General features: G+C 40.6%; 3 protein-coding genes across 4 annotated transcripts; all 3 read right to left on the bottom strand.

Moving 5' to 3' along the window:
• Positions 1-8,947: 8,947 nt before the first annotated feature.
• Positions 8,948-38,293, bottom strand: LOC126092159 (nuclear transcription factor Y subunit gamma-like). Its single transcript, XM_049907629.1, has 8 exons — positions 38,113-38,293; positions 37,777-37,906; positions 37,469-37,654; positions 22,208-22,345; positions 20,238-20,387; positions 17,866-18,057; positions 9,578-9,706; positions 8,948-9,492 (listed from the first exon to the last, which is right to left on the bottom strand). The coding sequence occupies exons 1-8, from the start codon at positions 38,133-38,135 to the stop codon at positions 9,415-9,417; spliced, it is 1,026 nt and encodes a 341-aa protein (XP_049763586.1). The 5' UTR covers positions 38,136-38,293; the 3' UTR covers positions 8,948-9,414.
• Positions 38,294-38,391: 98 nt separating this feature from the next.
• LOC126092160 (uncharacterized) lies at positions 38,392-68,821 on the bottom strand. 2 transcript variants are annotated; one of them, XM_049907630.1, is made up of 6 exons: positions 68,685-68,816; positions 68,298-68,448; positions 67,023-67,176; positions 44,636-44,771; positions 44,349-44,511; positions 38,392-42,927 (listed from the first exon to the last, which is right to left on the bottom strand). In XM_049907630.1, exons 3-6 carry the CDS (start codon positions 67,157-67,159, stop codon positions 42,812-42,814), a joined length of 552 nt encoding a protein of 183 aa, XP_049763587.1. In that variant the 5' UTR covers positions 67,160-67,176; positions 68,298-68,448; positions 68,685-68,816; the 3' UTR covers positions 38,392-42,811. The 2 variants fall into 2 exon arrangements, with proteins under 2 accessions (XP_049763587.1, XP_049763588.1); XM_049907631.1 differs by lacking the exon at positions 68,298-68,448 and having other exon boundaries at positions 68,685-68,821.
• A 13,376-nt stretch (positions 68,822-82,197) lies between these two features.
• Positions 82,198-107,247, bottom strand: LOC126092428 (trafficking protein particle complex subunit 2-like protein). Its single transcript, XM_049908023.1, has 5 exons — positions 107,072-107,247; positions 106,818-106,990; positions 96,898-96,985; positions 96,735-96,814; positions 82,198-82,588 (listed from the first exon to the last, which is right to left on the bottom strand). Exons 1-5 carry the CDS (start codon positions 107,102-107,104, stop codon positions 82,543-82,545), a joined length of 420 nt encoding a protein of 139 aa, XP_049763980.1. The 5' UTR covers positions 107,105-107,247; the 3' UTR covers positions 82,198-82,542.
• Between the last annotated feature and the right edge of the window lie 22,109 nt (positions 107,248-129,356).

The following is a 129,356-nucleotide window of genomic DNA, read 5'->3' as shown; positions in this document are numbered from 1 at the left end:
ATCTTGTAGTGAAGTCGAAGTAGATACTCCGTGCGAATTGGTATGGGTGGAAGTTATACTTAACAGCCGAACTAAGTTAATAATTGGCTCCTTCTACCGACCCCCAGACTCCAATGATATAGTTGCTGAACAGTTCAGAGAAAATTTGAGTCTCTTAACAAATAAATACCCCACTCATACGGTTATAGTTGGTGGGGACTTCAACCTTCCCTCGATATGTTGGCAAAAATACTTGTTCAAAACCGGTGGTGGGCAGAAAACATCTTCCGAGATTGTCCTAAATGGTTTCTCCAAAAATTATTTCGGGCAGTTAGTCCACGAACCCACGCGAATTGTAAATGGTTGCGAAAACACACTTGACCTCTTAGCCACAAACAATCCAGAGCTGATAGAGAGCATCATGACTGATACAGGGATTAGTGATCACAAGGTCGTTGTGGCTAGGCTCAATACCGTTTCTTCCAAATCCACCAGAAACAAACGCAAAATAATTTTATTTGAAAAAGCAGATAAAGTGTCACTAAAAGCCTTCCTAAGAGACAATCTCCATTCCTTCTGAACTGACTATGCAAATGTAGACGAGATGTGGCTCAAATTCAAAGATATAGTAGCAACAGCAATTGAGAGATTCATACCTCATAAATTGGTAAGAGATGGAATTGATCCCCCATGGTACACAAAACAGGTCCGAACGCTGTTGCAGAGGCAACAGAAAAATCATGCGAAGTTCAGAAGAATGTGAAATCCCGAAGATTGGCTAAAATTTACAGACGTGCGAAATTTGGCACGGACTTCAATGCGAGATGCCTTTAACAGGTCCCACAACGAAACATTGTCTCGAAATTTGGTAGAAAATCCGAAGAAATTCTGGTCGTATGTAAAGTACACAAGCAGCAAGACGCAGTCAATACCTTCGCTGCGCAGTGCCGGTGGTACTGTTACCAACGACTGTGCCGCTAAAGCAGAGTTACTGAACGCAGTTTTCCGAAATTCCTTCACCAGGGAAGACGAATGGAATATTCCAGAATTTGAAACACGAACAGCTGCTAGCATGAGTTTCTTAGAAGTAGATACCTTAGGGGTTGCGAAGCAACTCAAATCGCTTGATACGGGCAAGTCTTCAGCTCCAGATTGTAACCTATTAGGTTCCTTTCAGATTACGCTCATACAATAGCTCCCTACTTAGCAATCATATACAACCGCTCGCTCACCGATAGATCTGTACCTACAGATTGGAAAATTGCGCAGGTCGCACCAGTGTTTAAGAAGGGTAGTAGGAGTAATCCATCGAACTACAGACTTATATCATTGATGTCGGTTTTCAGTAGGGTTTTGGAGCATATATTTTATTCAAACATTATGAATCACATCGAAGGGAACGATCTATTGATATGTAATCAGCATGGTTTCAGAAAATATCGTTCTTGTACAACGCAGCTAGCTCTTTATTCGCACGAAATAATGGCCGCTATCGACAGGGGATCTCAAGTTGATTCCATATTTCTAGATTTCCAGAAAGCTTTTGACACCGTTCCCCACAAGCGACTTCTAATCAAGCTGCGGGCCTATGGGGTATCGTCTCAGCTGTGCGACTGGATTCGTGATTTCCTGTCAGGAAGGTCGCAGTTTGTAGTAATAGACGGCAAATCATTGAGTAAAACTGAAGTGATATCAGGTGTTCCCCAGGGAAGCATCCTGGGACCTCTGCTGTTCCTGATCTATATAAATGACCTGGGTGACAATCTGAGCAGTTCTCTTATGTTGTTCGCAGATGATGCTGTACTTTACCGTCTAGTAAGGTCATCCAAAGACCAGTATCAGTTGCAAAGCGATTTAGAAAAGATTGCTGTATGGTGTGGCAGTTGACGCTAAATAATGAATAGTGTGAGATGATCCACATGAGTTCCAAAAGAAATCCATTGGAATTCGATTACTCGATAAATAGTACAATTCTCAAGGCTGTCAATTCAACTAAGTACCTGGGTGTTAAAATTACGAATAACTTCAGTTGGAAAGACCACATAGATAATATTGTAGGGAAAGCGAGCCAAAGGTTGCGTTTCATTGGCAGGACACTTAGAAGATGCAACAAGTCCACTAAAGAGACAGCTTACATTACACTCGTTCGTCCTCTGTTAGAATATTGCTGCGCGGTGTGGGATCCTTACGAGGTGGGATTGACGGAGGACATTGAAAGGGTGCAATAAAGGGCAGCTCATTTTGTATTATCACGTAATAGGGGAGAGAGTGTGGCAGATATGATACGCGAACTGGGACGGAAGTCATTAAAGCAAAGACGTTTTTCGACGCGGCGAGATCTATTTACGAAATTTCAGTCACCAACTTTCTCTTCCGAATGCGAAAATATTTTGTTGAGCCCAACCTACATAGGTAGGAATGATCATCAAAATAAAATAAGAGAAATCGGAGCTTGAACAGAAAGGTTCAGGTGTTCGTTTTTCCGGCGCGCTGTTCGGGAGTGGAATGGTAGGGAGATAGTATGATTGTGGTTCGATGAACCCTCTGCCAAGTACTTAAATGTGAATTACAGAGTAATCATGTAGATGTAGAATCATGAAAGCCATGGAGCAAAGAAATTAGGTGGATGCAGAATTTCATTAATTCTGAAAAGCTTTTGAGTGAGTATCACAGCTACATTTAATTATGTAAATATGACCATACGGGGTATTTAATGAAATTGGATTGAGGATTTCTTGGTTGGATGGTTGATTGATTGATCAGGGGTAGAAGCCCAAACAATGAGCTCATCGGTCTCATGATCTAAGATGGCAGAAACCAAGAGTGGAACAACACAAATAGCACTTCCATGCAAGGGAAAGGGAAAATGGGCAAACAAATATGTAAAAGGAATGTTGGGGCAGCAGGAAGAAGAACGAACAGGTAAGGGGTAGGAAAAAACTGCGAGAGTAGGGGTACCCAGAAATGCTATGTGCGTTGTGCACCAGCTCTGTCACTGACCCTTCCTGATCCCCACACCCAACAATTATCACAACAAAATGGGAACAACATCCAGGGAAAGAAGACACAAGGAAATGGTAAATGAAATTGTGCAAAAAAACCATGCAAAATATAGCCAAAGAAATGGAGGAAGAATCCAGCAACTGCGGAGGCAAGGCCAATGCTAACTGAGGGATTCCAATTCCTGGGGGAAATTCAAGGAATTAAAGCTCAGAGGACAAATTACTTTTTCAAAGAAAACCGAGGACGACCTAACCATGCAAGGGTTGTCAGCAAATACCCGGGACAACGAAGGTGGGAGGGTATATTTAGAGTGAATGGCCAAAAGGCAGGGGCAGTCTAGCAAAATATGGGTCACTCTGAGGGGACATCCGCAGCTACTAAGGGGGCATGGCTCAATGTGGAGTAAAAAACTTTGGGTCAACTTCGTATGACCGGTACAAAGATGGCAGAGGATAATAAGACTCCTGCTGGGAGAGGGAAGAATGCCTTGTGATGGAAGTCTCCCTGATTGCACGAAGGTTATTAGAAAGGGGAGTGATCTCCCAAAAGTCAGCCCATGACTGAGCAAAATGGGATTTGATATGAAGCTGCAAATCTGCCCCCAGATGTATAACCGAGAATGAGGGGCAGGTGGTTGAAGACTTGCTGTTACAAGGCACAGAGGCAGGAGGATCCTGCTCCACGAGTTCCACAGAAGCATCAGCATTCTCCTTCTGTTGGCCTGCGGAGTCCAGGGCAAAAATACAGTTGGTGGTGCGCACCGGCAAAACGGGGTCGGCTGGCGGCCGGGTGAGGGTATCACATGGTGACACCGTCGAAGAGGATCTTTGAGTCGGCGAAGGAGACAGTTTGCCTTTAACTATGATCCTAAATTTGAGGTCGCATGTCTACATGGCCATGTCATTTGTGGAGCGAGGAGTAGCAAGAACAGTACTGTAGGCACCATATGGTAGAATGCACACTTTCCAAAAGCCACCAACTTGGGAGTGACCAGGTGCGGCACTTTTTCCTTCGCCCTGATCTCCTAGACAGCCCGTTCATTCAGGTACACGGGACAATTCGGGAGCAGGCAGCATGTTGCCATTGCAGTTGATGCAGCAGGGAGAAGGAGGCGGACAATCGCCCTTGTGAGCATCCCTACCACAGGTTACACATTTAGCTGGGTATAAACAGGACTCTCGAGTGGGGTTGCAATGATGACACTGGTAGCAGCACATAGGGTTCGGAATATACGGTGCGACTGTGATAACATAACCTGCTTTGATCTTGGACGGAAGAACCACTCTATCAAAAGTGAGGAAGAGAGAGTGTGTGGGCGCTAAGGAGACAAACTTTTTTCATCAACCGATAGACTGGAGCGACATCCTGATCAGAGAGGTACATTTGGAGTTTTGCCTTGGTCACAACATCGAGCAGCCTAGTGCAGACAACACCATGGGAAGCATTCAGCTGGGAGGGTCTTTGAATCATTAGCCTTATTCTGTTTATGTTTTGTAGCACGCTGACTGTGAAGATGATTGGTTCATTGCGAGACTGGACTGAAATCTGAGGAAATTATTTACTTTAAACTAGATGGCTATTTCCTAGGAAATAGCTACTGTAGACAGCATCACAAAGGTGGAGGTGTAGCAGTATTTGTTAAGAGAGCAGCTCAAAGTAAATAAATTAAACCATCTAGATCTGCATAATAATGAAGACTTGACTGAAGCGACAGGCGTTGAACTCCATATCAAAGGTTTTGGAAAGAGCACAGTGAAACAGAAAATTATTGGGATTTATCGTCCACCAAAATTGGAGGTAGGGCGTTTCACAGATATTTTTAGTAGAATAGTGGGACACTGTGACCCAAACGAGGTAACAATACTTGGTGACTTGAATATAGAGGCAACATCTTGCAATAACCATAACAGCAGGCTAATAGATACCCGTAAATCCTATAATCTTATGAATGCAGTAAATTCAGATACAAGAGTAACTCAGACTACTTCTAGTAGAATAGACTATATAATACTAAGTAAAAAGGTAAAAGATAGTATTAGATGTTGGAATGTGGACTTCCACAACTCAGACCACAAATGTCAATTTGTAGACTGTGAACACACAAGCACCCAAGAAAGGACTCAGATCTTAGAACATAAAAGAATACTTAAAGAGAGAAACATTAATTCTCTTAAAAGTAAACTAGCATCTGAGGAATGTCAACTAGTTCTTCAGCAAAAAGGGTCTGAAAACAAATGGGCCAAATTTTATGATATTATTTTACAATATTTTGATTTTTGCTGCCCAGTGAAAGAAATTAAGAAAGTAGTAACTCACAACCAAAATGTAAAAAACACCAGACTGACTCTTCCAGCTTACATGATTAAACTCAGGCAAAATATTGAGGACCTAAGTGTGCTATATAAGTCAACTAAATTGCAGATATTTAAGGATGAGTACAATCAAGCTAAAAAATAATTTCAGGAACAGCTCTCAAATTTAAGAAAACAGTTCAGTCAACAAATATAGGGAAGACTTCATGGAATATAATAAATAGATATAGCAAAACCACCCCTAAGTTAGATGCTCAAATAGACAGAATCCAACATGAAGGAAACCTTATTAATGATCCAGATAAAATCTGCAATATATTTAATGAATATTTTATATCTTCAGCTGTGAATCCAGTTAATAACACGGGTCTGACTCTGATAGTAAAGCCTTACCCTAGGCTGGAAACTGCTTTTGAATTTAAGGAAGTGAGTGTGGAAGAAATAGGAAAAATAAAAAATAACTTAAAGAATAAGACCTCATCTGGCTGGGATGGACTGAGTAGTATTCTAATAAAAAATGCAATACGGAATTAGCTGGAATAATTATCCATATGATGATCAACAGTAGTATCAGGGAGCACACATTTCCAAACATATTTAAGAAAAGTACAGTTAAACCTGTGCATAAAAAAGGATCGAAAGAAGAGCTATCAAACTTCAGGCACATATCACTAATGCCAATTTTCGGTAAAATATTTGAAATTGTTTTGTTGACACAACTTACTTTACTAGCAGAAACACAGCTTGGCTTCAGAAAGCATCACAGTACCATTACGGCAATTACCGAATTTCTCCACAAAGTCTATGATGTTCTGGATGAGGGAATGCAGACAGCAGGAATATTTCTAGACCTTACTAAATACTTTGACTCAGTGAACCATGAGCTACTACTAAGCAAACTGGAAACTTAGAATATAAATGCCACATCCATACAACTACTGATCACTTATCTAACCAATCGTAAGCAGTGTACAAAGCTGAGTTACAAAATTAATGATCAGATCATACATTTCCAATCCAGCTATGAAACAGTAAAACAAGGTGTACCTCAGGGCTCCGTATTGGGCCCTTTCCTTTTCCTGGTCAACATTAATGATTTAGAGGCACCTCTGTACTCGTAATTAATAAGTTATGCAGATGATACTTAACTTTTTCAAACAAACTAATGACTTGACATTGGCTGCAACTGATGGCTAAAGTCAAATAACTACTTACTTCCATGATCAAGGTCTAAAAGTCAATATTAGCAAATCCCAGCTATTACCATTTAAACTTCGTAATTCATACCAAACCTGTATTGATAATATAAGTGGCATCAAAAAAGTAGACACTGACAAATGTAAATTTTTGGGGATATACCTAGACGAAAATCTTAGATGGGTAGACCATATCAATTTTGTATGCAATAAAATCAGCAGTTCACTGGCTTAATTAGCAAACTATCAAAATTAGGCACATGAACAGAATCATAACGCTGGAGAAAAGAGCAATCAGGACCATGCATCGACTAGGATACAGAGATTCATGTAGGGAAACCGTTGTACAATATAAATATCTAACAGTATATTCCTTGTATCTGTACAAATTAATAACATTCTTTGTGGACCATAAAAATAATGAAACTAAGTCCTCTGATGTGCATACCCATAACACAAGACAAAAAGATTGCTTCTTCAGAAACAGAACTTGAATTAATGGCCAGATATGGTTTAACAAACTGTTAAGTGCTTTAAGATGCCACAGAGATAAAGTATTCAAAAGGGAATTAAAATCATTCTTAACTCTCAAATGTTTGTACTCACTGAATGAATACTGATATTAAAATGTAGCTATTCCTAAATGTAGGCCCAACTCTTCTTATCAATACGATGTACTATTCTGAGGTGACTGTAATTTATAACAACATGCTGTAAATTCAAATACCTATACTATGTAACAACTGTATGTTGCATTATGAAGTACTGTATCATATATTGACAAGTGCATCACCTGTAAATGGCTTCTTGAACATGTGAATTGCAAATTCCTACTGTTTGTACAAAAATTGTATAAAAACGCTATGGCGTTTGCAAAAGTCACCAGTTGGTGACTATATGCAAAAAAAGATAATAAATAAAATAAAAATAAATAAATTCACAAAGTTACATAGAGATTGTCATCTACACATTGAATGCAAGTTATTTTCAAGGAAAACACTTTACTAGCACAACATTCTCATGGAGATGATTATGCAGTTCCAGTGACATGTTGGAAGAGAGGCCCTGTGCATCACATGATGCTTACTCTTAAAATTCTGAAAATGCACTTCATCACACGAGTAGATCAACATATTATTTCCTTCTAAATCTACATACATACCACACTCTACAAGCCATCGTAAGGTGTATGGTGGACGGTATCTTGTACCACTGTTAGCCATTTCTTTTCCTGTTCCACTCTCAGAGTGAGGGGAAAAGATCTGTCTATATGCTTCTGCATGAGCCCTACCTTCTCTTTGTGATCATATCAAGATTAATCTGACAGTAAAATAAGATAAATGAAACTTAAGACAGTATTATGAAAAGGATATATTACTACTCACCATATAAAAGGATATGCTGAGCCCCCCCCCCCCCCCTACCCTCAACCAATCTCCCTAGTGCTCCTAGCTGCTCTGCCCTGTCCCCATCACATCCTTGCTTGCACCCACAAGCAGCACTTTACTGTCCCTGCCTCATATCCCTACCCTATCCTTCCACCTCCCTGCCCTAGCCTCCTCCTTACCCCCACCATCCAGATTGCTTCACCTGTCAGATGCAACAGCTCCCAGTCCGGCCTCAGTGGTCATGTGTGTTTGAGTTGTGCTTGCATAAATTTGTGTGTGTTGTCTAGTTTAAAAGGAGGCTTTTTAGCCAAAGCTCACATGTTTAGCACATCTTTTTGTAGTGCCTGTGACTCTACATTGCCTCTATATGGTGAGCAGCTATCTATCTTTTCACAATATTATCTTAACTCCATCCTGGATTTTCCATTGTTTGATAAATTAAACTATGGTTCTTCTAACACACTATCAGAAAAGAATTTTTTATATCTTTTTTCCCCACACTGGCTGCTGTAATAGTATTACATTATGCACTCTCTGCCATACACCATAATAACTCCTAACTCCGTCCAAATAAGCCTCGGAAGGCTCAATGGTATCAACCAACTGCCAGTAGGCATAACTGAATGGGGATACAAAAGGGCTTGTATGCAGTGTACTGCTCTCCCAGCTGTTGTCAGTTTTCGTGACTGGAGCCGCTACTTCTCAGTAAAGTATCTCCTCCATTGGCCCTGAGGGCTGAGTGCACCTCATTTATTAACACTGCTTGGCAAACCCAGATGGTCGCCCATGCAAGTCCTAGCCAAGCCCGACAGTGCTCACCTTCAGTGATCTGACAGGAACTACTGTTTCCACTGTGGCAAGGCTGTTGCCCATAGACAATAGTAAGGGTGTTTACAAAATATAAATTCAGATGTAGAAACTTTCAGTGTGTGTGTGTGTGTGTGTGTGTGTGTGTGTGTGTGTGTACACACACATCAGTCAGGGTGGTAACTGCATTTCTCAATCATCTCTTTTAACCCAGAAGCTTACACCTAGCATCTTTATCTCACATCATAGCTTAAACTCTAAATGGTTGTTATATGAAAACTTTTATTACAACTATACACAAAATAAATTACTGCACAATTATTGCATTTGGATGTTACATATGTAGATTGATCTGGACCTACAAATTTCCAGTTATTGCACATTCACACTCACACATGCATATACAATTAAGTAGAACATACTGTAAATGAAACACACTTCATTTTTTCTGTACAAAAGTCAAAAGTTGAAAACAGTCGTCATTTAAATATAAATAACACTAAACTCTTTGAATGAGCCAGTGGAACATGGGTGTGAGAATATTGTTTCCCCAAGTTCGCAGTATGCTAGCATACAGGAATGACTATCGAGGGTAGCTGGTGGTCCCCAACATTCACACGCATTTGTGGTCACAAATTTTAAAGTTCACAGCAACTTGATAGGTTTATTTGAAGTCTGTCCATTTCACTGTGGACAATTCACATTATAAAATATTCTGCGTGCCCTTAATTACTCATTTTCCCCATTCGTAGCATCAGCTGCTTGAGTCAGATAAACAGGCGTCCCCCCTCCAGATTGCGGGGCAACCTGTAACAGTTAATGAAGACACTTTAGTAAACATGTAGAAGATCAAATTATATCACTGTAAATTTGGTCAATTACACTAACAAACCTGTATGATCTGTGGCTGCCCTGCCTGCTGTATCGTCTGTAGTGGGGCCGTCTGAATTATAATTGGCTGATTTGTACCACCTTGCATCTGCATTCTTATCATTTGTAGTTGTTGCGGAGTTAACTGAATCTGTAAAATGGAACACACACAAATGAAGATAAGGAAACAAATAAATACTAAAATAATATACAGTACTACATGCACCAGTATGAAATGAGCATTAAGATACAAATGTGTCGATAGGGAACATTTGTTGTGAATGACCCTTATTTTTTTTTGTTTTGTTGGTATGACATCTGTCAAAGGTATTTATTATACATCAAGTCATGGAACAAACAACATCATATGTTTTCATCGTGTTAACAATGTTGAATTTTGTACCAGAAAGTGATGTGTGGAAAGCATTAATTTTTTGTTTTCATTTGAAAAAAAGTGCTGCAGAGTCACATCGAATGCTTGTTGAGGCATATGGTGATCATGCTCTATCAGAAGCAACATGCAAAAGATGGTTTCCAACGGTTCAGAAATAATGATTTTGATGTAAGAAATGAAGAACGTGGAAGACCACCAAAAAAGTTCGAAGACGCCGAATTGCAAGCAATATACTTTGAGTCAGAAGCAAATGGCAGCAATGCTAAATGTTGCACAACAAACAATTTCTGACCGTTTGAAAGCTATGGGAAAGATCAAAAAGTGTGGAAAATAGGTGCCACATGAATTGAATGAAAGACAGATGGAAAACCGAAAAACCATTTGTCAAATTTTGCTTCAAAGACATGAAAGAAAATCAATTTTGCATCGAATTGTTACTGGCAATGAAAACCTGATTTATTTTAAGAAGCCTATATGGGAAAAATCATGGGTTAATCCGGGACAACCATCAACATCGACTGCAAAACCAAATCGATTCGGCAAGAAGACAATGCTCTGTGTTTGGTGGGATCAGAAAGGTGTGGTGTATCACGAGCTTCCAAAACGTGGTGGAACTGTGAATACTAATCGCTAAAGACAACAAATGATCAATTTGAACTATGCGTTGATCGTAAAAAGACCAGAATGGGCCAGAAGACATGACAAAGTAATTTTTTTACATGACAATGCACCTACACACAAAGTAAAACTGGTTCAGTATACAATAAAAAACACTTGGCTGGTAGCTGCTACCCTACCCACCATATTCACCAGACTTGGCCCCTTCTGACTACCATTTGTTTTCATCAATGGGACATGCATTGGCTGAGGAACACTTCGATTCCTATGAAGAAGTCGAAAATTGGGTGTCTGATTGGTTTGCTTCAAAAGACGAACATTTCTACTGGCGTGGTGTCCACAAATTGCCAGAAAGGTGGTCAAAATGTATAGAAAGCAAAGGTGAGTACTTTGAATAAAATGTTTTTACTTTTCAATTCAAAATTAGTGTTTCATTTTCACAAAAAAACGCTCATTTCATATCGGTACACCTGGTATAAATATGCTTCTTTGCACCGGTTGCAGACCTGCTGTAGTCGGGGGTATAATTCTTCGTAATGTTCAAAACTTTTAGAAATACAATAAACAAGCACATATGACATTTAATTTATGTTACCAATTTTGTAACAAGCTAACACACTAATATATTATTGTCACAAAAGTAACAAATTGAAGCATTACTGGGGTGAATATGTTGAAGACAGTAAACAATAATTTGTCTGTCTCAATCTATATTTCTAAATTGCTGAAACTGTCAACTGGTCCCAGTTCCAGGTTGCCCGTCTAATGGCTTGGATTGGGGCAAAAAATCTGGTTTTTCACTATTTTATGTAATTATTGATCAAATTTAAAATGCTGTCATAGTCTACTCATTAAGAGATGTGTAATCTTATGTTAAATACTAAACACAATAAGTCTAGCAGTTCATCAGAAACTGCCTATACGTCTTGAGGCAGTGTACTCACTGTGCGCAAATTACTCACAGCCCTCAATATAATTTCTGCATGATAAAACCATTTTAAATGATCACTGTTGACTGTCGGATTCTTTATACAAGATGACCTTTGTTTCACCATGTATTACATTACTGGACAGCTTGACCCATGCCCATTTTCAAATGCAATTGTTTCGTGATGTGTGTATGTGCGCTACATAGCATTAGATCGCCTTTACATACACATATCACTGACACAACTGCATTTGAAAATGGCTAAAGGTTGAAACTGTCTTGTAATGTAATACATGACAAAAAATAAAGGTCATCTTGTATAAACTATCTGCAGTCTACAATGGTTATTTAAAATGGTTTTATCATTCAGATACTCAGACTATCTTCATCCAATTTTGACTTTCTATTAGTGTATGGGGGAATGATCCCAACCAAATAAAACCAACATAACTATGGTTTTTCTTCTTCAACTATATAAATATTTTAACATGCTTAATAGAAAATATTTATTAGATGTTTGAAGCTGTTTTATATATGGGAGTTTGATTCTTTAAACGACTGGGGGTGGAGTTACTGGTACATACTAATGTAACATATCCAACAAATTCACATTTGGGATAGTCAATAAAAGGCAACAGATGTAAAGAAAATAAAGGTAGCCTACTTGTCATAATTACATGAGTAAAATGCTTATTATCCTGGAAAAGGTGGCTGAAGTCCAACATTCAAACAGAATCTTTTGTACGATATTGATTCAGTGACAATCAAGCCTGCTTTTATTCGATGTACTATGTAAGCAATTACACAAAAAGTGATTGCATTTTAATAAGGAGCGTACTCCGGAAAAAAGACAAGGGGCATTCAAGAAGTAATTCAACACTTTTTTCCTGAAATCAGGTTGGTTTTATTCAGGATTACAATATGCCATATTATAATTCCCCATTCTTTTGGCTAAAAAACCTTATTTTTTCAACACAATCCCCATTCAATGCGACACCCTTATGCCATCTTACTGGGAGGGCCTGTACGCCCACACAACGCCAGAGCCAATGCTGTGCTACATCAATAACCTCCCCGTCAGCCATGTACTATTCTAACCACAACAACATACAAACAATGACAGATACAACACTTTATTGTGCCTGGAAATAACTTGTTACAGGAAGACACTTTCCATGGAGTGGCTACACCACTAATCCGATAATCCTAGTCAGAATGTCAACACCTAACTGAGGGAAAGGCTGGCAGGGCTTGACACTCTAAGCTGTTGGCCAGCCAGTCAAGTGCATGGAGAGGAGGCTGCAAGTGCATCCATACGTGGTGACATCTGATGGTTCTAGCACCTGTGGAATCTATCCATGTCACTAAGCCAAAGCTCCTTCCTTGGGTGGAGGGTGGGGGTGGGGGTGAGGGGGCGGGGAGTGGGGGGCGGAGCATCGCTGATTCCTAGGCAAGGTCAGATGGCCACAATTTGGAGACGTGTCAATGTCCTTGGAGGTGAGAGCAACTCCTAGTAGCTGAAGAAAGATTATGGGTGAAAGTGACTCAGATGAGGAGCACCCCGACTCCCTCCACCTCTGGTCACACCATGAGATGACAGGACCAGTGACAGGCAGTCCAAGCCGGGATCCCTGGCAACATCCGGTGGTGGTGTGGAAGGTGAAGGTGACTCCAGCGCAGGATATATTGAACTGGCAAGGGCAAGTCCGCCATCTGGAAGGCCACTGGAGCTGCTGCCAGTGACTTTGAGGTCGCAGGCTCATCAGGCAGAGGTGCTGACACAGGGAGAAGAGGAGGCTGGAATACTGCTAGATAGGCCAGACTACTGTCCCTGGTGGAAAGCTTACTACAGCAGAACATGATGGTGGGCGAGATCCTGGACAGAGGAGAGGAGCAGCGTCCTTGGCTGGCACCCGTGGAGAAGCTTGGCTGGGCCACAGGAACCAATAGTAGTTATCCGGTAGGCTGTCAGAAAAAAACTGCTAATTCCTTCCTTGGCAGGAAAGTCTAGCAGATATTTTTTCTCATCTGGGTCGAACCATGCTCTCATCTTCCAAGTTAGATTGGGGGTGAGCAAACATGGGGAATGCCTGACTGCATACAGAAATCACAAAATGCCTGAGACAGGAACTGAGGTCCACTGTCAGAAATTAGAGTAATTGGGAGACATTCCACATAAAGTTTTGTAAGAGCCTGAATAGTGACTTCAATAGTGGCCAAGGAGAGGAGTACTGCACCAAGTATGGTAAATGTGAGAAAGCGTCAATGACAATCAGCTAAAACACATTCAGAAATGGACCCGCAAAATCCACATGGATGTGTTCCCAGGGTTGGTTCCTGCAGGCTATGGGAGAATGAAGCCTTTGGATCCACTTGCTGACTAACACACTGGGAACACACAGCAACCAAATGCTGCAGCACCTGGCCAATGCCAGGCCAGTATTTATGTCTATGAGCCAAGGCTTTGGGGCGGAACACCCCAGTAACCCTCATGCAACAGTTCTAAGACCTCCCATGGCAAACTCCTGGGAATGACCACCCTGGGAGTTGCATTGTCTGTGGAGAGCAAGAGGACCTAGTCAAAGACAGGAAATGTTGGTACTAGACAAAGTAGTTATGAAGGGGATCAGAAGTCCGCACTTCTGTCCAGAGGACAACAAGACCAACTCTGCTGGATAAGGCAGACTACTTGGTTGAGAACAGTGTTGAACACTGTTGCCTCAGTGACTCAGGCATTATTGATCAGAGAACCATCTACTGCTTGGTGGGAGATGACATACAAATGAAAATACACTAGCTCTTCTCAATCAAACTTGAGTGTTGGGCCAACAGGCAGCCAGGATAAGGCTCCATATGGGCACAGTACTCAATGGGGTGAAAATGAATGTCATAGTTGTATTTGGAGAGAAACTGGGGACCCAGAAGGAAGGAAAGCAGCTTGACACAGTGCCGACCTGAGGTGTTCGTTTAGTGTGGTGAAGGCCTAGTAACACACTGGAGACCAGAGAAAGGAAGCACACTTACAGAGAAGCAAGTAGAGATGATGTGCAGTGGTGAATGGCCCAGGAATGAATTGGCAGTAATAGCCAATTTTTCCCAGGAAGTCTGCAGTTCTTGCAACGATGAGGGACGCAGCACATACATAATGTGCCAGGGTGAGACTCTCCACGGATCGGATGCCCTGCTGCAAGATGGCATGGATCACACACAAAATGGTTGGAAGAATCTGGACTTCTACAGATTGCAATGCTGACCCATGACCTGGAGCTTTTGACAAAAGGCCCTGACATTGTGCAAGTGGTAACTTGTAGTAGTCCAGTAATGACAATGTCATCCACAAAGTTGAAACAGTGCAGAATAGTGGACGTGACTTGTTCCAGAAAGCATTCAAAAACTGCAGAGGCTTGTATCAACCCAAACATCAACAACTGGTATTGATACAGGCCAAAAGACATATTACGAACCATGATATACTTGAGGACTCCTCATTCAGGGGTATCTGGTGAATTGGTGATGTGTGTCAGAAATGTCAAGTTTGGAGAAGAATGGACCTCTGCTAAGTGTGTGAAAAGCTCATCCAGATGTGGGAAAGGGTGTGTGTCACCTACAGACTGTGAATTCACAGTGACCGCAGAGTCGCAATTTACGTGAGGGTTTTTTCACGGTGACAAGGGGTGTGGCCCATTCGCTAGAGGAAACGGGAACCACAATCCCGAAGCCAACTGCTTCAAGGTTAAGCGGACTTGAATGTTGTGACACACCCTAGACTTTCCGCAAAGATATCCTGAAATTCTGAGCACAGAGATTCCAATGACTGATGGGTGACTTTGGCAGATCCCAAACGTTTGGAGTTGGTGACAGGAAAGCCAAAGGGCAGAAAGATATCAAACCCAAAAATGTTTGCTAAACTAGCACAGTGGACAACAATAAAGGTAGTAGGCCAAGTCACTGTTTTATAGGTCACTTCAGCCACGAATTGGCCAAGTAAGGAGATTTGCTGTTTATCAAATCCACAAGGCAACCATTTAACAGTGACAGAGGCGGAGAGCTGAGATCTTTGTTTGGGCATTATGCAGGGAAATTGCTTTGCTGGTGTCTACACATGATGACAACAGGGAGCGCTGTCTAGAATGCCGTTCGTGTGCTGTGTGGAAGCCATTGGATTGACAGCTTGCACCACAACAGTATTGTCCTTCCTGGACACAGCTGGGCCATCTTGTATCACTACAACACTGCATCAGGCATGCAGCTGCTGACCAGCAGTGTGAGAGACCTCATACAACTGAGCAAATGACGAAACCTCTTCAAGGGATGAATTCCACAATTGGAGGATTCATATCACCGGACTTACTTATCTGGGGCAGTGCGGATGAAAACATCGCAAACCATGATGCCTGCATACAATTCTTTTGACTTGGCCATGACCAAATGGCACTTGTTACTACGGCCGTGATGGTTCACAGCACAGGCACAATACGACTGATGCTGCTGCTTCTTGCATTGGTAGAATTCAACTCTAGCTGCCACGATGTGTGTGCAGCAGCGATAATAGGAAGATGACAACGAACATAAATTGTCAAAGGACAACATGGAAGGTTAATGCTATGGGATCAGCTGTTGCAACACCTGATACATGGCATGAGAAATCCATGACACAAAAAGTGCATGACGTACATTCGCTTCTGTAACATGGAAAGTGTGGAACTGGTGCCACAGGCAGTGTTCGTATGCTTCCCAATCCTCCACTGCCTCATCCAATGGGAGGGCCAGGGCCAAGGGAGAGGGAGGGGGAGGGACAGATGAGGAAATACAGCTGAAGATGAAGGTGCGGAGAGCAAAGCCTGTTAGATGATCGTGATGAAGTCATCTTGTTGTTCACCAACCTTTGAAGATGCCATGTCATGACAACATGCAAAAGCAACCACAAAATGAAAAACTCATGAAAATATGACCCTACTCATCGCCAATGTATTGTTACCACAAGAACACACAGAAAATGATACTTTATTATGTCTCGAAATAACTTGTTACAAGTAGGCAGTTGCTATGGAGTGGTTACACTAATAGTCCGATAAGCCCAGCCAGAACGTCAACATCTAACTGAAGGCGAGAATGGCTGGGCCCAACTCTGCAAGATGTCAGCTGGCTGGTAACGTGCACAGAGGAGAGGCTGTGTGTGCACAACCATGAGTGGTGGTCTCCAATGGTTCTAATGTCTGCAGACTTCTGTGGTGTGCCTTACAACTGTGCATCCAGATCTTGGTTGTGCAATCTATGCAGGTCAGTACACATACTGCTTCCTGTGGAGTGCATCCTTTGTTAGCCCAAACAGATGGAAATCGAAAGGTGCCAGATGAGGAAGAAGAATCTAATGAAATTTTGTGAGCTCATCTCAGATGTGCAGACTTTATGTGCGAGGCTCTGCATTGGCACAGAGAAGGAGAAGTTAATTTGTATTTTTGTGGCAATGAACTTGCAGAAATCATTTCTTCCATTTCCTGAGGGTAGCAGAACACACTTCAGATGTGATTGTTGCACCCTGAGGGAGGACATGAAACACAATAAACCCTTTACAGTCCTTTAAGACCATCGCCATGACATTACCAGCTGAGGGTGCAGCTTTGAACTTTTCCTTTGGAGGAGAGGTGTCGCTTTTTTTTCCAGTTTGACGTGATGAAGCCATGTTTCAGCAATGTGCAGGCAATTCAACACAGATGGTTCTTGGTTGCTCAATCCCTCAATCACCTTGAATGAAAGTTTCCACATTCCAACACTGCATGAGTCACAGACGTGTGCACTCGGCTGGCACACGGTATATCAGACAGGTTTTCGCGACCTCGTTGCAATGATGACAGACCCCCCCCCCCCCCCCCCCCCAACAACTTACTGTTATTTTGTTCACTGCCAGGTCTCCGTACACATTCTGCAAGCACCTATGAATATCTGTGATGCTATGTTTTTCTCCCAAAAGAAACAAGACTCTGATACAGATGCCATTTTGAAGGCTACATATAGTGCCACCATCTACTGGAACTTCATGAAACTATAGGGGAACATTCCTCAATGTCCCATTACAAATTTAGCATTTTTTACACTGACATATGATGCGAAAAAAAAAGACACACATGTTGCAATACTTATTGAATGCCCCTCGTAAATTTACATAAAAAGTCTGCCTCAATCATGTACATATTACTCTTTTCAAAATATGCTACTACTACGAACATGTCCATGTCAAATACATCATAAACATAATTCACAAAGCACTATTAAAAATTTCCTCAATAGTAACAAGTGAAACCCACACACCATGGCCTAGTACTATGACTAAGACCAAGGCCAAACAAAAACAAATCATACAAATAATTACCGGTACTTGCTGTATGTCCCCAGAGGGGGCAACAATTTGCTGGACTATCTGTATCCCGCCTGCGGGCTGTGCAGCAGCGACCTGCCCTGCCTGCTGCAGCTGGATGACCTGTGCTGGCTGCTGTGCAGCTGCCTGATGCTGCTGTGCAGCCACCGTTGTTGTAGTTGCGGAGTTTGTCCCAACTTGTGTCACCTGTACAATTGAATACTTCCTCATCTGGACTTCACCAACTCATATATTTAATATTTACTTTATTGTTGTATGAATTTCATGAACAGAATTTTTATATCGAATTTTTCATAAATTATTCTGTAATATCTTGGCAGGTTAATGTGGTAGCACTTGAAAAATTTATCTCCTGTCCAGAATGAGGTTTTTAGGATGGAACACCTCAGAAGGGTGGGAAAATTAACAGGTCAGTTTCCTGACAGAGTAATCATTTCAGTATTCACCAGAAGTTATTTTGATTTGAGTTAAATGTCCTACTTTGTTAAAGAGTTGGAGTACAAGCTCTGATTGGATGAGGATAGGGCAAAAGTTAGGCAGAGCACTGGTTAAAGCAATGAACTTTTATTTGGAGGAGTGGAATTACTATCTAAACCTAGATTTGAGTTTTCTGTGGCTTCCCTAAGTTGCTGGGGGCTTTGAACGTGAACCCCCTGCTTAACCATGGCACTGCCACAACTGGTGTCATACAGATATTTGACTCCAGGTCTCTTATTTCGTTAAAAGTCTGATTTTATGAAACTTTGATTCTTTGTTAAAGTTGAAGTCCCTTTATAACCAGTTGGGTAATTCAATTCAAACGTCGGGGAAAAGAAATGGCTTACCATCTCTAACAGGACCACATCTCATAAGGCACTGTGGTGTTTTAACTAATATCTGGACTGACGTCAGCTTTACCTTTAGCAGTCACATCTGTTTGTGAAAGCAATAGCTTAGCTATCAGTTTATGGAAAGCTCAATGTTTATTTCAAGGAGATCTTACAGATCTTGATGCTATTACGGCCACGGCACTGGCTCAGTTGGCAAAGGAACCATCATGGCATACTGTAGTTAGTTTTGAAGACAACAGATATTTGAGCTACCACTGCTGAAGAGTTGTCTGAAAGCCATGAGTCCATTACCCTCTCTTGGCTGCGAAAGTGAATTGCATAAATTTTGTGAGTAAAAACTACTGTCACGAATAGTTGCTTAAGAAATCTCAAACGAGTTAACTACCAGTAAAAAGCCTGTTGGCAACAGCTTGAATCAATTATATTGAGATCTGCTGGGAACAGCAGGAATATTTATAAATAACAAAGGTCAATTACTTATCTGCACATGTTGGCAACTGTTGTGACTGACAATTAGCAATTTTTCACAAACACAACTTTTATTGGTGTAAGCTCACAAGGTTGTGACTGAACAACAAACAAAAGGTAACAATAATGATGCCAGTGATAGTCTCCTAATTAAGGCAAACAAAAGTTCACTTTTAATTTTCCACAAAGCTTCGTTGTAATAAATACGCGCACACGCACACGCGCACACGCACGCGCACACGCACACGCACACACACACGCACACACAAACTAGTAACAGTCCAATTCAGAGACGAAAATGTAATCTTCAACGGTCGCAGTACACGAGGTTGGCATCCAGTGTGAACTGAACTTCGGGGCTGATTCTAGCCCCTAAATAGCTGTCTCCAGCCAATCAGGTTTTGGCATAGTGATACTTCCTGCAGGCTGTGGCTCAAGCTCCCCCTGCAGGAAGTAGTGCTCGGAATGTCTGTTTCCATCATCTTGTATGTAAGTAGCTGGTGTTTACCATGGTGCTTTTGGTACTCCTTGCGCATAGACAACCTCGTCCCCTGTGGTGTAATATGGGTTGCCGGCCCTAAGGGGCTACCTTGGCTCCAGTATAACACCAGCCTTAGAAATAAACACATAACTGGATCAACCTCCTCAACAACCGAATGCAATTGTTGCTGGGGATTGGGTGAGGGCCAACAATATTTGGAGATACATAACATGACAACTGAATGTGGTTAAAGAATAGAGAGATTAATTCTTTTGATGACTCTGAGAGATTAGAACTGCTGGTGCCATCAACTGTTTTGTCTGCTCTAGGTTCAGTATTTAATAATATATACAAGGAAACTTTGCCACAGTTATTTAGAATTTTATTAAGTCTCCATCCTGACTGCATTTAGCTGGAAAACAGATGACATCAGAATTGGACAAGTGAGTCACGAAAGTTATAGCAATTAATACGAACTTCCTAAAACACATTGTTTCAGTTGGAGGAATATCTGATTAACTACTTAAGAGAATTAAACAAAGAATTTTATTTTCCGTTGCTAGCAACAGCAAAAATGTTAGTAATACCTGCTCAACTGCAGCATTAGGAATAGCAACAGTCTGAACCTGTCCAGGCTGTACTATCTGTATAGTTGCTTGATTTGCTGATCCAGTTTGTTGATTTGTCTGCTGGAGAGCTGCTTGATGTTGCTGAGCTAGTTGAAAGTAGTAGTGTACCTGGAAAACAAAATCCTGTGTGGATTATGTTGTCAAAGTAATCACTAAATGGGCAAGTGTAAAATAAGGACATTAATAAATATAGTTTGCTCCTACATTATTAAAAAAAACAGTTTGCGGAAACTTGGTCAACAATAGAAGGCAACTGCTGGTAATGGGGACGAATAATTAGCTAGGATATATCACAGTCTGAGGCTGTGGGAGCTTTGGTAAGACTACCATACAGAGGTTTTTCAGTGTATCAGCGAGTCAATAAGATAATGCTCTACTGGAATTTGGAACGTAAATTATAAAACTGTGGAAAGTCCAAGGTCGAAAAAATGGTAATGAGTATACGGCATCGTTGGCCGGGAGGCCCTATTCGGGGAAGTTCAGCCGCCGAGTGGAAGTCTCATTGCATTCGAAGCCACATTGGGTGATTGCGTGCCGGTCATGGGGATGAAATGATGATGAGGACAACACGACATCCAGTCCCCGAGTGGAGAAAATTTCCAACCCGGTCAGGAATTGAACCCGGGCCAGCATGCATGGGAGGCGAGCACGTTACCACGCAGCTAAGCAGGCGGACTTCCAGGATGGAATAACGACAATATGGAAAGGACAGATTGCTACTCATGACAGAGGAGGCACTGAATCACAGACTGGGACAGTGAATAAAGATTGCTAAAAATATCAAACTTTCCGACAAAGTCCTTCTTCCAAAATAGAAAACATGCTCACATTCATGCAAGCATAACTCACATACACTGGCCAGTGTCTCTGGGCACCTGGGCCTCACTATGTGACTGTATCTGATGTGAGCAGCAGTCTGCTGGGGTGGCGGTGGTGGTGGGGGGTTAAGGAGGCAGTACTGGATGGGGAGGTAGCATGGGGTGGGAAGGAGGGGTAGCAGAGTAGGAGTAGGGAATGATGTTGCATTGCCTGTGGGAACATACAGGGACGTGGTGGGGACAGGACAGTACAGCTAGGTGTGGTGTCAAGAGGCTGTGCTGGGTGGGAGGTGACAGAACAGGAGAGAAGGTAGAGAATGGCAAAGGACTGGTAGGTGAGGACAAGGGCTAGTGAAGGTTGAGAGGTCTTGGGGGAGGGGGGGGGGGGGGTGGGGGGTGTATAGGAATAAAAGATATGTCGTAGAAAGTAGTAGAAATCTGCATGAAAATGATAATATTAAATTGGTGCACAGATGTATAACTCTAAATAATGTAATGAAACACTTTTCATGTTATCCAGGACAACCAAATGATATGAATAGTTGGCAAATTAATGTCTGCAGAAGATGTCAGATGAAAGACTTTACAAATGGAGTAACAGCAGCTGAAGAAATCAGAACTATGACAGTGAATACATGGTGACAAGAAAGGTGAAGAATCATAGTTAGTTGGATGAAGCAGTGTCAAAGAAAACAAAAAGGAAATATTGGGGACATAACAGTGAAATAAGGGTTGCATTTGAAGAGCTCATTTTCATGGAAGCTCTGTTATATATTCAGAGACCAATTAAAAACAATGTGTGTATGAAAGCAAACTAAATGAGATTGTGAAATATAGAAGAGAGTTTTCACTCTAGAGAACCAAAGATGTGATATACAAACAAGACAGCAAAGAAGTGACCATAAAAGTAAGAGTCATCCATCAGATGGAAAAAAACTATTCTGCAACAAAAATTTCACATTGTTTACAGATTACAAGTGTAAGAACACAAGCCAGCTAAAGATTTTTCTTCACTGTCCACATCAAACGATTATTGCTATTTCTAAATCGGACAACAACCACATGATTAGTAGTAACTAGTAATAACAAAAACAAAAATATTTCCATTACCTGATCAGGATTCATTGAAGTCGTTCGAACTCCACCATCATCCCTAGATTTATTTGGTTTTAGCTCATCTCTAGGAACAATGTCAATCAAAAAATCAAACTGATCATACTTTGTGATAGCCATAGCAATATCATTCCTCTGCAAAAAAAAGAAAAGAAAAATGATGCATAATTTATTATGAATCAAAAATGTTTTGCGTAATAATTACAGACTGAACTGAAAACCAGTGACGAAAGGGTGAATACACAACATCTACAATTATCTACAGCCATACTCTTCAAACCACTGTAAAGTGCATGTCAGAGCAGCACCTACACTTGTACCACATATCTGGGCTGCTTCTTGTTCCAACTGTCGGGAGCAGTAAGTAGGAATCTGTAGTTTATTACTTGCTTAAAACTGGTTCTTGAAACTTTTTATGGCACACTTTTGTGGGACAGATGTCAACAAACCTGAAGAGTCTGCTAGTTCAGGTTTTTCAGCATCTCTTTAATACTCTTGCATGGGTCATGCAAACATGTCCACAGTCATGCTGCCCTTCTTTATATACAAATAATATTCATTGTTAGTCCTTTTTAGTGTTGGTACCACACACTTGATCAATATTCTTGGTAGACTCACTGTGTTTTCCCAATAACCTAGCAATAAACTGATGTGTGCCACCATTTTTACATAGAACTGAGGCTTTTAGAAAACTGTGAATCATTGCACCACTTTGAAATCTTATCAACATCTGTCTGAGTATTTGTGCAGCTTTTGGTTTTTTTAGCTGACTGGGGTAAGAGAGGTCATCAGTCCACCCGTCAAGCGTTCGGTTGTTTGCAGGTAGTGACGTCCACCAGGAATGTGCTCAGATGAGGAAAGTACGCAGGAGTGGTAAAAGTGAGGCATTTAAAGTAATACTGATGACGGAGCTGAAAAACGATATACTAGGAATTAAAGGTCTATGGATTGGATTGGTACACTGCTTGGAAGAGACAGGAGGTCTATCAGGGCTTAGTTCATATGGGTGTGCCCTGGTGCTCTGTATGCGAAGGGGGCAGCTCCCACAGCATACACAACAGTGTCCTACTCCTAAAAAAGGGAACAGGATGTGGCAAAAAATATGTAAAACACCTAAAAGCAATTAAAATGAAGGAAAGGAGGGATGACAGATGCAGATGGCAAAGGTGAAAGGGCTGAGGGTTCCCTGACCCAGCATGAGGCAGGAGAGACTCCCAAACGTAACTACCCTGCCCCTGCCCTGAAGGTAGTTTAAAATGTTGTAAAACCTGAGTATAAAAACCACTGCCAGTAAAAATGGAGAACCAGTAAAAATGGAGAACCAGTTCAGTTACTTGTGAGTTGCCTGCCAACACAAGAAGAAAAAAAATTGGAAGACTATCCTTAGCATGGAGAGCCAGGAGGAGGAGCATTCCACTGGGATGAGCAAATGTCAGTAAGGGCCCACAACCACAATGTGGGGGTAATCTATTACGTAAAATAAAACTGTGTGTCAGTATGGTATGGCTGACGCTAAGGTGGCGTACAACAGTTGATGTCTTCAGGGAGGAACAGAAGGAAAGGTGCCATGCAGCAGTAATCCCCTTGACAGTGCAGACTTTATTAGAGGGGGAGTAGCCCACCAGATGCTGCTCTATCTCTAACTGAGCAGAGGCTTACGTGCACCTGCAAATCTGCACCTGGGGTTGTCTATGCAAATGGGGAGGAGGGTGGCAAACAATTGTTCTCTAGCCAAATGGTTGGCCAATTCACTCCCTGGGATACCAACATGATTTGCAGCTAGTCCTAAAAACTGGGACTGTGCAACAATGTGGGAGTGCTGGGTACACAAATAGAGTGCTCGACCTGCATTTTTGTTGGAGCAAACTGGAAACCATGGGACAGGGTCCAAGCAGAGGACCATCAGATGGCGCCTTGGAGCTGGCATTCAGCCACGGCTACAGTGTATCAAATGCAGAAGTCACTGACATACAGCACAGGGGTGACCACTAGTCTAACAGAGGTCACTAATCTACTGATGTTGATGAGGAAGAGTGTGACACTCAGCATGGAGCCCTACAGGATGCCATCCTCTTGGACCTGTGGAGTGCTGTGTGAAGTACCAACTCGTGCCCAGAACAACTGTTGGGACAAAAATCGCTGTATAAAAATTGTTAGGGAGCTTTGAAAACCCGTCATGGAGGGAAAGTAAAATGTGATGGTGCTAAGCAGTGTCATATGCCTTATATGGGTCAAAAGAGACAACAATGATGTGTTGTGCATTTATAAGAAGCCTCTTGGATAGTCATTTCCACCTAACAAGATGTTCGCTTGTGATCGTCCCTCCCAAAAACCACAATTATAGAGGGTCAAGAAGCCCTGAGATTCAAGAACCCAGCATAATCTGTGGGTAACCATTCTTTCGAGCAGTTTGTAGAGCACATTTGTGAGGTTAATCAGCCAGTAGCTCTCAATGCTTGTTGAGTTTTTGTCCGGCTTAAGGACTGGGATCACGATACTATTTCACCATTGCAAAGGAGAGACAAACACTGTCGAGCCAAATACACTGAATAATAGTCAGATGTTGCAGCATGTGATTGTGAACTGAATCAGGGCTCAAGGTAGTATTGTGAGATGAGGTCAGAGCCTGAAGAAATTCCCAGTCAGTGACGTAAAGGTTCAGTATAGAATTTGGCATGTCAAGGAGTGATGGAGAGGTATTTCTTCAATTCATTCTTTTTGTGCCCAGGAGGCAGCTGCATAAGAATAGTATACCAGTGTCAAATGGGTCACAAGGTATTCAGCAACAGCCAATGTGTCAGTACAGAGGCAATCTAGAAGGAAGAGACCTGGTGCAGCTGTTACTCTTCGGTGGCCCAGAGGACTACAGTGCTTGGTCCACACCAGTGATGAAGAGGTATATGTTCCCAGGAAGGAGGCAAGAGTACTCCCAGCATTCCTTTTTGTTTTTCATGATGTGTTGGCAGATGTGCCCACACCTTGTAGTTAGAGGAGGCCGAAATGCACACTATAATCTAACGCAGACTGGCGTGAGGTCTGGAACAGGATACGTAATGAATGCTATAAAGAAAAGTATGTAGCTGCTGGAATACTTAACTTTAATCCATCATTTGTATACAGCATTCTTGATGATACAAGTGAGACTCTCTCTAGAAATGGTTAATGGCGCCTTGCTATGTCGTAGCCATGGACTTAGCTGAAGGCTATTCTAACTATCTCTCGGCAAATGAGAGAAAGGCTTCGTCAGTGTAGTCGCTAGCAAGTCGTCCGTACAACTGGGGCGAGTGCTAGTACGTCTCTCTAGACCTGCCGTGTGGTGGCGCTCGGTCTGCAATTACTGACAGTGGTGACACGCGGGTCCGACATGTACTAATGGACCGCGGCCGATTTAAAGCTACCACCTAGCAAGTGTGGTGTCTGGCGGTGACACCACATTTCAGTCATCAGTCTTCTAACTGGTTTGATGCAGCCTGCCCCGAAATCCTCTCCTGCAGCAGCCTCATCATCTCAGAGTAGCATTCGCGCCCTATGTCCTCATTACTTTCTGGATATCTTCCAATCTCTGTTTTCCCCTACAGTTTTTGCCCTCTACTTGTACAGTTCCCACTAGTACCATGGAAGTTATTTCCCAATGTCTTAACACTCCTCCTATCATCCTGTTCCTTATTTCAGTCAATGTTTTCCGTATGTCACTTTGTTCGCTGATTCTGTGGAGAACTCTTCAGACCTTATCACTCCACCTAATTTTCAACATTCTTATGTAGCATTACATCTCAAACACTTCAATTCTCTTCTGTTCCGGCTTTCCCACTGTCCATGATCCACTACATACAATGCTGTGCTCCAAATATACATTCTCAGAAATTTCTTCCTCAAATTAAGGCCTATGTTTGATACTAGCAGGCTTCCCTTGGCCATGAACCTTCTCTGCCTCGACTAGTCTACTTTTTACATCATACTTGCTTCATCCATCTTAAGTTATTTTGCTTCCAAGCCAGCAGAATTCCTTAATTACTTCTACTTTGTGATCAACAATTTTAATGTTAAGTTTCTCACTACTCCCATTTCTGCTGTTTCTTAACACAGATCTTTTTCTGGTTTACTCTCATCCCAGATTCTGTACTCATTAGACTGTTCATTTGATTCTATGGATCCTGTAATCTTCTTCACTTTTACAGAAAAGAGCAGTGTCATCTGCCAATCTTACCACTGATATCCTGTCACCCTGAATTTTCATCCCATCCCTGAACCTTTCTTTTATTTCCATCATTGCTCGTTTGACCCATAGATTGAAAAGCACAGGCGAAAGGCTGCATTGCTGTCTTACACCATTTTTAATCCGACACTTCATTTTTGGTCATCCAATCTTACTGTTCCTGGCTCATGTACAAACTGTGTATCAGCCACTTTTCGCTACAGCTTAACCCTATTTTTTCTCAGAATTTTGAACATACTGCCCCATTTTACACTGTCAGGTACTTTTTCTAGGTTGACAAATTCTATGAGCACGTTTTTATTTTTCTTCAGTCCTCATTCCATTTTAAAACACAGTATCATAATTGCCTCTCTGGTGCCTTTACATTTCCTAAAGCCAAACTGATTGCCGTCTAACATATCCTCTATTTTCTTTTCCATCCTTCTGTATATTATTCTTGTCAGCAGCTTGGATGCATGAGCTGTTAAGCTGACTGTGCGGTAGTTCTCACAACTATGAGCACTTGCTATTTTCAGAATTTTGTGGATTTTTTTGTGAAAGTTTGACAGTATATCGTCAATGTCATATATTCTACACCTCAACATGTACAGTCTTTTGGTTGCCATTTCCCCAATGCATTTAGCAATTACAATGGAATGTTATCTACCCCTTCTGCCTTATATGTTCGCAAATCTTCCAGAGCTCTTTTAAATTATGATTAATACTAGATCCCCTATGTCTTTCACATCGATTATAATTTCTTCTTCGATAAAGTCATTAGACAAGTCCTCTCCCTCATAAAGACCTTCATGTACTGCATTTGACAGTGTAACTGCCATTGCACTCAATTTTGACACCCAGCTACTAATTTCTCCGAGGGTTATTCTGATTTTTCTATATGCTGAGTCAGTCCTCCTGAAACATTTCTTTTTTGATTTCTTCACATTTTTCCTGTAGCCATTTAGCCTTGGCTTCCTGCACTTCTGATTTATTTCATTCCTAAGTGATTTATATTGCTGTTTTCCTTGAACAATTCTGTATCTCTTTCTTTCATCGATGCACTAGAAAACATTGCTTCAGGAAACTAAAAGAATACACTGGGAACAATTTCTAAGAATGCAACTGCAATTTGACATAGTGGGAAGACTGTATAAAGTACCGACTGAAATGGTTAATGGAACTACTGTCACTGCACAGTTCATAAAGTGGATGGCTCAGCGACAGCTGGAAGGAGGGAATCAGCAGAATATTTGCTAACCACCTTACTTCCTGATAACATGGACACAGATACTAAAATACATGCATAATTTAAAAGTGAACAAGATAACAAATACGACAATCAGTTGTTGGTGATATTGTTCATTCAAGAAGTTGCTGTCACTATTTCTAAGTCAAAACTGGAAAGACGCCAGAGCAGTTGTGATTAAAAAGGGAAAGGATAAAGACCTGGCATCACTGAAAAGCTATAGACCTATTTGCTTATTAAAGGTCTTGGGCAAAGTTCAGGAATGTCTGATCTGTGATTGGTTGTAGGCACACAGGGAGCTCTTGGGTCTAAACCAGTGCCAATATAGATTCAAAAAAGGGAAGTCTATAGATGGTGCAATTAGTAGAGCTCTTCAAATTGTAGAAAGTTCAACAATTATGTATGTAGTCATGCTCATGACTGAAATCACGAGCGCATTCGACAATCTTTGGTGGCCCGCATGTTCGCATGCCTTCGGGATCTCTGGGTCCCCAAATGTACGACAGGCTTTGTAGATTATTATAGTGGGCATAGCATCCAGTGGCTTGCGGGTCAGACCAAGGTAATCAAAAAGGTTATGAAGGGGGTGTCCTCAAGGCTCCATAAGTGATCTGCTGTTCTGGGAACTTAGTGTTGAACCCCTGTTGGATCTGTTAAGATTCTACTGAAGGAGTTGTTACATACACAGATGATATCTTTCTAGTCGTATCTGCAGATTCCAGGGCAAGACTTGAGGAAAAAGCGAGTGATGTGTTTGCTCAGATGCAGCGTTGCTGCAAGAGAAACAAACTGTCTGTAGCTGTTCATAAACCCACATACATATTTCTGAATAGAAGAATTCCTCTCGCCAGAAATCCTTCCCTGAGGTTTGGCGGAATACCTGTAAAATGTAGCAGCGTTTGTAGATATTTAGGCGTTCTTCTGGATGAGAAAAGAAATTTTGTAGAACTTATAAAGGCACCAAATTATGCATAAGATTGCCCGTGCTGCATTGCTAACTATAAATTACCACTGTGTGTGATGCAGTCATATCATGAAGCTATATTCAGCATTGTTGTGGGCTTCACTGCCAGCATCTGGGTGCATCACCTTAAACTAGGCAGCTACAAAACAATGCTGTGACAAATTCAGCAGAGCGTACTCCTGAGGCTCACCAGTGCCTTTTGCACTACACCTGTAGAGGACGTATTGGTGATCCTTGGGATATACCCAATGGATATTGCGATATGTTACAGGACAGCATTGTATTGGTTGAGGCACGAGCAATACGATCGTATGTAAGAGATTACATGAACGCATGTTACTGATAAAAGACATTTACAAGCCTGGAAGTTAGATGAATGGTAGTCTGAGTGGAACACTATGAGCACTGCAAGGTATGTGTACAGAATATTCCCAAGCATCAGGAACAGGCTAAAACTGCATGACCTTGCCCCTACCCGAAGTATGGTGCACCTATTAACAAGTCTCAATCCATATCCTAAACATCTGCATCGAATGGGATATAGTAACACACAAGTCTGTGATTGTGGAGGAGGAGGTTCCGCTGATCATGTCGTTCTCATATGCCTTGTTTTTCACACAGAGAGAGAGAGAGAGAGAGCGCAAAGACAATTAGATAGCCATCTGCAAACAACTTTAAGTGATCAAAACTTGTGAACTAAAGTCAATATGATGACCCTACCCGAGCAGGCCACGAAGGCCTAACAGTACCAACCATGTCATCCTCAGCCCACAGGCTTCACTGGATACAGATATTGAGGGGCATGTGGTCAGCACATTTAGGGAGTGAAATATCTAGGGATGGAAGAATAACTAACGAAATTAATAGGAGGTTACAGAAGGGAGGCAATTTCTACCAAACAATAAAACATCTGATTTGGAATAATGAAGTTTCAGAAAGAGCAAAACTCCTGATGTATAAGAATTATTACTTCCCTATTGTCACCTATGGTGGAGAAACATGGACAATGAAAGAAAGGGACTGGAGCAGACTGCAAGCAGGGGAAATGAAATTTCTCAGAGCAGTTAAGGGAAAAACAAGAATGGACAGAGTAAGGAATGTAGAGATTAGAAAGGACCTCAAACAAGAAAGTATGAGAGAAGAAATTGAAAGAAAGAGATTAAGATGGTATGGGCATGTTAAGAGGATGCATGGGCAGAGACTCCCCAAAATTATGGAAGAACTGAAGATGGATGGGAAACGACCTAGAGGGCGACCAAGAACACGGTGGAAAATGGGAGTGAGAATATCTGTTGAAAGGAGAAGTGTGACCTGGCAGCAAGTGGAGGAAGAAAAGTGGTGGGAGGACCGAGCCAAATGGAGAGGACTCGTCAGCACCCAGACCCGGCAGTAGCTGGAGCGGGATTCGGATATAGATAGTGGTCAGCACATCACTCCCCCAGCCATATGTCACTTTGCTAAACCAGTGCCACTTCTTCTCATTCAAAGTAGCTCCTCAGTTTGCCTCACAAGGGCCGAATGCAGCCCACTTGCCAACAGCACTCAGCAGACCAGATGTCACACATCCAAGTGCTAGCCCAGCCCGATAGTACTTAACTTCGGTTATCTGACGGGAACTGCTGTTAACACTGAGGCAAGGCTGTTGGCCAAAGACAATATGATAGCACATCAGCTATCTAAAAGGCAACTGCTTCAGTTGCATTCTGTAAGATAAAGTGGATCTCTGAATATGAAAATAATGTCCATAGGTCACAAGAAGCGTGTCCTCAATTATTGCTCATGATAGGTAAACACAAATTCACAAAAATTTCTCTCATAGTCGGCAAATCTTGAGTTCTTTCGAGGCTGTCAGTAACTAATGTAAGACCTTTTTTTTTAATTGGTTCTTCATTACACACATAATATAAAACATAGTATGTCACCATGATTAATTAATATGTACGACCTGTGTAGAGCTTCCCCAGGTAACAGGTCGAAAATTCATAGCAATAAACTGAATTGAAATTTATTGATCAATTAAGTATTTCTTTTGTTACCCATGGCTTCTTTTCAGTAACCTTCCTTGTAACTACGTTCGTCTGTCCAACATCTGTGATTGCCCTTTTTATAGTTGTCCACTCTTCTTCAACTGAACTACCTACTCTCGTATTCATTACTGCAGTATCTACATCCCTAGCAAACTTCAAACATGTATTATCATTTCTAAGTACTTCAGTATCCCATTTTCTACCCCACTGATTCTTATGGATGATTCTTAAACTTTAGTCTACTCTTCATCATTACTAAATTGTGATCCGAATCAGTATCTGCTCTTCGGTATGCCTTACAATCCAATATCTGATTTTGAAATCTGTGTTTGACCATGATGTAATCCAGCTGGAATCTTCCTGTGTCTCTGGGTCTTTTCTGAGCTTATCTCCTACTCTTGTGATTCTTGAACAGAGTATTCGCTATAAACATCAGTAGAACTCAATTACTCTTTCTCTTCTCTTATTGCTTTGGCCTAGACAATATTTTCCTGTAACCCTTTCTTCTATTCCTTCCCCTACAAGTGTCTTCCAGTACCCCATTATTATTAGATTTTTATATTACTTTATGTACTGACTTTATGTACTGAATTACCTATTCAATGTCCTCACATACTTTCTCTTTCTCTCCATCTTCCGGTTGCAACGTTGGTATGTATACCTGAACTATTGTTGTTGGTGCTGGTTTGCTGTCAAATATGATGATGATAGGCTTATCACTTAACTATTCACAATAGCTCAAACTCTGCCCTACTTTCCTATTCATAACAACTTCTACCCCTATAACAATTTTTTTTTTTGCTGCTGTTGGTATTACTCTGTACCTGACCAGGAATCCTATTTTCTTCATCAAGTTACCTTACATTAGGAATGTGGATGCATTCAAGCCTTGAATAAACTGTGACAGAAATCCAAACAACAGGAGACTGACATACTAGGACATATACTGATACTATGAAACAGTGCACTGATAATGGCTAGTCACTAGCCGAAATCGAGATTTGCTTGTTGATCACTGCTGATTATTACTCCTTTCAGGAGTCGTTTCCCACCCCAAAGGCAACAGAGTACCCTGAACCTCTGTCCGCTCCTCTGCCCTCTTTCAAACGGCCATTGGCAGAATAAGAGGAACACTTATGCTGGAAGCCTTTGGCCACCATTGCTGATGATTTTTTTTTATTGAAAATTTATACAGTGGCTGGATTCAAACCTAGGACCCAGCACTTTTGAACACTAGTCAAAGACACTACTTCTACACCACAGGTGCATTCCTTCTTACCAAGTTTAATTAGATAGCGACACTTAGCACAAAGTCACAGAAAATACTTAAGATTGGTCTGCACCTGAAATGTTGCAAGGCCCTTCAGCGATCCTGAACAGCTATTGCAATGTCTTTGGTCCACGGTGGCACCAGCTGTCGAGGGAGGGGACCTCTAGAAAGGGGAATAGCAGTTCCAGCGGCAAGAGTGATCATGCCAGAGACATCTCACACAATCTTATTAATGCAATCTGACAGAGAGGGAACAAAGGTAACAGCAGAGGCATACAATTGACAGCTGGTTCTTCGAAGCACCCAACATGGCAGTTGGTCGATCTGAGAGGGCAAGGAAGTGACAGGATTACCAGAAAGTGGTCACTGTTAGACAGATCATAATGTAGTGACCAATGTGGTGAAGCCACAAGATTGGGGGAGGAGATGGTTCAACTGACAACTGAAAAATGCCACAGGCAGCACTGGAAGGGGTAGGAGTACCATCATTGAGGAGACACAGATAAAGGTTGATAAGAAGCTGGTCAAGTAGAAGGCCCCTTCCAAACAAACTGGTAACCCCCCCCCCCCCCCCCAATACCAATATAGGAAAAAGGGTGGCGGGAAGTTGTTGGATCAAAGTGGGTGATTCAATATAAGTAAGTGGCCCACTTGGAGGTAAGTAAACATTGCAAATGGTGATCACTGAGGTCATCTGCGCCTACACTTCTACTGCTTCAAAAGTGGTATGAAGGGGAATCCATTCGCTGATGACATTTGTGCGAACCAATATGCAGACCCCTCCAGATGCCCTCTCGTAGCCTGAACATTTCCAGCAGAATGTACGATAACCACAGTGCGGTTGGGAATGGTCATCTGTGAAGTGTGTGTTTTTATGGAGCAACATAAATTGCAGAGAGGAGTAAATAAGGTGTTGTAGTTCTTGCAATTGACAATAATATCCATTACAGCTCCACTGAATGATCACATTATGGGTATCCAGATTAGGCATGTAGGAGCCAGAAGGACTGGTCACGGTCCAGGATCACTGCCTGTCATGGATGGGGATGGAACCACACCAATGAGCACTGGTTCAGCATCTGATGGTGCAGGGAGATCTGACACTTCTAGGGTCACTTGAGCAGTCTTGCCCCAATTATTCTCCTCCTCCTCCTCATCCCCCCCCCCCCCCCTGTTTGCAGCCTTTGGTGGGTGAGATTACTGTGAGGGCATATACGCAATGAGGGCATATATGCAATGAGGGCATATATGCAATGAAGAGTAGGCAGGCCATAGTTCCTTCTGCCATTGGCTGGTGGTGTGCCTCAGATACGTGGGTTTCTGGGGAGAGGGTCCCAAGAGGAAATCCTGCCAGTGGTAGACACCAGAGGAGGAAGCTGCTTCTCCAGCCTGGTGCGGAAAGTAGTTACCGAAGACGATGCCGCAGAAACCACAAGAGAGGAGGAGGGAGGAAGAACTGATTCGGAAATAATTGAAGTAGTTTGGGTGTTGGCTGTGACTTTCAACAGATTTGTATTCCTGTATTTTATTTTATTTCTTGAAGACTGGGCAGACCGTTGGACGTGGAGGTATTGCTCTATGTGACTGACACACAAAGATGGTTGTTCACAAGGACTACCTCATGGAGTAATCATTCACAGTTGCCACATTTTGGGTCAACTGTGCAGCAGCAGGAACATGGCCAAAGCATAAGCATCACAAGTACCTCACAGGTGGTGGGACATAATGCTTCGTGTCATACCTGGACAGTATGACAAACTTTTTCTGGATGGACATTCTCTTTAAAGGCTAAGATAAAGGTGCCTGTACTCGTTTGATTATCTTTAGGAACTTTTTGGACTAGTCAGAGACTTGCATTGCTTGAGATTAGCCTGACGGTACCTGGGTCTGGTGCATGAGATGTCTGTGAAAGATAATTCCTTGGACCATATTCATATTCATAGTTGTGTGTGGAGCAATGGTCACTGGTTTATGTCGCCCAGACGTTTGCATGCCTGAAGAGCTGTAGACCATGCAGCAGAAGACACTTTAATCAACAGTGATCCATTGTGCATTTTCCCCCATGACTCAACTTATCCAAATTTATCTTCAATATGTTCCCAAAAAATAATGGCTTTGTAAAAGTATTCTCATGAGTTTGAGTACATACTAAGTATTGGATAAATTGTTTCACTCCCTGACATCTGGCTCGTCCCTCTTCCTATGTGGTAGCCAGGATAGAGAAAACAGTACAGTTATAACTGTTCACACTGGAATTTCTTTACCTGTCTGATGAGATGGCTAGATCACAACAGCCATTATTTTGGTGCAATGTAATACATTCCTTGTGCAAAAGTTTCCCCTGGTGCCACTCACATCGATCAAGGGCTGTCCGCAGTGGCACTGCTCAGCTGCAGCAAAGGCCATCTGGCACAATGACCACTGCCAGGAGTCCTGATGCCCCCAGAAGATGTGCAACGTTTACTCCTTGGCATGTGTGGAAAACTAGCAGCTCAGGTACCAGCAGTGTGATCAAGGGTACATAACAACACTATCACTCTGGATCATCTATGGCTTGGCTTTGAAGTGCATATAAGGTCCTATGCAGGTACTGTGTGCATATGAACTTTAACACTGCATGCAGTAGGCACAATTTAATGTGTTCGTCTTTATTGGGTCAACACTACACAAAAAATTTGGAAAATGAAGGTCAGACCCAGGAGGAGACCAAACATTACTTCAACCAAAAAGTGATGAATGAAAGAATATTCCGAGAAAGGAAAGCAAAACCTAGGGATTAGCAGGACTGACATTAAAGGCTGCCAGCTTGGGAAATAGAGTAAGAGAAGGAAGGATACTCAGAGACGAGAGATTGCAGCACAGGAAAGGAAGTAGGTGTCACAATAGCTTGGGGCCCTGCGTTTGCCGCACATGTACTCACAAAAGAGTTGTGAGCCCCTCGAAGGATTGTGCAGCTTTTACCCGACACCACATTAAAGTAGCAATGTCTGTGGGGGCAAGAGGGTTTGTGTGTTACAATGAAGCTGATGGCTATATGGGCAGTGGTGTAGCTACTGTCAGAGTCTCCCACACTGGGGATGCATCTTGCAGAGGAGCCAGACAAATGTTATCTCTCAATGTTCCACCCTCTCCTTTATAAGATAGGATTGAGAAGGGGATGGGAGGGATGGGGGAGGGGGACCGAGACACTAAGCCACAAAGAAGGCAGCTTCCATAGTGGAATAAACCCAGAGGAAAAATCCCAGTATAGAGGATATAAAATGTAGACTGGCAATGGCAAGGAAAGTGTTTCTGAAGAAGAAAATTTTGTTAACTTTGAGTATAGATTTAAGTGCCAGGAAGTTGTTTCTGAAAGTATTTGTACGGAGTGTAGCCATATATGGAAGTGAAACATGGATGATAAATAGTTTGGACAAGAAGAGAATAGAGGCTTTCGAAATGTGGTGCTACAGAAGAATGCTGAAGGTTAGATGGGTAGATCACGTAACTAATGAGGAGGTACTGAATAGGATTGGGGAGAAGAGAAGCTTGTGGCACAACTTGACTAGAAGAAGGGATCAGTTGGTAGGACATGTTCTGAGGCATCAAGGGATCACCAGTTTAGTATTGGAGGGCAGTGTGGAGGTAAAAATCGTAGAGGGAGACCAAGAGATAAATACACTAAGCAGATTCAGAAGGATGTAGGTTGCAGTAGGTACTGGGAGATGAAGAAGCTTGCACAGGATAGAGTAGCATGGAGAGCTGCATCAAACCAGTCTCAGGACTGAAGACCACAACAACAACAACAACAGCAACAACAACAACAGCAACAGCAATAACAACAACCTACAAGTGCCTCCATAACAACTTATGTAAGCAAGAATAGATACTTGAGGAAGGAATATCTTTATCTGTGTACATATAATAGATCATTTCTTATATTTACCACATTTCATCAGCAGATGTTTACATGTACTCTCACAATTTGTCATTTAACAAACCATATTGTTTCTGTTGTTACATCTTAGCACCCTAATGGTCTACTGTAGTCTACAGCTCTTTAAAAGTCTTGTAGATTCATTATAAAATTAACAAAAATATTAGTTTTCTTAGTCAATTTAATGCCTTAGAAACTTCCATCTTAAAATGAACCATTTCTCTGCAGGAACCATGTCTCTGGCAGTCATTCTTGAATGCGGGTCACAACTGTGGGTGAAAACAACTGCAGTACAAGAATTAATGATTAAGCTACATCTGCAGTGCACACGATTACTGCTAAAGGCAATTTAAAAATGAAAAAAAAAAAAAAAAAAAAAAAAAAAAAAAAAAAAAAAAAAAGTGTTTCAAATTTTTCCATTCACTAATGAGTTATGGAATCATTGTCTACAGAAATTTGAGTTATATTCATTAATGTCCTTCGTTATTATCAGCATTTCGCATTTCACAAAAACAGTGAAAAGCATGATATAACAACTTCCACAAAGGGGTTAATGTTAGTACAGAAAGGAATCATTGTAGGTAAACATTTAACGATCTACCTGAGCACATTAATACTGTAAAGAAATTTACAAATTAATTAAAGAGCTTACAGTTGAGCAACTCCAAGTCCACTGAAGGCTATATTTTAACAGAAACTCTTAAATTTAGTTTGCAATATTTTATAACCATAACTAATACTGAAACACAGAAATGTGAAGTCATTTCATGCTGTTGCTGTTGTGGTCTTCAGTCCTGAGACTGGTTTGATGCAGCTTTCCATGCTACTCTATCCTGTGCAAGCTTCTTCATCTCCCAGTACCTACTGCAACCTACATCTTTCTGAATCTGCTTAGTGTATTCATCTCTTGGTCTCCCTCTACGATTTTTACCCTCCACGCTGCCCTCCAATACTAAATTGGTGATCCCTTGATGCCTCAGAACATGTCCTACCAACCGATCCCTTCTTCTGGTCAAGTTGTGCCACAAACTTCTCTTCTCCCCAATCCTATTCAATACTTCCTCATTAGTTATGTGATCCACCCATCTAATCTTCAGCATTCTTCTGTAGCACCACATTTCGAAAGCTTCTATTCTCTTCTTGTCCAAACTATTTACCGTCCATGTTTCGCTTCCATACATGACTACACTCCATACAAATACTTTCAGAAATGACTTCCTGACACTTAAATCTATACTCGATGTTAACAAATTTCTCTTCTTCAGAAACGCTTTCCTTGCCATTGCCAATCTACATTTTATATCCTCTCTACTTCGACCATCATCAGTTATTTTGCTCCCCAAATAGCAAAACTCCTTTACTACTTTAAGTGTCTCATTTCCTAATCTAATACCCTCAACATCACCCAGCTTAATTCGACTACATTCCATTATCCTCGTTTTGCTTTTGTTGATGTTCATCTTATATCCTCCCTTCAAGACACTATCCATTCCGTTCAACTGCTCTTCATGCTATTGCACTCAAAATAAATAAAATGTGCCTTAAAATTGTTTCCACATCCCAGGGACCACTCTCCGAGGACCATGGAATACTTCTACTGTAATGTGAACATTAACGTCATCAAACAAGAAATATATTACCTGTAATGTCCTCCTCTTGTTGTCCTCAGTATGTATCCACGCTCTTAACGTCAATTCATGAATGAAGATTTCAGCAGCCTTAGCAAACAGCATTGGCGCCTCGGCACTTATCATTTTAACATCTTCATCTAATTTCATTATCTTCTTGATTCTGGCTAAAGGCAGTGCTTGCGTTTTCAAGTCCATCTGTAATGAGGAAATTCGGCTTAACGATCTGAACAGGTTTATTAATTTGAAGAACTGGGAAAAAATTACACTGGTGCGGAATGAAAATTAGACGTTTTGCCTAATTTCATTGTCGTACTCACCGTTCCAATCTTTTTTATTTCATCTGTAACACGATCCCAAAATGTTGCCAATGCTTGATGTGCCTCCGATTGCGCTTGTGGGTTTGAATTACCATCTGAAGATGCATCAGGCTCACTCTCCCCTTCAGCGCTGGAATCAACAAAATGTAAATTTATTGTGTCGTCCAGACTATGTCAATCTGTCACGCTTATTTACAAATATATCCTGACAGTGCACATCCGACATTGTTATGACAATCATACGTTCTCACGTCAAAATGCATTTGTCAACCACATGTATTTAAAAGGTTATAAACGTGTTACACTCTTGGCCATATTGTCAACAAGCATACGTACGTATTTACGAAGAAAACGGACATGATTGGTGGTGTGCACACTTCCTTATCAGTTTTATTTATTTGCAGATATGTAGTTACAGCATTTTACATAGTAGAATTACAAAACCCGCGTTTGTAAGAACTGTCCCAGCACCAATCACTGCGAATATGAGATACTCTCCAATCACCTAACAAAATGGACACAACTAGCGATCTGAATGGTCAAACCTAGTCCATAGAATATGCTGGCACACGATGTTCGAACATTGGCCACAAGAGGGCAGCCATGTAGCGTATGCGGATACGCGCTGCTGGAACGTTAATGTATGCGGATATCATCGGGAGCATGCAATAAAATGTGCGAAGATGGGGAAGTAGCAATGCATTGAAGGTTTTGTTGCTATTGATACGAAGAGTGAATTGCCTCTTAAAGTTTTATTTGTCGTCCAAATAAATCGAACTTATAATTATTTGTTCACTCATGCATTTTTTTCAATGACAAGTTTATCTAGTTTTGTATAGTATTTACAAAAGCCATATATATATACTTGTGAGTGTATAATGTTCTGCCAGACATTTGGTATAATTTGAACTGGATTTCGAAGAAGGGTTGGGAGGTAGGCAGAACAGCAGTTTATAAAGTTCGAGGTAACAATGCTGTTTTTCCTTCGGGAAAAGAAGCAAAACTATGTTTGAACGGGCACGAGAGTGAGATTGACTCCATCCCCGAGGACTTCGTTTTGGTGACGGATTGATCTGTAACGTAGCCTGAGGTCTAGGTTAGGTGGAAGACGATAATTTGTTTGCTGTTTGCCAGAACCAGCAAATGTGAATGCTAGGTAAAGTTCGCCAACACACTGCCCTGTCGCGTGACCTACTGTGTATGCTAACACTGTATTTTAACACACTTCGCCATCCATTTTAATGGACTTTTCAGTATAAAAACTAAATCAGCAAGGTAGATTCAGGAAATGCATATTATGTAATGGTATTTTGATGCAAATAATGCACGTACACCATACATAAACTTTAAAACATGGGAGGGGAGAGGAGTAGTACTGCTTAAATACATACCACCCATCCCCCATCCTTTTTTTCTTACCAGATTTTTTTTTTCGTAACTGATGATGTTAATTAAAAAGAAAAGTGCTGTTAAAGAGTCACTGTGCAGGAGAAAGAGAAGCCCAAGCATTAAATTATCTTCCCGTAATATTAGAAAATAACCGAAAACAATGTACAAATTTTTGACACAGACACTATGTACCTTTGTTTTTACCGAAATAATATATTTTCAGAAGGTATTTTAAAAAAGTGCACATTGAAAATGCAACAGCTGTGATGAAATCCATTTAAGTAAATACAAACAAATTTATTTCCTGCCTGATGGCACACACTGTTAATCATTAGTTTTTAAGCTTTCCCAAGCATTTTGGTTGTGATGAAGTTCCATGTACCAAGGGCGTTGTTTCGATTTTGGTGTTTCAGTGCTCTGTAAAAGTCTTGTTACAGTATCATACCTCCCAGTTTATCTTCATCTACTTCGTTTTTGCATGCATGTAAATAGATTTATCCACAATGGACACTGAGCCTGCAGCCGTGGTTAAAATATTGGATGCTTTGCACTGTTACTGCTTTTATTATTATTAATTTAAAGGCACTCCAGTTCTTCCATGAACTAACTTTCGAGCCACAGCATGCTTATCTTCAGATGTTACGTATTTACAGGGAGTTTATGTTCTGTATCAGATGCAGCTAGTTGCTGGAATAGAGGATCCAGTGAAAATAGTTGGAATTTATATATAGCTTACTTGTTATGCATAAAAATAAAGGGAAGTGCTGTTATTATGTTACATATAACTTCTGGAATTACATAACGTCTAAGTAACAAAATACCACCGCTAATTTATTTATTTGCATAACAGCAAAATCTGTATAAATTCCAAGCATTTTCACCAGCACCATGCTTCCAGCGACTAGCTGCTCCTGATATGACACACAAAGTGCCTGGAAATACGTACCATGTGAATATGAGGCTGCTACAGATTGAAAGTGAACTGACGGCAAAATGAAAGTGTATTTCAATAAAACATTACAAGGGGACCCATTTTGTAATGTGTAAACAGTTTTTTTGTGATACTACTGCATATTTAATCTATGTGATCTTAAGACCAATCCCTGCCATTTCCTCTTCATTTTGTCCGACATAAGTTATTGTTGTAAATTGATAAGAGTACCTGTCAGTAGTGAAGGCATGTCAACTTATTCACTTTATTGCCATAGTCAATAATTATAAGAGAATTTTCCAAACGTGCTACATTATAGGTAACTTTGTCACCCCAACCAGGTTTTTGTTTTTTCCTCCCCCCCCCCTCCCCCCCATTTGTTGGCTTGTCACCTAACAACAAAACTGTGAGTATATGCACCAAAATGTGATATTACAGCAGCCACTAACTTTGTCACTGGTCAAAGCCAACAACTTGTACTGAGTATTTTTCTTGACCCATGACTGGTCTTCACTTTAAAAAGTGCCTCAAGAATAAATTATCTCTGCAATTTTAAATAACGTCATTTGAGCTATCGGAACTGTAGGAGACCTGCAAATTGTGAAAATCAGGAAACATTTGTATTAGCCTACTTATAAAATACAAACAGAATAGCTATCCACAACAGGAGTAAAATCAAATTCAAGGATAATGATATGTATTGGAAACAGTATGCTTGATGAGAGCCAATTACTTAAAATAATACATACTTCCAAGCTTCCAGAACTTTGACAAAAATAGCCAAAAATATTCTATGCTTTTATAGGCCTTTCATGCTGTTTCATTTGATAATATGTTTCTTTAATCGGTGTCATGTGTTTCACATACTTTAATTTACTGTACAAATGAACCATCTTCCACTTGCAGACTGAGCACTGCAATTCTTTATAGGTCCTATTGGAAATCGTATTCAACGAACTTTTTCTCTTACCCACCTAGCCAATTACAAGGGGCTACTCAAATTTAAAGAGAATTAAATCTGAAAGATGTAATTGGATTCTGTCATATCCACTTAGCATTAACTGGGATGACAGAACAGTAGCAGAAAATATGCGAGAACCAATTAGGGAGTCACTCCTTTATGTTGTACCTGTGGACTGAAATTTATCTGGCCTCTCATTTACATGCACTTTTAATAAGCAAGTTTCACATTAAAGTGTATTCCAAATGGAAGCTGTAATATTATGTATTCTGTGGTGATTTCTGTTAGATCTTTATCATAATCTGTAAAATTATTTTAAAGATAGCTTTTTTAACTCCTTACATGGCACTGACTTAAAACACTGATGCTATCTGCTTGTGAAGAAAGTCATACAATGACAAGACAATCTTATCAAGTGCTAATCAAAATGCACTTGCCTCAAACCAAATGCTTATAAGATTTCATATATATCTGCAGACAGTTAATGATATTTTAATGTATTAAGATTAAAAACAATGGTTACAAGGCAAATAACATACATGACATTTTAATTATAATCATGTTAAAAAATCAAAATGCTTACTGAATTACGTATGATTTCATTCATTTACTTAACAACCTTGCAGTATGACTTTTCGAATTCACAAATTAAGAGAAGAAGGTATCCTGGTTACATTTTCGGTAACCTTGCCAAAATCATTAATGATGTGGATTATAAAATTTAACTTTGGAGGCATAGGTATTATGATACGAATTGCTCACAACTTGAATGGCCAGGGCTGTACTGATAGTGATGGAATTGTAGTATGGTGTTTGACTTAATTTGATACTTAGTTTGTTTCTGATACTGATGCACCAAACTCATTGAAAATTAATGTTCAGAGGTATATACAATGCAAAGATCTGAACTGAACTATATGAAATGCTTTCACAACAATTCGATCACAGTGTACAGCTTTTTGACTTCAAGGTAAAATGTCTGTGGTATCTGCATACTTTCACTCCCTGATCTCTGTGTTCACTGTTGTCTGGAGCAATGTATCCATAATTAATGTAGTGTCTATTATGCCAATGTCTGCAATCCTTGGTCAGAGACCTAAAATTTAAAGACCAGAGTTCTCATATTTGTGTGTCAGTACATGTATTGTGCAGTGTTTACATTGTAAATAAGCCCCTTCATGCAGTACATATCGGATAATTATATGAAGCGATACAAAACTAATATTTGCAGTTTAACATATCATTTCCTTCTTTTTGCAAGCAGTTCTTATAACTGTTTGAACTGAAATTTTTAAGGCAGCAGTAGTCAAAGTCAGCCATAATTTTGTGAGTGTAAGATGTTGATAGTTCTAATGACAACTAGATCTTTGTTTAAGAACATTCTACAGCTTTCTGATAAAAGTAATTTTAGCATATTATGTACATTGTAATCAGTTGGTACATTCTTGTATAGTTTAAAAAATGATTCAAAAATACTCTTTGCCATTATGTTCCTGCTTACTATATTTATTGCATGATGTAAATAGAGGTACAATTTTCATTACCTCATTCTAGCTCTTTTCTTCCCCTTCTTCCCAAAGTGTGAATACTACATGACATGTATAGCATAATTTCTTGTAAGTGACTTAGAAGTGTAAATCAGCGACTTACAGTCTGGTACAAAAAGATTTTAAAATTATTTCAACATCTTTATTGTAAAAACAGATAACAAATTATTACACTCGCTTCGATCAACAAGTACTGCAGCAACACAGTTAATGATGGTCATCAGCTGGTTGTTTCACCCAGAATCCATGAGGAGCAAAGTGTTCATGGTGTCCATGTGTTGTAGGTCCTCTGTACACCTTGATCTGCACTCGACCATAGTGACCTGTGGGAAAAAATACCCATTTTTATATGGAACACACATGCATTCAAGTATGGGATTATGTCCAAATTATGACTGCGATCCTTTGGCATATTTTAATTTAGTCTAGGCTAAAACATCTGTTGTCAAGACTGTTAAATTTTGGAGTTTTTGCTACAAGTAAAGGTACAAAACACACAGAAAAGACATACATGAAATTTTGAAAATGCCTATGGCAATATAACATGTTAAATCAAACAATGGAAACTCCAGGTTGCAATATCAACAATATAAGGAAAAGTTACATTGCTACTTACTGTAAAGATGATACATTAAGTTGCAGACAGGCACAATTAAAAGACACTTACACATTAGCTTCCAGCCTCAGCATTCATCAGAAAAATGGAGAGAAACAATCATAATTCATTCACACGAGCGTACACTGCCAACCCCCAGCTAATGTGTAAGTTTTTAATTTTCCCCATCTTTATGGTAAGCAATGTGTCTTTTCTGTACATTGTTGATAGAAAATGTTAAATACAGACAAGATATTCCATTCATCTTCTCAGTTGCTTATACATTGTTTTCATTACATTTACTGAAATATTTCTGGGCTATTATGTGTTGTGATCAATTTTTTTTTTGTGATAACATGTTTTATGCCAATCTGCAAAGTATATTGTCAAGTCATGTCTGTGAGTCACTGCTCGCAGTGCCTTACTGCTGACTGAAGCGACATTTTGTAGCAAGATATATCCACATTGTAGTGTGATTATCATGACCTATTTCTGAAATCTGAGCACAGCTAGCCATTGTCAATTGTAATCTTTCATTATCAAAACTGTCCAGCTGAGGGACTGGTGCACTTCCTTTCAGTCACAGAAGCCAAATACCACTGAGATGAAAGCCTTCCTCTGTATTATTATATGATAACTGGGAAAATGAAGGCATTCAATATAGTGATATCTGACTTCCAGTACTAAATAGGAAGTGCACCGATCTCCCACTGTGAGATAGTAGTAGTAGTGTACAGCAACTAACAGTGACCAAATGCAATTGAATTTCAAGAAAACACGTGATTCTATGTTCTGGTGCAGATGTTACAAAATGAAAATTCATCCAGCAGCAAGGCTCTTTGTGTACTGAAACAAAGTCATAACTGTCTTGAATTTGTCCTCCACAGACTATGATGAACCATCAGAAGTATCTAGAAAACCCATTCAACTATGTCATAATATATGGCAATAACATAACATTTTGTGACATAAAATCATTTTCTTAGTAAAGTATTTAGGTGACAGTATGAAACTCTAATATAAGTGCATATACAGTAATGAACCAGATACATGACAGTATAATGTTTTTCTTTGTTGAACAACATAATTAAATTTTCCAAAGTGATAACTGAACTGCGCAATAATTGTTTCTTTTACTTAACAACTCACCATGACCACTTGCAGCTGTTTCTAAATCTGAAGCACCTCTGGCAATAACTTGAGGAACAAATGATGATTCATCAACAACTTGATCATACACAGGTACAAGTTCTACTCTTGCAGCTGAAACCAGCCCAACACACACGCAGACAGCAACACAGGAAAGAATTGCCTGTTGACAATTGAATTTTGCTTACAGAATTTTAAAATGAAATTTGCTATAAGCAGTTGTTATTGAATTTTGTTATTAGCAGTATTACAAGACTAGAGTTAGGCTTGAGCTGACACAAACTCACCAAGTGGTTCATGATGTTGTCTGTTGTGATCTCCCTCTTGGAATGCATGACAGGAGATGCTATTCTGCCTCTTATATAGCCATGAAAATCTGAAGCCAAGCACAGAATGGTACGCTTCTCATGCAAAAACTGTTGCCTGATAAAACAAGAGGAGAGAGTTCACTCTTGGTGCAAAAAGCGCTTCCAACAAATGATGACTACTGAAAATCTGGAGCTGAACATCAGGAAAGAAAAGTGAAATCTGGGCAAGGAGAGTGAAAGTTTACTGGTGAAGCCACACAGTTTTGCTTCACTGGCTACGGTTTAAGAGAGAGCTATTCCAGTACTTCAGAGACAGAGCAGGTGGAGTGGGGGGCAGTGTAGGAGAGAGACAATGATAGTCTGCAAGCACTGTAATTACAGCCAACAACTTTGCTAAATATTTATTAGTTTCAGTAATGGGGCTTTTCTTGCACTTCCAATAGACAATGGTTAAGCATGTCTTATCAATAATGAGAGTGATATTTTTATTGTAGTTTATGTAGACAGAAGAGTACATGCTGAACTACATATGCTTTTTGAATTTCATAATACCAGCCTAGATTAGCATCAGACAGTCCTGGAACAGCATGCATAATAATGTTTTTATCCTTAAGTCCTTTAGTACTCTACTTTGAGGACTAAGAACTGGGTATACAGCTCTGATGCAGCAAACTCAGTGCACAGTATTTTATATTATTACTTGTATTTATTTATCTGTTGGTCTTTCTACCAATATTAGCACTGAATGTTACAGATATTGAACATGTCATACTTTGCAATTATGCACTGGCTATTCTTAAGGAATTCCTTAAATAACTACCTGAATTTAACATCAATTATAATCTTTGGCCTAATATAACACTTAAGATATCAAACAGAAAAAATTTCCTATGTTGTCATGTTCTGTCCTGCAGCTTTGAAAATGAGTTAATGTTGCAGTTCGGAAAAGTGCCCACTCATAGAGAAGAACTGCATAACCTTGTTAAAGGGATTACACTTCTTCAAGTATTGTAGGAATTCCATAAGTACCAGCTAAATATGAGTTTCGTTTAGTTATCTCGTTGGTCTCACAACTGCATCTCCGGTGCCAGTGCCAATGAAAATTTTCTTGGAACATGATTTAACTTTATATTTGGTAGATGCAGGTTTTATTTTGTCATATTTTCTGCAGTGCCACTAAAGAAATTGTTAATAGGTTTGCCACTGCTGAATTGTTACTGGTGTATACTGAACTGATTCAATATGGTATCATTTTCTGAATATGCAGTTACTGATAAACTTAGATTATAAGAATTGTTACTACTTTCTTTCATTTCTTTTTAGTTGATACTAAATATAACTGTGTCCCCGTTTTGACCTCTCCAATATGTCTTGTACTGATATGATAAAAATGGACCAATAAAAAATCAAATCATATATGCTAATATATTTACGTAATTGTTGTAGTGTATTCTTTCGCAAGCCTTAACATTTTATTTCATACATGGTTTAAAGTAAACTTGTAACCCTGGTTAAGCACTGGTTTGTTTCAACATTTTGAGTGGAGTCTTTTTTTGTGGCTGGAGGTATCCGTGTATTGTATTAACAATAAACTGTCACTATATTGCTTAATGATAGTCACACTTACACCATCAAAATTTAATTGAGTTAATTTTTAAGAAAGCTGCTACTTTGAAAAAAACTGTGCCTCTTCAGTTTTAGTTTTATAGCTGCTGTTAATCTGTTATTAGTAGTGTAATATTTAGGCCTATTTGTCTACAAAGGAGTTTTTTTGAAGAAAATGTTTTTGCATCTATAATTGATGACTCCTATTTATAGTACATTATTACCTTTCATACATCTTTATAACAAAAAAAAGGAAAGAAAATAAACCTTTCAGTCTCAATATTCAGATGATCTGTGGAAAAAGTGGCTAATGAGATTTGTTTTTAATTTTCTTTTAAATTAGTGGTGATTATTAATTATCTTACCAACAGAACACGTAACTCCATTCTTAACTGTGAACAAAGAGGCTAAGTCTACAAGAAGATTATTTTTGTGACAGTGTAGAGCACAGCTCAGTTGAAATTGACTGTTACTGTCAATGACAGAAACCATTAAGGAATAAATGTACTGGAGAGTGAATGCAAGAATTTTATGATCCTTAAATAGGCTTCTGCAGTATGTTTGTTATCTACTTTACACAATATTCTTATTGCTCCTTTCTGCTGAACAAACATTTTATTTACTTTATGTGCACTGCCCCACAAGATAAATCCATAGAACAACAGGAACTGAAAATATACAAAACAGATAAGAGCATAAAATGCCGAATTGAGATTTTTGATTAATTTATCCAGGTGTTGACCCCATTGTAATTTGTTATACAGATGAATCCCCAGAAATTTCACACATTGTGCATTATTGAGTGAGTGTGTGACCATTAATTTCTATTTCTGAAGTTAAAAGATCATTATTGTTTGTTTCAAACTGCATTATATGAGGTTTTGTGAGGTTAAGATTTAAACTGTTAGCTGTGAACCACTTGTAGGCCTGTTCAGTTGTCACCTGAGCTGTGTCTGCTAAGATTTATTTGTACCCTCGATTAGATTGATTGTGTCCTCAGCAAATCTTACAGCTTTTGAATTTCCCTTAAAATCATTGGAAGATCATTTATAAAGATTAGAAAAAAGAATGGGCCCAGTACTGATCCATGTGGCACTCCACATGTTATGTTCCTCCAATCTGAAATTATTTTCATGCCCGAGATACAGTGTGTTAATGAGATCCTCTGCTTTATGTTATGGACGTGAGATTCCATCCATGCAACAGGGATGCCATTAGCACTCTAACATGTAAGTCTCTAAAGTAAAAGCTAGATTTTTCATGTACATATTTTTTTCATAAATACTTCACAATTTTCTTTGCATAGCTATTAAATAAGTTAATAATATCACTGAAAAGCCTATGAGTGGTTTTTGTTATGGTGACGCTCACTATATACACATCGAAACAGATGTGTGGTATACTTGTGTAAGATGGCCAGTGTGTCCTTAAACTTGTGATTTCAATGATATGTTTTTTGTAGCCCCATTTACAATAATCTGGTCCATGAATTGGTTATTATTTTAGTCAGGGTACTCACTCTATTACATAGATAAATGCTTTCATGAAATTTGCACCTTTAGTGAGAGAAATGTTCAGATCCCCACTATGTCACAAATTTCTTATTTTAAATGATTAATGGAAAATCTCATATAAAGATGTGAAACAAATACTAACAAAGAGAGAGAGGGGCTGGCCAGTACTTACCTCAGCTCAACACGGCCGATTGATACACAAAAAACAGAACCGAAAATTTACGTTCCTAGCTTTCGGAACAAATGTTCTTTCATCAGGGAGGAGAGTGCTTTCGGAACAAATGTTCCTTCATCAGGGAGGAGAATGGGGAAAGAAAGGGAAGAAGGGAAAGTAGATTCAGTTACTCACAACCCAGGTTATGAAGCAACAGGGAAAGGAAAACAGGGAGGGTAGCAAGGATGGAGGCATGGTTGTCAGAGGGAAGCCAAAGATATTCTACTGTAAGTACTATGCCAACTTCAAACCAAAGAGGATGCATACAGCAATAAAGAGGTATATAGTATAAAGATAAATACAACTATGTAGGATGAAAAGATGCGTGAATGGCTAAAGAGGAAAGGGAAAGAGGAGAAGACTGAAGAGTAAATGGGAGTGAGGTTGTTTAACGTAGGTTCAGTCTAGGGGGATGGCGGGATGAAAGGATGTGTTGGAGTGCAAGTTCCCATCTCCGCAGTTCAGAGGGACTGGTGTTGGGTGGGAGAAGCCAAATGGCACAAACGGTGCAGCAGGTTCCTAGGTCCCTAGAATTATGCTGGAGGGCATGCTCCGCAACTGGGTATTGGGCATCTCCTAGGCGGACAGTTCGTCTGTGTCCGTTCATGCGCTCAGCCAGTTTAGTTGTTGTCATACCGATGTAAAAGGCTGTGCAGTGCAGGCATGTCAGTTGATAAATGACGTGTAGTTTCACACGTGGCCCTGCCTTGAATTGTGTATGTCTTACCAATAGCGGGGCTGGAGTAGGTGGTTGTGGGGGGATGCATGGGGCAGGTTTTGCAGCAGGGTCGGTTACGGGGGTAGGAACCGCTGGGTAGAGAAGGTAGTCTGGGAACATTGTAGGGTTTAACAAGGATGTTACGGAGGTTAGGGGGGCAATGAAAGGCAACTCTGGGTGGTGTGGGGAGAATTTTGTCAAGGGATGATCTCATTTCAGGGGTTGACTTGAGAAAGTCATATCCCTGGCGGAGTAATTTGTTGATGTTTTCAAGGCCAGGATAATATTGGGTGACAAGGGGGATGCTTCTGTGTGGTCTGGGGGTAGGAACATTGTTGTTGGACGGGGAGAAATGTATTGCTCGGGAGATCTGTTTGTGGACAAGGTCTGCAGGATAGTTGCGGGAGAGGAAAGCACTGGTCAGGTTATTGGTGTAATTGTTGAGGGATTCATCACTGGAGCAGATACATTTGCCACGAATACCTAGGCTGTAGGGGAGGGAGCGTTTGCTGTGGAATGGATGGCAGCTATCAAAGTGAAGGTACTGTTGTTTGTTTGTGGGTTTGATATGGACAGAGGTGTGGATGTGAGCTTCGACAAGATGAAGGTCACCATCTCAACATCCAGGAAGGTGGCTTGGGTTTTGGAGAAGGACCAGGTGAAATTCAGATTCTAAATGGAGTTGAGGTTATGGAGGAAATTAAGGAGTGTTTCTTCACCATGAGTCCAGACCACAAAGATGTCAGCTATAAACCTATACCAGGCCAGGGGAAGCAGCTGTTGGGTCTTCAGGAAAGCCTCCTCCATGCGGCCCATGAAGAGGTTGGCATAGGACGGAGCCATCCTGGTTCCCATGGCCGTTCCCCTGATTTGTTTGTAGGTCTGGCCTTCAAAAGTGAAGTAATTATGGGTGAGGATGAAGTTGGTAAGGGTGATAAGGAACGAGGTTTTTGGAAGATCTTCGGGTGGGCGTTGGGAGAGGTAGTGCTCAAGGGCAGAGAGACCATGGGTATGTGGGATGTTTGTGTAAAGGGATGTAGCACCTATGGTGACAAGAAAGGTTTCAGGTGGGAGAGGAGTGGGAATGGATTTGAGGCGTTCTAGGAAGTGGTTTGTGTCTTTGATGTAGGATGGAAGTCTGCGGGTGATAGGTTGGAGGTGCTGGTCTACCAGAGCCGAGATACATTCTGTTGGGGCTTTGAATCCTGCTACAATGGGATGCCCAGGGTGGTTCTCTTTGTGGATTTTTGGTAATAGGTAGAAGGTAGGGGTACATGGCTCAGGTGGAGTGAGTAAGTCTATGGAAGCCTTTGTGAGGCCTTGTGAGGGACCTTGGATTTTTAGGATTTTCTGCAGCTCAGTCTGGATGGAGGGAATGGGATCCTGGGTAACAGCTTTGTAGGTTGAGGTGTCGGAGAGTTGACGCAGTCCTTCTGCCACATACTCCACACGGTCAAGTACGACAGTTGTGGAGCCTTTATCTGCTGGGAGGACTGACAATAGAGCGGTCTATTTTCAGCTCCTTAATGGCACGGGATTCAGCTGGGGTGATGTTGGGGGTTGTTGGGATGTTCTTCAAGAAGGACTGGGAGGCAACACTGGATGTGAGGAATTCCTGAAATGTCTGCAAGGGATGGTTTGGGGGAGGGGAGGAGGATCCCTTTGAGAAGGCGGTCGGAACTGTTCTAGACAGGGTTCAACACTGGGTCTAGTATTTGGGGGCTGTGTTTGGGTAGTGAAGTGATATTTCCAGTTGAAGTTCCGGGTGAATGAGAGGAGATCTTTAACCAGGGCAGTGTGGTTGAATTTACGCGTGGGGCTAAAGGTTAAGCCTTCTGATAGAACAGATGTCTCTGGAGGAGAGAGGGATCTGGATGAGAGGTTTAGAACTGAATTGGGACTGGTGATATGTGGCATTTGACTGTGGTTATAGTTGAGATTTGGTCTGTGTGGGGTATGTGCTGGGATGGGGAGATTGAATAGTTGGCGGTTGGTGTTTGTGAGGAATAGGGAGAGGGACCCCACTTCTTAGGTGTTGCACTAGCACTGTGGATAGTTTTTTCAGGTGGTGTGTGGCATGGAACTCAAGTTTGCAGCTGGCTTCTAGGATGATGTTCCTGAGTGTGTTCTCCAAGCAAGGGTTTGAGAGGTGGAGGACTTTGAAGACAGATAGGAGCTGTTGGGAGTGGTGGTTACATGAAGTAGTGTAGAGATTCAGGACAAGTTGGGTAAGGGCTAAGGATTGAAGGTTCTGGAAGTCCAGGAGAGACTGGTGGAAGGAGGAATTGCACCCTGAGATGGGAACTTTTAAGGTAAGTCTTTTAGGGGTAATTCCAAAGGTTAAGCAGGACCGGAGGAAAAGTATGTGGGATTGCATTTTGGCTACGGTGAATGCATGTTTCCGGAATGAATGTAAATAATGTGGTATAGGATTAGGGTACATAGTGGGTAACTGGTGGGTAGGGAAATTAAATAATTAAAGTTGAAATAGTAGTCATAAGAAGGAATAAAACATGGAGGGAAGGACGAGAAAGAAAGAAATTGTGTTGGTAATGTTCAATACCAAAGGAAGACCACTAAATAAGAAAAATACGGAAAAAGTTGACCAGACTAAGCAAGTATGTCCAGATCAGGGGAAAAGAACACACGTTGCTCAAAAACACAGATAGCAAGTGGCGAAAAATATCGCCAGCAACAAGAAATCGATGGAAATGGATGATACTGGTAGGTGTGGAAGAGATTGTTGGCAGTGATTGTTGGCTGGAAAACAGCGAATAACGAACGTTAAAACTATGGAATGTTAAATAAATACATCAATAAATAAAAAAAACCATCTCTCCCAACGCCCACCCAAAGATCTTCCAAAAACCTCGTTCCTTATCACACTTACCAACTTCATCCTCACCCATAATTATTTCACTTTTGAAGGCCAAACCTACAAACAAATCAGGGGAACGGCCTTGGGAACCAGGATGGCTCCGTCCTATGCCAACCTCTTCATGGGCCGCATGGAGGAGGCTTTCCTGAAGACCCAACAGCTGCTTCCCCTGGCCTGGTATAGGTTTATAGCTGACATCTTTGTGGTCTGGACTCATGGCGAAGAAACACTCCTTAATTTCCTCCATAACCTCAACTCCATTTAGAATCTGAATTTCACCTGGTCCTTCTCCAAAACCCAAGCCACCTTCCTGGGTGTTGACCTTCATCTTGTTGAAGCTCACATCCACACCTCTGTCCATATCAAACCCACAAACAAACAACAGTACCTTCACTTTGATAGCTGCCATCCATTCCACATCAAACACTCCCTTCCCTACAGCCTAGGTATTCGTGGCAAACGTATCTGCTCCAGTGACGAATCCCTCAACAATTACACCAATAACCTGGCCAGTGCTTTCCTCTCCCGCAACTATCCTGCAGACCTTGTCCACAAACAGATCTCCCGAGCAATACATTCCTCCCCGTCCAACAACAATGTTCCTACCCCCAGACCACACAGAAGCATCCCCCTTGTCACCCAATATTATCCTGGCCTTGAAAACACCAACAAATTACTCCGCCAGAGATATGACTTTCTCAAGTCAACCCCTGAAATGAGATCATCCCTTGACAAAATTCTCCCCACACCACGCAGAGTTGCCTTTCGTCACCCCTCTAACCTCCGTAACATCCTCGTTAAACCCTACAATATTCCCAGACTACCTTCTCTACCCAGCTGTTCCTATCCCTGTAACCGACCCCACTGCAAAACCTGCCCCATGCATCCCCCCACAACCACCTACTCCAGCCCCGCTACTGGTAAAACATACACAATTCAAGGCAGGGCCACGTGTGAAACTACACGTCATTTATCAACTGACATGCCTGCACTGCACAGCCTTTTACATCGGTATGACAACAACTAAACTGGCTGAGCGCATGAACGGACACAGACGAACTGTCTGCCTAGGACATGCCCAATACCCAGCAGCGGGGCATGCCCTCCAGCATAATTCTAGGAACCTGCTACACCGTATGTGCCATTTGGCTTCTCCCACCCAACACCAGTCCCTCTGAACTGTGGAGATGGGAACTTGCACTCCAACACATCCTTTCATCCTGCCGTCCCCCTGGACTGAACCTACGTTAAACAACCTCACTCCCATTTACTCTTCAATCTTCTCCTTTCCTCTTTAGCCATTCACGCATCTTTTCATCCTACATAGTTGTGTTTATCTTTATACTATATACCTCTTTACTTCTGTATGCATCCTCTTTGGTTTGAAGCTGGCATAGTACTTACAGTAGAATATCTTTGGCTTCCATCTGACAACCATGCCTCCATCCTTGCTACCCTCCCTGTTTTCCTTTCCCTGTCGCTTCATAACCTGGGTTGTGAGTAATTGAATCTACTTTCCCTTCTTCCCTTTCTTTCCCCACTCTCCTCCCTGATGAAGGAACATTTATTCCGAAAGCTAGGAACGTAAATTTTCGGTTCTGTTTTTTGTGTATCTATCGGCTGTACTGAGCTGAGGTAAGTACTGGCCAGCCCCTCTATCTCTTTGTTAGTATTTGTTTCATTTCTTATTTTAAGCAAGAGAAACTCAAGTTTGTTCATGAATTGCTTGAAGCAAGCCCACAGCCAGCAATAAAAAGTGTCACTTATAATATTTACGTCCATAACTTTTATGACAACTATTTTGATAATGTTTTTTGATGGAAAGGTAAAATAGTAAGTTCAGTGTTACATTTAATAAGTATTGCAACTGCTCCATTGTACCTGTTAGTTTTAGAATAATGTCACACAATATGAGGTTTGGCAATAACACAATCTTTATAGCTATTAAGGCACTGCACTTACAAGATCCTATTTCATGAAGTCAGCAGTAAAAGGAATTGTGCCTCAGTAATAAGTAAAAGATTGTTCACCAGCTGTAACCAATTTTCGCAGTAGACAGAAGAAAATATTAAGAAAAGTACAAGACGTTAAGTAAACACTTTGAGAAGAATCTTGAAGATGTCAGGCAAGAAACAAATACAGCACTATATTGATCTGCAAAAAGTGTCTATTTCCCAAACAGTTTACCTAGGCAATAGGATTTTACTATACAAACAGTTAAGTGAGTGATGTTTTCTTTTTGAATGAAGGTTCTCTTTATAATATGTCGATTTATGCATTAAATATACTTCTCTGTGTCCTTACAGCATTCGACGCCATTCATACTCTCTATTCTGCAACCACAATATTGGCTGCTAATGGGAAAAGAATGCAGAACTGGAGGTATCTGAAGGCGAGCACAGCATGAGGCAACAGAACATAGTTGAACTGCTTGGTTGATAAGTAATTCACAAAGTGCTAGTGTTGTTAATACAAAGCAAACATTGCATTATATCTACAACAACAGGTGCTGAAGTTGACATTTCATCAGAAAGGAACCCAAGGAATTTTGCAGGGTGAGAAAGAAATGACAAATGAAATGTTAGGGTTTCTGCAAGATGGGTCAGTGGAATGTGTGGTGTCATACACACTCAACACTGCAGTCAATGTACATGAGGAGTAGCATGATGGTGATGATATGATATGTGCTTAACAAGTGAAAGTGATATTGAAACAGGTGTTGACCCATGTAGTTCATCATCCTTGTCAGACAGGCAGCCATAAATGAAGGAAAGGACAATCATTGTCCAAGGAACAGGTACTAAACATAATTATACACGTGGAAGAACATCTGCAGCATAGGGAAGAAAAAGTTAGGAACAGATTTTGAATAAGCCCACAGCAATATGATCACGTAGTGTATAAGAAAAACTACAGGTATTCAATGGAGGACAAGGTGCACTTGTTACAAAAACTGGTGCTTATGCCTTTCAAGCATGCTGGATACAGTTTACAGGATGTGCATCAAATTGCACACGGCATACATTATGATGACTTCAAGGGAAGCAGAGGATGGTAGCATAATATCAAATAGTGCTGTAGAATTGGAAGACAAAATAACGAAATTTCAGACAAAGCATCAACTTGATGATGCACAGCAAAGTGCAGAAATGGAAGTGAAAATATGTAAATGAGGTAAACAAACTTACCCCAGCATCAATAAGGAACTTGTTTTCAACTCCGACCAGTTTGAAGAGAAAATGCATATGAAAGGAACACTGGAAATTAGAGGTACCAAGAGAGTTGTATCAGGATCAACTAACATCAATGCCTTAAAACATTCATATACAATTATGTGACTGTTAATCTAGATAGTAAATTGGCTGCGAAATTAGTTATTGTGCTGCAAGGAGTTGGAGGTGTTCTGCCCCTCACAATTCTGTCTCGTGCATGTGATCATGCAAGGGCGGTGGGAAATATTTGTGTCACAGCAAGCAAGAGTGGGAAAATGGGCACAAGAGAACTACAGCTGTGGCATGATCACTGCTTTTGGCCAATAGTTGGTAAAAATAACTTGCTTTTGCTTGATTTGTGGTCTTCATATAAAAATCATTCTCATTTAGTGGGAAGTATACAGCCTGAAAAGTGTGTGACATTGCAATTCATAGCAACTGGAGCCACTGTAGAAATTCAGCCTCTGGATGTGTCTTTTTTTCTGTGCCTATAAAACTTACATTGAAGTGCCAAAGAAATTGGTACAGGCATGTGTATTCCAATACATAGGTATGTAAATAGTCAGAATATGGCGCTGCGGTCGGCAACGCCTATATAAGAGAACAAGTGTCTGGCATAGTTGTTAGATCGGTTACTGTTGCTACAATGGCAGATTATCAAGATTTAAGTGAGTTTGAACAAGGTATTGTAGTCAGCCCACTTGTGATGGGACACAGCATCTCCGAGGTAGCAATGAAAAGGGGATTTCCTGTACGACCATTTCAGAGTGTACCATGAATATCAGGAATCCAGTAAAACATAAAATCTCCGAAATCGCTGCGGCTGACAAAGAGCCTGCAAGAATGGCACCAATGATGACTGTAGAGAATCGTTCAACGTGACAGAAGTGCAACCCTTCCGCAAATTTCTGCAGATTTCAGTGCTGGGCTACCAACAAGTGTCAGTGTACAAACCATTCAACGAAACATCATTGATATGGGCTTTTGGATCCGAAGACCCACTCGTGTACCCTTGATGACTGCACGACACAAAGCTTTACATCTTGCCTGAGCCCACCAACACAGACATTGGACTGTTGATGACTGGAAACATGTTGCCTGGTCAGATGTGACTCGTTTTGAAGCGGATGGACATGTACGGGTATGGATATAACCTCATGTGTCCATGGACCACGAATGTCAGTAGGGGACTGTTCAAGCAGTCCCAGGCTGGTGGAGGCTCTGCAATGGTGTGGGGCATGTGCAATTGGACTGATATGGGACCCCTGATATGTTTAGATACAGCTCTGACAAGTGACATGTATGTAAGCATCCTGTCTGATCACCTGCATCCGTTCATGCCCATTGTGCATTCCGACGGACTTGGGCAATTCCAGCAGGACAATGCGACACCCCACGTGTCCAGAATTGCTACAGAATGGTTTTAGGAACACTCTTCTGAGTTTAAACACTTCTGCTGGCCACCAGACTCCCCAGAGATGAATGTTATTGAGCATATCCGGTATGCCTTGCAACGAGCTGTTCAGAAGAGAGATCCACCCTCTCGTACTCTTGTAGATTTATGGACAGCCCTGCAGGATTCATGGTGTCAGTTCCCTCCAGCACTACTTCAGACATTACTCGAGTCCTTGCCATGTCGTTTTGCAGCACTTCTGCATGCTTGCGGTGGCCCTACACAATGTACCAGTTGTTTTGGCCCTTCAGTGTATTATCGCACTATCTGCAGCTACACCTTAAGGGATAGCTGGTCCCATGGTAAGCTCCACGACAGACTGTTTTGCATTTGGTTGCATGCCAAACAATTCCATCAGTTCTTATCACTCCCTTCCCCTCCCCCCTCCCATTACACGAATATAATTCTATATGCACTCTTGAAGAGTGGATATCTAGCTGAACACCCTGCACAGTTTGTAACTCTCAAGGAGTTTGTCTTTGGGCTTGTTAGTGCGAACTTTTATGATCAATGTGGTGCACTATTTTTCATGTGGTGTTCATGGTGCAAGTTAATGGTTTGTTTTGAACATTTCTTGAATATCAGTGGTGTCCATTTTGTGAAGTGTAATACATTCATTCAACTTATTACAAAAAATAGGAGCTTGGGGAGGCAAGGTAATACTTCTGTGTAATGGAGGGAACTCTAGGGAGGAGGGAAGTTGTAGGGAGTAAAAATGATAGAGGAAGACCATGGATTGAATACAGTAAGCAAATTCAAATGGATGTAGGTTGCTGTAGATACACATAGATAAAGAGGTGTGCACAAGATACGCTAATGTAAAGATCTGCAACAAACCAGTCCTCAGACTGATGAGAAGAACAACAACAGCAGCAGCAGCAGCATCTTGATTGTGAAGGAGGCTGATCTTTTATGAAACTGTTGGATTGAAGGTTTTATTATGTGAGGTACTTGCTTGAATAAGGGCAACCATGTTGAGGCTGAAACTTCCTGGCAGTTTAAAACTGTTTACCAAACTGAGACTCAAACTCGGGACCTTTGCCTTTCACGGGCAAGTGCTCTACCACCTGTGCTACTCAAGCATGACTCATGACCCATCCTCACAGTGTCAATTCTGCCAGTATCTTGTCTGGCAGAATTGACGCTTTGATGATGGGTCGTGAGTCATGCTTGGGTAGCTCAGTCAGTAGAGCACTTGCCCATGAAAGGCAAAGGTCCCAAGTTTGAGTCTCGATCGAGCACACAGTTTTAATCTGCCAAGAAGTTTTATATCAGTACACACTCAGCTGCAGAGTGAAAATTTCATTCTGGCATGTTGAGGCTGTTACAAGAACAATGGATTTACCACAGTACAAAGGTCAACTAATAGAAGTAGAAACATACACGTGTTCAGTAAAATAAATTAAGATGGAATAATATCATATCTAAAGTGGAAACCTGAGACATTTAGCTTTGGGTAAAAGCATCTTGAAGGAACTGTGGCTCAAGTTGAGATGAATAGTTGACCAAACACTGAATAGATATGTATCTACCTGAACAGTTCATGATAGAGGTAACATCGTTGGTACACAGTCTCTCCAACTGTGACTAATGCACATGAGTACAAAAAAAGCATAGGGCTTATTTTGCTGTCAAAAGAGCACTGTGTGAAGTGAAACCACCCTTCTCCTCCCCCCCTCCCCCCAATGGTTACCATAGCAGAATACACTACAGACACTTCCAACAGAAACCTGTGCCCAGTGGTTGAAAGAAACTGAGACACAAACATCTACAAGAATGGTAGCAGAAGCAATCTGCCAAAACTACCATCCAATAAACAATGAAGAGACAAAAGAACTGGTACACCTGCTTAATATTGTGTAGGGCTCCCACGAGCACGCAGAAGTGCCACAACACGACGTGGCATGGACTCGACTTGTGTCTGAAGTAGTGCTGGAGGGAACTGACACCATGAATCCATAAGAGTACGAGAGGGGGGAGGGGGGGGGGAGGATCTCTTCTGAGCAGCATGTTGCAAGGCATCCCGATATGCTCAATAACATTCATGTCTGGGGAGTTTGGTGGCCAGCGGAAGTGTTTAAACTCAGAAGAGTGTTCCTGGTGCCACTATGTAGGAATTCTGGACATGTGGGGTGTTGTATTGTCCTGCTGAAATTGCCCAAGTTTATCGGAATGCACAATGGAGATGAACAGATGCAGGTGATTAGACAGGATGATTACGTACATGTCACCTGTTTGAGTCATATCTAGACATATTAGGAGTCCCATATCACTCCAACTGCACACGCCCCACACTATTACAGAGCCTCCACCAGCTTGAACAGTCCCCTGCTGACTTGCAGGGTCCATGGATTCATGAGGTTATCTCCATACCAGTACACATCCATCAGCTTGATACATTTTGAAACAAGACTCATCTGACCAGGCAACATGTTTTCAGTCATCAACAGTCCAATGTCAGTTTTGACAGGCTAAGGTGAGACGTAAAGCTTTATGTTACGCAGTCATCATAGGTCATGAGTGGGCCTTTGGCTCCAAAAGCCCATATCGATGATGTTTCATTGAATGGTTTGCGTGCTGACACTTTTTGATGGCACAGCATCATTGAAATCTGCAGCAATTTGCAGAAGTATTGCACTTCTGTTATGTTGACTGATACTCTTCAGTCATCGTTGGTTCCGTTCTTGCAGGATTTTTTACCAGCTGCAGCAATGTCGGAGATTTGATGTTTTACCGGATTCATGATATTCATGGTATACTTTTGAAATCATCATAGGGGAAAATCCCCACTTAATCGCTACCTCAGAGATGCTGTGTCCCATCGCTTGTGCACTGACTATAACGCCATGCTCAGACTCGCTCAAATCATGATAACTTGCCATTGCAGCAGCAGTAACCAATCTAACAACTGCGCCAGGCATTGCTGACCACAGTGCTTCTGCCTGTTTACATATCTCTGTATTTGAATAGACATGCCTGTACCAATTTCTTTGGCACTTCAGTGTATGAGTACATAGCATATAGCCCCCAGTGACTGACACGATTTTCTTATTCTTATCGTCCATACTTTCTAACTTATAAACTACTTTTGACGTGCCAAAACATACTAGAACAAATAAAATGTCTATAAAATGCTATACACTACAGCGCACTTGCGGTGAGAGAGTCACAATTGCTAAAATCCAGTGCCCGTGGTCTCTGGCCTTCTGAGGAGCACCGCAGTTCTGAAACCACTGCATTCAGTGCTGTAGAATGTACTCTGTGCTAAAACATAATGAAGCATTTCAAACAGAACAAAGCCTTCCATCTCAACCAGGATGGACTCCAAAAACACCTATCATACAAGGCTTAACTCTTGCTCTTCATACATTACATCTGAAAATCAGTTAGGTGGATGCAGAATTTCTTGAATTCCAAAAAGCATTTGGTCCTGTACCACAACACTGATTATTAACAAAAATATTATCATTTGGCGTATCAAATACAATCTGTGACTGAAATGGGTGTTTCTCAGTAGGTGCCCACAGCATGTTATCATGGATGGAGAGTCGTTGACAGATATTGAAATAACTTCAGATATTCCCCAGGAAGGTTTGTTAGGGTCTGCACTGTTCATGTAGCACATTAATGACCTGGCACACAATATAAATAGCAATTTCTGACTTTTTGCTAGTGTCACAGGTACCTACATTGAAGTATTATCAGAAAAAAAAAAGTCCGCTCAAATATCCAGCTCTTTAAGATATACAAATTGGCAACTTGATTTAAGGCACAGTATCCAACAACTATAATATCAACAAGGCAATATTGGAATCAGTCAACTCATACAAATACCTAGGTGTAAAAATGTGTGTGGATATGAAGTGGAATGATCACATAGGCTTAATTATTCGTAAAACAAGTGGCAGTCTTTAGTTCAGTGGTTTGATTTTGGGGAAATGCAGCCACGGTACAAAGGAGATTGCTTTCTAACTGCTGGTGCATCCCTTTCTATAATGTTGCTGAAGTGGGTGGGGCACACAGTCAATAACACTAACAGGGGATATTGAGTGTGTACGAAGAAGGGGTGTATGAATGGTCATAGGTTTGTTTCACTTGTGGAATGGTGTCACAGAAATGCTGAAAAACCTGAATTGACAGACGTTTGAAAATAGAAGCCATGTATCCTGTTAAAACCTATTTAAAATGCACCAACAACTAGTATTAAGTAAGGGATCTATAAACATTCTACAAATCCTTACACATGATTCCATCAGGGATCATTAAGACTAGATAAAACTAATTGCAGTGTGCACAGAAGCAATCCATATGTGAATGGAACAGGAAGAGACCATAATCCTTGGACTTTGTAATGATTTGCAGAGTATGGGTGTGGATATAGATATCTTGTAATAAAAACACAGGTTTTGCTACTGGAATTTGGAATGCCATTGGAATGTGCTTAGTGCTAGCATTAGATGGACCAAGTTACAGAAGTACAAGCAGTTTGGCAAAAAAAAGTTATTTCATTTGCTCAAAATGTACAGACAAGTGTATTAGAAAAAAATTAACACCCTCTAAAGACTTTTGTTGACAAAATGGCATTAAGAAGTCCACTGTGCCCACTAAGTGCCCCCTCTGTTAGAGGTTTTTCAATTGTGGCATTCTGGATTGGAAAGGGGGCAGGGCCTTAAAACTACCAACCATTGCTGCTACAACACCTCTCCATGAGGAGCTACAACATGGGCTGCAGCATTATGAGAATTACAAACTACAGCACTGATAATTAAGTTGGTTTGTTTCCCCAAACCAAATGGCAAATATGTTACAGCATAAATGACATTTATTGCACTACATCAAAACTATTGTTCTTGTGAATAAGATGCTTGAAGACGAACACTTTAAGTGCTGTACGCATAAATTATCAGTGACTTTGTGGATGATATTTTTGTATCCCTGAAGATACACAAACACTGTTTGTTGTTTATGACACCCTAAAGTGCAGCAGAGTTAACACTAAGTTCAAATTTCATGCTTTCAAGGAAAGTGGGAGGAACATAAAGACTGAACAAAGTGTGGGAAAAGCCAAAGTCATCATGAGTTAGAAATAACATTCCAAACAGATACAGTGTGAAGTTCAAAATAACACCAAGGCCAAAGATAGCAAACAAGGTGTGAAGCAAGCAACAAAGTGACATATACTCCAGCAAACTAACTTGGCCATGTCATGGGCCATGCCTGAATAGCAAGTAGCTGCACCCACATTACACATGGTTCGTGCTTGCAGGAGCTGCAATGGACCTGGCATTAATGGTTAGTGATGCTGTAGAATCTATACTGGTCAGTGACTTCATTTCCTTATCACTGTTGCTGGCCATCAGGGACACAATAATATCACTCCCCTCTTACTGTCAATGCCTACTGCATGGGATGTCACCTGAGCTGGCGACACAGGGGTTGGAGAGCTGCTGGAAGTATCACATCTCTGTTGAAATACAACAAAATTATAACTGGTGCCTAGGGTACGTGACAATCACAGCTAAAGAACAAGTTTTAACATAACTTCATGATACTCATGCCTAGGCATATAAAGCATATCAACATAGTCTCTATTAGCGTGTGTGATGTGTATATTTACAATTACACTAGTGACCTCAATGAAAACAGAGCTCTCCTAAAAGATGTTCTGAAAAATGACTGTTGGGTCAACATCGTAATATGAGGTGCATTCAAAAGAGATAGAAACATGCGCATTGTTTTAAAATGAGGCCGCGTTCATTGTCAATACGTCCCAGAGATGGCAGCACCGTACGGCAGATGGAATTTTACAGCCAGTGGCGAGAATGAGAACTATTTTAAATACTTAAAATGGCGACGTTTTCCTTACTTGAACAGCGTGCAATAATTCGTTTTCTGAATTTGCGTGGTGTGAAACCAATTAAAATTCATCGAGAGTTGAAGGAGACATGCGGTGATGGAGTTATGGATGTGTCGAAAGTGCGTTCGTGGGTGCGACAGTTTAATGAAGGCAGAACATCGTGTGACGACAAACCGAAACAACCTCGGGCTCGCACAAGCCGGTCTAACGACATGATCGAGAAAGTGGAGAGAATTGTTTTGGGGGATCGCCGAATGACTGTTGAACAGACCGCCTCCAGAGTTGGCATTTCTGTGGGTTCTGTGCACACAATCCTGCATGACGACCTGAAAATGCGAAAAGTGTCATCCAGGTGGGTGCCACGAATGCTGACGGACGATCACATGGCTGCCCGTGTGGCATGTTGCCAAGCAATGTTGACGCGCAACGACAGCATGAATGGGACTTTCTTTTCGTCGGTTGTGACAATGGATGAGACGTGGATGCCATTTTTCAATCCAGAAACAAAGCACCAGTCAGCTCAATGGAAGCACACAGATTCACCGCCACCAAAAAAATTTCGGGTAACCGCCAGTGCTGAAAAAATGATGGTGTCCATGTTCTGGGACAGCGAGAGCGTAATCCTTACCCATTGCGTTCCAAACGGCACTACGGTAACAGGTGCATCCTACGAAAATGTTTTGAAGAAAAAATTCCTTCCTGCACACTGCGCGTGTGCTGTTTCACCAAGACAACGCACCCGCACATCGAGCTAACGTTACGCAACAGTTTCTTCGTGATAACAACTTTGAAGTGATTCCTCATGCTGCCTACTCACCTGACCTGGCTCCTAGTGACTTTTGGCTTTTCCAACAATGAAAGACACTCTCCGTGGCCGCACATTCACCAGCCGTGCTGCTATTGCCTCAGCGATTTTCCAGTGGTCAAAACAGACTCCAAAAGAAGCCTTTGCCGCTGCCATGGAATCATGGCGTCAGCGTTGTGAAAAATGTGTACGTCTGCAGGGCGATTACGTCGAGAAGTAACGCCAGTTTCATCGATTTCGGGTGAGTAGTTAATTAGAAAAAAAATCGGAGGCCTTAGAACTTGAATGCACCTCGTATGTATGCTGAATGTCATAGTTCAGTTGCTAAGCATATCTCCAGCACTAACAAATCAATCAATAAGAAAAGCATGATCTTAGTATAATTGATCTTTCCAATACACTTGTTATGTTCATTGCAGCTTTGCTTTGTATGTCTGACCATGAAGGTGCAAAGTGACTGAATTCGTGAAATATTTCTCACAGCCAAAACTGTTAGGCTACATGAAAGTGACTTGAAAAAGAACATGTCAAATTCTTTTGTATTGTCCATAATTAATACTTGTGATACTCTATTAGATTTCATCTGCCTTTGTAATAAAGATCACAACAATACTTCCACATGTAAAAAGAAAAAAAAGTTGAATAAAATTTCAGTTCATTTGCTGCAGCTGTATTAAAACGAAAATTAATTTATCATTACACGTTGTTGGGTCTGGTGGTCTAGTGGCAAAGTGGGTACATGGAAAGCGAAAGAGAGGAGGATTGAATCCTGGTTGCACCACAGAATTTGTCAGTCTGCCTTTAACCTAGCCGTCAACTCTCAATAATGAAAAAATTCACCAGGAATGACAAATGGTTTTGATTTCTGGTAGAATTACTGGGATAATTTAGGGAAATGTAAAATGAGATCGTGGTGTCTAGTGAAAAAACTTGAATGAGGCTGTTGAGCCACATGAAATTCTTACTCACATTCATTAATAATTCAAAAGATAGACCATCATATCATTACTATTAAAAAAGGCCTAAGATACATGAAGTTGCTGTTTCAAATTAAACTTCAGTCATATTGATACAGAGAATTATTTAATATTTTAATAATACTGAGTCCTTTGGCGGTTCACTCATAGTATTCTTTTCTAAATGTCCATCAGAGACTGAAGACAAAACAAGAGTAGAGACACATTTAGAATAACAATATTTACTGATTTTTCATAAAAAGTCATTTCTCAATAAATGTTCCATGAGTTGGAGGTTGCCCTGTTGCACTTCCAATTCTTAATTTTCGTATGCTCAGCTGCTGCTCTCTGTTGGCATTAACTACAATCATTTTTGCTATTTGTTTCACAATATTGTTCATAAAGTGCATTTCCATCAAGTGGAAAAATATTCTCTTGGCACTCTGCACTGACACAGTTACACACAAAATAAAACAGAAATGGAACATTTCAGCTGATTTCTCATCCCTTCTCTTATTCTTATTTAAAATAACTTTATTTCATTTCCATTTTAGTATCTTATTTATAATGTTTAAAGACATTCACTTGCAACTCTTTCTGGAGGAAAGTAAAAACTGTATGTTGCACCCACTAATAAAATTTGTTGTACCATGTCAGGGCAACATGCCTGTCAAGGGATCAGTGATGGGCAGTAGCATGATGGGGCTCAGGCTTTCTATTGTAGTGGAATATTTCATCCCTGGAGGCAGCTTGTCCATGCTTGCTTCACTGATATGGGCTGGGGATCCACTGAGATTGGAGGACAATGATCCACCGGTATGACATAGGTGCCCATAGGCTGCCATGACAGATATCCGCTTGGCACTGCAGTGGACCACACTTGCTAGAGTGAAGTTCACATTGAGATGGGGCAGGTGGTGGGCATGGGGGAGACATTCTATGCCAGCTGGGAAGCTAAGTAATGATGAGAGGCAGTGGCTGGATGGATGATGTGCCAAAGCTGTTGCGGGCATTTGGCCTGTTGTTTTAGGTACATGCTCTTGCCCTCTGTACTGTGTCAATGACAATGGCCGTCAGTGGCAGTACTCAGCAAATTTCATGTAGAGTGAGTTACATTATGGGATGCGAAAGGAAATTCATCTAACAAGTAAGATATACTGAGTAGTGGGATGATGATGTATGTGCCCACAACTGCAGTTATTGTTTCATCTTTTCTGGGAGCTTGGACTGGGGACTGAACAGTGAAATCATGGGTTTATGGTTTGTGATCAAATGGAATCTCATGCCATACAAGTAAATGTGCAAAGATTGATTTCATAAATTGTGGTGGCTCTAGTTTGGCAGGTATATGCAATTGGTTGGTCTATCTGTCAGTATTTTTGGGGGACAATATTGCACCAGACCAATAGTCCGAGGCATTTATCACAAGTGTAAGTGTTTTGTCTAATAGTAAAAGTCGCTAGCCATGGTGTGAATTTAAAATGCTGTTTCAACTGCTTAAAGGTCTTTTGGCGAGTTGTGGACCATACAAACTTGATGCCTTTATTTCATAATTGGTTCAATGGGTACATAATGTGGGCCAACTTGGGCATAAATTTCCCATAGTATGTAACCTTACCAAAGAACAAACTCAGTTCTTTCCGATTTTTGGAAACTGGCAATTTGTCTATGGCATTGATAAGCTCTGCTGTCAGTATTAACCCCAATTTGTTTAATACATGTCCCATATATTTAATCTGAGGTTGAAAAAAACTGCATTTTTTGAGTCAACAGTGGAGAGCATTGGATTAAAGTCAATGTACAAGTGATTGTAGAATCTGCAAGTGTTGCTCATGTAGCCCATAATGATAATGCCAACCAAACAGCTGGCACACTGTGGTATCTTTTGAATGAACTGCTCTTAATACTTTTGGAAAATAGTGGGAGCATTTGTGACTTCAAGTGGTTATCTATTGAACTTATTCATTGCAAAGTATCTGTTGTGGTTCCAGATCTACTGGCAGTCAAATTTGAGTCCACCAAATCAATTTTTTGAGGTAGTGGCCCTGATGTCTAACTTGGCTATCAAGTCTTTGGGATGCAGAATTGCATATCGATCTATATTAGACTGTGCATTTACTTGGCTTTGATGTCATCACAAATCAGTAGTCTCATTCAGTTTAATGATTACCATGGGTGAAGCCTGTTGACTTTATGCGATGGGAGTGATGACATTCATGACCAGCAGTCCATTGAATTCCATTTTTAAAACCTTCTGCATTCTAAAATTTACTGGCAAATGTGGCTGGGATGAAGATTCTACTGACACATGAGCAAAATATTCTTTTTCACAGCCCAGCAAAGGATCAAATAAATGCCCACAGTTTTGGCATAATATATCCGGGAATGTACTTAGAAACTAAATTAAATTGCACATTGATCTGGAATCTGACCAGTGAAAATGCATCTAGCCCAGAAAGGTTGGTCGATACTGGCAAAGCTACTACCAATAAATGATCTATATACATTCACATACTTATCTGTTGCACTGCTCTGGCCTTTGAGAGGTACTGAGCGATTATTATGTTATTTGACTTATAGTAGTGGCATGCATTGATGCCAATACAAGTTCAAATTGATGAGAGACACTGTTGTGCCAGTTCCAACTTGAAACTCCACTTTATAGGAGCTGATTTAAGTGCAATCACCAGCTTGCCAGAAGTTTCAGTGGATGCTGTGGACAATGACATGATCTTATGCAGTGGAGTGTTGTATTTTGGTGGTGATGTTAGAAGACTGAGACACACGTGAGCCAGAGGTTCTCTCTTATCGCAAACCTAGCAGACTCCTGTGCAATGCAGTGTCAGCGCTTGCTGCAACACTCAGGGCATAATTTGAGTCACATTTCCAGGTTTTGTTTACATGTACAGCATGGGGCTGAAGGAAACAATGGAGCAGAACAGCATGTTATTGTCGCTGCTTGCACTGATTGGGAATTGTGGTGAATTATGTGCACAAGGCCTTAGGCACCTACCAATGTTGTGGAGTGCTTATTACAAACTACTGTTCCGTTACATACATGCCAGCCTTTTGCAGATTTCTTTTGAGTTGAGTAACTGTTAGTGCTGAGTAAAATAGTGCTTGCTTCTGTGAATATTAAAATCCCACTGCTTACTGCGTGTGGCACTCTCTCTTGAAGTGGCGTTGCTTGGCAGCAATTCTCATGACCTGATACTTGCAATGACCAGAGGTGTGGTCCTTACTCTCCTGATGCGGAGTAGAGCAGGCCTCACAAGCAGTGACCTCCACCATATCAACCAGCACAGGCTCTGAAAACATCATGTGAAACTCAGTTCATACTTCTTCACATCTTGAAAGCTGTAGCTTAAAGTTGTATGGTAGCTGCAGAATTTCTCGCTGCTGAAAAGCATTTAACCTGAATGCATCTATGCTTATTATGGGAAAATATGATTTTAGGGGTACCATGCAAAATTTGTGACTTGATTGAGGAATTCTTAGTAGGGAGGACACAGTATGTTAACTTGTATGGAGAGTCATCAACAGGTACAGAAGTAACTTCAGATGAGTCCCTGGGAAGTACGTTAGAATTTTTGCTGTTCGTGATATACATTAGTGATCTCTGCATAATATAAAACTAACCTACCTCAGACTTAAGGCAAATGATGCAGTTATCTATAACGAAGCTGCAGAAATATTCAGTCAAATCTTGATAAGATTTCAATGGGGTGCAAAGATTGGCAATTATGTATAAAAGTTCAGAGCATAGGACACGTGATGTAGTCAGCCAACAGCAACATCGCTGTTAAGTAGCAAGAACACACAAACAGGAAAAGTTAATAGTTTAAATTAACATACATAGTGTTGCTACAAGAAAAGCAAAGCTTTCACATATAATATTGGTCTCAAGCTGCAAGAGAAGCTTTCACATATACTGTTGATCTTTCTTGCACGTGTTACACTTTAAGATATATCACACAAATGTGCGAGTAAAATTTTTAACAATGACATAAATGTCTGATCTCCAGGGTTCGAAATTCTTCAAGTGGCTCGTCATCAAAGAGTTGATTTTTAAATTAGAGTCAAATGCTCTGTGATTTAATAAATTCATGGTACATTCTTGGATATGGTTCAACTTACGTAAAAGGATATTTACTTTGAAAGTAATGCTTTTCAAACCACTATTCGCAATATTTTCCCTATTTTCCCGCGACCTGTTAGAAATAGGTTCGTTTCAGCAGTTGTCAGAGCGCGCAGATAACAGGCGACACGGCGCTTGGGTAGCTATCATGACATAGGAACCCGTATGTCGTACGTGTAAAACATTGAAAGATCATACATTATGTCATAAACGAAACATCAGAGGATACTGCAAGAGCATCGGAATTTCGTGAACCATATTAAAATGTGCACATTTAAAGTGCATACTTACTAGGCACATTCGTATGTCCAGATTCCCAATGCAGTAGACCTCGACCTGATATTAAGCTTTTCAGTGTGGTTTTCGGGACGTAAATTTTCTTGTAGCGCCAGTACTGTATTAATCATGCCTGGTTCTTTATTACGGCATAATGCCACACGTACTAGAAAATGAAAGCGTGCACTTGAAATGCAGCGAATAGTTGAAACTAGCCAGTACTGTGGAATTCAACATTTCGTTTCAAATACATTGACTGCCTCTGCGGAAAAGGTTAACAAAAGCCAAATTTCTTTAGCAAACAGACAAAAATAACTTCATTGTTCCGCAAGGCGATTAATGCTTGACTGTAGAAAGGGGAAATAAAATAAAATCTGAAACTAGTGACATATTTTAGCCTACCGTAATTATGTGAATGTGTTTTAATTCACTTGATAGCTCCCGGCCACAAATGTCCGTTTTGTTTTCATTTGAGGTGAGAGTTAACATGGGGAAACAGCAAAATCACTAAATGTAAACACGCGTCACGTGGAGACTACTCACTATAACTCAGACTGCTCTGCGCATCAGCCCCGGATCTATGACATTTGCGGAAAAAAAAATCGAATTTTCAAAATATGTTCATCTTGTAGCGCACATCTTTCTGAAAAGTCTGAAACATAAAACATATGTATTCGAGGAAATGTAAGATATATTATTTGGTCGTAAATATGCCAGAGTGCAGTGCCACGCCTCTTCATAAAGCATTTTTCTGCCGCACGTCCAAACTATATTCAGGAGAGTGGAAATTGAAATGCCCTGTGGTGCCTCTCCTGGTCCCAGTAGGCCGGTTTGACAGCCTGCCCCTCTTTTTTTTCTTTTTTTTTTTTTTTAAATCTCGCAATTAATAGCGGATGGGATTATTTGTAATCGAGAGAACAAGAACTCTTGAGAAAATCTGAAATCTTTATTGACTATTAGTTAATAACTTGCTGTTTTGTGTGACATAAGATTAAATATAGGATATATAAAACCAATACTGACACGAGATAAGCAAGAAATTACACATTTCTTCAAACCTTAGCTCCTAGCATTTTTTCTCTCTAAGCTTGCTACAGCTTTACATTGCGTGCTTTCCTTTCTGCGAAAGAATTTATTACCTCATCAAAGTTCGTCAAACGTTTTGCTACATGGAAAATCGAAATGTCGTTATCTAATACTGAAAAAGCTGTTAATACAAATAATACCCAAGACTGGTGTGGTTTCTTGATCTGATTACGTCTATTTTGTCATTGTCTGCTAGATAAAACAAAATAGGCCTTTCTAATATAGCAGCAATTTTGTAAAACACCAAATAAACGAGACTGTTTTGGCACAAATGGTCATTTTTATAACACGACAAAATATAATCGACGAAGTACCAATATAAAATGCGTATTAGGCCTACTACAAGCAAAAAGCTTTATGTTAGGAAATAGTTTCACATTTCATTCATAAGCACCAGCTTCTCAAGAATGAGATCGAAAAGTAGTTTTACGAAATTTTTATATAAATTTTGGAATTGTCTTATGCTTCCATAATTTGTATGATGTCCCCGTTTCTTCCCCTTCCTCATTCTAACAAACAATCTTGTTATCATCAATTCTGTAGCTAATGCTGCCACTGTCAAAATTTGTTCGCTGGATTAACTTCACTAACCCTGCCAGAATCACAGGTTTAGTTATCCCGCGATTATTTTCCGGTTAGGCGTTATTACGTGTTCGAACAACACGTTTTCCGCGTTGCTTCCAGAATAGAACTTACCCGGCTGCTAGCCGGGGACTGTATTACTGGTCCTTACTAGTGTAGCGATATGGCCAAAAATTTTCTGTTATAATTTCATTTTATTGGATAAACCGAGAAGAAATGCGTAATATTTCTCGCCTGTTATTCCTGTCAGTCGTTTATTTCCATTCTGGTAGTCTGAATCTATGGATTTCGCTAGTAATTATAACAATGTTGATCATTCGCAAACCCAATCAACCACATAATCAAACAGCAATTGGCATTCATCCTTTCGGCTTTAGTCCCTCAGCTCGTATAGCCCCGTCCCCTTTTGTATGCGGAAAGTTTATTTCTAGATGCGACGAGGATTCTCCTGACAGAGACATCACGTACACTATGCATGCGTTCAAAAGTCAACTTATGATTCATCCAGAAATCAGCTTAAAATGTGTTCAAAAATTAACAGGGAAGCGTTTCTATATCATATGAATAATCGCTAGACAAACGTGCGCTGGATGCTAGGCGCTTTGTGAAACAAGTTTTTTTCCCTCAAGAATATGAATTTGGCGCCCCCTTTTCCCGGTAGCACATCTAGCTGCTTGTTGCGACTGCTTACACAGCCAACTGCCACATTCCTGTAGCCAGAAGCGGGAGAATCTACTACTCAAACGTGACTCAACTGCGTATGCGCATGAGCCCGCGCGTAACTGCTAAAACAAATCGAATGTAAACAGTTGCGAGTTCACGCTCATTGGAGGCAATTTGTTGTTATGAAGCACTGCATAGTCTTGCCAAAGCCTTTGACACATTTTCAATTGGCAGACGCTTGCATGAGCCCTGCATGTCGTTGTTGTATATGGCGCATTTCCTTTGCAATTTGCCGGCCGAAGTGGCCGTGCGGTTAAAGGCGCTGCAGTCTGGAACCGCAAGACCGCTACGGTCGCAGGTTCGAATCCTGCCTCGGGCATGGATGTTTGTGATGTCCTTAGGTTAGTTAGGTTTAACTAGTTCTAAGTTCTAGGGGACTAATGACCTCAGAAGTTGAGTCCCATAGTGCTCAGAGCCATTTGAACCACTTTTGAACCTTTGCAATTTAAGTTATTTTCGTGTTTTTCTCTCGTTTATGTTTTATTGTTGAAGTATTATTCTGCAGTGGCGAGATACAGTAATATCCTTTGTTAGAGTGTCGGTTCTTACCAGTAAAAATTACAAAAAATTAACTTAAAACTAAAATAATGAAAAATTCCCGGAATTCTAAAATTATCTCGGGTTTTCCCGGTTTTCTCCCGGATGAAAATATTCCCAGGGTTTTCCCGGATCTCCCGGTTGTCCCTGGTCGTATACACCCTGTATAACTACCAGTATGTAACAATTTGTTGGGATATGAAATGGAATGATCACCTGCATTCAGTCATAGCTAAAGTGTGTGGCAGACTTAGTAGAATAGTACAGTTGGTGAGAGCTGATCCCTGGCAGCTGGTAGCACTGTTGCCAGCTTCGAACTCTGTGAAGTGCAAATGGTTGCTCACCGAAACAATAGTCATCTATAGGTCTATGACAACACATAGGCATTGCCACTGATATGTCTACAAAATTGTGTTACCTAATTTGTTGAAATAGGTGTGCAAAATAGCTACACTAAGATCAGTTCAACAATCAGGGATTGTCTCTTACCAACTTTTCTGTGAGGAAATGCAATCAGTTTCTAAGGAGATTGCTTACAAAATACTTCAAGATATGTCCTAGAATATTGGTCAAATGTGTGGGACCTGTACCAAATAGGACTAACAGGGGATACTGACAATATAAAAAGGTGAGTTGCATGAATGATCACAGACTTGTTTGACCCATTGGAGTGGGCAACAGAAATGTTGAAAACGCTAAACCAGACACAAACTATCCCATGAAAGCCTACTTATAAAGTTTCAAGAACTGATGAAGTGATTAATCTAGAAATATACTACAGCCTCCTACATATTACTCCTATAGGGATCATGAAGACAAGATTAGACTAATTATTGCATGTACAAAAGTGTTCAAGCACTCATTCTTCCTGTGCTCCACTCGTGAATGGAACAGGAAGGAGCCCCAATAACTGGTACAATGGGAAAGTAATCTCTGCCAGGCACTTCAGAGTGGTCTGTGGAGTATGGATGTGGATGTAGATGAAAAGCTGTTTATTCATATTTGCACATGGAGTAAGTCCTTGTCACCAACTTTTGCATCTCTGCAGATATGTAAACTTCATTTGCAGTGGAACTGCCACTAAGTTTAAATCTCATACTTTTGAAGAAACTGGTGGAAACTCATACCTCAAATAAGTGTGAGGAAAGCCACAGCCACCATGAGCTAATCATAACAGTCAAAACAAGTCTAGTGCGAACCTCCAAATATTTGCAATATACAGCAAACAACATATGGAGCAAAGGAATAAGTGACATACACTGCAGCATGGTTATGGTTGCACTCAAATATTAAATAGCTCTGCCCACAACATACATGTTTCACACCTGCAGTGGTCTTGGTGTGAACCTTGTGTGGATATAGCAGTTTAATCTATGTGACAGTGGTTTAGGGAGAAAGTAAGCTCATGTTTCAAAGGTAGACCAACAGACTGTTAAGCATGTGGTTGGCTCATGAGCATAACATGTTTGCATCGTTTGAGATGGTGGTCCAATGTGCCACCTTGTCTATTTGCCCTGAGAGTGAGCAGGTTGCCATTCCTTCGTCAGGCTCTGAGCAGGAACTTGGGGCAGTTGTTTGCTAATTATAGGGAGCGCCAATGTTGGGCACATTATGGAGTCTCTTAGGAAGATAGCGTTCAGGGCTGGAAAGACAGCCAATGTGCTGGGAGGCCTCATTCGAGATGTGGAGGTGGCCTTGTCTGTGGCTTTCAAGCGTACAGGATGAATTCATCTGCAAGTTGTGGTTCACGTTGGCACCAATGATGCCTGTCGCATGGGTTCTGAGGCCATCCTCAGTTTTTACAGGTTGCTGGCAGATGTGGTGAAGACTGCTGGCCTTGTACACAGGATATAAGCAGAGCTTACAATTTGCAGCATCATTCCCAGAGTTGATCTTTGGTTTGGAGACAAGTAGAGGGTCTCAACCATAGGCTTCCTCGTCTGTTACAGTCTTGGCTGCAGAATTCTGGACCTGCATTAATGGTTGGGGATTTGTAGGACTCCCTTTGATAGGTCAGCGGTGCACTGCACAAAGGAAGCAGTTACTCAGGTAGCAGAGAATTTGTGGAGTGCACATGGGGATTTTTTAGGCTAGGCCAGTAGTTTGAGGTACTCTCATGAATACTTGACAGTCAATGTGCATATAGGGAAATCAGACAGTGTATCAGTAAGCCCGCATCTCGTGGTTGTGCGGTAGCGTCCTCGCTTCCCACGCCCAGGTTCCCGGGTTCGATTCCCGGCAGGGTCAGGGATTTTCTCTTCCTCATGATGGCTGGGTGTTGTGTGCTGTCCTTAGGTTAGTTAGGTTTAAGTAGTTCTAAGTTCTAGGGGACTGATGACCATAGATGTTAAGTCCCATAGTGCTCAGAGCCATTTGAACCATTTTTGTATCAGTAAATTGTTAAAGTATTAGTAACAGAGTTCCTGAATTTACTGCCCACCAGGAATGTTCTCAAACTCAAATTATTCTTGGGACTGAGAGCTGGCTAAATCCCGAAGTAAAAAGTTCCGAGATATTTAGTGAGCCTTGGATGTTTATCAGAAAGACATATTATATGCTGTATGAGGGGTAATATTCACTGCAGTTGACAAGAATATTGTCTCTACTGAGGTTGAAATTGAATGTGATAGTGAAGGTATCAGGTCATGTATAACAGGTCTAGATGAAACCAAGTTAATTGTTGGATTTTTTACTATCCACCCAACTCCACTGTGACAGTTCTAGGCTCATTCAAAGAAAGTCTTTGGTCAGTTGTGCATAAATAACCAGATCATGCAGTACTAGTTGGTGAGGACCTTAACCTGCTGGGTATAAACTGGGACTGTCTTGGATTCATTGCAGGGGGTACAGACAGAGAGTCTTGAGAAATACTTTTGAACATGTTTTCCGAAAACTGTCTTGAGAAGCTACTTTGGCAGCCCACACATAAAGGAAGTATCTTGGACCTTGTCACTTCAAACAGGCCGGACTTTCTTGATGGTGTCAGCATAGAGACAGGGATTAGCAGTCATGATGTCATCATTACAGCAATTATGGTTACGAAAGTTAACAAACCAGTTAAGAGGGCTAGGAGAGAGTTTCTGCTAGGATGGAGTCCCAATTCAGTTCTACAAAGAGTATTCTACATCATTGGCCCATTACTTAGTTTGCTTTTATCATGAATCTCTCAGCCAGCACAGTGCCAAGTGACTGTAAAAAAAAGTGCAGGTGACTCCTGCACATAAGAAGGGTAACAGAATGGACCCACATAATTACAGATCAATATCCTTAACATTGGTTTGCTGCAGAATTTTAGAGAATATTGTGAGTCTCAATACGATAAATTTGCTGCAGACCGAAAAAAGCTCACCTCCATGGATCAGCACGGGTTTAGAAAGCATTGCTTGTGCGAAACCCATCTTGCTCTTTTCTCACATGGTATACTGTGAACTATGGATGAGGGGCAACAAGCAGATTCCATATTTCTATTCAACACAGTATCCCACTGCAGACCGTTAACGAAGTTATGTGCATATGGAATAGGCTCCCAAGTATGTGACTAGCTAAAAGACTTCTTAAGTAATAGAATCCAGAATGTTGGAGACAGGGGGTAACATCAGGAGTGTCTTAGGGAAGTGTGATAAGACTGTTGCTATTTTCTATATACATAAATGATCTGACAGGTAGAGTGGGCAGCAATCTGCAGTTGTTCAGTGATGATGCTTTAGTGTACAGGAAGGTGTCAAAGATAAGTGACTGTAGGTTGATATAAGATGATCTACACAAAATTTCTACTTAGTGTGATGAATGGCACCTGGCTATTAATGTAGAAAAATGCAAGTTAATGCAAATGAGTAGGAAAAGCAAACCCCTAATGTTTGGATACAGCATTAGTAGCATGCTGCTTGACGGAGTCATGCTGTTTAAATATCTGGGCATAATGTTGCAAAGCTGTGTGTAATGAAACGAGCATGTGAGGATTGTGGAAAGGAAGGTAAATGGTTGATTTCAGTTTATTGGGAGAATTTTAAGAAAGTGTGGTTCATCTGTAAAGGAGATCACATATTGGACACTAGTGTGACCTTTTCTTGAGTACTGCTCAAGTGTTTGGGATCCACACCAGGTCGGTTTGAAAGAATATATCAAAGCAATTCAAAGGCGAACTGCCACATTTGTTACCGGTGGGTTCACTCATCATACAAGTATTAGGATATGCTTCAAAAGCTCAGGTGGGAATTCCTGGAGAGAAGAAGATATTCATTTCGAACCTTGCTGAGGAAGTTTAGAGAACCAGCATTTGAAGCTGACTGTATTACTATCCTACTGCCACCATCATAAATTTCGTGTAGGGACCACTAAGATAAGATACGAGAAATTAGGGCTCATAAGGAGGCATATAGGCAGTCATTTTTGTCTTGCTTTATCTGCAACTGGAACAGGAAAGGAAATGACTAGTTGTGGTACAGGGTACCTTCTGCCACACACAGTATGGTGGTTTGTGGAGTAAGTATGCAGATGTAGATGTAGTTACTCAAAAAATGCTGCCTACCAAAAAAGTTATATAACCAGAAATGGAGGAAGAAACAAAATGAAATATTGTGGACTAAGAGGGTATGTGATGTTATTTTAGTAACTACAAAACTGCAAATTTATAAAGAACTTGGCAGTATAAGCCCACTTATCAGTACAGCATTGCAGCCCCTATGCCCTAGATGCATGCACTTATTTGGTCTAAGAGGGCCTCATTTAACTGGTTCTTGATGTCCTGTACACTGGCACAAAGTTGGCTTCCAAGCTGGTCCCACACATGCTCTATCGGGGACAGATCTAGGGATCCTCCAGGCTACAAGAGCACCTTAACATCATGATGATACTTCATAAAGACACATGCAATGTGAACAAGCATTGTCCTGTTCAAAAAGACACTATGAGGTATGACACAGGATGTCTGTGATGCACCATTGTGCCATTTGACGTCTCTCAAACACTGCCAGCCATGACCTGAAGTCATACCTGATAGCTCCTCACTCCACGATGCAGAAATAATACTGCTTTGCCAATCCAAAACACTGAATTAATGGCGCCTCTTCCGCAGGTCACTGCTGTACTTGCCAATGATGGTCATCTGGAGTTGAGAAGAACCATGATTAATCACTTAAACACAATGCTACGCCTTTTATCAGCAGTCCATGTTTCTCAGTGACAGCACCACTCTAAATGAAACCATTTCTGTTATAGTGTTAACAACAGCCTGTGCTTAAGACGGTAGTTCCATAGTGCGGCTGCTGCTAGTATCTGACCAATGTGCAGAATGACACAGAATGTTGCAAGGAGTTCATTACTTGTTCTCGGCTGGCAGGCATAGATGTTATAGTTATGATGTGCAAGGTGCACAATAGGCCTACCCCTCCTTGTGGTGGCCAGACATATTTGACCAGAACTTTTCCCCTTGAGTATGGCTGACCTCACAATCCCATTCAGTCCAACATAGAACCACCGACATATCTGAATGTGTCACAAAGTTAGATATTGCACAATATGACCAGCCGGTCAAATGGCGACCCACAATGAGGCCCCTTTCAATCTCAGTCAGGTGGTGATAACACTATCCCACATGAGTATGTGGCATCTCCATGTCCTCCCCAGTCATCACTCAACATCTGACATTGTTCACTCCCCTTATGTACCCCGCCAGGCCTGGTAACAACATGAATGCACTCTGGTAGCCATTCTACCTGGTACAGAGAACTGTAATGCCAATCATTTACATACCTGTCAGCAGTGTATACATGCCTTAAGTAACACTGAGATCTGACATGTCTTCTGGGTGCTTCACTTTTTTTGTCCCACAGTGTATCAGAAGAGTTTGTAACACTGTCAACTAATGTCACACGTACACATAAGATGTAGACTATTTTTTCAATTCCCTTGTAACTAAAGACTGTAAAGTAATACTTATGCTGAAATCCTGCAATTAACATTGACTATCATGTGCATGTATTGAATTAATTATTTTTGTGTTAAGAGAAGCAAGATGACTGATCCATACATAGGAAATATTAATAGGTAGGGTGATGTAATTATAAGTAAAAAAACCATGACTGCCTAGTTCTGGATTGGCAAAAATCAGTCGACGTCAACCTGATAATATTTTGTGTGCAGCTGGTGTGATCACTGGGGAATTAATAATACAGTTCTCATGACTATTGACGCTGTTACAGAGCACTTGTCATGTCGTGCTGAACCAGTGAGTACATGCGTAGTGCCAGCTGGCACTGCATGATGAAAGTGAGATTTGTTCCCTTTGCCCTCCCCCCACCCCCACCCCCCCAATCTTCTCGTTAGCCAATGTACTGGGAGTCAATAGGCAGAACTTGTGACCTCCACTCCCTGCCCTTCCCTGAGAATTCATTCAGGGTGTTGTTAACAAACTACACTTGAATTTATTCTGAATAAGCAAAAACTTTTTATAGCAGTTTAATGATAATTATTGATGCAGTTACTAAAAACTAGTTTTCTCTGTTAATAAACATTGACTCATTATGCATACATCATAGTGGGATCTGTAGAACACAATGAATAAACACACAGAAAAAATGGTCATATTCACCTCGAAGAAAGACCAATCACACACAGATCCTACAAACATGCTTCACAATGTCTAATTTTCAAACAGCACCAATCTACCTCAAATCGGCAAAATTCAGAGTTACTTTCAGCACAACACTGCAAATGACAGATGACAATAATTAACAACCAACACAATAAATGTTTTTGTCAGCCAATATTCAGGACATTATAACCACAACTGACAACCAACAATTGACAATATCAATTGCATGTGGATTCTACTGTGTTCACATTCCTGCTCAATGAACACACGGGAAGATGTGTCCCTCACTAGTACAGCTATATGTCCACGAAATATTGACCAACTGTAACATCTGACTTCTACACACTCATCTTGCATTTTTTGGTACCAGAGCACAGTCTGTGAAGCGACTTCCATATCCTTCAGTTTTCCAAATGACTAAAAGGGTTTCTGTATGACTAGAGTATACCATATAAGATAGGAACTTATCAGCTCTGTAATGCAGTAACATAATGCAAATGCTGCTGATGTCACCAATGTGGATGACTGTCGGCTCCAAACCTTTGCATGGACCTTGTCACATCCAACATGGTGTCCAAGTTTTTGACAGCTTGCCTTTTCTTCAGGTGGAAATCCACATTTGAATGTTGAATGGGCTTGGCTTGGACTGATTTTTCCAGCAATATGAAAATAATTTCTTCAGTGCTTCAGATAACTTCTGCTCCACCCCACGTTTTCAAAAAATTCAGTTACAGCAATAATTGCAGTTACTGGCAGAGATTAAATCCTGGACTGCTCCTGATAGTGATAAATAAACAACAGTGGATCAAGCACACTCTTCTCAGTTGATCCATTCATCCAAATTCCTTGCATATTTCTCTCTGTTTAAAATTCCACTAACTAGCTTGACTTTTTGAGAATATTACTGACTAAATAAATGTGATACACTTTGGTGGTACTACAGCTTTTATTAAGAATAAAAGAGCTTAACAACCCTTCAGTGGTGAAGTCATTAGAGGTGCGGCATACGCTCAGACTGACAGAAGAAAATGCCATTTTAAAAGAAATTATACCTGAAATGGAGTTATTTAGGAAATCCATGAAAAATCTCTTGCCTGGATGAGTATTTGAACTGCCGTTCTCCCAGATGAGGGTTCGGTACATTAACCACTAGGTCAGTAGTTCTTATGAGAAGTCAACAATCGGCTGTTCTTATGAGAAGTCAACAATCGGCTGTCATCTACATCTACATCGTTACTCTGCAATTCATACTTAAGTGCCTGGCAGAGGGTTCATCAAACCATTTTCATACTACTTCTCTTCCATTCCACTCTCGAATGGCGCATGGGAAAGAGGAACACTTAAATCTTTCCGTTTGAGCTCTGATTTCTCTTATTTTATTATGATGATCATTTCTCCCTACGCAGGTGGATGTCAACACAATATTTATGCATTCAGAAGAGAAAGTTGGTGATTGAAATTTTGTAAATAGATCTCACCACAAAGAAAACTGCCTTCATTTCAGTGACTGCCACCCCAACTCGCGTATCATATCATTGACACTCTCACCCCTACTGCACGATATCACGAAACGAGCTGCCCTTCTTTGCACTTTTTCGATGTCCTCCGTCAATCCTACCTGGTAAGGACCCCAAACCATGCAGCAATATTCCAGCAGAGGATAGACAAGTGCAACATAGGCTGTCTCTATAGTGGGTTTGTCGCATCTTCTAAGTGTTCTGCCAACAAAGTGCAGTCTTTGTTTTGCCTTCTCCACAATATTATCAATGTGGCCTTTCCAATTTAAGTTGCTTGTAATTGTAATTAATAGGTATTTAGTTGAATTGACAGCCCTTAGATTTGTGCAATTTATCGTATACCCAAAATTTATTGGATTTCTTTTAGTACCAATGTGGATGACAACGCACTTTTCTTTGTTTACTGCTAATTGCCACTTTTCGCACCACACAGAAATTCTCTCTAGATCATTTTGTAGTTGGAATTGATCATCTGATGATTTTACTAGATGGTAAGTTACAGCGTCATGTGCAAACAATCTAAGGCGGCTGCTCAGATTATCATCTAGATCATTTATGTAAATCAGGATCAGCAGAGGGCCTATGACTACCTTGCGGAACGCCAGATATCACTTCTGTTCTACTTGATGATTTACCATCTATCACTACGAACTGTGACCTCTCTGAGAGGAAATCACGAATCCAGTCACACAACTGAGACGATACTCCATATGCATGCAATTTGATTAATAGTCACTTGTGAGGAATGGTATCAAAAGCCTTCTGGAAATCTAAGAATATGGAATCAATCTGAGATCCCTTGTCGACAGCACTCATTACTTCGTGAGAATAAAGAGCTAGCTGTGTTGCACAAGAACGATATTTTCTGAATCCGTGTTGGTTGTGTATCAATAAGTCATTTTCTTCAAGGTGATTCATAATGTTCAAGTACAGTATATGCTCCAAAATCCAACTGCAAATTGAGGTCAGTGATATGGGTCTGTAATTCAATGGGATGCTTCTATTTCCTTTCCTGAATATTGGTGTGACCTGTGTTACTTTCCAGTCTTTAGGAACAGATCTTTCGCCAAGTGAGCAGTTGTATAAGATTGCTAAGAAAGGTGCTATTGTGTCTGCATACTCTGAGAGGAACCTGATTGGTATACCATCTGGACCGGAAGACTTGCCTTTCTTAAGTGATTTGAGTTGTTTCGTAACACCTAAGATATCTATTTTTATACCACTCATGCTAACAGCTGTTCTGGTTTCGAATTCTGGAATATTTACTTCATCTTCTTTCTTGAAGAAATTACGGAAAACAGTATTTAGTAACTCTGCTTTAGTGGCACCATCATCGGTAACATTTCCATCGCTATTGCGCAGTGACGGTATTGACTGTTTTTTGCCACTGGTGTACTTTACATACGACCAGAATCTCTTTGGGTTTTCTACCACATTTTGAGACAATATTTTATTGAGGAAACTATTAAAAACATCTTGCATTGACGTCAGCACTAAATTTTGAGCTTCCATGAAACTTAGCGTCTTGGGGATTTTGCGTTCTTCCGAATTTGGCATGCTTTTTTCGTTGCTTCTGCAACAGTGCTCTGACGTGTTTTGTGAGCCATGGTGGATCAGTCCTGACTCTTATTAATTTATGCGATATGAATCTACCTATTGCTGTCGGTACTGTATCTTTGAATTTGAGCCATATCTGGCCTACACTTACATAATTAGCTTGAAAGGAATGAAGACTCACTCTTAGGAGGGCATCAAGCGAATTTTTATCTGCTGTTTTAAATAGATATATTTTGCATTTATTTTTAGTGGATTTGATTGATATGGTTTTGATCCTCGCTACAATGACCTTGTGTTCTCTAATCCCTGCACCCGTCGTGACGCTCTCTATTAGATCAGGATTATTTGTGGCTAAGAGGTCAAGTGTGTTTTCGCAACCATTTACAATTTGTATGGGCTCATGAACTAATTGTTCAAAGTAATTCTCAGAGAAAGCATTTAATATAATTTCGGAAGACGTTTTCTGTCTACCACCAGCTTTGAACATGTATTTTCGCCAACAAATTGAGGGTAGATTGAAGTCTCCACCAATTATAACTGTATGAGTGGGGTACTTATTTGTAATGAGATTCAAGTTTTCTTTGAAGCACTTTGCTATTATATCATCTGAGTCGGGGTTCGGTACAAGGAGCCAATTATTATTTTGGTACGGCTGTTGAGTATAACCTCTTCCCATAGTAATTCGTAGGAACTATCTATTTCTGCTTCACTACAAGATAAACTACTACCAACAGACACAAACATACCACCACCTACTTTATTTAATCTATCCTTTCTGAGCACGGTTTGCGCCTCTGTTAAAATTTCGGCAGAATTTATCTCCAGCTTAAGCAACCACCTTTCTGTTCCTATAATGATTTTAGCACTGCTTTCTAGCAGTGCTTGAAGCTCTGGTACTTTTCCAATAACATGCAAAAGAAAAATTTGTGAAACAATGACAAAGTTCATGATATTTTCAATCCATGAATTATCTAGGCCATCTGTTTCCCCAACTGACAAGAGTAAAACCCAGTGTGACAAGTGTAAAAGGCAAGGATCAAGTGTTAGGCACTTAGTCATGATTTATCACCAATATTTTTGTTTCAGTCTTGATGATTCGAGCTGATTCACCATTTACTAGGACCCGACGGGCAATTTGATCTGCCCTGAAGTTTGCTGAACTGTTTTGTTTCACATATATTGGTTCCCTCTGACACTGCTTTTAGTTTGTATTTCAATATAGAATGTGAGGTGTCATATTACCTACTTATAACTCTTTTATTTTTCTGGTTCTATAAAATGGCAGGCTTTACAAGGGATTATCAATTATTTAAACAAGAAACGAGTTGAATAATAATTTTATTTTATCAAAAGAAAAAGTCATAACATATTCTACAATATTACATAGGGAAAAAACTGCACAATATATCCATCACAGAACAGCTATCGTACAGTGATGAAATCGCACCTTATTCAGTGCAGTGATGAAATCGCACATTATTCAGTGCAATGGTGTCCACCCAAGCTGTGTTTGGGTCCCGCATAAAAAGGATTAGACACTTTCAATAGCAGAGGCATGGGAATGTATTTGCATCCCTTGTTTTCATATATTTCCAGCACACATCTGCACTTCAAGTTTTTCCTTAGCATCCATCTCCAGCCTCAAATAAATAAAGGTTTTGTACATTCATGCATTTCCAGTCATCATATTTCTCACTGTCGTGTCGAAATTTCTGCAGAAAAAAAAAGAATATTTAAAACATGTTTTTTAGTAATTACAATGAGTGTTAAAATATAATGCATATTGAAATAGGACTGATAAAAAAGACAGGAAGGAGGTACGGAATATGAATGTGCAAGTATATAGAAAGTGATTATACTGAAATACCTTCAAACTCAATTGCTTTCCATTATGTTAAGATTTAAAAGAAAGTCCAAAAATCTGATCTGGTTTCACACTAACTTCCATCTCTTTTATTCATATACTAATTTCTTCGTCTCAGCATACCTATTATGTCCATTGTTATTGCTAATTTACTTTACATAATTTAACATCTGTCTGCCAAATATCTTATTACCCTACTGCTTCTTCCACTCCAAAATTAACTATTTTTGAAAGTTTTAGCATATGTTCCACTAACTTGTGCTCTCTTCTCATTAGTGTGCAAAGATTTATTTCCATAACTATTCCTTCTGGTATATATTTTGTAGTTCAACAGTTTACCTAATTTCTAATACAGTTCTGAAGCACCCTATTTGAAATGCTTCCAATTTTCGCACAGTGCTCATAGTTCTATACATCAGACATGCACTCTCAGAAATTTCTTCCTCAATTCCATGCTACTACTTTTTTTGTGAGGGCAGCTTTGCTGACTTGTGACCATTTCCATTAAGAAGCAGTCATCTAGATCAGCCCAACACAGCTGCAACATTCCTGCTGCACCTTGGTTCAGCTGGTACTAGACTGCTGCTATGCTTCTTTTAATTATGGTTCATAACATTTTTTGGTTTGTTAATCCTTATAACCCACTTCTTCACTAGGCAGCCCAGCACAGCATCTGTGTCTTGGACAGAGCAAAATCTAGCAGTCTCTTCTGCTTGAAGTTTTAATTCCATTCTGAGCTTTGCTTTTAGTTTAGATTCTACCACTTCAACATACAAACAACAGTGGCGATAAACTAACATACTACCTTATATTTTACTAATAAAAGTTTCTCGGGCTTCCAGCCATGTCAAGTGGTTTAAAATGCAGAAGCTTTCGGCCGAGTACTGCTTGGCCATTGTCAAGTGGTGACTGTCTTCTGTTAGTTGCTGCCATCCTTATATAGCCGTGCTGCCTTCTGTGACGTCACTGGTACCTGCTCCGGCACCATATTCGGTAATGTTTGCATTGTGCGGCCGCCATGCCCACTTCAACCTTCCGATGGCCAGGTCCCACGCCCTGCTTAGCTGCAGGCCACCATTTTTATTATGCGTGTTGTCACAAATTTTTATTTCAATCGCTTCTTTTATTAAGCAATCACTAAAACTATTAGTCCATGTGATAACAAATGTATTGTCAAATACAATACGATGACTATTTTCTAATGCATGCTCTGCTACCGCTGATTTCTCTGGGTACCATAGACGAAAACATCTCTGTTCTACACAGCGCTGTTCAATCATACGCACAGTCTATTTGCTATATAACTGTCCATACCCACACGGTATTTTATATACCCCTGGCATTCTGAGGCCTACGCCGTCTTTCACAGGCCTCAAGAGTTGTCAAGTTTTTGCTGGAGCCCTGAAGACCGAATCGATTTTATACCTCTTTAGGAGCTGGATTATCTTTCCTGTTATTGAGCCACATAATGGCAAAAACGCAAACTTCTTTGAGTCCTCCTCAGAGTCTTTCCGCTCACGTGTTTTCGGAAAGAGAGCTTGCGAAATCCTGCGGTTGTTGTACCCATTTTCCTTGAATACTTTCCATAAGTGGCTCAGTTCCTTCAGCAAGTTTTCAGAATCTGAAATGGTTTTGGCTCGATGCACTAAGGTCCTCAGAACAGAACATTTCTGCGATGGATGATGACAGCTGTTAGCTTTCAGATATAAAAGAAGCAATCGAAATAAAAACTTGTGACAACACACTCAATAAAAACGGTGGCCTGCAGCTAAGCACAGCATGGGACCTGGACACTGGAAGGTTGAAGCGGCCGTGGCGGTTGCACAACGCAAACATGATCATATATGGTGCCGGAGCGGGTACCAGTGATGCCACGGAAGGCAGTGCGGCTATATAGGCATGGCAGCAGCAACCAGAAGACAGTCATCACTTGACAATGGCCGAGAAATACTCGGCCAAAAGCTCATGGATTTTAAATCACTTGACGTGGCTGGAAGCCCAAGAAACTTTTATTAGTACCTATTGCCATGAAACTACGCACTCCTGTATTACCTTATATTTCGTTTAAGACAAATTTGTCTTTTTCATTATCTCCCCTCCCTCTCCTATCATTTCTGCACACCTATTAGATTACTGGTGTACCTTCGTATTTAATTAGAGTTTGGATTTTAAAAGTCTTATGCTACCTTACGTCAGTGAAGGCTTTCTCTAGGTCTATAAACGCCACGAACATATTCTAGTTTTTAAATTAAATCATTGCCACCATTTGACTGCAAGTTTTTATTATTTATTTCACTACTGCGATTTCGGCTGTAAAGCCATTTTCATGTGCAAGGTAAAAACTGAAACCAATGAAACAAATGGATAAAAAGTGCAAGGCATAACATGATAACATTTTATAAGCACAATTTAAGGAGCATCATTTACAAAGCCAGTGTCATACATGTCTGAGTGACATATCGTCACTGAAATATTACAAAACATATAAGGACATAAATAACAGTCGTTTCATCGTAAGATCTGAGTGCGAATTAAAAAAAAAAAAAAAAAGGGATACAGCTAATATTATATACAGTCGACAAACTTTAACGTACTGTGATAATGCTGGTCAACACAGTGCTGTAGTTAAGTACAGGCCATTGATAATGTGGAGTATTTGTGGTAATTAATTTTCTGCATTTGAAAGGGAACACAGATGTAAATGTTGAGTTGGTAGAAGTGAATGGCAACAATTCACTGTCACATGACTCACAGGTTAGGTGAGGTGGAATTTCACAGTTTCAGTGAAGTCAAACAATTCTTAATGACGAAGAACGAGTGACAGACCACCTATCTGAAGAACTGGGAATAACAAGAGAAGTGGAGGACCTGGTGCTCTAAGACAGAACTACTATAATTGAGACAGCATAGTCGAAAAAGTAAATATCAATTGTGGAACAGTTTTCAAAATCTAGTATGTCATATTCTGAAAATGAACAAAAGTTGTCGCCTACTGAGTTCCACAACTACTCCTATCCATTCAAAACGCCTGCCAAACAAGGGCAGCAATATGAATGTTGCAGCTGTGTTGGGCTAATCTAGGTGACAGCTTTAGCTGCCTTATCACTATGGTCAAATGATGGATGATCATTATAACCTCAAGACAAGGGAAGCAAATGCAAGCATGTGAATTCATAGCCAGCAAAAAAGGAGAAGATGCAACCATCATAGGAGGAGGTCATGCTGAATGCTTTTTTGGAGCACAGGAGACTACTAGTGAAATCTCCTCATTAGGCTACATAATGGAATCAAGCAAAGGCATTGTGAATGTTTTTGGTTCCAATGTCCCAGCTCGTTTTGCACTAGACAGTCTCACATGCTGTTCCTTTGGGCTAATCAATTTTGTCTCCTACCCTTTGCCCCCCCCCCCCCCCCCCAAAAAAAAAAAAAATAAAATAAAAAATAAGAATCTCCTGAAATGGCACCCAGTGATTTTTTCCTCAGATGAAGAAATCAGTGTGTGGCAGGCATTTCCTGAATGACAACGAGGTGTTTTTTGAGGTGGAATTTTTTCTGCACAGCCAAAATCCCTACTTCTACTACCAAGGTCTCCAAGCCATCTGCTGTTGGGTAAAATCGTGGTGAAGGGAGAATATGGAGAGGAGGATCAACACCAGCACAAACACAGTTTCATTTTTCTAAAGTTCTGAAGTGATAACTGGAACACTACCCCTCATAAATATCAATAATATGCCACTAAATGTGGCAGGCACATCATAAAAATTCTGGAGGTCACAAGCCAATGCGAAAAATGTAAAAAGTAATGCCAATGAATTTTTATCGCCCATAAAAGGGCAGTCAGAACATTCTGACATGTCAATTCGTGCATGTTGTTGTTCAAGTGTCTCTGAATCCTAAATCTGCTGCCATCTCTGAACATATATTCCCTCATGGGATTTTGGACCAATTCAAAACAAATTTCCACATATATTCAGTGAATGCTGAATGGAAAAACAATTTGCACTTTGATAACACCTGCTATTATGTAGGTTTAATTTTCAATAGGCTTCCAGCAAAAATAGAGAAAATAGATTTTTTTCCATTTCAAAGGAGAGAGTAGAGGGTGTTTGGCACAAATTATTAAATTGTTTGGCAGATGTATTATAGGCACCTCCCCTCAAGGGAATGACAGTTACAGCACTCAATTAATGAAGCACACCTAACAGATTTCTGAAGATGAGACAATATTGTTTTGAAATCGATTGTACATACATGAGACAAACACCAAAGTAAAGTCAACAATGCAGATTTAAAGAAACTGCTTTTCATTTGGGGGGGGGGGGGGGGGGAAGCAAATAATACTTTACAGAAATTGTGACAGTTACCCACAGTCTGTGGTCACATCATGCACTACCGTATCCTTTCTCTAGGTATGCTAGTATAGCAAGCTATGCAGAAGAGCCTCTATGGAGGTTGGGAAGTAGAAGCGAGATATAGACAAACTGAAAATTTGAGTTGTGAAGGTCTCTTTAAGGAATTTGGGGATTCTTACAAAAGCTTCCTAGCACTCCTTAATGTTACCTGCTCCTTACAAGAAAATCAGTTTCAGTTATTTTGTGATTTACACAAGATACAATATGGAAAAATAATTTATATGTTAACTTTTCCTCGTAGTTCAGGTTTCATAGTGGGGTTCTGTATTTTGGTGTGAAGCTTTTCAAGACGTTCACATCTGAAGAAAGTTAGAAATTATAATCATTATTAATTTGAAATCAGAATTAGGAAAATACCTTACTGGAATGCAACTATATGGTTCCAGAGACCTTTGCAAGCTTCATATATCTATGATGCCTATAATCAGACTGATGCAGTGAATGAGAATTTATACCAAGGCTAGGATAAGAATCCAGGTCTCTCAACGGTGGCTTTGCAATTTTCGTTGTCTTTCAATCTGCATACATACATTATAGATGTGTGAGACTTGGAAAGGTCTCTGGAACCATATACTTCCATTTGATTAAAGCACATATACCTGGGATTCAGGCAGGATCCCCTATTTTATTCGACGCGAGGAGCTATTCCAATACAGCTGGAGAGCCTCTGCAATGCTGTTTGAGTTCAGGGGGAATACTACGTGGGCTCAGGCATGAAGGGGAATTTGGACTGAGGAAGGATGTGTGCTAAGCTAGTCCATGCAGTTGAGCAAAGTCACTGTGTCAGGGTGGTATAGTGATTAGCACATCTGCCCAGTGGGCATGATATCTTGTTTTGAATCTTGGCCTTGGTATAAGTTTTCATTCGTCACTTCAGTCTGCATATATACGTCATACCTTATTGGCTACTTCCAGAATTTACCCAATTACTTGGGTCCAAGCATTTAAGATTTATGTTACCTGCATGATAAGTACATCTATATCCATCTACACGACTACTCTGCAAATCACTCTTAAGTTCCTGGTAGAGGGTTCATCGAAGCACCTTCACAATAATTCTCCATTATCCCACTTTCGAAAAGCATGTGGAAAAAAGGAACACCTATATCTTTCTGTGCACACTATGATTTCCCTTATTTTATGATGATCGTTTCTCCCTGTGTAGATACAAGTCAGCAAATATTTTTGGATTCAGAGGAGAAAGTTGATCATTGAAATTTTGTGAGAAGAGCCTGTCGCAATGAAAAACACCTTTGTTTTAATTATGTGCATCCCAAATCCTGTATCATGTCTGTGACACACTCTTCCCTATTTCTGGATAATACAGAACCTGCTGCCCTTCTTTGAACTTTCTTGATGTACTCCATTAATCCTATCTGGTAAGGATCCCACACTGAAGAGCAGTACTCTAAAATCTATTTAGGAGATCTGTTGCATCTTCTAAGTGTTCTGCCAATAAAATGCAGTCTTTTGCTTGCCTTCCTCACAACATTTTCTGTGTGTTCTTTCCCATTTAAGTTGTTCATAAATGTAATTCCTATGTATTTAGTTGAAATTTACAACCTTCAGATTTCATTTATTCATTGTGTAACCAAAGTTTAACAGATTCCTTTTAGTACTAATGTGGATTACCTCACACTTTTCATTACATAGGGTCAATTGCCAATTTTTGCACCATACACACAATATCTAAATCATTTTGCAATTGGTTTTTATCTTCTGATGATTTTACTAGATGTTAAATGACAGAATCGTCTGCAAACAACCTAAGACGTCTGCTCAGATTCTCTCTTATATCGCTTGTATAGATAAGGAACAATGGAGGGCATACCTTGGGTAATGCCAGAAATCACTTCTGTTTTACACAATGACTTTCTGTCAGTTATTACAAACTGTGATTTCTTTGACAGGAAATAATGAATCCAGTCACATAACTGAGACATATTCCATAAGCATACAATCTGATTACAAGTCGCTTTTGAGGTATTGCATCAAAAGCCTTCTGGGAATCTAGAAATATAGAATAAATATGAATTCCTTTGTTGGTAGCACTCAACACTTTGTGTGAGTAAAGAGCTAGTTGTGTTTCACAAGAATGATGTTTTCTAAATCCATGTTGACTATAAATCAATAGACCACTTTCTTTGAGGTAATTAATAATATTCAAATACAATACATGTTATAAAATCCTGTGGCATATCAACGTTAATGGTATGGCCCTGTCATTTAGATTATTACTGTTGTTGCCTTCCTTGAATATCGGTGTGACCTGTGCAACTTTCCAGTCTTTGGGTACAGATCTTTCGTAGGGCAAGGGGTTGTATATGATCATTAAGTATGGAGCAATTGCATCAGCATACTCTGAAGGGAATCATACTGGTATACAACCTGGACCAGATGACTTGCTTTTATTAAGTGATTTAAGTTGCTTCACTACTCCATGGATATCTGCTTCTAACTTCATGTTGACAGTTGTTCTTGATTCAAATTCTGGAATATCTGCTTCCTCTTCTTTGGTGATGGAATTTCAGAAGGTTGTGTTTAGTAACCCTGCTTTAGCAGCACTGTCCTCAATGTATTTCCATTACTACTGTGCAGAGAAGGCCTTGACTGTGTCTTGCTGATGGCACAGTTCACACACGATAAGAATCTCTCTGAATTTTCTGCCAGGTTTCGGGACAAAGTTTCACTAAGGAAACTACAAGTGTCTCTCATTGAAGTCTGCACTACATTTCAAGCTTCTGTGAAAGATTGCCAATCCCGGGGGCTTTGCATTCGTTTAAACTTGGCATGCTTTTTTCATTGTTTCTGCAACAGTGTTCTGACCTTTTTTTGTACCATGAGGGATCAGCTTTGTCATTTGTTAATTTATTTAGTATAAATTTATCAATTGCTGTTGACCCTATTTCTCAGAATTCAAGCCACATCTTGTCTACACTTACAGTGTTAATTTGGAAGGAGTGGAGATTCATTCTCAGGAAGGCATCAAGCAAATTTTTGTCTGCTTTGTTGAACAGATATATTTTTCACTTATTTTTGGTGGATTTGGGAGTTACGGCACACGGTCTTGCTATGACAATCCTGTGTTCACTAATTGCTTTATCCATTTTGATGCTCATTGTTAGCTCAGGATTATTTGTTGCTAATAGGTCAAGTGTATTTGCACAACCATTCACTATTCAAAGTGGGCTCATGAAATAATTGATCGAAATAATTTTCAGAGAATGCATTTAGCACAATTTCGGATGATGTTTTATGCAGACCTCCAGGTTTAAACATGTATTTTTGCCAACACACCAAGGGTAAACTAAAGCTCCACCAACTACAATTGTAAGAGTCAGGAACATGTTTGAAACTAGAATCAACTTTCAGCAATTTTATCATGTGAGTTGGGAGGTTGGTAAAAGGATCCAATGATTATTTTATTCTGGTTGCCAGGAATGATGTCTATCCATACTAACTCACAGAAAGTATCTACTTCAATTCTGCTACAAAATAAACTACTGTGTAAGACGGCAGAGTTGTGAGGGGAGTGCAGGGAGAGGAGGAAGCAAGCATTGGCTGGCGAGGGGAGGGGACAAATTGCGCGTCATGCTTACGCGAAAGCAGACGAAAGGCTTGGAAGTAAAACTCGCTTTAAATGTTGTTCGTAAACGAAACTGAAATCATCATGTTTGAAACCTCCGACGTTCAGTTGCGTGTTGTAACAAACACGGGCCACGGTCGGCGAGCAGCATCTGCAGGGACATGTTTACGATGATGACCGTGTTTACGAGTGTGGCTGTAGTACACTGTTGTGGTTTGGTCTAGCTGTCGCAGTGTCCGCATGTAGTGCTTGCTGCTGCTGTTATTCTGCATTCATGCAGACCAACTGTAGTACACCATGTTACCAGACGTCTGTGATAGTGTAGTGTTGTAGGAACTGTGACCATGGTGTATTCGAACTCTGGAAAGGCGGAGATGATACTCATCTATGGCGAGTGTCGACGAAATGCAGCTGAAGCCTGCAGGGTTTATGCAGAACGGTACCCGGACAGAGAGCATCCAACGTGCTGCACATTGCAAAACATCTACCGCCAACTGTATGCAACAGGTATGGTGTAGCACGCAAACGGGTCCGTAACAGGCCCGTCACAGGAGAAGCGGGTGCAGTTGGTGTGTTAGCTGCTGTTGCCATGAACCCACACATGAGTACACGGCACATTGCGAGAGCCGGTGGACTGAGTCAAAGTAGTGTCATGCGCATACTGCATCGTAACCGCTTTCACCCGTTTCATGTGTCACTACATCAGCAATTACATGGTGATTACTTTAATCATCGAGTGCAATTCTGTCAATGGGCATTAACAGAGAATGCGTTGCAGTTCTACCTGTTTACCGATGAAGCGGGTTTCACAAACCACAGGGCAGTGAATCTACAGAACATGCATTACTGGTCCGTGGACAATCCTCGCTGGCTCAGACAGGTAGAGCGACAGCGACCGTGGACTGTAAATGTATGGTGCAGAATCATTGGTGACCACCTCATTGGTCCTCACTTCATTGCAGGGGCCCAAACAGCTGCAACATACATCGCATTTCTACAGAATGATCTGCCAACGTTGCTCTAAAATATCCCACTGGAAACGCGTCGACGTATGTGGTATCAGCATGATGGTGCACCTGCACATTCCGAAATTAACACTAGGCTGACTCTTGACAGGATGTTCGACGGGCGTTTCATAGGACGTGGAGGACGCATAAATTGGCCAGCCCGTTCTCTTGATCTTACACCTCTGGACTTCTTTCTATGGGGTATGTTAAAGGAAAATGTGTACTGTGATGTGCCTGCAACCCCAGAGGATATGAAACAACGTATTTTGGCAGCCTGCGGCGACATTACACCAGATGTACTGCGGTGTGTACGCCAGAGATTGCAATTGTGTGCAGCAAATGATGGCCACCACATTGAACATCTATTGGCCTGACATGTCGGGACACACTCTATTCCACTCCGTAATTGAAAACGGAAACCACGTGTGTACGCGTACCTCACCCCTCATGGTAATGTACATGTGCGTCAGTGAAAAAGACCAATAAAAAGGTGTTAGCATGTGGACGTAATGTGCTGTTCCAGTCTCTTCTGTACCTAAGGTCCATCACCGTTCCCTTTGGATCCCTACGTAATTTGGTGCTCTCCGATACACATGATCGAACAGCGGAGGAGTGGTACTCAAGCGTCAACTTTTGGTTACAATATCTCCGGATGTAATTAACATTTTACAATGCAATAAACGGCACTGATTCCGTATTTGTTTATATGTTCAGATGTGCTAACAAAACTAATGGGGTTCCATTTAAAAAAACGTAGGTTTGTGTTAAAAAACATACTTCCGTGCATTTTTGTATGGTTTGTATTAACCAATTACACTAGCCCCTCTCCTCAGGTTCGGTCTGTGGAATCGATTTGTAAGTATTTGATGTGGTTTACGAAATATATCCAGCGGTAATGACAAACCATTCATCCGATTGCAATGAAACGAGATCGCCAGTGCACAATGTCTGGACGTTCAAACAACACATTCCTCTTGTTTTCCACCTTACGCCATATGAATTCCATAGACAAAAGTACTTTTCTCAGCGAGACAATACTCCACTTCCAGCCTATTTTGTCGCGCAAAACTGAAAGCAGTGTTGGCAGGCTCGGCACAATCTTCCGCACTGAATAAAATTCCGCAATCGTGTCGCGAATGACACGCTGGTTGAAATCATCGATCATTACTTCGATTTCTCGACTTCTTTTCCTAAGTTCAAAGTGAGAGAAAGAAAATGCCTTCTGCACTGCATGTATTTTTTTGAATTTGGAAATGTACTGTAATATGAATGTGTTTCGAAATCATACAGTAACCAGTGGTGTTTCAATACAAAGCAATACAGTAACAAGGAAAAATGAAATATAAAGTAATTCGGACTAAATAGGGGGCTCCTTCAAAGTGATCGCGAACAAAATATCTGAAATGGAAACTCACCTTTTCTTGCCAGGCGTTTGTGGTGATACGCCAGGATGATTCTTGGGAAACTGTTTGAATCTTCCAATGCTACACATGCTTTGTCCTGTGTATGTAGCAGCTCTCACTGACGATTTGTAAATGGGGTGAAGCAATTTTTTCTGCTCCCTTTCCCTTTCGCAGCATTCAATCACACGCAATATAATTTTGCGAGCATCGCTACGTAATACTGGTTTCCTTCTAACCATAGGTCTACCGGTAGGGGTTGTTGGCGACTCCCGAGATGGGCCAGCAACTGCCTCTTCACTCATTTTGATAATGTTTAGCACAACTGCACAATAAAAACACGCAGAACAGTACAGCGCAAAACAATGACGAAGCAGACGACAATGGCTACCTTGTACAACACAGTCAGCTAAACACAGTCAGCTACTTAATGTTGGCAGCAGTCGAAACTGCATGCCTACCGAAGCCTCCTGACGTTTACCGACTTCTACCGATTCAGGACTAGGGAGAGGTCTGCCATCTAAAAGTTTATACACTGTACTTCTAACAACAACAATGTTTTAGCCTATCCTTTTTGTTAAAACCATTAGATCCTTCGCAAAAATTTCGGCTGAATTGGCTTCAGCTTTAGCCTGCTTTCAGCACCTATAACGATTTGAGCATCAGTGCTTTCTATTAGTGCTTGGAGCTCTGGTACTTTCATGACACAGCCATGACAATTTATAACCGTTATAGCAATGGTTACTAGATCTGTGTTTTTCCCCGTGTTCAGTTTGCACCCTTTGAGACTGAACCCTTTTTGCGTTTCCCTGAGGTCCTCTAATCTAAAAAACCATCCAGTCTACACCACACAGCCTCTGTTACCCGTGCAGCCACCTCCTGCATGGGATGAGCTCCTGACCTATTTAATATAATCTGAAATCCCACCACCATATGGTAAAAGTTGAGAAATCTACAGCCTACATGGTCACAGAACCATGTGGGCCTCTGATTCAGGCCCTCCCTTAGGCTGTGTACCAGAGGTCTGCAAGCGATCCTGTTGACTATGCTGCAAATGGTGAGCTCTGCTTTCATCTCGCAAGCAAGACAGGCAGCCTTTACCAATTCTAATAGCTGCTCAAAACCAGAGACTGCATTGGTACCAACATGAGCCACCTCCTGCAACTGGCTGTACCCTGTGCTCTTCATGTCATACAGAAGGACCCATTTCGCATCTGGAGTAACTCCACATGATATGTACATGGAGTGCACATTGGTTTTCTTCTCCTCCTTGGCAGCCATATCCTGCCAGCTACAAGTAATCCCACCCTTTGTGGCTGCCCAAATCCTGCAGGTTGATAGGTTTCCCTTGAAACAGGACAAATGACTGCAATTGGCTGAGGGACATTGTCAGCCACAGATAACACCTGGGAATCTGTTTATCAAACTAACCCTGGGGAGGCCTTACACTGACCCCCCCTCTCCCCCCACCCCCCTCCGGGAAGTCTTTTGCAGCCTGCCACGCCTGGAGGCAACCTCCCACTCGACTACAGGTGAGAGGTTACCTTCAATGCGAGCAGTAACTGGGCTGGCCACCTGTGTGGATCAATCGGTGGACTCGTGGGTCATGCTGGACATCCATTGGATCCCCACGGATAGCCCACAATAGTGATGTGCATCCATTGCAGCCTCAAGCTTTGTAGCTGAAGCCAACATGGCCTGGAGATGAGAGTGAAGTGTCATCAACTCAACTTGCATCTGCACATAACAATCACAGCCCTATCCGCACTAAATAAGGTGGAAAACTACAAAACACAAACAAACGACTATCAACATGCACTACGAAACTCTACTTCAAAGACTAATGAAAATGCAAGAACTGTGTCTAATAAAATGGATTAGCATGCATAGATACAAAAACTAAACTACCAACACACACAGGTGAGATTAAATAATTCGCTCCAGGTTAGGAACTTGTAAAATGTCAAAAAATTGGTTACTTTACAAACAAAATATATTAAATTAACTCACAGAAATTCGAAAACTAAACTACCAAAACACACAAATGAATCTACAAAATTCGCATCTGGTTAGGAACTTGTAAAATGCCACAAAATCAGTTACTTCCCTGTTGCTGCTCTGTCTTGGCCGGTGGCTGCTGCCTTGTTCATTGTAAACATGGCTATATTCTTACAGTACATAACTACTGATCTAACATTGGAAACTCCAAGTAGGAATATCAACAATGTAGAAAAAGATGGGTTGCTACTTACTGTGAAGAAGACACATTAATTTGCAGACAGGCACAATTAAAAGACACTTAAATAAAGGTTTTGGCCACAGCCTTCATCAGCAAAAGAGAAAAACACACCATTCATACCCACAAGCAAGCACACCTCGTGCACACATGACTGCCAACTCTAGCATCTCGAGCTGGAATGCAACTATCACCAGATGCATTCTGGTCCGAGATACTGTAGTTGGTGGTCATGTATGCATGAGGTGTGCTTGCTTGTGTGTGTGAACAGTGTGTGTTTCTTCTTTGTTGATGAAGGCTGTGGCCAAAAGCTTGCTTTAAGTGTCTGTTAATAGTGCCAGTCTGCAACTTAATGTGTCTTCTTTATGGCAAGTAGCAATCTGCTTTTCCTGCATTGTTGATAACCACTGATCTGTCGTAAATCTCAGTGTGGTCATGTAGATACTAAGCTGGCAACAGGAGATAAATAGTAATTACTTAATATAGCTGTGAGAGCAGCAGCTACTTAACCAAACTTAGCTTGTGCAGGCACAAATTTAACAACAGTTAATAATTAATGTGGTTTCTAACAGCTGCTCATTTTCTAAGGTGTACATTCACTTGTTTCATATCCCTGAAGGTGCTTCTTTCTAATGGGATCTATGGAAGCATATAAATAAACGAAATAATTAACAGGGCTGTGTGTTGGGCATGTAGATTGCAGCTGGTAAGAGCACCGCTTGAGAAAGGGAAGAGATTACGATCAAATATGGCTGGCTGTGTGATGATTTTACCTGCTTTTGTCTTGAACATGAGTTCGTTGTTTTAATCACTGTTCCACCTTTCTTGACCACAGTTAAATTTAATTATAGAGCACATTTCACTTCAGAATGAAACATTCATTTTAAAGTTATTACTGACTGATGATACTGTATGAAACTGAATACTGTACAAAGTATTTCATTTCTTAATATACATAGGTGATTGTCTATATGAACACAAACAGCGTACCAAGTAACTCAACAGGGAAATGCAGCTTATCAATACATAACATGACATTTACTACACTGTATGATGCAGGTGCAACCTGGATGGGCCAGTTCATGATGTAGCCCTTGAATAATTTGCATGTTACTGACTTATCCATCATCATTCACTTTACCATGTGTAGAACATACCTATACCGCAGCTGTTTGGAAAACACACCTGCATAGTGCCAACTTCTGTTGGTTGGGTAGGTCATGACAGCAATTGTATCATTATAAAAACAAAGCCACATAGCTTTCACAACGATATTACAATTCCATGCATATCCTATATCTGAATGTGCTGTGTAAACCTAAATACATTGAGTACAAAATGATGAATACTTACTTTGATGTAATAACATCCCCTGGTATGTAAAATGGATTACACACCACATCAGTATATAGGCTGTGTAGTTTCCGAAACATCTGAAAAATGCCACATTTGGAATCTCTCTTTTAACTGCAGAATATATGAGTTTTTCAGTATAGATCAGGCTTAAATGACTTACCGTTCTGACTTCATTGTCTCGCAGAAGAGTGTTTGAGGATTCAACAACAATTATAAATTTGATTTTTGTGTTTGTTACATATCCAAATCTTTTAAATCATTAAGGCAAATATCAATATTTCACAAGTATTTTTAAAGGAACAATAAACTGCATAACTTTATGATCTCAGGATAGGAAAACTTCACTTGAGAAAAGTACAAAGTTATGTAATAGAAATGCTGGTCATTATTTAACTTTAGGAGCTGAAACATTTGGTAGCTACAGAAGTATATTATGGTATCCCAGATTTTCATACTATTGGGTTCTTCCTTGGAGAGGAGGGAGGAATATGTTGGGGAAGATTAATGAGAGGGTCACATCACTCAGACTCTAAGATGAAAGGGACTCACCTGTTGTGAGGATGAGGGGAGACAAGGATAAAAGGGGAAGCTCGTACTATGTCTGAAATCTCTTGCTTCATTTTCGTCTCTGATCATCCTCACAACTGTAGGGACCCTTTCATCCAATGGTTTGAGTGGCTTGACCTTCCTTTTTAACCTTACTCAATGTATTCCTCCCTCCTCCCCAAGGAAAGGAGTAATAGCTTAGGAGGCTAATATTTCAGGATAGGTTAGGGGATTTGGAAGAGATACATAACACCAAACATGACAGAGTATGGTTACTAGAAGTGACTGGATGCAAGGGGGAGGAGGGGGGGTTGGAGATTATAGATATTAGATACAACAATAATCTTAAACATAAGATATGTTTTAAAAATAAAGAAATGACGTTCCATGAAAATATATTATACTTGTCTCTTTCGTATGATGAGGGAGAATTACAAAAACTGACTAACGTTAGCAAATCACATGACGATGAAGGAGGAACTTAGGAAGGAGTTAGGAGAACAGCTATTGAAGGACTCCACAGTGGAAAACTGTGGGTGCAATAACAAAAGCAAGACGATAAACAAGAGTAGTATTTGGAATAACATGTTCATCCTCAATTTATTTTTTGAGAAGGGGAGAAATGGGAAACTGTCTTGGCAAGGGCCAAATAGAACTAAAAATGAAACCGACTGTTTATCACAGATTGACTGCCTTAAACCACTTTCAAAAATGCAGGTGATCATAGGCTCCAAAGATGTAGAGTAAAAATATGTAAGTCAGAAAGAAACAGATTCATCAGATAAGAACTTAGAAATGTACATGATGACAATTTATTTAAGAATGTATCACATTACTTAAGTAACAGGGTTTTTGCATCAGGAAATGAGAACACTGACATAAACCAGGGCTTAGTAATTAATAAAGGTACTTACCCAAACAGCAAACGATTTGGATAGCATGAAGAAGGCAAAGGAAAATGAAATCTCAACTGGAACAATTTAGCTGTTAAACAGAAACTGCAGAATGTACTCAATTACACAAAAACATTCAGGTACAACAAAATGTTGGCGAGAGAGAGAGACTGAAAACTACAAGGGTATGAAAAAGATAAATCAAGACTTCTTTTGAATAGATACAATATTTAATGAGTTAAGGCATATGGCAACACAAAGTGAAAAAAAGAGAGAAAAATTACACAAGCATTCAAAAATTCTTTACTCATAAATGTTTCTACAATTCAAGAGCAAATCACAAACACTGGTCGTAAATAATGAAAGAAACATAATAGAAATAATGCCATTTGAGGTGCATGAAGTCATTTAAGGTATGAAAAAAGGAAAGTTTTCAGCTGCTGGAAAAGTTGTACTAAAGGAACTCCAAATTATTTACAAAACGTTTGTAACTGAAGACAAGTCTACAAAACTGGAACAATAAAACAATTATCTCATTTAATTATTCTCCTTCACAAGAGAGGGCACACACACACACACACACACACACACACACACACACACACACACACACACACACACACACCAGCTTTCTTGCTGCACTGTACAAAATGTTCACTATAGTTATCATTAAACACATAGAAAGAACACAGGATTTTGATAAAGCAAAGGAACAAGTGGACATTAGAAGCTAATAAATAACAATTGACCATTTGCACATGTATCTCCTCTCACCCCTCTACCTATCCCACTATTTTAGTCGCCTCGAGATCAGATTACAACAAGGACTTCAAATTACACAGTGAAAACTCTATTTGCCACCTGACTCAATCACAAAGTTTTAAATATATAGTTTTTGCTAAACAGTGTTGGTTGGTTGATTTGGGGGAGGGCAACAAACGGTGAGGTTATCAGTCCCAGCTAAATAATGTACTACACTTTACTAGTGTTCTGCGCATCACAAACTAATGGCTAAAGATTGACCACATCTTCTCATTTTCTATACTAGGCTAAATACTAGTAAATTATTTCTACAGAAATACACTCCTGGAAATGGAAAAAAGAACACATTGACACCAGTGTGTCAGACCCACCATACTTGCTCCGGACACTGCGAGAGGGCTGTACAAGCAATGATCACACGCACGGCACAGTGGACACACCAGGAACCGCGGTGTTGGCCGTCGAATGGCGCTAGCTGCGCAGCATTTGTGCACCGCCGCCGTCAGTGTCAGCCAGTTTGCCGTGGCATACGGAGCTCCATCGCAGTCTTTAACACTGGTAGCATGCCGCGACAGCGTGGACGTGAACCGTATGTGCAGTTGACGGACTTTGAGCGAGGGCGTATAGTGGGCATGCGGGAGGCTGGGTGGACGTACCGCCGAATTGCTCAACACGTGGGGCGTGAGGTCTCCACAGTACATCGATGTTGTCGCCAGTGGTCGGCGGAAGGTGCACGTGCCCGTCGACCTGGGACCGGACCGCAGCGACGCACGGATGCACGCCAAGACCGTAGGATCCTACGCAGTGCCGTAGGGGACCGCACCGCCACTTCCCAGCAAATTAGGGACTCTGTTGCTCCTGGGGTATCGGCGAGGACCATTCGCAACCGTCTCCATGAAGCTGGGCTACGGTCCCGCACACCGTTAGGCCGTCTTCCGCTCATGCCCCAACATAGTGCAGCCCGCCTCTAGTGGTGTCGCGACAGGCGTGAATGGAGGGACGAATGGAGACGTGTCATCTTCAGCAATGAGAGTCGCTTCTGCCTTGGTGCCAATGATGGTCGTATGCGTGTTTGGCGCCGTGCAGGTGAGCGCCACAATGAGGACTGCATACGACCGAGGCACACAGGGCCAACACCCGGCATTATGGTGTGGGGAGCGATCTCCTACACTGGCCGTACACCACTGGTGATCGTCGAGGGGACACTGAATAGTGCACGGTACATCCAAACCGTCATCGAACCCATCGTTCTACCATTCCTAGACCGGCAAGGGAACTTGCTGTTCCAACAGGACAATGCACGACCGCACGTATCCCGTGCCACCCAACGTGCTCTAGAAGGTGTAAGTCAACTACCCTGGCCAGCAAGATCTCCGGATCTGTCCCCCCATTGAGCATGTTTGGGACTGGATGAAGCGTCGTCTCACGCGGTCTGCACGTCCAGCACGAACGCTGGTCCAACTGAGGCGCCAGGTGGAAATGGCATGGCAAGCCGTTCCACAGGACTACATCCAGCATCTCCACGATCGTCTCCATGGGAGAATAGCAGCCTGCATTGCTGCGAAAGGTGGATATACACTGTACTAGTGCCGACATTGTGCATGCTCTGTTGCCTGTGTCTGTGCCTGTGGTTCTGTCATTGTGATCATGTGATGTATCTGACCCCAGGAATGTGTCAATAAAGTTTCCCCTTCCTGGGACAATGAATTCACGGTGTTCTTATTTCAATTTCCAGGAGTGTAGTTACAAGTGGGAGTACTGCAATTTTTATTAAACAAGGGTTGACATAATATTTTAAGTTTCAGCATCTCAGTGTTCCTTTGGTTTAAATCATTTTGTGAACAGATGAACGTGAGCCACAAGTCACTGAAGTCTGCGGTGCTGATATAATTTCATTTAAGAGCTTTACCATTCACTGGATTTCTGAGAGAGATAAGAATCATGGTCGTGGAACAAGTCACTTGTACATTAATAAATCAAAATGTGGCAGACTACTGTTACAGGTTGCTTTTGCAATTACTTTTTGAGATTATTGTCAGATAATAGTAAAATCATAGAAAAACAATGTGTAACAGGTTAATGCATAAAAAGAATATTATCACTGATACTTAGCATGACTTAAGGAAAAATTAATTGGCAACTATTAAGTGTATGAAACCCTATAGGTGCAGTGGACAAAAAGTAAAATGCCACTGACATTTTTTTTAGCTCTTGACTTTCTGAATCACAACAAATTGCTGAAGAAGTTCCCAGTATATGGCATTAGAGGCACTGGATCAAAATTGTTCACATGATACTTGACTAACAGGTAACAGAGAATACAAATAAAATATGAACTACAGAAAAGTACAAAGACATGTTTCCTAGTCACAGAAATTCTAACAAAAGGAGGTGCCCAAGGACCCATTCTTGGGTCAATCCTCTTCTCCTGTACAAAGATTTCTCAGAACTGAAAACTGAATCAAAAACATTACTTTTTTTGCAGATGAAAAGAATTCTCATCATAAGAAAAAAACCCAAGTCGACTACAAGCAAGTGCAAATAAAATAGAAACCCAACTAAATGGATGGTTTGAGGGGAATAAGTGATTGAAAAATGTCAAAGATGTAACATTCCTGAACTTCTGTATTACAGCTGATGCTTGCAACACCAGTGTGACAAACTCCAACAAAATCACATAGAAAAAGAATTCTAAGCATTTAGCTCCAAAATGACTTCAAATGGGATACATATATAAACAAAATAAATGGCACACTAAATAAAACACTGTAGTCTATGTTAACTTCTGTTACAAGAAGTTTTCACACTGTCGGACTTGCCTACTCTGCCCAGTTTCACAGCATGTAAGGAATTATATTCCGTAAAGAATTAATTCAGGGGTAGTATGTCATCTAATTCTGTCATTTTCTTAACTCAGAAAAGGTATCTACTGGGTCTGGTAGGGTAATAGGAAAAATGATTTTGTAATGTTTCGACTTTGAATTACTACCTTGCTTCATTTGAGCCAGTTACTTTTGCAATTTTAAGGGTTAACAGGCCTGAAATACAAATTATGCTGTTGGATTCATTAAACTGTTGGTTCTAAATGACATCACAATAAGTTTATATTTACCAATTAGGTCAGGGGCAGATAGAAAGTACAATCTCGAAGCATGGACTGGCTGATAAAAATTACAAAATAAGCAATTTTTGAATGGAATTTATCAAACAATAGTAAAACTGAGACAGTGGGTAACATACCCCTTGTCAGTACACATAAACACAACACGAAAATATGCGGCTACATCTCATGGATATCAATGGAATTTTCATAAATGAATTAAATTTGTTCTCTACACTTTTCCTGAGATGGTTGCGGCAAAATACCTAAAAAATCATCCTATCAACATCAAATATGTAGTCTTGCTATACTTGGAATAGCTTATTAATCTCACACCAGAGATGCATAGGTATTGTTTATAGGAGTTTCTTTTTCCAGAAAGAACCGAGCAGTACATTTCCTGCAGCTTTAATTGAAGATTGTGTTGGCACAGATCAATCAAAATGATCTTGGTCATGTTCACCAGAAACTTCATCTTCAAGTTCATAATTAAGTACTGGCAGCTGCTCCTCACCTTCAAGGTCATAATTTGGTTTTCTTTTCCTCTCCTTGTTGATATTATCCCTCTTTTTCTCTTTTCTCCCCTTGGCTTTCATCAGCTGACATAAAATTGTGTTATTTGTTAACACTTCTCTATACTGAAGCTGTCACAAATAAGGATCAATTTTTCTTAGAGTGGGGGTGAAGTTGATTTCATGCAATTATGAATAACTTTGCAGAAGAAATCTAAAAGACTATTAGTGAAAAAGGCCTCATCTTTGAAAGGCTGTTTTTAACGTGAGGAATGCAATTTTGTCCTTAAATCCAAGACATGTTCTTGCTCTATGGGCGGAACGATTACATCGGCTAGGCCAACATTACAAACAAGTGAAGGAGCTGGAAGGTGTTTGGCCAACAGTCATGTGCCCAATGAATTGGTGCATGAAGTGCTGGAAGATGTAGGACTCAGTGTGTCATGAACAGAATGTCTGTATTGTTGCAAGTCAGCGGGGTCAAATAAATCTACTGAAAAATGTGTGGAGTCAACTGGAAAAATTCCAACGGTAAGGAATTTCCACTTAATGTTGTGCCGTTTTGTGACAAATTTTCATTGTTGGGAGTTGCTTGTAATCTTTGTCTCCGAACAGTGCCACCCCTGTGTGCTGAAGCTGAGGAGGAAGCTTGGAGCAGCCTGTTGAGGAGTCTTGTGTGACTTTCCAAACTAGAAGGTTGGCTGGAGTAATAGTTAATGGACTGCTACTAGTAGCTTTTGAGTGATATTTCTGAGTGGAATTTAATTATATGGGAAGATGGTGGCTCAGTGGCATTATTTTTTGCAATGGTACCTACAGAACATTGTTTGTTTTAATCTGCCCTGGAATGTGGCTGTGGATGATTGAAATTAAGCTTCTCAACATAAAACATGGTGCATCGTAGCTGAATTTCCAAGAGCAAATATTTTGTGCATGGCTGCACTCCACTGAAGCACATATGGAATGCTAGTGGTATGTTCTCATTGTTCTTAATTGTAGAGTGTTTTTATGATGTGTTCCCTCTTCTCAGTTCTTTGATTTGAATTGATTTGTCAGGAAGACCTGTATCCTGTTTCCAGACTTGGGTGGGGGGAGGTTGTTTGTGCAATGGGCTTACAATGGAGATAGCATGTGTCACTCCGGACTGGTTACAGTAACTACAAATGCAGCTAGTGATGTACTGGGGTCAGTTGTATGATGGAACTTGTCACTGTGGGGGTTGCAAGTGAATGGTACATTGCTCATTTGTAAGGTGTTGCATTCTGGACAACAGCTAAACCTGGTGGTCTGTGTGTTAAACTTACTTAAAATTTTGGATCACGGAGGTCTGCAGGAAGTGTCGAAAGACCTCTTACAAGCAGTTATTTTAAATATTTATTTTCAGCAAGAATTATGTTGTTGTTAATTAACTGAATGCAAAGTATGGTTGTCTCAGGGATTTCAAAGATTAGTAATACCAATCGTATTAGTTATTTTATGAAGAGTATTTTAAGCTTGTTCATTGGCATGACTTATGTTTTACCACCAAGCTGGGAGTGACTTATTAAGATACAGTATATATTAAGTGCCTGAGAGCTGGGTAGGGATTATGACTGTAAGCTTATCTTTTGGTCAAATTCTATGGTCCATTTTCAAGATGAGTAGAGACTCCATTGTATATGATGTTTAAGTGGCTGCTAATATGTATTTGGCTGCTTGTAGGCTGCAGAGCAATGTTGGAGTTCAAGAAATGAAGGCACTCATTCTTTTTGGTCTAAACTGCTGAATTAACCTTTGTATTTTGTATACGAGTACTTGTGCCATGAAGTATGGAATTGGAAGAAAACCTAACAACTGGTGCAATAGGACAGACTCTGCCATGCACTTCGTGGTGGTTTTCTGAGTATGAATGTAGATTTTTATTTGTATTACATGTCTGTATGTGAGGGATAAAAAGTTTAGTGAACTACTGATAAAACTGAGGCTCCTTCATCCAATCACTTGTTCAAGCAGCATAAAATATCCCTGGGTAGGCATTACCTGGTCCATGGAAATGCACTATACTTACTTATGATCAGTGATAGCAACGAAGGACTGTCTGCAGCAATGTAAGCTACAATACTCGTTGAATCCCTACCTGATCCTGCAGATGCCCTATTCAGTAGATTTTCCTTTCCCCAAAGAGCTCTTACCCTAGTTAGGTCACTGTCAAACCCAGAACCATCACAACTGTAGCCACAGCATGATTTTTCATCATCTTTTAGCCCACACATTTCATACATATTCTTCAGTTCATTGTAGAAGGGGTAAACTACAAATGGATCTCTAAGTGTTTGGGGCTTCTGAAGGTGCTCAAGTTTCTTCAAAGAAATATGGAGGTTGCGTTTCGTAAAGTCTTGATACTGATCCTCACAGGACAGTCACCTTTAAATGGAGTTCCATAAATTCTGTTTAACGTATTGTTGCACAAATGATTTAAGTTGTTCTTTGTCACATGGATATCCTATTTCTGCATGAGCATTAATCAGCTGAACAGTGTAGCTTCAAAATGTGGAGGAAGAGCTTGATGATGCCCGAGGTCTAATTTATCCAATGGTATCTTATAACACGAAGGAAAAAAAAATTAGAATAGAATTATGAAACTTCCTGGCAGATTAAAACTGTGTGCCGGACCGAGACTGGAACTCAGGACCTTTGCCTTTCGCGGGCAAGTGCTCTACCATATCAGTGCACACTCCGCTGCAGGGTGAAAATCTCATTCTCGCTACAATAGAATTATGATAATCCTGTATAAGGGTTTAGTTTCAATTTCTTCTTTTCATTCTCAACTGCAGACTCTAGTATGTGCCTGACTTTGGAAAACCATAAGCCCCTTCTGTGTCCGTAAATGTTTATCTTTATTTATAACAACAGCCCTTGACTTCAGTTACAGTGTAACTACAATTTAGTCACCTTTTAAGGTAGGTTCTTGGCATTTTCCAAAATCTCACATGGAATAAGAATGTCATACTGTTTTGCATCCTCCACTCAGTAACTCTACATAATTACCCTGCTTTGGAACATTTTAGGGGAAAATACAAACATGCACTGGGCCTTATTTAGTATGAAATTAACCATTTTTATTGTTATAACCTTGTTTGGGACTGATAAAAGCTTAATACACAATAATATGTGCTTAAATTATCAATAAATCAAGGGAAAAACAATATTTTCTTTTTCCTAGAATATGGACCTAACAAACTGCTAAACACACAGACATAAAAAGCTCTACAATTTACAAAATTCAGCATGAAGGGGGAGGGAAAATTACATAAAAATAATAAAAAAAGATGGCCAAATACAATGCTAACAATTAAACCAAATTTTTCCTTAAAAATTTGGCGTAACTGAAATATCTCTCTCTGTGTGTGTGTGTGTGTGTGTGTGTGTGTGTGTGTGTGGGGGGGGGGGGGGGGGGAGGTATGTAGGCAAGATTTTTCTTGGATGAATAAATATGGTGAACTATGATTTTGAAAACATACTTACAAGGAATGGTTTGCTATGATTTAATGTTCTCTACCTAAGTGGGACACTTATTTGTGCTACATATTTAGCCAATAGCACTACTTGTGCCTACTTTTGTATGCCAACAGTCTGCAGGCCTATTACTACATTTTACTTTCATGTGTTGCTTCAGGCTGAATATGGTGAAGTTTTAGTTACATTGTTAGATTTAACAACAGCCACAGGACACGAAAATTTTAATTAAATATGCATCACAAACATATAAAAGTTTGTTCCATAGCACATCACCCCAGATCTAAATATTGGGCCTTATTAGTTCATACTGAACAAACCAAAATTTGAAATTGGTGGTCTTCAAACTGGCACCTCCCCAGGAAGCAGATAGTTGAATGCCCATCTGATATGGGGGGTACTGAGAAAGTAAAATACTCTGGGTGGACCAAAACTAGCACTGCTGCTTTGTGGTGGGCAGAGGGATCTACAAGGGCTAAGGAAGGGAAGCACCTACAGAAAAACACTCAGTTCATGAGGTTGGGTGTCCTACGCAGAGCTAATAACCAACGACAGGGGAACTATGCAATTACGAATGTCACATATGCCATGACTGAAACATGGCTCACATTCGAAAGCGGCATGTAATATCCGAATGGGAGCTTCGTGTCCTTTCGAAGTCAAGAAGAAGAGTAACTCCAAACTATCAATATTGAAGGCTATTTGGACATCAGGCGATAACTAACTGTAATATGTCTAATTATACCTAATATTCAAAAAGCGTACAGGATACATTTTATGTTCTTCTGTTGAGTATAGCAAACCAAGATATAATTCTCTAACATCTGCCGTAGTTTTACCAACTGATGTTAATTTTTCTTCAACCACATCTAGAGAAGTATGAACCTTGTAGTGAAACTGGAGTTCGAGTTCTGGGTTCAAGCATGATATATATTTTGGCGAATTCTGAAAAGAAAAAATACGAGTTGTAGGCACTAAGAAGTTACTGTGAACACATGTGGTAAGGCATTATAAAAGATTCCTCACATCTTTGCCTATTATAGCAACACAAACAGCCATGGTGACGATAAAATATTATTTCACATTCCTACGTCAGATACTGAATGGAAACAATAACAACTTTTTTATCGTGTGGCACTGTGACAGCTCTGTTCATAGATGTTGTACTTGCCGCAAGTGTACATGAGAAGCAGTGATCTCTGATGAGAAGTGAAAACTGTAAACATTGAGCACTTACTGCGAACCTCGCATATGCCAGATTTCCATAGGCAATGAAAACTTGCACATCATCGCCTTCGGAAGTCTAGAACTGATACCGAAAGCGCGATCACGAAACGGGCAGTTTGCAAGATGCAGCCATCTAAAATGATTCGTACTAGTTAAACAGATTCTGGGTCAAGAGCTTACAGAATGGTTAAGGGGAAAAAACAGTCCTAAAAGTATTTGGTACGAAAGTGAATTTCCCACAGAAATATTAAACGAGTGACAAACGCCCCAATAAAAGAGTTACATTACTACATAAACATCGATTCATACTTGACATGATGGAGATGGTTGAAATGGAACCTCAAAACTCTCCATAATAGATATCAAATGGGGTATTCACACAGACCGTCAACGGATTGGAACTTGATAGAATAGGACGTCTGGGACAAAGTTTCCCTCACAGAAAGTTTTAAGATTGACGTTGGTGGGTGACTGGCGTTGTTGTCTGCTAATATCAGTAGTTTAGATATTTTCGACGTGTCGAATTATAGTAGAGGTTCTTGTGCTTCTGCGTCTTCTTATTCTTTATTTTTGTTCTTTTGCTTTGTTTTCGTAACGCATTGCAAATGATCATGACGACTTGGACTTTTTTCCAATTGAGTGTTCTTCTACAAGAGAGGCTAGATATCTGAAATCGACAGATGATTAACGTTTCAAGTAAGTGGCTAGCGAAAAGGTCTACAATTTGTACAGATTTTCTTTGGCTCTCTTGATCGACGATGTCATCGTTCTTAATACTAGGCCTGGCACTCCGTTGTTCATCGCGAATATTTTTTCAGCCATTTTGAAATCCATGTCGCCAGTTTCGATCTTGTTTGTCACTCATTACTTAAGGTCCATAGACTAGGCATTAGTCACGATGGGTTTCAGCAGCTGAAGATCCTTTGCCCTTACAAAATATAATCACACTGCGTACTTCACAATTGGCGGGATGTATTATTGTCTCGGCCATTATGATCTGCTCTCACCGACTGGCAAACAACTACTGAATCAAACCAACATTGTAGTAGTTTACTAAGGCGTCGGTAGAAATGCTGCATGTGTGAAACTTCATTCAGGCTTATTATCGCCGGACGTTAGTTTTGGGATAGGTTTCGTATATTCCGACTTTTTATATCATTGATATATAACTTCACTTTCACCACTTCTTACAGGGTTAAGCGAAGTGTTGTTGTGTTAACGCTCTATCTAAAGTGAACACCATTTGCCAATCAGATTGTCTGCCATTCTGTTTCATTTCATTGATGTCTACTGTGAATCGGTCTTCTATCATATTTCATGGATCGCATGAGGAGAGATCTCTGGTATGTATTGGTGTGTGGAAAGAACTCAAAAATGTATGTTTAATTTAAGTTCAGTACAGTGAAATGAATTTACATTACGGTATTACAATGCTAATTCTAATGATAAAATAACCTAAAACTTTACGTTTAAGAGGCATCTACAGCTAAACAAAATTCTTATCCAGATCAGTGTGTCATAATATTCTTGGAGTACTAAGTTCCTTTTTATTTATTGCAACTCTTCTCGACATCTCTCATTTTGAGACGTATCAGTCTTCACTTAAAGTAATGTACTGCTCTGTTGCAAAACTTTTTATCAAGAATTTCTTAAGTGCTTCTGAAAAGATGGGTTTCTCACGTTCAGTACATGCTGCCATGGAATACCTCTCATTAGTCATTGCAAATAAATTCACTAATATGAATACGCCCCTTACTACACCATACAATTTTTAAAATCATAAAATTCTATTGATTATGATAAAAACAAAGTTAATTAAAATTATGCTTCTGAGTTAAGTAACATATTAAGCTATGTGAGTAACCAGTCGTTTATCAGTCAAATGTTTCCTGAGTGGCTGAAATTTGCTGAAGTTATGACTCTGTTTATGACAGGAGATAAAAAAAATATGGTCAGATTTCTGCCCAATTTCACTTAAGTCAGCATTCTCGAAAATTTTAGAAAAGTTAATATAAAATTGGCTTCTTAAACATCTGACAGCAAATAGGATATGGTCGAATTAATAGTGCATATTTCTAAAGGGTTCAGACATTGAGATGGCTCCCTAAATATACAGTGAGAATGTACTTACTTCATTAGACAATAAATTACAGGCTACTAGTATATTTCAGGGTCTGTCAAAGGCACTTATTTGTGAAACCACAATATCCTTTTAAGTAAATTGCAAGTATAACATTATGGTTAACAGGAAATACTGCAAAGTGGTTCAAATTCTATATCTCTGAAGGGAGATAAAGGGTTTAATTAGACAAGAGACGTGTACTAAATTATCAGGCGTCATCCAACTGGCAAATAATTGCATGTGGTGTCCCACAGGGTTCTATCTTAGTACTCCTATGGTTTCTTGTATGGTATATATTTTAAAGGCTTTTCTTAGCAGGAAACGTAGTTATAAGTAATAAAAAAAGAAATAATTTAAGCCACAGATATAGTCCATGGCTGTATAAATATTGTATGCAGCCGCTGGAAACATTTGAAGGTTTTTGATCATCGTATTATTGGCGAAAGAGGAAGAGCCGCCTTTTATTTTCTAGGTGTTGTGCTGATTGGACATATGTAGCACACCGCCATTAATATTACATTATTTCATCATTTTATTCACGAGTCGCAACCAAACAGCACTCCTAGTCACATTATGTAATGGTACTTTTAAATTGTGCTTTTATTTCATAATACATTGTTACTAATAACCTATCTATGCTTTATTTTGTCTTTAGTCATTGTAAGATTGTTGGATGGATTGGCATGGAAAAAGATTCTGTACTTTTAAGCAAAAAGTCCTCCAGCTCGAAACACCATCGTCTTCGGATGCTGTCATATTACAAAGTCCAAATTTACTGAAAACTCAGCGAAAAGAAACACAGTTAAAAATACGTGAACGGACCTTTAACGAAAATGCCATGCTCAAGCGCTGAGAGTTTGTATAAATTTTTTAAAATACATTACTATAATTCACTGTATCGTCTCGACCCAGTTGTGAATGAACCAAAAAAAATTAACTAAAACACCAATGCCCTTTTATATGACCAAATTCCAAGTTTTTTGTTCGAAAATTATACAGACATTGCAATAAATAGCAAATCAAGTGAAGTCTTAGAGAGATCAGTTAACGAAAATTTCGTAGACATTAATAAATAGCACTTAGTCAATTCTGTATCATCAAACAAAGAAAAAAACAAATGACATGCCATTCAGGACTTGTATGAGATTTCCCACCAGTATACCTAAAACATAACGAGAAACAGATAGAATAAGTTGACAGTGTTAAATTCTTGAAATTACAGCATGATAATAAATTCATCTGGGACGAGCACACCACAGAACTGCTGAAGCACCTAAACAAATCTTTATTTGCAATATGACATAAAAATAAAAAAGCTGGCACACTATATTTACTTTCACTTCATAATGTCAAGCGGGATTATTTTTTGGGGTAACTTATCAAGCTAAGCTAAATTTTTGTGGGCCCAGAATTGCATGAGCCAGCCCCTGTGGCCGTGAGGTTCTAGGCGCTTCAGTCCAGAACTGCACTGCTGCTACAGTCGCAGGTCCGAATCCTGCCTCGGGCATGGATGTGTGTTATGTCCTTAGGTTAGTTAGGTTTAATTAGTTTCAAGTCTAAGGGACTGATGACCTCAGATGTTAAGTTCCATAGTGCTTAGAACAACTTGAACCATTTTTTGGAACTTGTGATAGGAATTACTTGTGGTGTGGACTGAAGAACAACCTGCGGAGGACCATTTAGAGAAATATGGATGTTAGTTACAGCTTCCCAGTATATTCATTCTTCAATGAAATTCCTAATTAAAAATATGTCTTTTTCAAACAAACAGTTTTGTCCACGGAATCAGCACTAGAAATAAGAGTAAACTTCACAAAGATTTAGTCACTTATGTTGGCCAAAAGTGTGTCCATTTTAAAAAAATACATAGTTTCAATAACCTTCCAGCAGCCATAAAAATACTACAAATAAAGTTCAATTTGAGAGGAGGCTAAAGGATTTATTGGTGACCAATTTCTTCTAGTCCACTGACGAATTTCTTTGTAGAACCAACTGATGTTTGTGTGTCACTAATAATATCAAACAATGTGAGTATTAGTGTAATCTGACTTTTGTAGAAATTCAGTACAGTAATGTGATCCTTAGAAATGTAATCTTGCTGCATCCAAATTGTGTATTGGCAAACCTTTCTTAATTCATTCATCCAATAAAATTTCTAAACTGGATTCATGACATTCCAACTCTGAGATACAACCAGCGCATCAGATGAAGAGTAAGACTGTTTCTCCTTCACAACTCCTTCTTTACCACAGAGAATTTCTTGAATAGAAATAGTCACTTACACAGTAAAAAAACCTGCAAATAACCACTACACATCCATATAAATATGTTATATGTCTGTTCCATTGACATGTTCCTCAGCATTACATGTGTTATGAGTACTACCTATGGAACAGGTAACAATTCTTTCATAGGGATGGATCTGTCTCTTTCAATTTCAGCCATTTTTATTGAGAATGCGAGCATCCAGCACCAATCTAACCATAAGAATAACTGTCTTTCTTATTACCACTGCTTTGTTACCCAAGGACTATCAGATTTCTCAATGATACCCCTTTGGTCATATTATATATTTTCTTGTCCACAGGTTCCCTAACACTCAGAGCAAGAATACAAGATGGTTTAAAAATGATATGTGATCTTTAGTTTTAAATTTTTCGTTATAACTCTCAATTACCCCTTGTCTCGCTGTAAATGTCTAGGCACTATATGATTAAACCTGTTTTAACTGTTCTCTTTTCTTGTGTTTCAATCCTAACAGTCTGTTACATTTACTCTTAACCTTATTTTCCTATAGGTTTTCCCTTCTTCCTCAACATTTCCTCTCATCACTGTCGCTGGCATCTAACACTCTTTTGAGTTTTATCTTCCAATTATTAACATAATCAGTCAGGTCTCTCTGTACCTATCCTCTGCTTAACCTGACTGAAGTTTGATCAGTATTTACATTTATTCATGTCACTTCCCTAGTAATTCCAATAACATACCGTGACTCATCTTCCAGTCCATACACACAATAACACAGATAAACTGGTATCAACTACTACTAACATAGGTTGGTGGACTGTATTCCTGATATTTATAGAATGTCACCAGTATATTGCCTTTCAATACAATCAATCCAGACCTTGTACATTGGTGACAAGGAAAGAGGGATATCTTCCGTAATTTTTATTTCTTCCCCATACATCCTTAGACAATAAACTAAGTTGACTCTCTGTGTCCAGCAAAAATTATACTAACTTCCCTCCTATATAAACTTGTACTATTCACGTTGAAATTTTTCATTCAGAATCTACTCTTTCTTCAAACAACTCTTTACCTAAAGCATTCTGTCACTGATCTCCTAAAAATGCACTCTTGAATTTACTATCATCCTGAAATGTTCCATGCATGGTTTTAGGATTATTATTATACCCATGTATTTATGTGTTCACTATCCCACTTTAGTCCTATTCGCTATGAGTCCTGTACAGGTCAGCCGTATTCTAGGATGGATTGTTTGAATATCTCCCAAGCAATCATCTTTGAAGACTCACTGTATGTTACAGTAATATACCAACGAAATCTGTCAAAAACTGGGACAACAGATAATACCAAACCTGCACAACTGGGACCATCTACCTATAATGAGTATGTGCAAACAGATAAACTACAGACATCATGCCTTCATACACACAAACTGAAAATACTATGAAATGTTTCTCCTGTATGTATTTGCTTTTACATCTGCAAATACCTGTGCATGTAATTAATAATTTATTTGTAATTAATGCTTAATGAGCGAATGCCTGAAACACACTCCCTTTTTCCAATAAAGGTGTAGAGTTTTTGAACAACTATTGGAATCACAGAAAATCCAAAAAACATCTATTGTATTTCATACACTGATCAATAAAAGAATTGAAGGGTGTCATAAGCAGCCTCTTACTTAATCCCACTTGCCTGTCTTATGACAATCATAATTACTACTATCACTTACTTTCTGCACTATCTTATGAAAGGCATCATTATTAAACAATCCTGCTTTTTTGGCTTCCTAAAGGGAATTACAACTATCAATCCAGTAGTCTTTTTAGCTACCTTAAGAGAGTCATAATTGCTAAAGATGCCTGCTCTCTTGACTTCCTTGAGAGAATGATAGTTACTATAGGTGCCTGCCCTCGTGGCTACCTAAAGAGTCACAGTTGTTAAACAGGCATTCTTTCAAGGTTACCTTAAGAGATTCATAATCTCTAAACAAACCTGCTTTCTCGGATATGTTAAAAGAGTTATATTATCTAGACAGGCCTCTGCTAATTTCCAAACTTCACAAAAGCTCACCAGCAGACATAGCAGAACTAGTGTACCTGGAAGAAAGGACATTGCAGTGTAATGGCTTAGCTGTGAGGGTGAATCATGCATCAAGCCTTGACAGCTCTGTTTGTAAGAGCATTGAATGAGGAAGGCAAGATTCTGGTTCCAGTCCTTGTCTGGCAGACAGATGTAATCTGCAAAGAAATTTCAGAATAGTGCACACTCCACTGCAGAATGAAACATTCATTCTGGAAACAATCTCCAAGGTTGTCGTGAAGTCAGTTCTCCACGGTCCTTTCTTCCAGGAGTGCTAGCCTCACAAAGTTTGAAATCATCAAGGCATTCAACAAACAAAGTGCTCAAGTTTGTGGGACATATAGCAAATGGGATAATAGTTGGATATTGTATGTATACAAAGAAGGCAGCATAAATGATCACAGATTTGTTTAATTTAAGGAAGAGCATCATGGAAATGTTGAAAAACTGGAATTGGGAGAGATAGACGCAAATTATCCCATGGATAATCTCAAAGTATTTCTATAGAATTCAGGTAAGGACCCTGTGGAGGCCAGTCCACTACAGGGATGTTATTGTCGCCTAACCAGTCCACCACAGGCCATGCATCATGAAAGATGCAATTGCCAACCCAGAATTGCTCTTCAACAGTGGGAAGCGAGATTGTGCTTAAAACGTCAATGTAGGCCTGTGCTGTGATAGTGTCACGCAAAACAAAAAGGTGTGAAAGCCCTTTCCATGAAAAACACGACCACACCATAACACCACCACCTCCGAATTTACTGTTGGCACTACACACGCTGGCAGATGACGTTCACCGGGCATCTGCCATACCCACACCCTGCCTTCCGGTCGCCACATTGTGTACCGTGATTCGTCACTGCACACAACGTTTTTCCACTGTTCAATCGTCCAATGTTTACGTTCCTTACACCAAGCGAAGCGTCATTCGGCATTTACTGGCGTGATGCGTGGATTATGAGCAGCCATTCGACCATGAAATACAAGTTTTCTCTCCTCCCACCTAACTGTCGTAGTACTTGCAGTGGATCCTGGTGCAGTTTGGAATTTCTGTGTGATGGTCTGTACAGATGTCTGCCTATTACACATTATGACCGTCTTCGACTGCCAGCAGTCTCTATCAGTCAATAGACGAGGTCAGCCTGTACGCTTCTGTGCTGTACGTGTCCCTTCACGTTTCCACTTCACTATCACATCGGAACCAGTGGACCTAGGGATGTTTAGGAGTGTGGAAATCTCGTGTACAGACATACAACACAAGTGGCACCCAATTACCTGACCACGTTCTAAATCCATGAGTTCTGTGGAGCACTCCACTCTGACTCTCACTATGTCTAATCACTACTGAAGTCGCTGATATGGAGTACCTGGCAGTAGGTGGCAGTACAATGCACCTAATATGAAAAACATATGTTTTTGGGGTTGTCTGGATACTTTTGATCACATAGTGTAAATGAAACTCTCTGATCTAATGTTTTGTTTCATCATTTGCAATGCATTTTGCAGCTGTTGTAGACATCTGCTGTGTCACTGATCTAAGCTCATTGATACAGTCCTTTACCTGAACACATGCCTGTAAAATACAAGCGAGAAGATCCTCCTTTGTGTGCGTTGTGATGCGCATATTGAAATGGTGAGTAAAGACAATACTATGTAGCTTAATGTCACTCTGATTGTATTCACATGTGATTGCTGGTGATGGGCATGATGTTGGATGCAGTTAAGAAAATGGCATGTGTTAATTTCGAATTTTTTTATTTAGAATCACCAATACTACTTTCCCTTTTCTCCTGACTCATTCTTTAGTGTTGAGTTATTTTCATTTTATTAATAATACTTATTTGCGGTTGTTAATTGAGTTTTTATGTAAAACAGAGGGTCATTTCAAAAGTTCTGCACAGTGTGAGACAGTAGTACCTCACAATGAGGGTGGGATAATTTTAAGAAAAAACACATGGAAGGTGGACCCACACATTCGTAATCTACATCTACATCCATACTCCGCAAGCCACCTGACGGTGTGTGGCGGAGGGTACCTTGAGTACCTCTATCGGTATTCCCTTCTATTCCAGTCTCGTATTGTTCATGGAAAGAAGGATTGTCGGTATGCTTCTGTGTGGGCTCTAATCTCTCTGATTTTATCCTCATAGTCTCTTCACGTGATATATGTAGGAGGGAGCAATATACTGCTTGACTCTTCGGTGAAGGTATGTTCTCGAAACTTTAACAAAAGCCCGTACCAAGCTACTGAGCATCTCTCTTGCAGAGTCTTTCACTGGAGTTTATCTATCATCTCCGTTATGCTTTCGGGATTACTAAATGATCCTGTAATGGAGCGCGCTGCTCTCTGTTGGATCTTCTCTATCTCTTCTGTCAACCCTATCTGGTATGGATCCCACACTGCTGCGCAGTATTCAAGCAGTGGGTGAACAAGTGTACTGTAACCTACTTCATTTCATGGGATACATTTTATTGCTTAACAACAATTATTATGATTAAAAATTAAAAACCTTGTCAAAAACAATGCTCAATAACAATGCTCACAATAATTTAAAGAAGGATCAACTGATTAATAAAAAACTTTAACAATTTATACCATTAAGAACAGGGCTTAAAGCCAGGAATATACATAAGTCCCCAAATACAAGTAAGAAGTCACATCAATCAGGTGTGGCTGCAAACTGGTTCAACAAGTGGAGTTTTACCAGTAAAATGAATTAGAAATGGCTGTGACGAAAAGTACTAATAATTCCTAAACATGGATAAAACTTTAAATAAATAGACACCACACACTCATAGTACAGAAAGGATAACAAGTCATGCCACTGATTGTGGGTGTTGGAAAGCCCTTAAAAATTTATAAATCTTAATAAAATCCCTTAAGTAATAAAATACACAATCCCCCAAAATACAAGAAAAGATGGAAGGCATACAATTTAAATGTGACTCCTATCTGGTACACACCAGCAGAAATATTGACAATAATTCTTAAAAATACAAGAAAAGGTGGCAAATTACAGCAAATGGCTATCAAAAGTAACAAGCAAAAAACAGGCAAGTTTCACAGTGAATGGAATTAGCTAATGCCTGTGGATAAAAAAGGAAAACTCAACAGTTCATACTCATAAGCAAATGGCTGTAAAACTTAATGTGCTCCAGAATTACCAATAAGGATGCAAGGTTTAAACAAGTAGTTAAAGAGCAAATACAGTGACAAGGAACTTAGGACTTGCAGAACAAGCTTTAAAGCTTAGGTGCTTGATGAATTCACGATACTGAATAGATCAAGAGTTCCGGAATTAATTAGCGACACTCTGCTATGGCATGCACAAAACGATCAAATTTACTTAACTTGAGCCAACATGAAGCAGTTGGTAGAGGCCACTGATTGTGGGTCAACCTAGATGATATGCAACAATGGAAGTATCGCTGCAGCTCAAAGAAAACATGTCTCTGCTCCAGGCCCAGTGTTGTCCACTGACAGAACTAGCCTGCCATCACGTATCAGAAGGGAACAGTAATCTGCGCAAATAAGCCTACAAACTAGCAAATCTAGAATGTAGGCAATTTTAACTTATTCCAGAAGTGACTAGACATACAGGTTACAAGCTTAACAATGCTTAAAATTACTTGAAAATTGTTGTTGTTGTTGTCGTGGTCTTCAGTCAAGAGACTGGTTTGATGCAGCTCTCCATGCTACCCTATCCTGTGCAAGCTTCTTCATCTCCCAGTACCTACTGCAACCTACATCCTTCTGAATATGCTTAGTTTATTCATCTCTTGGTATCCCTCTACGATTTTTGCCCTCCACGCTGCCCTCCAGTGCTAAATTGATGATCCCTTGATGCCTCAGAACATGTCCTACCATCCGATCCCTTCTTCTAGTCAAATTTTGCCACAAATTTCTCTTCTCCCCAATTCTGTTCAGTACCTCCTCATTAGTTATGCGATATACCCCTCTAATCTTCAACATTCTTCTGTAGCACCACATTTCCAAAGCTGCTATTCTCTTCTTGTCCAAACTATTTATCGTCCATGTTTCACTTCCATACGTGGCTACACTGAGTACCTGTTGGCTCAACACAAAAGTTTTGTCTCAAGTACTGATAGTGTTGAGGATCAGTGGACAAAGTTCAAAACCGTCGTACAATATGCGTTAGATGAGTATGTGCCAAGCAAGATCGTAAGAGATGGAAAAGAGCCACCGTGGTTCAACAACCGAGTTAGAAAACTGCTGCGGAAGCAAAGGAAACTTCACAGCAAACATAAACATAGCCAAAGCCTTGCAGACAAACAAAAATTACGCGAAGCGAAATGTAGTGTGAAGAGAGCTATGCGAGAGGCGTTCAATGAATTCGAAAGTAAAGTTCTATGTACTAACTTGGCAGAAAATCCTAAGAAATTTTGGTCTTATGTCAAAGCGGTAGGTGGATCAAAACAAAATGTCCAGGCACTCTGTGACCAAAATGGTACTGAAACAGAGGATGACAGACTAAAGGCCGAAATACTAAATGTCTTTTTCCAAAGTTGTTTCACAGAGGAAGATTGCACTGTAGTTCCTTCTCTAGATTGTCGCACAGATGACAAAATGGTAGATATCGAAATAGACGACAGAGGGATAGAGAAACAATTAAAATCGCTCAAAAGAGGAAAGGCCTCTGGACCTGATGGGATACCAGTTCAATTTTACACAGAGTACGCGAAGGAACTTGCCCCCCTTCTTGCAGCGGTGTACCGTAGGTCTCTAGAAGAGCGTAGCGTTCCAAAGGATTGGAAAAGGGCACAGGTCATCCCCGTTTTCAAGAAGGGACGTCGAACAGATGTGCAGAACTATAGACCTATATCTCTAACGTCGATCAGTTGTAGAATTTTGGAACACGTATTGTGTTCGAGTATAATGACTTTTCTGGAGACTAGAAATCTACTCTGTAGGAATCAGCATGGGTTTCGAAAAAGACGGTCATGTGAAACCCAGCTCGCGCTATTCGTCCACGAGACTCAGAGGGCCATAGACACGGGTTCACAGGTAGATGCCGTGTTTCTTGACTTCCGCAAGGCGTTCGAAACAGTTCCCCACAGTCGTTTATTGAACAAAGTAAGAGCATATGAACTATCAGACCAATTGTGTGATTGGATTGAGGAGTTCCTAGATAACAGGACGCAGCATGTTATTCTCAATGGAGAGAAGTCTTCCGAAGTAAGAGTAATTTCAGGTGTGCCGCAGGGGAGTGTCATAGGACCGTTGCTATTCACAATATACATAAATGACCTGGTGGATGACATCGGAAGTTCACTGAGGCTTTTTGCAGATGATGCTGTGGTGTATCGAGAGGTTGTAACAATGGAAAATTGTACTGAAATGCAGGAGGATCTGCAGCGAATTGACGCATGGTGCAGGGAATGGCAACTGAATCTCAATGTAGACAAGTGTAATGTGCTGCGAATACACAGAAAGATAGATCCTTTATCATTTAGCTACAAAATAGCAGGTCAGCAACTGGAAGCAGTTAATACCATAAATTATCTGGGAGTATGCATTAGGAGTGATTTAAAATGGAATGATCATATAATGTTGATTGTCGGTAAAGCAGATGCCAGACTGAGATTCATTGGAAGACTCCTAAGGAAATGCAATCCGAAAACAAAGGAAGTAGGTTACAGTACGCTTGTTCGCCCACTGCTTGAATACTGCTCAGCAGTGTGGGATCCGTACCAGATAGGTTTGATAGAAGAGATAGAGAAGATCCAACGGAGAGCAGCGCGCTTCGTTACAGGCTCATTTAGTAATCGCGAAAGCGTTACGGAGATGATAGATAAACTCCAGTGGAAGACTCTGCAGGAGAGACGCTCAGTAGCTCGGTACGGGCTTTTGTCAAAGTTTCGAGAACATACCTTCACCGAAGAGTCAAGCAGTATATTGCTCCCTCCTACGTATATCTCTCGAAGAGACCATGACGATAAAATCAGAGAGATTAGAGCCCATACAGAGGCATACCGACAATCCTTCTTTCCACGAACAATACGAGACTGGAATAGAAGGGAGAACCGATAGAGGTACTGAAGGTACCCTCCGCCACACACCGTCAGGTGGCTTGCGGAGTATGGATGTAGATGTAGATGTAGATGTACACTCCATACAAATACTTTCAGAAACGACTTCCTGACTTGAAAATTAACAAGGTAAAATATCAGTGCCTGAAAATCCAGTTACTAGGGCATTCTCATCTATAAAAAGTGATTTGCCTCCGACACAGACTATGTTGCAATTTCAATTTCTCACTTCAAGTTACAATGGAGAAGTTCGTACACTTGCACTGAATATGGCGTGGAACAACAAATTATTATCACTGACTGATGCCACCCACACAACTACTAGGAGGTTCATTAATATGACAGGTCTGATTCCACATTAACACAGACATGGCCTTACAATAGCAACTACCAATAAGGGGTATTATTGGCTCCAATCCAAACAGGTGATCTTCCAGGTGCCATAAAATTTGAGTTTGCAGAGTTGGTCCAGAACTTGTTGACCAGGCTGCACATGGCGTCCACTGCTCGTCCTGCAACTCGCCGCTATCAGTCTTTAATCCAGCAGGCAAAGCTTGCTTCCAGCTGATTTAATCATTCACGGCTTCTCCAGGCTGATGCCGGACAGGAGGAGTTCTCCGAAACCTACAAGGTGCCAGCCATGTGCCCTCCAGCTAACCTTCAGTACTAGGGCCCGCCAAAAACCAACACCACACCCCTTCACCATAGATCCTAGCCCACAACTTATGATCACGATCGATATCGGCAGGCCGAGTAGTTACTGGCGCCAGCAGAGCACCATGCCCGCCAAAATTAAAGTCGCTACAGCTCAGACAGAATTGAAGAAAGTAATTTATTTTACAAAATACATTTACAGGCCTCCAATATAATCTCCATTTTTGGTTATGACAGCCTTCCAAAGTTTTGGAAACTTTCGTAATCTGGATAGGACTCCTTCATTGTTGAACTATCTGATTTCTCGAGTCACCTCACTGGAAGCTTCATCAATTGTATCAAAATATTTTCCACAGAGTATTCCTTCGATTTAGGAAGCAAATCAGAGTCTGGTGGGCTCGTATCAGGAACGAATGGCCCATGGGGAAGTGTTTCACACCTGTATCTGTCGAGTGTTTCTCTTACTGGTAGCGTAGGGCAACATGCGGTCTTGCAGTGTCGTGCAAAACGACACCAGCTGTAACTATGTCAGGCCTTCTTTCACGAATTTCCGGGCGCAAAAGATTTTGCTGAAATAACAACTTGTAGTATGCATCTGTTACAGACGTCCTTTGGGACACTATTTATAGCTACGACTCCATTCATGTCATACGCAAAGATTATTATCAGTTTCACCTTTGATTGTTGGCGGCGGAATTTCTTTGGGTGTGGAGAGTTGGAACTTCTCCATTGTGACGACGGAGACTTCATTTCTGTTTCAGAACCTCGTATCCAGGTTTTACCAAGTGCAACAGTTATTTTCAGAAACTGTTCTCCTTCTCTTCGATAACGTTGAAGCAATTCCACTGCGACTCGTTTTGCAAACTGCTTTCTGGTTTTCTCTGAGGTCATGCGGAGCCCATCTGGCAGCAGATTTTCTCATCTTTAACTTTTAAGTTATGATTCTATAAACTGAATTGATAAACAGTCCTACCTCACATGCAGTTTACTCACATGTTTTTCATCGATCCAGTCTCAAAATATCATTATCAATAACCCAACGGATGTAGTCTGTAGCAGTTGATGGTCTTCCACTTCCTAGGTTGATCTCAATGCTTACAAGAACTTCACGGAAACGAGCAGATAACTGTGCTACTATCCATCGCACTAGTCCCACACAACTCTCTCAAAGCGTTGTAAATTTCTGATGGATTTTTTCCACACTGGAATCCGATTTTGATGTAGGAACGCTGATCACTGCGTGTAATCCAACCTGACTCAGTTTCTGCTTTCAGTTTTAAAACTGAATTACTCACGGCACAGCCATGCAAATCAGCAAACACTTACAGGACAGCCATCTCAAAGTCTCATTCACAAGTGACATGAATTTCAACTAGATCACGCTACTGTAACGGTCGCTCATGCACAGTGTGCAGGATTTATGAACTGACCTCATACGTTCTGATGAACAACAGTTTAGAATTGATGAATGAGTAAGTGTGATGTTGCCAGTGACCTACACTACGGTGTTGGGGGGGGGGGGAAAGGGATTGAATTGTTAAGTATGGGACCTTGCTGTTGTCTGTCTGACATCGTATTGTAAAGCTATGTAATGTAGTATGTAGTCAGTTGGTAGTGAATTACTGAATGTTCAGAAAGTTACTGCCCTTCTTCTACCATTATTTGTGTTACTGGTAGACTGCATAAATCTCTTCCATTCAGAAATTGCCGGCACTTAGATGATGGGCTGTATTGAGTAGAGTCACTTACCATACACAGCCACAGTATATCTTCCAAGATGGGTGTGAATATGTCTAGTGGAATGGGGCTTATCATTTTCAAGTCTAAGGCTGTAATCTGCTGTAAGGTATTCCTTGACTTATGCTGAAATACCTGAAGTTCCTTAACACTTAAGTGACCTACTTCCACTGCAGAGGGAGCAAATTTAAGATTTTGGTCCTCTTTAGATTTTGGGAGAGGTGAGACTGGATTGATGCATTTGATAACCCTCATCCTGTGGGAAATTTTCGAGACATTGATAGTGCAGACAATAAAATCAACGTTTTCGAGTAAATATTGAGAGCATGTAACACCGGGGCCAGCCTCTTCTGTGTGACAGACAGCTGACGACTCCAGCTGTTGAGTTCTTTACATAACAGCACACTTTACTGCAAATAAGTACTAACTTAATAAACTGAAAATATCTCTGCTATACAAACACGAACTCAGTGGAGCTATTTTGTCTACTCAGATAAGAGAAGTAGACAGGAAATGCTGAAGAGATATAGTCTGTCTGCAAACTGAAAAACGATCAGCTGTTATGGTGGGGGAAGTTACCTTTCCCAGAACAGCGCTACAGCTGCCGTACAGGATGACTAAGGATCGTCGCGTACGCTCGACTGAGCGGGCAATTTTCATGAGGAGTACAATGATGACGATACGTGCTTAACAAGTGAGAGTGATATTGAAACAAGTGTCCAGTCATGTAGTTCACCACACTTGTCGGACAGGGAGTGAAAAATCCCATGTCCAGTGAAAAGTGGTAAAGAAACGTTGTCCAAGAAAGGGTACTGGTATCTGGAAGATCATACGCAGCATAGTAAAAAAAAAAAATTAAGAACAGATTTCTAGTAAGTCCACAGCATTATGACCGTGTAGTGCATAAGAAAAACTACGGATATTCAAGGGAGGACAGGCTCTCTTGTGACAAAAACTGGTATTTGCGCGTTTCAAGGATACTCGAAACAATTTATACAGGATAAGCATGATAGTGACCTGCTACGTTGTGCACATCAGATTGCGTGTGACGTAGATTACATTAGGTTCAAGGGAAGCAGTGGATGTTTGCATAACTTCAAACAATGCTACAGATTTTGAAGATGTTAAATAACGAAGTTCAAATAAGACGTAAAATTGACGATGCACAGCAAACTCGCAGTCGGCCCCAAAATTTGAGGAGGAGATTAGCAAACTTATCCCATCGTTCAGTAAGGAACTTGTTTTAAATTCCGACCAGTCAAGATTTGAAGAGGAGATGCATACGAAAGGAACTTGGAAATTAGAGGTACCAAGAGACTTGTATCAAGATCAACTAACATTAATGCATTAACGCGTTCGCATCCAGTTATGCCCACTGGGTACTGAATTGGCTGGAAAGTTATTTATTACAAAGCGAGAAGTTGGAGGTGTTCTGTCCCTCGTGTGTGTGACCTTGCAAGGACAGTAGGGAGTATTTATGGCACAGCAAGCAAGAGTGGAAAAACTGGCGTAATAGAAGTACAACTACAATATGAGCACTGCTTTTGGCCAACAGCTGGTCAAAATAACTTGATTTTGTTTGATTCCTGGTCTGTGTATAAAAAAATCATACGCCTTTAGAGCAAACTAACCATCCTGAAAAGAGTGTAACATTGCAGTTCACATTACACGGAATCACTGGACAAATTCAGCCGCTGGATGTTTGTCTATAAAACATGTTATTGCACTATCTGCAGCTACGCCTTAGAGGATAGTTCCACGATGAGCTCCCCTTCAGACTGTTTCGCATTCGGTTGCATGCCATCACATTCAGTCAGTTCTCAAATATATTCATTGGATATCTAGCTGAATACCTAGCTGAACGTGCTGCACTGTTTGTGGCTCCCAAGGAGTTCGCCTTCGATCTTGATGGTGAGAACCTTTGTGATCACTGTGGCAGGGTGAAAGTTAATGGTTTGTTCTGAACATTTCTTGAAGGTCGACGATGTCCATTTTGTGAAGTGTAATACATACATTCCCTAAAAGGTTGATCTCTTGCATCTGCCAGTCACTCATTTTCTGTCACTCACCTCATGCATATGATAAGCCACTAGCAGCTAATATTTCTGGTGTCATAATTGTTAACACAACACTTTCAAATGAACCTTACTAAAGAGTGAACTTGCGAACTCTCACTCAAGGGGTTCTTTGTGAGTCACCAGTGATTCACCAGGTGCGCTGCGGAAGGGTCTGTATAATTTCGTGAAACACCCTGCAGTTGCCTCTTGTTATGTAGTGGGGTAGAGAGAGAAGGAGTAGAAGCGCCTGCTCGCTATTAATTATAGGGAGCTATGAAGAAGGGAAGTGCTTGACCATTATCCAGTGACACCTTCCCTCACGCTTCTAACCTCACGCTTCTTGACAGCAGTGCTGTGGGATGGATTTTATGTTGTTTGACACCATAGTTTTAATATTGTCATGTTGTAAGTGGGCTGATTCTGTGACGGCAGCGCTGTGTAGCGCTTTGCATTGGATCTCTGATTGCGCTTTCTTTGTAAGAGACTCTGTGGCTGGTTGGACTAATTGTTGGAAGTTAATTGCAAGTAGTGTTGGGCAGTTGGAAGTTAGTCGCCAGCAGTGATGGAAGTACTGTTGGGCATTTGGAGGTGAACAGCCAGCAGTGATGGATGTTAAATGTGAGAAGTTGGCATTGATAGAGGGTAGAGGTCTGAAGTGTTAGCGCAGGCTAACGATCTGGAAGTATCCGACTTGGAAATTGAAAATTATTCATGATTATCTATCTTTGTACTGGATGTCAATGGCGATTTATATTCGTGTTTGAACTGGATGTCACATTATTAAGGTAAAAAATACATTATTTGGTTTTCAACAAAATCTTTCTTTTGCTAACCATATGCCTATTAGTAGTAAGTTGCTTCAGAATTAGAATCTTTTATTTAGCTGGCAGTATTGACACTCCCAGTATTGCAGTAGTTCGCGTAATGAAGATTTTTGTGAGGTAAGTGTTTAATGAAATGTATAGGTTATTGTCAGGATGGCTTCTTATTCTAGGCCATTTTTTTGTTTTAATTATTTGAAGTCAGGTTGTAATTTTTTTGAGCAGTCAAGATTGCGTTGCGCTAGAATATTGTTGGTCAGTGTTGACATAAGAAAAAGTAAAGAGAAAGTAGGCTCAGTACGTTCAGTTTTATTCTGCTGTTTCAGAATCAAATAACGTAGAAGTTTCATCTTCTCAGTCATTCAGCAATTTAAGTACAGACACACACATTTATATAAAGAAGTTTCAATGTAAGCTGTTATAAATGTGTTTTGATAGTCTGAGGATTAAAACCGGCTGTAATAATTAAGTACAAATAATGAAATACTTATTACCTGCTCTTGATAGTGGAACTATGATCTTTTTTAAAAAATAGAAAGGAATTGTGTATAAGACAGCAAGTGTGTTCCACTTAGGCGTACACCTATTGTGTCTACAGGTGGTAACAAAAATACGGAAACGCCGAAAACACATTACCATGAGTAATATGATTCGAGAAACCAGCTCGCATGCAAAACTATTGTCGTTTTCCCGGTGGAAAACAAACTTCCCTGCGCAAGAATGCCCCCTTAGATCAACTTCGGACTTTTCTATACCATACAAAACTGTTAAGGCTTTCGTGGCCACTTGTTGACAAACTGCCTATTGGCTTCTGTCTCGGGTTCTTCGGCCGACGTTCATCTAATGATTTTTCTGACGTTTCGCCAGCACGAGTGGCTGGCATTGTCAAAGCTTCACCCTCCATTGCCGGTGGTGAACTGGAGGCGAGCTCGCGGCCGCAGACTATATGTGCCTGGCGCGCCAACGTCCGAGGGCTTCTCCGCGGTCATTTCCGGTGCGGTTCTCCTCTTGCTACCTGCGATGGTCGTTCGCTGCAGTACGGGAAGCCAGGATCCGTTTACCTTAAGGCTTTCCTCTTTCTTGTTGAAACTGTTCGCGTGTTTTTGGATTTCTACAGCTTCTCTGAACAAGCGCGTGTGATAGTGCTTCTCTACAGCCAGAACTTCCGTGTCGGCGAATTTTATTACGTGGTCGGTCTCATTCAGTGCGTGCTCTGCCACGGCCGATTTCTCCACCTGCCCCAACCTGCAATGTCGCTTATGCTCCTTGATCCTGGTGTTAATTGATCGTCCAGTCATTCCGACATAAACTTTTCCGCATGTGCATGGTATACGGTATATTACCGACATTGCAAGTGGGTCTCTTTTCTCCTTCGCCGATCTAAGACACTCTTTGATCTTCCTTGTTGGTTTGAAAATCGTCTTTACGCCATGTTTGCGCAATATACGGCCGATTCTATCCGTCACTCTGGGAATGTATGGCAGAAAGGCCGTACCCGACATATCTCTTTCTGGTTCCTTACTTCGCCGAGTGTTTGGCTCTGTTACACTTCTAATGTAATTTGTGGAGTACCCATTGCTCCTCAGAACAGTTTCCAGGTGTTGCATTTCTCGTTTGAGGTGTTGCGGCTCACATATTCGTCCTGCTCTCGTTACGAGCGTACTAATCAGGCCTCTTTTCTTGCTCGGGTGGTGGTTTGACAGTTTGTGTAGGTATCGGTCCGTGTGTGTCGGTTTTCGATACACGCTGTGTCCCAGGTTTTCGCCTTCCCTTGCGACCAGCACATCTAGAAATGGCAGTTTCTTGTCCTTTTCTACTTCCATGATAAATGTTATGTTGGCATGGGGGCTGTTCAAGTGTCTTAGGAAGTCACCGAGCTGTTCTTCACCATGGCTCCACACCACGAAAGTGTCATCGACGTACCTGTACAACACCTTAGGTTTGCAAGACGCCGAGTCCAGTGCCTGTGCTTCGAATTGTTCCATGAAGTTGGCCACCACTGGACTGAGAGGACTACCCATGGCGACGCCTTCCAGCTGTTCGTAGAAATCGACATTCCACGTGAAATAGCTCGTGGTGAGACATGTATGGAAGAGCTTTTTGATGTCTTGCGGGAACATGGAACTGATGTGCTCCAGAGCGTCACTGAGTGGCACTTTCGTAAATAACGAAACAACATCAAAGCTGACCAGGATGTCGTTTGGTGCAAGTTTCAGTTTCTTCAGCTTCCCAATGAAGTGTCCTGAGTCCTTAATGTATGTGTCGGTCTTCCCCACCTGTGGCTGGAGCAGAGAGGCCAAGTGTTTTGCCAGTTTATACGTTGGTGAGCCAGGAGCGCTAACGATCGGTCTCAGTGGAACGTTGTTCTTATGGATCTTGGGTAATCCATACATCCGAGATGGTAGGGCTTCCGTGTTGCGCAGGTTTCTCTGTATGTCCACCGGCAGAGACGACGCCTTGATTAATCGATTCGTATTCCGAGTGATACGCTGCGTCGGATCTGCGCTTAGTTTTCGTTACGTCGTCGGATCTAATAGGTCTCGGATCTTTTGCTCATAATCTTCGGTCTTCATTACGACGGTCGCATTCCCCTTATCGGCAGGCAGTACCAATATACTCTTGTCAGCGTTGATATTCTTAATGGCTTGTACCTCTTCTTTCTTCAGGTTGCAAGCTGGTGGTTTTGCTCGGTGCAGTATCCTGGCTGTTTCCGTGCGTATTTCCTCTGCCCTTTCACAAGGAAGAGTCCGAATGGCTGCTTCGGTGTTGGCAATGATGTCCTCCATAGGTATAGTTCTCAGGACGATAGCGAAATTCCCTCTTTTTTGAAGAACAGACACTTCCTCTTCCGACAATTGTCGTTCAGTGAGGTTGACCACTGTGTGTGACATGTCGGGAATCGCCTTGTTGGTCTGTTTCCGGCATCTTTCAAACTTTTTCTTCTGCCGCTCGGTGCAGCGCTCGAGTTCGTTCTGCATGCTCCTGTGAGTGATGCTGTCGATCTTGTCCCAGTCGTCTCCATGCATTCTGCTACTTAGTTGATAGAAAATGTCCAGAAGTTCCTGATCCGTTCTTGCCAAGTCTCTCCGTGTTGTATGTATTCGCTCACGAAGAAAAGCTCGTTCCATTCTGTCGTAGATACGATGTGCTTGGGCGGTGGTGAATAGGCGCTTACATCTCAAGAACTTCGGTGTAGCACATTCATCTCGGCACCGTGACAGAAAGGCGAGAGAGGACATCAATCGCGCTTTCTTCTTCCGTCGTTGGTCAAGGCGTCGGTACAATCTGCAAATCTCCTCCCCGTAGAGGCGTAATGCAAAATTTTCAAGGCTTTCGTGGCCACTTGTTGACAAACTGCCTATTGGCTTCTGTCTCGGGTTCTTCGGCCGACGTTCATCTAATGATTTTTCTGACGTTTCTCATATCATTCGTTACCTCTGTGCTGTACCCTCTACAACTTGTGGTATGGAATTATACTGTATAGTGCCTTGGACAGAGGCAATGCCGACCCTTGTAATACATCAGTGCATCAGTCTGAAGGCTACAAGTATTTATTACTATGAGATAAACTACTGAGATATTGTGATTCAGAATTACGCTGTAAAATTATCGCCCAGATCAACGCTCGAATATTGTCCTGCAGACAACTGATGTTCTTGCCGCCATTGATTATTTGCGTTCAATTTGGATATGTGTTGCAATATCCATTGCAAACTTCCTTAGGTAACAGAGCCCGGAGAGTCTCATGTTGCTCCCAGATCAGGCACTGTAATAATTATACCGAGAAGGGGCATTGATTTCAGTAGCACTTGAAGCTCGTCTCAAATGAAGCTGTACACCAACAGCAAATAATAGTTTAACAACAAAAATACTGAAACGACGAGTGTCTCCCATCTTTCGTTCTGATAAAGTTTCAGCGGCTTTCATGTCAGTATCGCTGCTCATTTCATCAAGTAGCTTCTCACCACATGACCTCACAAGGCTGATCTGTCCCCGCTCCAGCGCATTCCATCATAGTCTAATCAGTTGTGGTCACTGGGAATCAAACGGAGGACATGTGCAGTAGAATCCAGCAGAAGTAGCCAACAGGTCTTTCCTTCTTTGAGTGGTTCTATCGCCATAAGAGCTGCACTTTACCAAAACTGCGTTTGTTAATTTAGGTACACTGGATAAATGATGTAGTAAGTGGTAGGATTACAGGTAGTATCGATAAGATTGATAGAGAAAGAAATGTAAACGAATGTGTAAAAGAGAAAATGGGAGTCAAACACTTCTCTTAGTTTTCTTGTGTGTTAAGTTGTTTGTTTTGC

Source organism: Schistocerca cancellata, chromosome 7 (assembly GCF_023864275.1).
Source record: "Schistocerca cancellata isolate TAMUIC-IGC-003103 chromosome 7, iqSchCanc2.1, whole genome shotgun sequence".
Classification (NCBI taxonomy): Eukaryota; Metazoa; Arthropoda; class Insecta; order Orthoptera; family Acrididae; genus Schistocerca; species Schistocerca cancellata.
The sequence above is the reverse complement of the archived record's forward strand: the minus strand, read 5'-3'. Positions and strand labels throughout refer to the sequence as shown.

Excerpts from the sequence above, each read along its gene's own strand:
- LOC126092159 (XM_049907629.1), bottom strand. The coding sequence starts at position 38,135 with ATGTCCGTTTTCTTCGTAAATAC. Across the intron at positions 9,707-17,865 it reads GGGACATACAGCAAGTACCG|ATTCAGTTAACTCCGCAACA; the intron begins GTAATTATTTGT and ends TCCATTTTACAG. Across the intron at positions 9,493-9,577 it reads GGCAGCCACAGATCATACAG|GTTGCCCCGCAATCTGGAGG; the intron begins GTTTGTTAGTGT and ends TAACTGTTACAG.
- LOC126092428 (XM_049908023.1), bottom strand. The coding sequence starts at position 107,104 with ATGGCTGTTTGTGTTGCTATAATAGGCAAAGAT. Across the intron at positions 96,815-96,897 it reads GAGACAATGAAGTCAGAACG|ATGTTTCGGAAACTACACAG; the intron begins GTAAGTCATTTA and ends GGCATTTTTCAG. Across the intron at positions 82,589-96,734 it reads GGGGATGTTATTACATCAAA|AAATTTCGACACGACAGTGA; the intron begins GTAAGTATTCAT and ends TTTTTTCTGCAG.
- LOC126092160 (XM_049907631.1), bottom strand. The coding sequence starts at position 67,159 with ATGGTGGAGGTCACTGCTTGTGAGGCCTGCTCTACTCCGCATCAGGAG. Across the intron at positions 44,512-44,635 it reads ACAACATCATGAACCACTTG|GCAATTCTTTCCTGTGTTGC; the intron begins GTGAGTTTGTGT and ends AATTGTCAACAG. Across the intron at positions 42,928-44,348 it reads AACAGCTGCAAGTGGTCATG|GTCACTATGGTCGAGTGCAG; the intron begins GTGAGTTGTTAA and ends TTTTTCCCACAG.